The sequence below is a fragment of the Rana temporaria genome, chromosome 2 (assembly GCF_905171775.1).
Source record: "Rana temporaria chromosome 2, aRanTem1.1, whole genome shotgun sequence".
Classification (NCBI taxonomy): domain Eukaryota; kingdom Metazoa; phylum Chordata; class Amphibia; order Anura; family Ranidae; genus Rana; species Rana temporaria.
This window is the reverse complement of record NC_053490.1, coordinates 134,369,633-134,491,316: the sequence shown is the minus strand read 5'-3', so window position 1 is coordinate 134,491,316 and position 121,684 is coordinate 134,369,633. Positions and strand designations below refer to the sequence as shown.

At 42.9% G+C, this 121,684-nt stretch overlaps 3 protein-coding genes across 6 annotated transcripts in view; all 3 read left to right on the top strand.

Annotated features, from left to right (window-relative positions):
* The first annotated feature begins 7,951 nt into the window (after positions 1-7,951).
* WDR61 (WD repeat domain 61) lies at positions 7,952-24,101 on the top strand. The gene is made up of 10 exons (XM_040341133.1): positions 7,952-8,249; positions 8,384-8,411; positions 12,211-12,316; positions 14,436-14,608; positions 14,705-14,853; positions 14,938-15,031; positions 18,279-18,372; positions 19,310-19,402; positions 19,493-19,571; positions 23,590-24,101. Exons 1-10 carry the CDS (start codon positions 8,238-8,240, stop codon positions 23,677-23,679), a joined length of 918 nt encoding a protein of 305 aa, XP_040197067.1. The 5' UTR covers positions 7,952-8,237; the 3' UTR covers positions 23,680-24,101.
* Positions 24,102-29,808: 5,707 nt separating this feature from the next.
* On the top strand, positions 29,809-69,970 carry CNPY2 (canopy FGF signaling regulator 2). 4 transcript variants are annotated; one of them, XM_040341130.1, is made up of 6 exons: positions 29,809-29,992; positions 43,019-43,140; positions 53,206-53,321; positions 54,735-54,932; positions 65,663-65,759; positions 69,797-69,970. In XM_040341130.1, the coding sequence occupies exons 2-6, from the start codon at positions 43,044-43,046 to the stop codon at positions 69,838-69,840; spliced, it is 552 nt and encodes a 183-aa protein (XP_040197064.1). In that variant the 5' UTR covers positions 29,809-29,992; positions 43,019-43,043; the 3' UTR covers positions 69,841-69,970. The 4 variants fall into 4 exon arrangements, with proteins under 4 accessions (XP_040197064.1, XP_040197063.1, XP_040197065.1 ...); XM_040341129.1 differs by having other exon boundaries at positions 29,810-29,971; XM_040341131.1 differs by lacking the exon at positions 29,809-29,992 and adding an exon at positions 30,037-30,089.
* A 22,371-nt stretch (positions 69,971-92,341) lies between these two features.
* Positions 92,342-121,684, top strand: part of CS (citrate synthase) — a 37,169-nt gene continuing 7,826 nt past the window's right edge. The window contains exons 1-6 of the mRNA XM_040341128.1: positions 92,342-92,563; positions 110,335-110,382; positions 110,509-110,616; positions 117,217-117,282; positions 117,370-117,501; positions 117,717-117,905. Of these exons, the coding sequence (XP_040197062.1) occupies positions 92,513-92,563; positions 110,335-110,382; positions 110,509-110,616; positions 117,217-117,282; positions 117,370-117,501; positions 117,717-117,905 (594 nt within the window). The 5' untranslated portion in view covers positions 92,342-92,512. The remainder of the gene's footprint in view (positions 92,564-110,334; positions 110,383-110,508; positions 110,617-117,216; positions 117,283-117,369; positions 117,502-117,716; positions 117,906-121,684) is intronic.

The window sequence follows — 121,684 nt, the reverse complement described above, 5'->3', positions numbered from 1 at the left end:
CGCAAACTACGGAAAAAATTCAAAATTGTACGCGGGAAGGACAGCCATACTTAACATTGAGTACGCCACCATATAGCAGCTTTAACTATACGCCGGAAAAAGCCGAACGCAAACGACGGAAAAAAACCGGAAACGCCACCTAGCGGACGCCGAAAAATTGCATCTAAGATCCGAAGGCGTACGAAGACGTACGCCTGTCGGATCTAGCCGAGATGCAGTCGTATCTTGTTTTGAGGATTCAAAACAAAGATACGACACAGGAATTTTGAAATTACGCCAGCGTATCAATAGATACGCCAGCGTAATTTCTTTGTGGATCTACCCCCCTGTGTGCATGAACCCTTAAATCAGAACTAAACTCTCTCAATCAACTATTTTTAATCCTTCTGCTCCTGGCCTTAGTAAATAGAAAGGAAGCTATATTATATGTACTTTTTTTTCACATTCATTCTGTTGCTTACTTTCTCTTGCCTAGTTCAAAATGATGTCATAGATATATCCAAGGAGTCTTCATGGGCAGTTTTTTCTTTCCTCTGAAAGAGGGGAGGAGGGAAACACTTTCCTGCCTACATGGCTGAGCTAAGGGCAGATGGATTGCAGGAAGTAATTGCTACCTGAATCATCTGCGCTTACTCAAGATGGCCGCAGCTAGAAATGGGTGTTTTTCAAAGTAATTTCTCAATAAAATAAAGAATGGAGACATGGAGGGATGGAAGAGTTTGCTTTGATTAAAAAAATTAATTAAAGTGAAACTAACGTTTTTTTCGTGAAAAATATATGTTATACTTACCTGCTCTGTGCACTGGTTTTGCACAGAGCAGCCCAGATCCTCATCTTCTTAGGTCCCTCTTCAGTGCTCCTGGCTCCTCCCTCGTGTTTGGGTACCCCCACAGCAAGCAGCTTGCTATGTGGGCACCCGAGTCGAGCCACAGCTCCCTGTATCCATTCAGACACGGAGCCGCTTGCTCTTCTCATTGGCTCACTGACTTTGATTGACAGCAGTGGGAGCCAATGGCACTGCGCTGCTGTCTCAGCCAATGAGGAGGGAGAGACCCAGACAGCCGAGTCTCTCGTGCAACATTGCGGGATCTAGATGGACCTCAGGTAAATATTAGAGGGGCTGAGCACATACATTTTTTTTATATAAAAATTCTTCCTTTACAATTACTTTAAATAGTGTTTTCAATTCCAGGTATGGTATATTTTATACATATTAACCTTGAAATAGTTTTCGTACCCCTCAACATTTTCCACATTTTGTTATGTTACAACCAAAGACAGGTATCCTGTCTCCCATCCCCACCGAAAGGTGCCAAATGTGGCATTGGAGGGGGGAAGGAGTACTATTGGGTGGAACTCCACTTTAAATGATTAAACAGTACTGACTGTCATATTCAAGGCGTTGGGTATCTTTTTATATCCTTTTCCATCTTTATAAAGTTCCATTATCTTGTTACGCAGGTCTTCTGACTGTTCTTTTCTACCTCTTCATTGTTCAGTGTCTAGCCTGCTTAGTGCATCCATGTAAGAGCTAAGGAACTCATCGACTATTTATACACAGACATTAATTGTGATTTAAAAAGCCACAAATGTGGTAAATTAACCTTTAAAGGGGTTGTAAACCTTCGTGTTTTTTCACCTTAATGCATCCTATGGGACCCCGGACGGGAGAACAGAGTGGCACTGGAATCCTCACAAGCAGGAATTAACTACGTTTGGCACGTTATCTGCATTGATGGACTTTCACTTATGATTGCACAATGATGAACTTCATGATTGCACAAGCACTTTCATATATTAGTTTGTTCATTTGATATTTGTTTATATAGGAGAAGCGCTAAGTTTTAAAATAGTTTATTGATGTTCTATGATAAAAAGGCAGGTAATTGTTTTTACTAGTAATGACTGTGATCTGCGACATAGCAGGACTGCGACATTGTGGCGGAAAAATCTGACCCCAAATGACACTTTTTGAGGACCAGTGACATTATTACATTGATCAGTGCTATAAAAATTCACTGGTCAATGTAAAAACGATACTGGCAGGGAAGGGGTTAAAACTAGGGCATGATCAAGGGGTTAAGTGTGTTCCTTGGGTGTGTTTTAACTGTAGGGGGGATGGGCTCACTGGGACATGACAGAGATCACTGCTCCCGATTACGGATAAGCTCCAGCGTGTTTGCATAGTACACGTGCAGAGCCCGCCAGGAAGTCTGCACGGCGCTGCGCTAATCACAACCAGGGAGACATTTTGCGATCTCTGCAGCCGAGCATCTGGACAATGTCTCCCTGGCTGTGATTAGCGCAGCGCCGTGTGGGCTCTGTACTATGCGAACACGCTGAAGCTCATCCTTTCTCCCGATCACTGGGAACAGAAGATCTCTGACATGTCGTTAGGCAGAAAGTGGAATCGCCTTGTTTACATAGGCAGTTCCCCAATCTGCCTCTGTACACATCGATCACGGGTCGCCAGCGGACATCCAATCCGCGGTATGCGTTTCCCCGCTATAATCCTTGCACAGACTGACGTACAGGTACATCGGTTTGCGCAGGAGAGCCGACCTGCCACAGTAAATGTTCATGAGCTGGTCGGCTAGTGATCAAAGCAGAACCTCCTATCTTTTACAGCCAAGTAAGCTCCTAGCCTCTGATTGATGTGCAGTTTGATTGATATATTCACTCGTGACACATCATAAGAAATAAATACAAAATGTCATCTCACACATTATACACACATGGGGGGAACTTATCAAAACTAGAGCAGCCAGAATCATTTGGAGCATTTGTATATGTCAAACAATCAGCTTCTATGGTATATTTAATTCTCAAAACTTAAAGCAGAACTAAACCCTCCTATCTTTCACGGCCACGTAAGCTGCCATCTTAGCCTCTGTTTTATGTGCAGTTGCCCTGGTGCTGCACACGTACACGTGTTCAATTATGACACCAGTCATTTGATGGCTTGACAGTTCGGTTTAAAACACAAGCTAACGTGACAGTTATCGTTTCCAGCATGCCTGGGAAACCTGAATATAAAAAAATACAGATGAACCACTTGGTGGTGCTGTGGAAACCTGTTTTACAATCACACAGTGCCATGTCCTGAGAATATTGCAAGAAAATCGTTTTTAAAAATATGGACTTTTTAAAGACTCATAACAATTTCATAAAAATTGCCAAATTTTATTAAAACATAAACTTTAAAATCTTATAAAATTATTGAAACATAGACAGTATTAAGACAGCACCAGCTAGATTTAAGTGTGCATTAGTGGGTCGATGTACTGGTACGTCATGGTGCCTGCTCCAGTCGCCGTCTAGCCTTAAAATTAAGGCTATCTGGTCAGCAAGTGGTTAAATAATAAAGTAAACACATGGCAAACATTTCGAAAAAAGTTAGGCTGCAGCCCATTGGGTTTAAATCAATTTTAATTATGAAATAAACTTTAACCTTTATTACCAAACTGTTAACTATTAACAGTCTAATATGCTTAGTCTCTCTCATGTTAAAAATTAGTATAGATGCGCAACCATAGAAAAGCAAACAAAGTGCAAATGCGTCGGTAATGTATAAACACACAAACCTAAAAAGGTTACAATGAGACAATGTAAAAGTGAAAAAAAGAATCACTACAGAACTGGCAACAAAGTGTCGATTTAAATCAACTACAAATGTTTTGCTGAAAGCAAAAGGGGCAGAGATGCAAATCTTCATCATATACTTCCACCCAGCAGGTGAAGAAAACATGGCAGGTATATAAAGAGGCCGCTTACCAGATAGTTGGATCTCTGTCACGGAGATCAAATGAGCTCAGCAGTAGTAGATCGTGCAGTCATCCGGATCCTCACCTCCACTAACCAGCTGGGGACTACTAACGATCGCCTTCAGGGTTTTGATGTGGATGGGCTCTCTCATAGAGCATAACGAGGAAACATATTTAAAAGAGGAAAGGAATACTTCATGGTGCAGTAGGTATAAAAAAAACTAATACCCTCTATTTCATGTATCGGGTAACTGACATCAGCATGTAAGTATTAAAACGAACAAGCTAGGAAGCAAAACAACCAGCCGAGGCTCAAGCCAGCCAGCTGGAGCGTGGTGACGTCAGGATCTTTGGCTCCGCCCTACTCTGCGTTTCTCCATAAGAGAAACGTCTACTGGGAAAGGAGACGCTTTACCGTTGTTTTAGCTGGGCTTTTCGGCTGTTAGCGGGGTGCTTTTAACCGTTTAGCAGGCACTTCGGTGGCGCTGCACATTGATTTCCAAGATGCTGCTTGCAGGACTTTTTTTAGCGTCCTGCCAGCGCACGGAGTGACAGGAAAGGCGTTTCAGGCCCCGTACACACGTCCGAGAAACTCGACGGGCAAAACACATCGCTTTGCTCGTCGAGTTCCTTGTGAAGCCGGCGAGGATCTCGGCGAGCCGAAATTTCCCATTGAACAACGAGGAAATAGAGAACATGTTCTCTATTTGGCCCGACGAGATCCTCGTCGGCTTCCTCGGCCAAAAGTGTACACACGACCGGGTTTCTCGGCAGAATACGGCTCCGATCGAGTTTCTGGCTGAATTCTGCCGAGAAACTCGGTCGTGTGTACGGGGCCTCACAGGTGCTTTGCAGGCGCTATCTCCGATCGAGTTTCTGGCTGAAATATGGCTCCGATCGAGTTTCTGGCTGAATTCTGCCGAGAAACTCGGTCGTGTGTACGGGGCCTCACAGGAGCTTTGCAGGCGCTATCTGTACCACTATAGTGCCTGTAAAGCACCTTAGTGTGAAAGTAGCCTTAGGGGCAAAACACATCGTTTTGCCCGTCGAGTTCCTTGTGAAGCCGGCGAGGATCTCGGCGAGCCGAAATTTCCCATTGAACAACGAGGAAATAGAGAACATGTTCTCTATTTGGCCCGACGAGATCCTCGTCGGCTTCCTCGGCCAAAAGTGTACACACGACCGGGTTTCTCGGCAGAATACGGCTCCGATCAAGTTTCTGGCTGAATTCTGCCGAAGAAACTCGGTCATGTGTACGGGGCCTCACAGGTGCTTTGCAGGCGCTATCTTTACCACTATAGTGCCTGTAAAGCACCTTAGTGTGAAAGTAGCCTTAGGGGTAGGAAAAAATCCAACAGCCAGCGAGTCCAGGAGCAACGGTGTTTTGGCAGAAAAACTGTAGGGGGGCGGGACTGACCTAGAGAAAATTACAGATTGTGGTTCCTAGCTATTAGGAACTCACGATCTGTCTTTCCTCACAGAACAGAACACACACACACACACATGTCCCTGTTCTGCCTCTCGTGCCTGCGATCACTCGTCACAAGCATCGGCATCCCCGCGATGCAGTGGGCTTGCATGCCTGCTATCCCGCTTAAAGGGACCATCGTACAGCTACGACGATTCGCGGGATTGTGCCAACCTACCACTGTATAATAATGGCGGCTTTTTGATAGACTGGGGGGATTTAATATTTATGCATAGGATTATATATTTTTTCACGGAACACATTTATTCACTTTCACAAAGTTAATAAATAAAATAAGCACTTAAAAAGAATAACTTACATTCAATATTTAAATTCATATCCTTGGGCCAGCAATGTTCCTTGGATCACGTTAATCATAGGGTGTGTATCATAACAAGCCCCGTGATTTGGTTGTGTTGTTTTCACATTATATTTTTTATATTTTTTACATAAAAAAATTTTTATTAAATTTATTTATTCCTTTTTTTCCTAATGGCTTTTAGTATACTATAAAGCCTCATATTAATTGGTTAATTAGATGAATTAATTAATTTCTCATTTTTAATTTTTGATGTGGACTTTATTAAATATTATACAAGAGTCTAAGAGTCTCTTTTGGATATATTCGATAAATCCCATAAAAAATCTTCTGTTAGGTTAGAGGCTTTGATTCCTCTTAAACCGTGTACTGTCAGGAATGAATTTATCTCTTTCAAAAAGAGATTTTAACTTAATCCACAAGATGGCCACACTGAGCCAAGGGAATCTTATCTTGTGCCGGATGTATAGATCTTCCCTTGGTTCTCCTGTCCTTTTTATGTTGTATGTACAAGGATTACACTTTTTTTACGTTATATTACTAATTTGTAGAGAGTGAAACTTCATCCTCGTTTTAAAAGCGATGGTGAATGCTTTATACTTTTTTCCCTGGCCGCACTATTGTTCGCGGTTGTATGGGCAAATTTTTCCCTCAATAAAGATGGCGGGGTCAGTTTCTATGGACCACCCTTTGCATTGAGTGGCTGCTATATAAGGTGCCTCACTGTTGCTAGCCCTACCCCCATTGAGAACGTCCAATAGGACGAAACGCGTCTGGAGGCAGCGTCAGTGACGTCACCACGCCTAGGAGGAGGGCTCCTCAAGCCGGCCGGCTTTTTATCTATATGTACACGCTGTTTTTATACTGCCTAAGTGTAAGTACATTACTTTTTATTAAATCTGTTATACCTACGGTATCACGCTATTGCGTCCCTTTCTGTCTTCCTGTCTGCATGTGAGCCGGATTGGGTTACGTTTATCGTTTTGCTGTTGTACTGACGGGTTGTGTTGCGTCTTAAATCGCAAACACACATTTCCTTCAACACCAAGGCTGCCATTTCGACTGGGAATCTTGAAACATCTTAGCCCAGGGGATTTAAAGGCCGTGGCTGGGCTATAGCCAAATGCACTAAAGGCTTGCTATCTGGTAAGCTGATATATATGTCTGGTGGTGGGATCTCACACACTGTATGCATGTCACCAGGTGCATTGAAAAGTTAACATCTCTACACGCAAATCAGCCTCTGATTAACACAGTGATTCTGTCTTTGCTGGAGAACCAGTTGAAAATCCACTACTATTTATAACATCAGTGGACTGTTTAACTGTTATATTCATTTGTTTTGATATTTGGCGCGGCTTTTATATTGTTTTATTTTCTTGTCATCACACGCTAGCCGCTGCCTAATTAACTGTGTCGTGGTAGTGCGGTTTTTTGTTGTATAATAATGGCGGCTGGTCGGCAAGTGGTTAAAGGAGAATTATATAAAAAAAATAATAGAGGTGTCCCGAATGAAAATTTTGGTGCCGAAAACCAAAAATTCAGGATGCACTTGGCCGAAACCGACAGTTTTTCTTATAGATATATTTTTATATATATGATTGTATTACATTCAACTTTTTAGTTATTATCATGAATTTAAATAAATATGATTTTTTTTTTGTCGGCCCTTATCGGCACCTTTAGCGTAAGAGAAGCTCAAGAAAAATGCGTCCCTTTAAATTCTATATATGTCACACTGGTCGGTGGCGCTTCGGGTGCTAAAAATCTTGCTTGCTGCATTTTTGTTAAAAAACCATTGCACCAAAAATACACCTCCCTGTTAAAATGCTTTGAATACTCAGCAAGAACAGATTAATAACGCACCCGTGTTACGTTTTTGATGCAATTTTTGAGTCACATGACCTATGAAAAACACAATTGCGTGCGTTTTCAGCGCCATTTGCAGAACCTTTTTCTCTATTGCAAAATTTAGAAAACACAATTTTTGGCCAGCAAAAATTTTGGTGCACCTCTAAAAAAAAAATATTACTTAAACCCACAAGTGCTTTTTTTTTTTTTACCTCTACTCTACCTTTGAAATTTACAAATGGAGCATTTTAGAAATTGAATGAAAGGTTTAGCACTAGGCAACACTTTTTGAAAGATAAATAGTGCATTTTATATACAACTATTTAGATCAGACCAAAATGGGGGACAAATGAGAAGGAAAGAGGGACATTGATCCAAATCAGGGCCAGTTGTGCGCTGTGAGTTTAGCCTTAGTATGAATTTGCCTGAACTCCCAATTTAAAGTTAAGATAAAACTTTTGGTACAAATAAAATAACAGAGGTCTGTATATCAGGCATTTTAGGAGGAAATTGAAGCAGAACATTCCGGTTCTGAAATGAAGGACATTCTCTAGAACCAGACATTGGGTCAGCAGCCCACACAGACTGGGCGTCACTCAGCGAAGACCCGGAAGTGAGCCTAGCCTTCCCTCTAGTGCGGGTGAATGAACACGGTCCTTCTACGTCATCTGAAAGCGACTGTTATGTCAGCGGAGGAACCTAGAAACTGCTATTAGCAACGTGAAGCTGCAGTTCAGTACGGACCCAGGCGCTCCATTGACTCGGCGGAGAAGGAAGATAAGCTGGTGTTGTACTATCAGGAAGCGGCGAGCTCTCCTCCACCCAGTGGCCGGACATGAGCACACAGGTGACTGCAGTGTGGACATCACATGTCTCTGATCTGGGTTACAGCAGATGAGGCACTGCAAGGTTTTGTGTTAGAAGTTGTCTGTTGTGTGCAATATCTTTTTGTTTTAACACTGTCTTTTGTATCTTTAACAGTACAGTATCCTCTACAAGCAAGAGCTAGGTAAGAGCCCCAAAGATTCCACAAATGATGGGGTAGTTTAGCTTTAGTTCTGCATAGTATGAGCTGGCTTTGTTTGTTTCTATGTGGTATTTGTTTACAGTGCTTTTAATATAATACTAAAGGCTTTGCAGCCCCTTACTTCCTATTTTGGTGGCCCCTGCTGGTGTTCCATCAGAATCAGTGACCCATCAGAATCAGTGACCCATCAGAATAGGTAACAGAAGTGACAATCCGTCATAACACTGCAGTGGCCATCTTGGTGCACCCCGCACTCATGCGCAGTATGCCTACAGTCAGAAGGCGGCAGCGGACATCTTTTTACACCCAATTAAGTCTTGCACTTCACGCTTTTGATGTTGAATTGTAAAAGCAGCGGCAAGCCTTCTGATCTTACAGGTTTGCTAATCTGACAGAACACCGCTGTTTTAAAAATCCACTTTTAAAACAGTCTGACAGATTTCAAAATACCGTATTTCACTATATAAGCTGAGTTTACTGGTAAAAAAATGTGTGAAATGCAAGACCTGGCTGGGTGTAAAAAGATGTCTGCTGCCACCTTCTCACTGCAGGGTGTACCAGGATGGCCCTCGCGGTGTAGTGACGGAAAGCCACTTCCGTTACCTAATCTGACGGCACGCTGATTCTGACAGAACACCGATGCTCTCCACTTCTCCTTGCCTGTGTTTGTCATAGCCAGCTGCTAGCCAATGGAGGCACAAGTGCGGGCCTGCTCCTGAGCATGGCTGTATGCATCCATAGATACACACAGCACAGCTTGGCTACATCCTCTGTTCCTGCCTCACAGGATTTGATGGACAGCAGCAGTAGCCGATGGCTCCTACTGTTTCCTCGGTTTCTGTGAGGACAAGAAGAGGGACCAGCACTGCTGCAGACAGGCACAGTGCTGGATCGATACAGGACAAGTATTTAGGGAGGGGGGTGGTGTGAACAGCTAGTGGAAGTTTTTTTTACCTTTATAAAGTGGAACTTTAGTAAGATAATGAAGTTGTGCTAGATCACTTCAAGCTGGCCCCTTTTGCAGGTATAGCTATGTAAAACATAAAAAATTAGGTATCTATACTGTTTAAAATCTAGTAGTATACTGTCTCACCCTGCACTGCACATGTTCAGTTGCTCTCCATTTTTAGGTACTGCTGAGTTTGTAGAGGCCGATCTGCTGACAAACTAAGGGCCCTTTCACACTGGGGCATTTTTCAAGCGCTTTAGCGTTAAAAAAAGCGCCTGTAAAACGCCTGAAAGAAGCTGCATCTGCAATCCCAATGTGAAAGCTCGAGTGCTTTCACACTAAAGCGCCTGAAAAACACCCCAGTGTGAAAGTGGTCTTAGCGTTAAAAAAAGCGCCTGAAAGAAGCTGCATCTGCAATCCCAATGTGAAAGCCTGAGTGCTTTCACACTGAGGCGCTGAGCTGGCAGGGCGTCAAAAAAAGTCCTGCATGCAGCTTCTTTGCAGCGCTTTAGGAGCGGTTAATACACCGCTCCTAAAGCCCCCTTCCCATTGAGGAAGCTTTTTTTAACGCCAAAGCGCCTGAAAAGCGCCTCAGTGTGAAAGGGGTCTTAGCAGCGCTTTACCAGCGTTTTTCGGGCGCTGGCAGTGTGAAAAGCCTCTGAAAGCACTTGGGCTTTCACATTGGGATTGCAGATGGGGCTTCTTTCAGGCGCTTTACAGGCTTTTTTTAAACGCCAAAGCGCCTAAAAAACGCCCGAAAAACGCCCCAGTGTGAAAGGGGTCTAAGGCGGAATTAAACCCTCCTATCCTTTGCAGCCAAGGAAGCTGCTTCTGTTTGATCTGCAACTGCCATGGTGCTGCACATATGATCAGTTATGACACCAACCATTTGATGGTTTGGCTGAGGACACAAGCAAATATGACAGTTTGCATTTCCAACATTCCAGGAATGTAACTGTTTTTTTCTTTTGTTTTTTTTTTAAACTGGTAAAACGATGGGTTAGTTTTGCTTTTTGATTTACTGCTGGGGCTCTGGGCTTTAGCAAAATAGCCGCCTCCGCCAAGAAGAATTGGGAGAAATTTACAGCACACACTAATTTTGGTAGCATAATTATTAATGTGGAACGTATGTTCCTTGCTAAAGTACATAATTTTTTATGTTGTTATGGGTAAAGTTCCACTTTTAATGCATTAAAGTGATTGTAAAGTCTCTTTGTTTGTTATACTTACCAGCTCTGTGCAGGGGTTTTTCACAGAGGAGCCCTGATCCTCCTCTTCTCGGGTCCCTCTTCTGTGCTCCTGCCCCCTCCCTCCTGTTGGGTGCCCCAACAGCAAGCATTCAGACTCGTAGCTGCGCCCCACGGCCCAGCCCTCTTTCTCTCCTGATTGGCTGACTTTGACAGCAGCGAGAGCCAATGGCGCTGCTGTCTTAGCCAATGAAGAGGGGAGTCCTGGCCAGCCGAGTGTCTTATGCAATATCGCTGGATAGAGAGGGGGGGGGGGGGCTGCTGCACACAGAATGCTTTTTATCTTAATGCATTTAAGGGGTTGTAAAGGTAAAAAAAAAAAAAATCCCTAAATAGCTTCCTTTGCCTTAGTGAAGTCCTCCTTTTACTTACCTCATCCTTCGATTTTGCTTTTAAATGTCCTTATTTCTTCTGAGAAATCCTCACTTCCTGTTCTTCTGTCTGTAACTACACACAGTAATGCAAGGCTTTCTTCCTGGTGTGAAGAAAGCCTCTTGAGGGGGGAGGGGGCGAGCAGGAGTTCGATTTGGCTCAGAAGTTGCTCTATTTCTTCTCTGGTCTGTTCACTTCCTGCTTGTCTGATTTTACTGACCACCGTGAAGGGAGGCTTTACTGCGGTGGTCAGTAACGTGCTCACCCCCTCCTGGGAACTACATCTGTGCGGCAGGACGCTCTCTACGTGTTAGAGACTTCAAGGAGGTGTGAATTACTGGGTGTGCCGCAATGCATACTGGGAAATGTAGTTCTTGTATGAACGAGCGATGCAAACCAGGAAGTGAATGAGAGAACAAACTAGAATGCCGGAGGTGATATAGATGAAGGAATTTAATAGGTATTTACTTGTTTTTTAACAGAATCATTACACTATTCTGTCTACCTTGCAGACATTCATTTTAGGCAAACATTTTTTTTTCCTTTAGTGACCCTTTAAGATAAAAAACCTTCTGACTTTACAACCACTTTAAGGTGAAAAAAAACTTTGACTTTTAGATCCACTTTAAATAAAAAAAAAAAGAAAACCTACCACAGTATGTTCCAGTTTGCTTAAAATGTGATAGGAATTTATATATAAACATTAAATGATAAGTTTACCTTTGAGAAAAGGGGTTACATGTTCCACCCATTTTTGGGGGAGATTTTCCCACCCCCTCCTTGTGACAACAGTATGTATTTCTCCTCACTAGCTGTCAGTTTTTTAAATCGGCGCGGCCATGTGGTGCTTCGCCCCACACGTCATTCATACACAGAGCTCCCATATATAGATGTCAGCTTGTAGTTCTCATTGATTCTTCCTGTGTATCTGTTTGCCTGTATGGGCACACAGATACACTGACAGGTCTGCAGGAGACCTGCATGGCACCAGCAATTTGCAGTGTATATAAAACCATTCGTTTCATTTATTCTTTCACTAGTGCAAGTGCTGAACTTCCAGCATTGAGACTTAGTTCCACCTCTCATATAGTGTATACAGTGACGATAGTGGATTGCGTGCACTTCACCTCTTGATGATGTTCCATGTTAATATTCTGATATTATTATGTAAAAGAGACCAATGTTGAACTTCATGCTTTTTTTTTTTTCCTAGCCCATGGTGATGCCATATGGTCAGTAGCATGGGGTAAGAACACAAATGATGGGTCAGAGACAGTTGTCAGTGGTTCCCTGGATGATTTGGTGAAGGTGTGGAAATGGTAAGCTACGTTTTTTTTTTTTTTTTGCCTAATCAAAGAGGTAAAATGTTCTGATTCCTGTTGTTGTAACATTGACTTCTCCCTATACCTGACCTAAATATAGCAGAGACCATCTTCATCAGATAGCTGAACTCACCAAACACTTCACATCCATCAATATCTTTATTGCATGCAGAAGGTTGAGGCAAACAATATGATGTGATATATTTCAGAATTTGAGGTGTTTAACCACTTCACCACCAAGGTCAGAACAAATCTTGAGGCCCAATCTCTTTTGCAACACTGACATATGTTAGTAGTAATTGTAACTACTTGGTGTATCCAGATGAATTATACCCCTATATTTTCCAGGACAAATTGGGCCTTCATTTGCTGGTAAATGGTAATGGATATCTTATGATATTATTTTATTGTATTTTATTGTAAAAGGAAAACTAGCCTATAGTAGTAAAAAAAGATTATATATATATATATATATCTCCTCTATCCTGCAAAATATATTCTCCTACGCCTGATGATTGTGGCGATACCACATTTGTGTGTGTGTGTGTGTGTTTTTTTTTTTTTTTTTGTCCTACCTAAACAAACTAACACTTGCACTCACCGTGACACTAAATATAAACACTGCCACTAACACCGAAAGTGGTTGTAAACTGCTGGACTTTTTTTTTTTTCTTTAACTCTACAAGGTATGCATTGCATACTAGCATATGATGTTAAACTTTCCTTTAAAACGAAGCCTTCCTGCGCAGGGATCTCAGAGCTGCAGCGGGCTGCCATCTTCACCTATCTTGCCTCCGGGTTCGCGGACTCCAGCTCTGGCGCGGTGACGTCACTCCTGCAGGGTGCACGGTTTTGGAGATATTCACACTGCATGCAGCTGGTGATGTCACCGTACTGTCCCTTCAGAGCTCCATAGGAGCAGGAGTAATGTCATCACGGCACTGCCAATCAGACAGTCGAAGCACGCAAACCCGGAAGGAATGCTGGGTGAAGATGGAATCCCTGTCAACGGTTACATTGTGCCTTCTAGCACATTATGCCATTGTCTTGCAAGATTTTATAAAATAAATTAGTGTGGTTTACTACCGCACTAATTTTTTTTTCCTCCTCACAGTGGACAAAACATAACAGGGAAGGTCAACAAAGTGAGTGAGTACTGTGACAATCACATGCTATCACAGCGATCTTTAACATGAGACCCAGAGCTGTCAGTAACAGCTTGGTCTCGGTGCTAGGAGCTTCCAGCACAAACACAGGAGCACATATATGCCCAGGTATAAAGTCCATTTCCTGGACATTGCATATATGTGCTATGTGGTCATGAAGAGGGTTAAAGTGGTCAAATCTAGTCATTTTGTTTCCTAGCCTCAGTGTGTGTCCTATATCAACAATATGGAATTTCACAAATGAGGAAGCAGGAAATGACATACGGGGTGGATTAGACAACTAGGGAAATTAAAAAAAATAACCACAGGGTGGCAGGCCTTCTTCACACATGTAGCCTGCACAAAAAGGATCTTGGCGCAGAATGGATGAATTCAGGTGATATTAAACTACCCTTGAGGCCGGGTACACACGGACAAACATGTATGGTGAAAGCGGTCCGTCGGACCGTTTTCACCATACATGTCTGCCAGAGGGCTTCTGTACGATGGTTGTACACACCATCGTACAGAAGTCCGCGCGTAAACAATACGCGGGGCGTGTCCGCGGTGTCGCCGCGTCGATGACGCGGTGTCGCCGCGACAATGACGCGGCGACGTGCGCGGCCCGCCTTTAAAATGCTTCCACGCATGCGTCTAAGTCATTCGACGCATGCGAGGGACGGCGGGCGCCTGGACATGTACGGTAGGTCTGTACTGACGACCGTACATGTCCGAGCGGGCTGAATTCCAGCGGGCTGTTTTAAAACAAGTCCAGGAATATTTGTCTGCTGGGAAAAGGCCCGGCGGGCAAATGTTTGCTGGAATTCGGCCCGCTCGCGCCCACACACGACCAAACATGTCTGCTGAAACTGGCCTGCGGGCCAGTTTCAGCAGACATGTTTGCTCGTGAGTATGGGGCCTAAGAAGGACTCTGTTTTAACATGTCACATGTGCATATTCTATTAATGCAGGAGTGGTGAGGCGCTGGATCTTCAATGGACATTAGAGGGTCACCAGCTGGGGGTGGTGTCTGTGGATGTCAGTCACACTGGAAACATTGCAGCTTCTAGCTCTTTAGATGCCCACATTCGCCTCTGGGATCTTGACTCTGGCAAGCAAATGCGTTCCATAGATGCCGGACCAGGTAAGATCTTAGTGTTTAGTAGATAATAGTTTAGTTTCTTATGCAAGCTACTGTATTCTATAGAGTTATGTAATGGTCTTTTTGTCCTGTCTGCAGTGGATGCCTGGTCTGTGGCCTTTTCACCAGACTCCCAGCACTTGGCTACAGGAAGCCATGTGGGAAAAGTGAACATCTTTGGTGTGGAGACTGGAAAGAAGGAATTCTCACTTGACACCAGAGGCAAATTTATCCTCAGTATTGCTTATGTAGGTATATATGGCTGAGCATGTAATGCAAGCAAATAAAAATGGCAATACACATTACATTTTATATTTCACTATCCCCAACAGAGTCCAGATGGCAAATATCTGGCCAGTGGAGCGATTGATGGAATTATTAACATTTTTGATATTGCAACTGGCAAGCTACTCCACACGTTGGAAGGTAAGAGGGGACTTATTAAATAAACGGTTGCTTTTTAACCACTGTGGCTGTGCTCTCTCTCCTCCTCCCAGCTCCTCCTTCATTCCAGTGCAGCATACCTTTTATTTAAGCTGTGTGTACAGGAATAAAGGACTCTAGCACTTGCGCCCTATGTGAGTTGCATGTTCTCCTCACCCTTGCTGCCCCACATCATTGTGCTATCTAGTAGAGTGGATCTAGCAGGGATGATTGATGGAGCCTTCTCCCTGCTAGCTGTCCCATGTAAAAATATTACTCAAGCTGGAGGGGAATGTTGCACATTGTGATTGGCAGCAGCCCATCCTTTTTTGTCCTGGTTTTAATTTTTTTATTTATAACATGTGACTGCGACAATCTGCATTCTGCAGGTGTGGAAAGACTCTTCACACATCCGTGATGTTTACTAATGTGTCAGAGAATTAGTGTTTGCTCCTCCTAGATTTGACAACGTGCAGGCAGTGGGTGGGTGGAGTCTAACGATGTCATGTGACTGTCTCGGTGGACTGTGATAAAAGGTGTTTGGGGCATTTATTTGTAATATCTATTTTTTATTTCAGCATGGGAAATTAAGAAAATACATGTGAAGTTGATGTTCTGGGTTTGATAACGCTGTAATAGTTGGGAAAATAGGAAAATAAAGCATCAGGAAAGTAGGGAAAGGGAAGGAGGCATTAACTACATGCTTCTCACCTGGCCAATGTACATAAACGGCTGGGTGGGAGCTTCACCGTTCAGAGTGGACGTCCCCCTTGCATGGCCCCATCCTGTGATGGCTGTGATCTTCCGACACAGATCGGGATATGGGCGTTGTGATTGGTCCTGTTGATCACATGATGGCTGTGTCCAATCACAGCCTTCACAGTGTAAACAGACGTGTGTCTGTCTCAGCATTCCCTGCTGAGCTCAGTTTCGGGGGGGGGGGGGGGATGCTGCAGCCTTTCCCACGACAGCTCTCTGTGTTATGATTTTACACAGAGAGCTGTCACAGATCACACAGTACACCAAGCGCCACTGTCCCTGTTCCATGATCATCTGTCAGTGCCCAAAAAACATCTGCAGTGGTGTTCCATATCAAGATCTGTCGGTGTACCACCAATAAATAAAAATGTAAAGCTCCCCTTTCGCCCTGTGCAAAGGCGAAAGCACGTGCTGGTCCTGTATGCTTATGTAAACAGTGTTCCCATCACACATGTGGGGTATACCCACGAAAGGCCGGAGCGAGAGCAATAATTCTCGTACCAGAACTCCTGTGTAACTCTAAACTGGTAACCAAAAAAAGGCTTATAAAATATCAATAAAAAAGAAATGTACTTCTGTTCTACTAATATAAAATAAGTGCTATATAGTAAATCTAAGAGGTTGCTGCCTAACACCAACTGTTATTGCCAGACCAGAGTAAAAAGAAAAATATGTGAAGCGCTCTCTCTTTTCCCCAAAAAAATACTATGTGATGTACTGTATTTATTGGCGTATAACACTCACTTTTTTACCCTGAAAATATAGGGAAAAACTGTGCCTGCGTGTTATACGCAGGTGGCTGTGGAAAGTTTTTTTCCTGAAACTTCCCTCTTAAAGTTAGGGTGCGTGTTATACGCCTGTGCGTGTTATACGCCGATAAATACGGAAAATATAAAATGGTGACCCCTAGTGGAGGTATTGCATATGACACCAAAATTATATTATATTAACCACTTCCCTACCGCACACCGTCATATGACGTCCTTGATTTTCGGGGGTGGGATATCTGAATGATGGGTGCACCTACAGGCATCATTCAGATATTATTCTCTCCAGCCAGCCATTCTGTGCACGATAAAAACGATCATAGCGGCAGTTCCACCGCTTGATCGTTCTTATAGGCGACAGGAGGGGATGTCGCCAGTCATCTCTGACCATCAAAGGCCTGTGCGCAACGTTATGACATCACACGATCGCGGCTGAACAAATTCCATAGGATCATTTTATGGACTTTTCTTTATTAGATTCTATTTACTTATCACCGGGTGATATTATGTTATGCACACAAGTTTTTCACATGGTTAAAAAGCATATACAGTACAGACCAAAAGTTTGGACACATCTTCTCATTCAAAGAGTTTTCTTAATTTTCATGACTATGAAAATTGTAGATTCACACTGAAGGCTTCAAAACTATGAATTAACACGTGGAATTATACATAACAAAAAAGTGTGAAACAACTGAAAATATATTTCATATTCTAGGTTCTTCAAAGTAGCCACCTTTTGCTTTGATTACTGCTTGGCACACTCTTGGCATTCTCTTGATGAGCTTCAAGAGGTAGTCATCTGGCGCAGCACCCCATCACTCTCCTTCTTGGTCAAATAGCCCTTACACAGCCTGGAGGTGTGTTTGGGGTCATTGTCCTGTTGAAAAATAAATGATGGTCCAACTAAATGCAAACCGGATGGAATAGCATGCCGCTACAAGATGCTGTGGTAGCCATGCTGGTTCAGTATGCCTTCAATTTTGATTAAATCCCCAACAGTGTCACCAGCAAAGCACCCCCACACCATCACACCTCCTCCTCCATGCTTCACGGTGGGAACCAGGCATGTAGAGTCCATCCGTTCACCTTTTCTGCGTCGCACAAAGACACGGGGGTTGGAACCAAAGATCTCAAGTTTGGACTCATCAGACCAAAGCACAGATTTCCACTGATCTAATGTCCATTCCTTGTGTTCTTTAGCCCAAACAAGTCTCTTCTGCTTGTTGCCTTTCTTTAGCAGTGGTTTCCTAGCAGATATTCTACCATGAAGGCCTGACTCACACAGTCTCCTCTTAACAGTTCTAGAGATGTGTCTGCTGCAAAAGGTGGCTACTTTGAAGAACCTTGAATATGAAATATATTTATCAGTTGTTTCACACTTTTTTGTTATGTATAATTCCACATGTGTCAATTCATAGTTTTGATGCCTTCAGTGTGAATCTACAATTTTCATAGTCATGAAAATAAAGAAAACTCTTTGAATGAGAAGGTGTGTCCAAACTTTTGGTCTGTACTGTATGTTTAATATTTAAGCACCATCATTTTTACTTTTTCAATTTTTGATAATGGTTAAAATACGGTTCATACATATATGACTAGCAGAGTGAAATATGTAATTTTATTTTGACAATATTCAATATAATTTTTTTTTTTTGGGAATATTGCTAAAAAAATACATGCTTTAAAAAAAATATATATTATCCATTATTATTTCTTCACAGGACACGCTATGCCTATCAGATCTCTGACATTCTCTCCAGACTCCCAGCTGCTAGTAACAGGTTCTGATGATGGATATATAAAAATCTATGATGTGTAAGTTTTGGGACTTGTGTGCTTGTGAAAACCCAATGATCTTAACCTGTTAGGACAGAAATAGGGCCATTGTCAATGATGTTTGTAAAGATACTCACCTTACTCTTGTGTACATGTGTCACAGGTAAACAGTAAAAGTCAGTGGTCCTGATTTCATTGTAGCTAGTTGTTGTGAAACATCTGCAGACTTATATGGGGCCCAACAACTTATTCTGGCTGTCTGCAACATTGAATGACAGCAGAAGTGCAACAGCTGCTAAACTTTTATACTTGCAGATATCTGGAGTGGGGCAACGTAATGCACAGAAGTACTCTTAACTCACCCTATATAGTACATAGTGCAGTAGAGTCTTCTTGTAACAGAAGGTTTTTAAATAAAAAAAATTCTCCTTATTTTGGGAGAGTGGACAGCGCTATGCAAATCCAGTTTTTCTACTAGCCAATTGTACGTCCATAAACTTCTCATCCATATCTATAGATCTTTGAAGCTGTATTTCATCTTTAAATATATAATACTTTTTTTTAAATAAACGGTGTTCATCGGAAATAATATTTACACAAATGCAGGTAACTTGGAACCTGTCCTAATATAGCAAGGCACAAAACGTATCTGTTACCTTGGCAGCTGCCACTGCACTGATTGTCTGAGTTTACAGAGCTATTGCTACAGCACACAAAGAAATTACAATTCACTGAATGGAGTTAATAGTCAGATTTGCGTTTTACATTATCTTTGTGGTGTAAATTGTCTCTTTTGCATTTTTGTTTTTTTTTTAAGACCAGGCCTTTTGAGCAAAGCACACCAACCAAATTTATCGTCAACTTCTCTAAAAATACTGCCATGACTAGCTCATTCCATTCTAAAAGTATTCTGATGGCTAGCTGAATATCATCTTTGTTTACTTTGCTAAATATTTACTGTATTTATTACTGTCAGGCAACATGCCAGTTTGGCAGGTACCCTCAGTGGACATGGCTCCTGGGTTCTGAATGTGGCTTTCTCCCCTGATGATGCTCATTTTGTTTCTAGGTAAGTCTCTCAGAAAATCGCCTTATACAGAGCGCGTTCATATGATATGGATTTGGGAACAATTGAATTGCTTGTCTTTTCTCTTCTCAGCTCTTCTGATAAAAGTGTAAAAGTATGGGATGTCGCTAGCAGAACATGCGTACATACGTTCTTTGATCACCAAGAACAGGTAGGGTTATGTAAAATATAACGCTCTTTGGGATACTGTGAGGCTAATTTACCAAAAATGGAGCAGATGGGCATGGCAATCAGTTTGCTTTTGTGCTTAATTAGCCAAGCTTAACTGAACAAGCTGAAGATAGAAGGTGATTGGTTGCCATTCCAACTCTGAATTCTGTTTCAGTTTTAGTAGATTGTGTGTGTGTGTGTGTGTGTGTGTGTGTGTCCATGTGTATGTCCAGTGCTTTCTCAATAAACAATCCACTTGGCCGTCTTTAGTTTCTGCCATGCAAAAAAGCCCTGCACTTTCCTTTTGTCATCTGCTTGTGATGGTAGTGCAGTTAAAGCAGGATTCCACCCGTGATTTTTTTTTTTTTTTTTAGTCTACTAACAGTGTAGTTGCTAACTTTTAATAGGGATACTTGTTTGTCCTAGTCACCCACGATGTCGGGTGTTTTTTTTTTTTTTTTTTTATTATTTTAAGATTTTTAGGGAGAGAAAAAAAAAAAACGGGTGGAACTCCACTTTAACTACTTGCTGACCAGCCGTCGCCGTTATGCGGCGGCAGGTCGGCTCCCCTGCGCGAGGTCACGTAGATCTACGTCGCCTCGCGAATCAGCCACTGGGGGCCCGTGCGGTCTGCCGTAGGCGTGCGCCCCCGCTCGCCCCTGGTCCCGACGCGTGTGCCCGGCGGGCGCGATCACCGCCGGGAACCCGCGATCGCTTGTTGCAGACGCTTTCCCCGACTTGTTCATTCACCGACTTGTTCATTCACCGACTTGTTCATTCACCGACTTGTTCATTCACCGACTTGTTCATTCACCGACTTGTTCATTCACCGACTTGTTCATTCACCGACTTAGTTGGGGTAGGCGGTACACTTTGGTGGGGGTGGGTCAGCCACGCCCTTTGACCTATGGGAACCCGCCTTCTGACCTTTGGGGGAGGTCCCTGTTCCAATTCTTGAGTCCTAGCCATATTCGTCAATGGGAAACCCTAACCCCAACCCTCACCCTACAATACAATGTATGAACAGCGATCAGTCATTTCCCCAAGTCAGTCCCCCCCCCCCCCTTCAGTTAGAACACACCTAGGGAACATAATTAACCCCTTCCTCGTCCCCTAGTGTTAACCCCTTGCCTGCCAGTGGCATTTTTATAGTAATCAATGCATTTTTATAGCACTGATCGCTATAAAAATGCCAATGGTCCCAAAAATGTGTCAAAAGTGTCTGCCATAAGGTCGCAGTACCGATTAAAAATTGCTGATCGCAGCCATTACTAGGAAAATATTAATAAAAATGCCATAAAACTATGCCCTATTTTGTAGACGCTATAACTTTTGCGCAAACCAATCAAAAAGCGCCTATTATTTTATTTTTTTTATGAAGAATATGTAGAACAATGCGTATCGGTCTAAACCGAGGAAAAAAATTGTTCTTTATATATATTTTTGGGGATATTTATTACAGCAAAATGTAAATAATTTATTTTTTTCAAAATTGTCGCTCTATTTTTGTTTATCGCGCAAAAAATAAAAACCGCAGAGGCAATCAAATACCACCAAAAGAAAGCTCTATTTGTGGGAAAAAAAACGCCAATTTGGTTTGGGAACCACGTCGCACGACGGCGCAATTGTCAGTTAAAGCGACGCAGTGCCGAATCGCAAAAAGTCCGGTCATTGACTAGCAATATGGTCCGGGGCTGAAGTGGTTAAGGTTAAAGTCGGATTATTATGTTTTATTTTTTTTTAAGTAAAATTGTAAACAGACCGTTACAGACACACAGACTGTGTTTTGTGTGTTTTTTTTTTTTATATACTATGTCACTGTAGCATTACAGCTTCTTACCTGCCTGCATTGTACACTGAGTGCACGATTGTACAATTTCAGCATCTGCCAAGGTGAATGAGCTCTTAGCATAGCCATTTACAAGAGCTAAAGATCAGAAACCAGAAGACAACCAACCAAAGATGTCAGCAGCTGGAGAGGGAGCTCCAGGACACCATGTTGTATTAGCTCACCTCAACATTAAAAAAAAAAACAAAAAAAAAACTTGATCTGCATCACACCACAATGCAGATTTATGCACTGTGCTGCCATTCAAAAAGTTATGATAAAGCATAGTAAAATTTGTTTTTTAAAGCATGTTCCTGTATTGCAAAGATGTGAAGGCGGTTTTAAAGTGGATCTCCGCTGCCACATTTGTCACCTTTTTGGGGGGAAAGGGGGGTGCGAGTACCTGCTCCAACTTCCGTCTCATTACGCTGTGACGGAGTGAGCCGGAAGTTCAGCCCCCTCATCCTCCCCCCAGAGCCGACCCATTCACAGAACGCATCGCGATTTATGCATGTGCAGTAGGAAATCGGCTGTGAAGCCTCAAGGTTTCTCTGCCGGTTTTCCTTAGCCAAGGTGGAGGTGCCGGTACCTGAGAGCGCGTTCAAGAATTTGCTGGGGTGAAGACACCGCTGGATGCCTGGACAGGTAAGTGCCCTAATAGTAAAAATCGGTAGCTACAGTGTTTGTAGCTGTTGACTTTTAACTTTTGGGCGAGGGGGGCCGGAACTCCTCCGACTCAATCCCCCCCCCCCCCCCCTTTCTTTTCTTCTTTTTTTTTTTTTTTCTCCTTCTTCAAAGACCCACCACATGCACATACTTGCACACTGTTGGGACATACTTGTATAAGTAAACTTCTGTTGCACAACACATGTATCACCATGCATGCTGAAGGTAGAAGAATAGTCTTAGCGCTGTTATTTAGGTTCAAAGAGACACTGTCGCCTTGCCCATGCATGGCAAAGTGAGGGTGTCCTTGCAAAGGCCCTACCACCCCAGTTATACTTTCCAGTGTTGCCTCTGCTGCAGTTGGCACTGAAATCCAAGGTGTCATCTGATCTGGAACACTAATATCACTCCTATGGTCATGTGACAGTGCTCAGGCCTGATGCTCCCCCATACCCAAGAAGAGCAGGTACTGTTGCTGGCTGTGACAAAGGCAAATGTGGTGAGGGAGCAGGGGCGGACTGACAACTCATGGGGCCCCCGGGCAATAGAATATTATGGGGCCCCTGGGCTTACAGATGGCCACCACCCCAGGAGGCAGTGCAGAGGCGGGGCAGCTAAAATCTCTGAATTTTCACATCAAAAGCATGTCGGTTTCGGACATATCAGGGACAGATGTAAAAAAACATAGATTTTTACATACTGTCCCTGGTTTTACTGAGCGTGGCAATCCTGATGGGGCCCCCTAGTGGCATGGGGCCCTCGGGCAGTGCCCGAGCGACTCAATGGTCAGTCCGCCCCTCTGAGGGAGTACTGGTAAGAAGAGTTTAACTGGGGCAGGACCTCTGCAAAGCCACCGTCCCTCTTCACCTTATCCAATGAGAGAATGCCTTATGTTAATAAAAAAAATTAAAAATCATAGCGTTGTATGGATGCAAGCAAGCGACCCTCCTGTTGTGGTAAGCGTGGAGCAGATGTCTGCTATCATTGTAGTATCGCTGACTACTACAGTGAATTTCAGCTTCCTTAGTGGTCCATTGGATATGAGTAACAGATACGGCCAAGTGTGATCAATAGAAGTATGTAATAATATTTACTGGAGTCCAGCTTCAGTTTTTTCCTGTATTGTTTTTACTGTTTAAAGTAGATCTTTACTTTAAAAGCCAAACTTTAGAATGAAGATCCACTTTAACTTTGCAAATGTGATATAATTGTTATGCACCTTTTTAGTGCTGGAATTTTGGTGAAAAACAAACGGCTCGAGAGTAATGGTAAGTAAAAAAAAGTAGTGCAGGCATATCTAAATCTCAGTGATGCATATATAAAATGAATACATAAAATATATGCTGTTTTTCAAAACAAATTTGTGGTAATTTGCAAGCAGGTATTGTACTGGAGCACTTTTATGTTCACTTGTTTATCAACATCGATGCATAATGGCATGTTTCAGCTGTTATTGCTCAACTTTGCCTCTTTTCTGTAATATAGAACCAGAACATGACCCATAACTGTGCTGGCTTTCTTGCAGGTTTGGGGTGTACAGTACAACAGAAATGGCTCTAAAATTGTATCTGTTGGAGATGACCAAGAGATCCATATTTATGACTGTCCCATATAAAACGTTGTTCTTCATTGTGGAAGGACTAGGAGAAATTTCTGGCTTGTCTGCTACTTCTATAGACTCTCATCATACCAGATCAGGATGTACACGTGCTGCAGTCTACAAGAGAATACATTTGCACAGAACAAACATCATGCTGTTTTCAGTGAAAATTGAATACCTATGACTCTCCACATACGTTAAAATCTGGTTGTATAATCTCCTTTAGATCTACCAACAAATATGTAGTGCAAGGGCTTGCCTGATTGGATACATCCTAATATTACATAGTTTTGGTAAATCTAAAGTTGGCTGTAAAATGTATGGTGACCCCAAAACAGAAATGTAAGATGTCTTTTGCAAATACTTTTTTTTTTTTTTATATATATTTACCATTTGTTTTGGCCATGAACAAGTTATTAAACTTTTTAATTTGTGTCTCCTTTTTTTGTGATTATTTAAACAAAATGTTGCAGTTTCTTGTCAGCGAAAGCAGCTTCAAGCATGGCCCTAACTTTACGGTACCATTACAGGGATGCTGTGGTGCTCTAACAATGGCGACTGTAATGAACGTTTTATAACCATGGTTACCGGTGTTTTTTAGGGGTGTCTAGAATCAATTTAAAAAAGGACTTGATATATCTGTGGTTCACTTGCATGCAGATGCTACTCATGTAATGAATTATGATGTATGTTTCCAAATGCAAATGGAGAAGTACAGTGACAGTCAAGCCATCAATGGTGTCAATCCTAATTGATCATGTGCAACTACAGTTAAACCAGAGACCAAGGGGTGCATTTAAAAATAATCTGGGGGCACACTGGCTTGCAGTTATTTTTTTAATGCTAGGTGGTTATGGTTTTTCTAGTAATCATGCAAATAAGAGGTTTGGAGCACCATATGCTGGCTGGAAGTGGATAAATACTATAACGTTGATTTTTCTAAAGGAAAATATACTGTGTACTGCAAGTTCAGTTGCTGTAGATCTGAATAGAAGCTTTGCTGATTTTGTGCAAACAAAAATGCAGGATTTTTCTTTTCCTTGCATGTGACTGAGTATTCTTTGCAAAGTGAAGCTTTGCCTCATTTACTAAGCTCTGACGCGAGTGCACTTGCAGAGCACAGTCTATTTGCCTTTAGTAAATCAACCCCTATATGTATTTGGGTGCACTAGGCAGTCATAGGAGATATGGACATAGCTGGCATCTTACTAACATTTAGCTGTGATTGTCAAGTCATTGATGAAATGGTTACAGTTCCAGAATTTCTATTCTGGAGATGTAAGCAAAGCACTAGGGATGCACCGATGCCGTTTTTGTTTTTATATTAGTAAGAGTACCAATACTGTTTTTGGTATTGGCAAATACAAAAAATGAAATAACATAGTTGAGGAGCATGTTGTGTGGACAGAGGAGAACTGGTCCAAAGTTCACTTTATTTGTTAGCAAAGGTTAGTCTAGCCTTGATTTTTTTTCTGCTAATGAGAGGTTTGGTCACTGCTGGAGCTGGTGTGCTCGTACCAGGGGAGAAGAAAACCGGGTTCAGGTAAGTAAAACGGGGGCACTGGGGGGCTGCAGCACTACAGAAGGTTTTTCACCTTAATGCATAAAATGCATTAAGGTGAAAAACATGAGGATTTACAACCCCTTTAATGCATTCTATGCATTAAGATAAAAAGCCTTCTGTGTGCAGTAGCCCCCTCTAATACTTACCTGAGGTCCCTCTCTGTCCAACGATGTCCACAAGTGTCTCAGCCGTCCGGGATTCTCCTTCCCTGATTGGCTGAGACACAGCAGCAGCGCCATTTGCTGCCACTGCTGTCAATCAAAGTCAGCTAGCCATTTAGGAGCGAGAGGGGGGGTGGGGCCGCATCGGGGCTTCATGTCTGAATGGACACAGGGAGCTGTGACTTGGCTCAGGTGCCCCCATAGCAAGCTGCTTGCTGTGGGGGCACCCAACAGGGGGGAGGGGCAAGGATGACAGAAGAGGGACCTGAGAAGAGGAGGATTTGGGCTGCTCTGCACAAATTCACTGCAGCAGAGCAGGTAAGTATAACATATTTGTTATTTTTATAGGAAAAAAAACTGAGACTTTACAATCGTTTTAAGCTGGGTCCATATGGATCAAAATGTGTCCAGTTCAGCAGGGACCGGACAGATTTCAATCTGTGTGTAGCCCTCCCTGTTAGACAAAAGCCTATTGGGACTGCCTTGTTCGATCGGCGGCTTGCAGCAAATGATACTGATGAGTGTATTCTGACATAGAGGAGCTCTTGCTGGCTGGTGTCCTGACGCTGCTCGGTTGCATGAAAAAAAAAACTGTGTGTGTACCTAGCTTAGAGCGGCATTAACCCCATCAATTTAATGCTTTAAAAAAAAACAGATTTAGAAAAAGTAAGGCAGATTGATCAAATTAAACACCACATCCCAATTAATGAAATGTTCAAGAAATAGGAGAGGGGAAGGAGGGGTAACAATCCCCGGGACTTTTAAAGTGTATGACTGGAGAGCTTGAGATTCATTGGTACAGCAGATAAAATGAATACATTTTATTACAAAAGTAAAAAACATGAGAACGATATCACATACATATCAAAAATTCAATGGTTCTATAATAGCATAATTGACAGACACTACCACTCTCAACATGTTTTGCTCGACGGAGCTTCCTCAGGAGATTTTGGTAGGGCGGTTTATATGCTATAGATAACAAAAAGATTAGAATGTTGATAATACAAAAAAAAGCTTTGTGAAACAACAATGTTGGCATATGTTAAACATGCTAGTATTAGGAAATATTACACAGTACATTTTATATGGACATAACAGGTATAGGGATACAGGGAAAGACATGAATCCCACCAGAGCTGCTTCTGTTCAATATATGGTTTGGTTTGAAATTTATATAAATACATTTGTATTTACATAAATTTCAAACCATATATTGAACAGAAGCAGCTCTGGTGAGATTCATGTCTTTCCCTGTATCCCTATACCTGTATCCCCGGGGTTTGTTACCCCTCCTTCCCCTCTCCTATTTCTTGAACATTTCATTTCAACCAAAATCTCCTGAGGAAGCTCTGTTGAGCAAAACATGTTGAGAGTGGTAGTGTCTGTCAATTATGCTTTTATTAGAACATTGAATTTTTGATATGTATGTGATATCGTTCTCATGTTTTTTTTACTTTTGTAATAAAATGTATTCATTTTATCTGATGTACCAGTGAGTCTTTATCTCCCCATTTATACACCTTAAAAGTCCCAGGGTTTGTTACCCCCTCCTTCCCCTCCCCTTCTTTCAAAAAACAGTAATGCCCTGTACACACGATCGGTTCGTCTGATGGAAATGGTTAAAAATCCGATCGTGTCCAACGCAGTGACGTAAAACACGACATGCTGAGAAAAATTAAGTTCAATGCTTCCAAGCATGCGTGGAGTTTTGACCGATGGATTTTCCCACAGACGATTATAATTTTTTCTATCGGTTTTTTAACCATACGAAAATTTTAAAACAGGTTCTATTTATATAAGTGCAAGGTGTTTTTTCACCTAAATGCATAGGATGCATTAAGGTGAAAAAACACAAAGCTTTACAACAACTTTAACAATTTGATTGCCTCTGGTGTTAACCCCTTCCCTGCCAGTACATTAGTACAGTAATGCTGTGTACACACGCTCAAGAATTTCCGACCACAAATGTTCGATGGGAGCTTTTGGTCGGAAATGACGACCGTGTGTAGGCCCCATCGGACATTTGTTGTCGGAATTTCCGACGACAAAAATTTGAGAGCTGCTTCTCAAATTTTTCGACAACAAAATCTGTTCTCGGAAATTCCGCTCATGTGTAGACAATTCCGACACATAAAATTCCACGCATGCTCTGAATCAAGTATGAGACGGAAGCGCTCGATCTGGTAAAACTAGCGTTCGTAATTGAGATAGCACATTCGTCACGCTGTAACGGACTGAAAAGCATGAGGCTTAAAACACGCGAATCGTCTTTCACCAAACTCCTACTAACACGACTGGTATTGAACTTCCCTTTTCTAGTGCCGTCGTAGTGTTGTATGTCACTGCGTTCTTGACGTTCGGAATTTCCGACAACATTTGTGTGACCGTGTGTATGCAAGACAAGTTTGAGCCAACATCCGTCAGAAATTTATCCACGGTTTTGTTGTCGGAATGTCCCATCGGCTGTACGCGGCATAACAGTTAGGTGTCCCATTTGTCCACCACAATGTCAGAGTTCCACTAAAAATCATTGATCGCCGCCATTGCTAGTAAAAAAAAATTATAAACAAAAAAAAATGCCATAAATCTATCCCATATTTTGTAGACGTGATAACTTATTCGCAAACAAATCAATATACGCTTATTGGGATTTTTTATAAAAAATATGTAGCAGAATACATATTCGCCTAAATTGATGAAGAAATTCAATTTTTTTACATTTTTTTTTATTGGATGTGTTTTATAGCAGAGTAAAACACACACATATATATATATATATATATATATATATTTTTTTTTTTTTTTTTCAAAAATTATTTGCCTTTTTTGTTTATAGCACAAAAAATAAAAACCGCAGAGGTTATCAAATACCACCAAAAGGAAGCACTATTTGTGGGGAAAAGGGACATCAATTTTATTTGGGTACAGTGTCGCACGACCGCGCAATTGTCAGTTAACGTGAGGCAGTGCTATAACGCAAAAAATGGCCTGGTCATGAGAGGAGGGTAAATCTTCTGGAGCTGAAGTTGTTAACCACTTCCCCTATAGCAGAATGACGGCTGGGCAGTGGTTAAGCTGACTGGGCGTCATGTGACATCCAGCAGGATAACAGCTGCCGCGCAAATCACGGCGATCGGTGGTGTGTCAGTCCGACAGAGGATCTTTACCATGTGATCAGCTATGTTCAATCACGGCTGATCATGATGTAAACAGGAAGAGCCGTTGATCTGGTTTTTCTCACTCACGTCTGACAGACGCGGGTAGAGGAGAGCTAATCGGCTGCTCTCCTGACAGGGGGGGTTGTGCTGAGCGTTTATCAGCGCAGCCCCCCCACCCAAAGTATGCCTGCCCAGGACCACCAGAGATGGCCACACTGGTCCACCAGGTATGCCACCCTAGACCACCAGGGATCTGCCAATCAGTGTCCATCCGCAATGCCTGCCAGTGCCACCAGAGATGCCTCTCAGTGCCACATATCGGTGCCACCCATAAGTACAGCCTTTCAGTGCCTATCAGTGTCGCCTATCAATGCCCATCAGTGCTGCATATCAGTTCCACCTACCAGTGCCCATCATCAGTGCCACCCCATTTGTGCTGCCTTATCAGTGCCCATCAGTGAAGGAGGAAACTTACTTATTTTCAAAATGTTATAACAGAAACAAAAGAAAAGCTTTTTTTCAAAATGTGGGTATTTTTTTATTTGTTTAGCAAAAAATAAAAACTGCAGAGGTGATCAAATGCCACCACAAAAAAGCTCTATTTGTGGGAGCAAAATGATAAAAATTCTGTTTGGGTACAGTGTAACACGACCGCGCAATTGTCATTCAAACAGCGACGGCGATGAAAGCTGAAAATTGGCTTGGGCAGGAAGGAGGGTAAGTGCCCGGTATTGAAGTGGTTAAAGAATGGCTTCCAGTTCACCAAAAAACATCTAATAACTGTATGCTGGAAACAAAAAATCCGTTCTTACTACAGAATTGACATGCTGGCGTTTACAACTAAAACGTCTCTATTTTTAATCCTCTTCATCGTAAAATATTTTAAAATATCTATTTAGGGATGCAGCCTTGTGGACAGTATATCATTTCCAATAGATTTGGCAACGGCTGTTTGTAGAGAGATGAAATATACAGCGATGTATTAAAGCCGAATATCCTCATCATACCACGTCTCGGATTAGCAACTAGATCTGACGTAGGAAACGTGCGTTCAACAACGCCCCTTACCTGCCCACGCTGACGTCACCTATTACAATTGGTCACAGGATAACGTCAAACCACGCCCCCACCTGTAAGACACGTGGCTACATCGCCACGCAATTGGGGTCCTATACGAAGAACTTTTTGGTGTCCTTGTAGTGCCTGATGTCGCCAAATGTATTGTTGGTTTACCGCATTTGCAATAACGTGAGGTTTAGCGGTTCTATGGTGTTCAGCCAACTAAAATCCTAGGAGAGGTTTCTGTCCGTTATTCCAAGGCAAAACTTAAAAAGTGCAGTAATAAGGCAGGAGAAAGGCAGCTCGGCGAGGGGGCTTCGCGGCTCAGTGTAGCCGGAGCAACCGGTGTGGACAAGTCCCAGGTAACGGTGATAAGAATGGAGGTGAGGGGAGGAGGGGTGTCTGGTCACCTGGAGAGGAGGAGGGTCAGCTTGTCATAGAGAGATAATAGAGGGACTAGTGTTTTCCTAATCAGAGGAGGTGCGTGTGGTTTATATAGAGAGAGAGGAGTACTCTGTATTACTGTGTACACACCTATCACAGGGAAGCATTTCATTGTGACGTGTAAACAAGAACTGCACATACTCTGTGTTCACCTTCTCTAATACAGCATTATTAATTCTGTTCAGTTACCTTTCTGCTGCTTTAAGGCGGCCATACACGGTTCGAATTTTGAAAGAATTTTCTTTCGAAAATCGTATGAAAGAATTTTCGTTCGTATTTCGCACCGTTAGTGGGCTGCAGCAACAGCCGATTTTCGTGCGGCAAGCAAATTTGAGAAATCCGACATGTTGGAAATTTTTTGAAAAACTAACGATTTTCTGATCAATGATGGGAGAATCGTGCGAGAAATGTAATAGAAAAAAAATGCGCATGTGCAAGAAAAGGGGATTTAACCACTTGGCACCCAGGACAATTCTGACACTTTGCTCCTACGTGTAAAAATCATCATTTTTTTTGCTAGAAAATTACGTAGAACCCCCAAACCTTAATTTGTTTTTTAGCAGAGACCCTAGAGAATACAATGACGATCATTGCAACTTTTTTATTTCGCACGGTATTTGCACAGCAATTTTTCGAATGAGTTTAAAAAATTTTTTTTTTGCATAATGTGAAAGATGAAGTAAATAGATACCTAACATGTCACGCTTCAAAATTGCGCACGCTCGTGGAATGGCGCCAAACGTTGGTACTTAAAAATCCCCATAGATGACATATTATATATATATATATATATATATATATATATATATATATATATATATATATATATAATTTTTTTTACTGGTTACATATTTTGAGTTAGGCCCCATGCAAAGACGCTGGTAAACGCGTGTTCAGAGGCATTTGGACAGCTTTTTCAACTGCCCCTGAACACATTCAATGTTATCCTATGTGTCCATTTCATTTATAGTCGTTTTTAAAGGTGACCTATTTTTTTACATTAGAAATCTAAAAAATGATGGCAAATGATGAAAAACCATTAAAAAACATAACAAAACTGTAATTGCTTGTATTGTGGACAATCCACAACTTGTGGCAGGTGATGTGGCCAGTGGACAATCCACAACTTGTGGCAGGTGATGTGGCCAGTGGACAATCCACAACTTGTGGCAGGTGACCAGGCCAGGTCATGTGGCAAGTGGACAATCCACAACTTGTGGCAGGTAATGTGGCAAGTAAACAATCCACAACTTGTAGCCAGGTGACGTGGCAGGTGTCGTGGCCAGGTGATGTGGCAAGTGAACAATCCACAACTTGTGGCATGTGATGTGGCCAGGTGACGTGGCAAGTGGACAATCTACAACTTGTGGCAGGTGACATGGATAATCCACAACTTGTGGCAGGTGACATGGCCAGGTGACGTGGCAAGTGGATAATCTACAACTTGTGGCCAGGTGACGTGGCAAGTGGACAATCTACAACTTGTGGCAGGTGACATGGATAATCCACAACTTGTGGCAGGTGACATGGCCAGGTGACGTGGCAAGTGGATAATCTACAACTTGTGGCCAGGTGACGTGGCAAGTGGACAATCCACAATTTGTGGCCAGATGACATTGCCAGGGCACGTGGCAAGTGGATAATCCACAACTTGTGGCAGGTGATGTGGCCAGGTGACGTGGCAAATGGACAATCCACAACTTGTGGCAGGTGGCGTGGCCAGGTGACGTGGCAAGTGGACAATTCACAACTTGTGGCAGGTGACGTGGCCAGTGGACAATCCACAACTTGTGGTAGGTGGCGTGGACAGGTAACATCACCTGTAAACATCCCTTGTAATAGGAATATGACCTGACAGGTCCTCTTTACAGTGAGATATTGGGTCAATAAGACCCCACATCTCACTACTAGGCTGGGAAGCCAAACAAAAAAAAACAATCACTGCTTCCGGTGGCGCAGTTTTTTTTTAATGCAGAGGCCGGGCGTGATGTCATAACATTGCGCCCGGCCTCTGATGATCATAGACTCTTGCGACCATCTGGTCCGCCAGAAAACTCCTATGATCAGCATCCGGGGCCGGCAGATCCGTTTTCCAACTCACCGATCGCAGCAGTGAGTCGGTAAAAGCACCGGGGGGGCAGCCAATATGACCATTCTTATGTTGTGGGGAATCGCCAGCTGAAAATGCTGATATCTGAATGATGCCTGTAGCTGCACCCAAAAATATAGCCCCACAAAGCCCAGGACGTTATATGACGGCCTCTAAGCGCCAAGTGGTTAAGTGACTTTGAACGTGGCATGGTTGTTGGTGCCAGACAGCCTTGTCTTGAGTATTTATTCCAATCTACTAGGATTTTCACACAACCATCTCTGGGGTTTACAGAGAATGGTCAGAAAAAGAGAAAATATCCAGTGAGCGGTAGCTGTGTGGCTGAAAATTGTAGAAGTGAGAGGAGAATGGGCAGACTGGTCCAAGATGATTGAATGGCAACAGTAATGCAAATAACCACTTGTTACAATCAAGGTATGCAGAATACTGTCTCTAAACACACAACACAGCAAACCTTGAAGCAGATGGGCTACAGCAGCGGAAGACCACACAGGGTTCTGTCAGCTGCAATATTTAGATTGTCGGGTCAGAATTTGGTATAAATAACATGAAAGCATGGATCCATCCTGCCTGTATCAACATTTCAGGGTGGTGTAATGGTGTGGGGGATATTTTTTTTTCTTTGCACACTTTGGGCCCCTTAGTATCAATTGAGCATCGTTAAAATGTCACGCCCTACCTGAGTATTGTTGCTGACCATGTCCATCCCTTTATGACTACAGTGTACTCATCTTCTGATGGCTCCTTCCAGCAGGATAATGCCCCATGTCACAAAGCTCAAATCATCTCACCACTGGTTTTGTTTATCTTGACAATGAGGTCGCTGTATTCCAATGGCCTCCACAGTCACCAGATCTCAATCCAATAGAGCACATTTGGGATGTGGTGGAATGGGATATTTGCATCATAGATGTGCAGCCAACAAATCTGCAGCAACTGTGTGACACTATCATGTCACTATGGACCAAAATCTCTGAGGGATGTTTCCAACACCTTGTTGAATCAATGCCACAAATAATTAAGGCAAAAGGGGGTGCAACCCGGTACTAGCAAGGTGTACCTAATAAAGTAGCCAGTGAGTGTATACTTAATCTAACTCCCATGCAGGAGGGGATATTCCCTCCGCCCCACGCCCTCCGGTGCTCCAATCGGCTTACCCGTGCAATCGGTGAGCCGGAAGAGGAATCGAATGGCTCCGAATGTTGACCATAGAGATTTCTGGCAGGCCAGATGGTTCCAAAAAAATACAAATACTGTGCAAGATAAAACATTCCAACGACCACCATTTTATTCCCTAGGATCTCTGCTAAAAAAAAACATATATAATGTTTGGGGATTCTGAGTAATTTTCTAGCAAAAAATGATGATTTGTACATGTAGGAGAGAAGCACCAGAATTGGCCTGGTAGGCAAGTAGTTAACTAGTCCTATCAGAACAAGCTGCTCCTCTGGGGGAAAGAGCTACAAGTCCAAAAGAGATTGTAAAGTGTATGGCCAGCTTAAAGCAGAACTAAACCCACTTATTTAGTCATTTATGAAAACTGTTACATTCAAGGCATTCCATGAAGGATCTCTGTCTCAGTTGGTGGTGTAACTGATCACGTGTGCGGCTCCATGGCCATTCCAGATCCAACTCAGGCTAAGATGGCAGCTTCCTTGGCTGAAAAAGGAGAGTTTAGTTAACCACTTGATCTCTGCAAGATTTACCCCCCTTCATGACCAGACCATTTTTTTGCTTTTTGGCACTGCGTTGCTTTAACTCACAATTGCGCGGTCATGCAACAATGTACATAAATATATATCCCCCCCACATATGGAGCTTTCTTTTGGTAGTATTTGATCAGCACGACTTATAGTGGGGATGCTATAGTATGGCAGGCGATCTGACATTAAGGCCCCTTTCACACTGGGGCGGGAGCTGCGGTGGCGGTATAGCGCCGCTAAAAATAGTGGCGCTATACCGTCGGATTTGCCACGGGATTCGGCTGCTAGCGGTGCGGTATTAACCCCCGCTAGTGGCCGATAAAGGGTCAATACCGCCCGCTATGCGCCATTGTGGCAGGTATTACTGCGGTTTCCCATTGTTTTAAATGGGAAGAAGCCGTATACATACCGCTCCAAAGATGCTGCTGACAGGAGATTTTTTTCTCTCTTGCCAGCGCATCGCCTCAGTGTGAAAGCCCTCTGGCTTTCACATTGAGGTTGTTGGGCAGGAGTTTTTTAGGCGGTATTTAGGTGCTATTTTTAGCGCTGTACTGCCTGAAAAACTCCTCAGTGTGAAAGGGGTCTTACTGAAACTTATTGGTCTCAAGAGAGGCTGAGAACAGCGGAGCTGTAGGGTCCTGGTGCTGTCTGTCGAATTCCTGTGAAAAGAGGGCAGGGATGTGTGTGTCATCGCTGTATCCTAGCCTAGACCAATAAGGCCCAGGCCTAGGGCAGCACTTTGCAGGGGGTCAGCATGGAAAGAGTCCCCACCGGCTTGCACTACACTGTTAGTATAGCGCCAGTCTTATGGGGCGGACTGGGCTGAGAGGCAAATTAGTCTAGCATGCCCATTGCCCCCAGGCCCTCAGAACTAGGGTCCCCACTCAAAAATTTCAGGGTGGATCTTAAACAGAAAGGGGTGTGGCATTGACAGGAAGGGGAGGGTCATATTTAAATTAGGGGGTGCATGAGTTTAGTCAAGCCTTGGGCAGCACTAAACCTAAATATACTACTTGTGTGTGTGTCTATGGATGCACATAGCCTGTCCCAGCATCCCACATGCATGGGTGGTGGCAAAGCATATGACTTTCTACAGGAGGCACCCAAAAGTGGAGAGAATCTCACACTACGGGCAGGGAAATGGCCAGAAGAGAACATAAGCAGCCTTTATGTGCAATACCATTGAATAATGCAAGTGTAACCTCCTTTTCTTTTTTTTTTTTTTTTTATAAAACAAAAAAAAGCATTTAGTATCATATACTGTATACTAATGCAGCTTTTGAGAAAGTAATGCTGATTTAATAAAGGAGCCAAGAATCTTCACTTAAAAACTTTGGTTACCCGCTCATGTGCAGAGGAAATAAAGATCTGCTTTCCCCGTGATTGGATCGGGAAGTGCGTCCTCGCCCTGAGTGGAAGTTCTCGATTCCTTTAGTACAGGTCACGACAGACGACCAATTTGTTCAGAGATTACTTTTTTCCCAGCAATCTCTCACCAAGGAAATCCTTGTTATTTTCTATGGAATCGCTAATTTTCCAGTGATTTTTCATGCCATCAAGAAGTTTTCCAGTGACGTTCATGCTGCATTCATCAGCTTAGCTACAGATTGCCGAAGGACAGCAATTTATAGCAGTGAAACCAACGTCATGGCAGAACACGAGTTTAACCGATAACTGAAAAATGTCTTCCATAATTTCAAATCACCAACTTTGAGAAATCTGGAGTGGCCAGGAATTGCTGCTACTAGATACTGTCTGGCATTGATGTATACTAAGGAATGTTTATTAAATGTCCTGGTATGCAAGGGGTTAAAGATTTTTTTTTTTTTGATGGGGCAGTTTCTCTATAATCATAAAAAAAAAAAAATCTGGAGAAATCCACTGCTATTTACCTTAAAATGAAGACCCAAATTTTCCAGAACAAACCAGGTATAATCCACCTGGATACACAACATAGTAGCTTTGATATGTACAGTTTTACCAACACACTTTTAAAGTTATAAAACTGTGTTCAGGTGTTAGGATTTGTTTTACCTTCAGGCATTGAGGGGTTAAAGCGATATTAAATCCAGAAATGTACCCTATTGCAGCTTACCAATCATTGGATGTGGCTGCATTTCTTTTTTTTACGTTTTTTTTTTCACCTGGCGATGTGGCCAGTAACGCTCCTCCTTCATTAGTGCCCCACTCTGGATAAGGGGGCACAGGGGCAATATTTGGACAAAAGCATTGGTGTTAGAAGTACTAGCAGATTTTAAATACACTAAGAAATTGTAGCCAAACTCCAGCTCACACTTTATCAGCAGTTACAGCAAACATTGTTTTTCCTTTTGGGATAAAGATTTTACATAAATAAAAATGTACTATTTTAAGCAACCCTGCTAGTGTTAAATGGTTTATCTCATCTTTGTAACTGATACATTCTGCAGAAGAGCTTGTTATTTTTACAAAGCAACAGACTTACTGACTGGATCACCAGATGGAAAATGGAAGAAAGTGAAAAAGAAAAATGCAGCCATCACATCTAGGAAATGGTGATACCACTTTAACCAGTTCCCACTCACCCACAGTCCATTACTGTGGGCAGGCGGCACAATGTATATGTACATAATCCAGCCTGTTGTGGGTTAGGGGAGCGCATGCTAACCCACGCTGGCACTAGCTACAGCAGGATTATCCTGGGACCCGCTGACAAATGATTTATAGCTGTGACCTGCTCATAGGCTATAGTAGCTAATCGCAGCACAGAGTCCAGTGTTTACAAACCCACAGGGTTCTGTACACACATCAGTGATCTGGCTGCTTCTTTGCTTTTCAGGGAGAAAAAAATGCCAGATCTGTTAGTAAAAGCAGCACATACAGTATTACACTTGTTAGGCACACAGTTAACCCCATTGATGTTAAAGGGGTGGTTCACCCTAAAAACTACTTTTTTTTTATTACACTGCCCCCCCACATTACAATCCGATTAAGGCTATTATTATTTTTTTGATGCTGTACATACCTTTGTCCAGCATATTCACCCGTGCATCCGGGTTGCGAGTCCCGCGGGAGTGGGCGTTCCTAACATGTCTGTGATTGACGTTTTGCCCAAAAACGAGCTCCCCCCCGTCGCGTAAGCCGCGTCACGGTTGGCGAAAGGATCCGAACGGCGAGTCGGCGCTATACTCCGCATGCGCATCGCTGTTCGGCTCCTTTCGCCAATCGTGACGCGGCTTACGCGACGGGGGGGAGCTCGTTTTTAGGGTGAACCACCCCTTCCCAGCCAGTGTCATTAATATAGTGTAAAGTATTATTTCTGATCACTGTATATGGCTAGGTTCACACTGCTGCGAATTTAAAATCGCGATTTTACCGCGATTTCGTGGCTGCGGTTTTGCCGCGATTTCGGCCGCAATTTAAAGACATCTGTGCAGGGTTCAATGTAAATCGCGGCCCGAAATTCGCAAATAGTAGTACAGGAACTACTTTTTGAAATCGGTGCAGCACCGCAGATGCGGCGTCGCACCGATTAGGACGGTGCCATTGCCGGCAAATGCCGCCGATTTGAGATGCGATTTGACATGTGAAATCGCATCTCAAATCGTACCGAATCGTACCCAGTGTGAACCTGGGATTAGTGTCACTATTGATGTCTTTGTCAGTTAGTGTGTACCTTCCAGTGGGGGTCTGTTAGCACCAGATAGCCCACCACATCACAGTCTCACTCTAAGTCACTGATCACTGCCATTATCTGTCATAGCTTCTTCAGTATACAGTATGTATCATAGTTTGTAGACACTATAGCTATCACACAAACCATTTAATGTACACTTTTGGGATTTTTTTTTTTTTTTTTTTACCATTTTGGCCTAAATTATTGAAGAAATTACTGAAGAAATTGGATTTTTTTTTTCTTTATTTGGGTTTTATACCAGAAAGTGTATGTATGTGTGATATATATATATATATATATATATATATAATTTTTTCCGTTTATATAATAAATAAAAGACCCAGTGGTGATCAAATACCCCCCCAAAGAAAGCTCTATTTGTGTGAAAAATATTAAATACATTTCATTTGCATTGAGTTTTGCGTGACTGAGCAATTGCCGGTTAAAGTAGCACAGTGCTGAATAGCAAAAAAAGCTTTGGTCATGAAGGGGGTAAAACCATCCGGAGGTCAGGTGGTTAAGGAAGACCCAGCAACAGCCTGGCTCCGCTGTGAACATGATGATCCTGGTCACCACCTAAGGGCGCTGTTTAGAAATGCTCTGCGTTTAGCTGAATGAGCCGACTGCAGATGTCCTGAAGACAGGACTTTAGAAAACGTAATCCATCAAGTTGACGTTTTTACAAAGGCTAAAAATGAATAGCTTGTAGTGAAAGTCCAGTTCCATTTTCTGCCCTAGACATCAGAGGCCCCCAAAGTTAGGAATGGACTTTGGGGGCCCCATTTTGATGTTTTTAAGTAGGGGACCTAACACTAACAAGTAGAAAATATCTGACATCTTGGCATTGGATGGCATTGTTGCAGCACTTATTGAGAACTATTGCTGGTGGGGAGACAAGTGCTGAGATGCTGGGACTACTGTTGGGCAAAGCTGGCATTTCATGAGAACATAGGAGCTAATGTGACTGCATTGACATTGTTCTGTCTGGACAAAGCCAGCTGTCAATATAGTTACATAAGCTGCTATGCTTTCACACAAAGCTGTGTTTTCCTGGCGATACCCCTGGCGTCTCAGTGCACGTTCCCACCAGCAATAGCTATACCCTGTTGGGGAAAACTCCATACTTGAATGCTCCTTGCCCCCTCAAGCCAACATTTGTCAGCTATAGGTCCATGTGACCTGTCTACACAGCTACCAAGGTGCAGACAAGCCACTGGAACATTTGACACTTTCTGTATATTATTATTTATATTATTATTTATGCTTTACTGTTCTGTATTTTTTATTGTTTATTCAAACCAGACTTAAAGGAACACTAAGCCCAGGTTCACACTGGGTGCGATTTCATTCGATTTGAGATGCGATTTCATATGTGAAATCGCATCTCAAATGCCGCCAATTGTCGGCAATGGCGCCGTCCTAATCGGTGCGACGCCGCATCTGCGGCGCTGCACCGATTTCAAAAAGTAGTTCTTGTACTACTTTTTGCGATTTCGGGCCGCGATTTACATAGACATCTGTGCAGAAACCTGCACAGATGTCTCTTAAATCGCGGCCGAAATCGGGACTGCCAGCGGGAGTCAAATCGTGCGAGTTCAGCTGAACTCGCACGGCTTCACTCCCGCAGCCCAGTGTGAACCAGGGCTCAAGGCAATTTTTTTTTTTTTTTAAATAACAAACATGTTATACTTACCTCCACTGTGCAGCTCGTTTTGCACAGAGTGTCCCCTAACCCTGTCTTCTGGGGTCCCTCGGAGGCTGTCTCGGCTCCTCCTCGCAAAAGCTTTCTACCTTCATTCGAGCTTGCATGGTGGAAAGCTTTTGCGAGCGCGCTCCCGTAATACAGCAGCGGGCATAGCTGCCGACTGTATCACTTGGCCCCGCCCCCCTGGTGCGCCGCTTCATCCGCTGTGATTGACAGCAGCGCCAGCCAATGGCTGCGCTGCTAGTAATCCGTCCAGCCTAGCCAATCAACGGCCAGGCTGGAAACCGAAGAGGATCACGTGGACGCGCGCGGGACTTTCGAGGGGTCAGGTAAGTAAAACAGGTGGGGGGCGGTACCGTCGGATGTTTTTTCACCTTAATGCATAGGATGCATTAAGGTGAAAAAACATTTACCTTTACAACCCCTTTAAACCTCTAATTGTTTTATTATTTGGGTCCCAGGAGTTTTTAGCCATCATCTCCTGGTCTTCCTTTTAGGCGCCGACTCTTTGGCAACAATGACGTCATATCTTCATGGCACACAGCAATGCCCTGAATGTACACTGAGCTGCACATGCACAGCTCAGTGTACATACTGTAACTGCTGACAGGCAGGGACAAGGTATTATGACAGAAAAGACCAATATCCTACCTTTTTAGGGATTTATTTTTATTTATTTTTTTATTCTATTTAGGTTTAGTTCCAATTTAATTGCGAAAATAAAGTCTTTTTCAGAATTGCCAGAATAAATGTTTTCCTTTTAGCTGTTGCTTAACTATGTACCTTATAGCTCCCTATATATCTATATGCAGGTGACAGAGTGCTGGCTCATAGTTCTAGGAGGGATTTGTGTTTGGTGTTTAGACATGCAGGTACTATCTGACCCCCATCAGTCCAATGAAAAAATGTGAGGGTGAACACACTGCAGACATATCAAGCTTTGGCTTATGAGGGTTAAAACGGTAGTAATTTGTCAGTGTTCTGACCCCTCATTTCCACAGAAGCCTTGGCTAGTGATATCTGCTCTTGATTTAGACATGGATAATCAGCTGAAAATGGCTGCATTGAAAGATTGGCATCTTATGACTTTGGACAACTTAAAGCGGAGCTCCAGGCAAACAGCTAAAATCACATTTGGCCTACTGTATGGAATCTTTTTTTCTTGCAAAATAATTTGTTATTTATTGTTGTTATTATTATTATACAGGATTTATATGGCGCCAACCATTTGTGCAGCGCTTTACAACATGGGGGAAAACAGTACACTTACAATACAAATCAATACAGGAGGGATCAAAGGGCCCTGCTTGTTAGAGCTTACAATCTCTATAATAAATAACTAGATCTAGCCAGCAAACAACAGAACCAGGAACAAGATATACCCTGAGCCTGCTGATCGCACAGTGAAGGAAAAGCAGCACACTGATGCAGTGGCGTCACATCCCCCCTCCCCCTGTTGGCACATAGCTCTGGGTGACTCAGGTGGATGGACACCATACCAACCCACTTATCACTGCAGCTCACCTCGGGTTTGGGCAGCAGAGGACACCCCCATGGCAATCCATCACCCCCCTGCCCGTTATACTAGCTCAGGGCGGGCAGAGAATAGATGTGTGACCGTCTCAGGCTCAGCAGTGCAGTAGTGAGTTTGGAGGAGGAAAGCACAGCAGGCCAGGCGTGGCCATGGCACCGGAGCTTTTTTTCGACTCCGGCTGAAAAAAAAACTGCCCACAGGGAGTCAGGATCACCCTCGGGTTGGTGTCACCTGGGTGCGGACCGCACCCCCCTAGCAACGCCACTGCACTGATGAGGTCATCCCTCTGCCACTCTCCTGTGCATGTTAACTGTCCATATATGTGTATTGCTGTAGAGTCAAATTGTCTTGCTGCCCCTCCCACTTTATGTATAAAGTTGGCCTACACTAGACAAGGTAGAATTTTGAACAAATGTTTGTATGCAAATTCTTTGTACATTCAATGACTGGACAAATGTCATTCAAAAAAAGTTTGCTTTTAATGTTTCATTTTGGAATCAATAGAATTTCCTGAACGAAAACCACATTCATTGATAGAAATTAGTTTGTTCAAGAAAAAATTCCATCCTGCTCTTTCGAATGTTTTTGTCACTGTGATCGAATACTAATGTTGATTTGACCCCACTAACGATTAGAAAATCTAAAAAACATTCTTAAAAATGAAAAAAAAGTTGAACAAAACTACTAGTATATGTATGGCCAGCTTAAAGCTGAACTGCAGGAATTCAGCCACATTGTAAAATGAGCTGGCATGCTATGAGTTAATTACAAGGAGGTGCATGCCACCTTTTGGACTCTGAAAGATTTATAGCGCTCCAGGATCGCAGCTTTCTCTAAACTTCAGGGGCTCAGACAGGTGAGACGCTGTCTTCTTGCACACAGCAGCTCTGCTCACCCCTACCTTCCATTGTTTATTCACAGAAGTCTTTGGGCCAGATTCAGGTATGAGATACGACGGCGTATCTCCAGATAAGCCGTCGTATCTCTGAGTGTGCGGCGTCGTATCTATGCGCCTGATTCTTAGAATCAGTTGCGCATAGATTTGACTAAGATCCGACAGGCGTAAGTCTCTTATGCCGTCGTATCTTGGTTGCAATTTTACGCTGGCCGCTAGGTGGCGCTTCCGTATATTTACGCAAGGAATATGCAAATTAGGTAGATATGCCGATATTCAGAAACGTACGTCCGCCCGGCGCATTTTTTTACGTCGTTTACGTTAGGCTTTTTCCGGCATAAAGTTACCCCTGCTATATGAGGCGTATCCTATGTTAAGTATGGACGTCGTTCCCGCGTCTAATTTTGAAAATTTTACGTGGTTTTCGTAAGTCGTCCGTGAATGGGGCTGTGCGTAATTTACGTTAACGTCAAAAGCATTGTCTTTTTGCGTGTTAATTTGGAGCATGCGCACTGGGTTACTTTCACGGATGGCGCATGCGCCGTTAGTCAAAAACGTCATTTACGTGGGGTCATGTTTTATTTACATAAAACACGCCCACCTCTTCACAATTTGAATTAGGCGCGCTTACGCCGGCAGATTTACGCTATGCCGCCGTAACTTAGGGTGCAGGTTCTTGGTGAATACAGAACCTGCCTCACTAAGTTACGGTGGCGTAGCGTATCTGAGATATGCTACGCCCGCATAAAAATATGCCATTCTACCTGAAGCTACCTCTTTGTATTTTGTGATTTGAGTTAACATGCTACAAAGTGCTCTGTGATTGGGCAGGAGGAGGGGAGGGGTGGGCACAGTGGCTACACACCAGTTTGCAGCTGTAACAGCTGAGACCAGGAGGTCCCTTGTCGGGGCACCAGGAATATAACCACAGCTATGTTTCCAGTGCTCAATAAAAATGTAAATTAAAGATATAAGTCCACAAGGTGGCATGCACCTCATTAGACTTAACCCCTGGTAATACACAGAACATTTTGGAAAGTGGCTGAATTCCTGGAGTTCAGTTTTAGGAGCTTTTCTATGGCAGATTTCAGGAGGCTGATATTAAGAATATCCGATACTTGCATAAGCTGCATTTAAAATGCTTTATAACTGACTACACTCTTTTCAGTCTGCCTAAATGCTACTTTATTCATTCAGACAGGAACTCATTTGACATAATTATTAATACATTTTTGTTGAATAAAATATTGAATATAAGTAAAATATTACAATGGATTGCCAGCTTTTTGTGCTGTAAGATACAAGAATGATGTTAGTAGATTTACCCACTAATGTGCTGTGTTTGTTCTACATTAATATGCAGATTTGGGAGTTGATTCTTTTATAAAATGGCTACCTCAAACGTCCACTGGCTTCTCCCGATTGTTGTGGTCTCCTTTCTGACATGTGCTCTCGCCAGAAGAGGACAGGATGTACGTTGTGGAGGTAAGACATGAATGGGGAAATGTTTTATTTTTTTCATTTTTTTTTTTGCTTTAATGTAGGTATATTCTATTTAAGTGGTTTTCGCTTTAAGTGAAATAAAAAGGAAACCACTTTTCTCTTTCGTATTTAGCACAATAGGGGGTTCACTGACTTACAAATTAGTAGAAGGCTAATGTGGTTCCTTTTTTTCTGACTCATCAATGTAGATTAATGTTTAACGTGATCATAAATGTTCAGTTTTTTTTTTTTTTTTATTATTAAAATAACAAACATGTTATACTTGCCTGTTCTGTGCAATTATTTTGCACAGAGCAGCCCAGATCGTCTTGGGTCCCCCAACAGCACTCTTCCCCCCTGCACCAAATGTCATTGGCACTCAAAGTACAGCTCATACCCTGATCCCTCCTCACTGGCTGTGATTGAGAGCAGCAGGAGCCAATGGGTCCCGCTGCTGTACCTTAGCCAATGAGGGGAGAAATGGCCTCTGCTTTCATGCACTTGGCTAAATCGAGATTGGGCTCAGGTAAGTATAAGGTACTTCTCTGCATTAAGGTAAAACAAACTTCTGCTTATAGAACTACTTTAAAGGGGTTGTAAAGGTATATTTTCTTTTTTTTCCTAAATAGATTCCTTTACCTTAGTGCAGTTCTCCTTCACTTACCTCATCCTTCCATTTTGCTTTTAAATGTCCTTATTTCTGAGAAATCATCACTGCCTGTTCTTCTGTCTGTAACTCCACACAGTAATGCAAGGCTTTCTCCCTGGTGTGGAGTGTCGTGCTCGCCCCCTCCCTTGGACTACAGGAGAGTCGGGATGCTCTCTACGTTGCAGATAGAGAAAGGAGCTTTGTGTTAGTGGGCGTCCTGACTCTCCTGTAGCCCAAGGGAGGGGGCGAGCACGACACTCCACACCAGGGAGAAAGCCTTGCATTACTGTGTACAAAAAATGTACCTTTACAACCCCTTTAAAGCGGAGGTTCACCCTAAATATGAAGTTTATCTGACTCAGAGAGTCAGCATAAATACATGTGCAATCCATCGTTTTTTTTTTTTTTTTTCATGTGGCAACGTTTACCTTTTATAATCGTTTTATTGAATCTGGCTTCCTGGTTTAATCACCGCGGGAGGGGGCGTGTTGTTTGATTTCCCCGGCTGTTCGCAATGTCTCCTGGGAGGGAGGTGTTGAGACTCCCAGGAGACGATCATTACTGTAATCCCGCGTTATCTCGCGGTCACGTGACTCGGCAAGCGGGTCATGTGATGAGGGCGGATACTAAATCGCCATTTTAAGGGAACTGTGTAGTGTTGACGGCGCCGCTCGCCGTCAACACTGCACATGCGCTGGATAGAGCGGTGAATGCTGGGACATCAGCATTCACTGTATCCCGGAAGGAAATGCTAGGGGGCTTCAGAGTTCCCACAACCAAGATGGAAACGTCCATCTTAGATTTTGATAAAACATCTTTTGCGGCTCAAGGAGAATGCTGGCGGGTATAAGATCGGGACACGTGAGTACCGGAATCACTAAGGTAAGAGCGCAAGAAGCATCTAAAAAAAAAAAAACGAATTGCTGCGGAACCCCCGCTTTAACTCTAGCCTAGGGCTACATACAAAGTTTAAATACAGTACATACTGTTAGAGGTCGACCGATATGGGTTTTTCTCTGGCCGAGGCCGATATTTAGAAATTGCGGCAGCCGATGGCCGTAATATGATGCCGATTTTTTATTTTTATTTTGGGCCGATATGTTAGGCCGATTAAAAAAAAAAAATTCCCCTTCATCTCATAAAATCGAACAGTTGGACCCCTTTCACACTGAGGTGTTTTTCAGGCGCTTTTTGGCTAAAAATAGCACCTGTAAAGGGCCTGCAAAACGGCTCCCCTATAAAATATATAAAAAGTCAGCAGCTACAAATACTGCAGCTGCTAACTTTTTATATATGTGGTCAATCACCTGTCCTGGGTGCCCGCGATGTCAGCACCCAAAGCCAATCTCTCCCTCGGCTTTCGGGTGCTGCCCCGGCCATCTTCGGTAAGGGAATCAGGAAGCAGGCACAAAAACAGGTAATCAAAACTTTTGGGCAAAGAAAAAAAAAAAACGGGCTAACTTTACTGTTTAGTGTTTTTTTTTTTTTTCATTAAAGTGTATTTTTTCCCCAAAAATTTTGTTTGAAAGACCGCTGCGCAAATACTGTGTGACATAAAATATTGCAGCAGCCGCTATTTTGTTCCCTAGGGTCTCTGCTAAAAAAATATATATAATGTTTGGGGGTTCTAAGTGGTTTTCTAGCAGAAAATACAGGATTTTTACATGTAAGCAACAAGTGTCAGAAAAGATTTTGTCTGTAAATGGTTAAACTGAGAACTTCTACACACTTCAGTTCATTGATAAGTAGAAACATTGTATTCTTTTCTCACACTTGGCAGGCTGCCCAGAGACAAGTTGCTCCATGTCTTAACTGAAGCGACTTTCCAGGAAGATAACATACATTTCTCAGGCAAACCTCTCCCTCCCCCTCCCACAGAGCTGATTGTTGTTTGGCCACTGGAAAGTCTCCTGTCCTGGAGACGACTTCAAGTTGTGTTGTAAATCGCCCCAGATCGCCCTGTGGTTCATGCTCAAGTCGTGTCGGAGTCGCCTCTGAAAGTCGTGCTGGAAGTCGTGTCGCCCTAGTGTGAACAGGCAACTTGCATATGACTTCTGTTATATATAAGTCAATGCAAGTCGCGCTGAAGTAAATCGGCTTTTTTTTTTAAACAATCGGCCTAGGCCGATTAATTAAAAAGTGCCAAAAAAACATGATCCAAAAAGTAAGCATCTCACAATGTGAAACATGTTAGCCATGTTTTTTTGTCCTAGTGTTCCCATGCATTTGTGCAGAGCCAGCAACTGTCGGCCTCAGTAGGACGGGAGCCACTCGAGGGATCAGCAGCTTTTTCGGACCGGTATCACCTCTTCATTTCGTTTACCTGTACTAATAAATCTTGCCGCACTAAATTGCCAGAGGGCGAAATCTTTCCGTCGGGTGTCAGAATACCCAAATAGAGGATGCATCTGATTGGATCTGCATCTGCTTTTCAACTAACAATTTTCCACCTATTTATCAGTTGAGGGATGTTGAGTGGGAGGTAGCTGACAAGGCCACCCACTGAGCTAATTTGGGCCAGTTCTTCAGGAACCAGGTGGAATTTATACAGAGTATGGTCAGCCTAACTCTGCAGCGTCCTATATGTCACCTACCCACTTTCACCATACTCCGTACATAACATCACTAGGACAGGCTGATTGAATTTTAAGGGATGACTGTTTAACAGAAGCTGGTCGTTAGACCAGTGAACTGTATACTTATTTTTTATTGAAAGTTAATATAAAGTTTAGTTTTGTTTCCTTATATTAGCAGTGTTAAATTAAATGTTTTTTCTTTATTATTATATTACAGTATTGAGTGTTGGGTTTTTTTTTTTTTTTTTTTTTTTTATGGCGCTTCCTATTAAAAGGACTATAGATTTTAGGTAACAATGTTTGCATTAATTATAGGCACAATAAGGATTTGAAAGAATTTATAACTGAACTGATTTGTGATCTTTTCTTGCCTGTTGTTCAATTTTAATGAACCTCAAAGTTGCCTTCAGACTGGTGACCAGACATTTATGAAACGATAGTCTCTTTATGTTCCCCCCATAAGTTTCCTCAAAATGATTGCTGTATAGACTATTTAATGCTGCTTGCTTTACCATCAAAGCAAGGCCTAAGGTCCCTTGTATCCAATTTGATCACATTGTCACACATTTTGGCAACACTTACTAACCAATCTGAGTAATACAGATGACCCACAAGTGTTGACTGTGATCCTGTTTCTCTTGCTAAGTGGCGAAGTGGCTAAATGCCTGTGTAGTCTCAATGCATGACAGAGCTTCAGCGTGGTGCATTCAGTTACATCAGTCAAGGTGCTTGTTTGTTAGTGTTCCCTACTGGTGGAAAAAAACTTTTGTCGCTTAATATAATTTCTACTGTTGCAGCAGCCATCATCTTATAGTAGAATTCTGCTTAATCTACCTCCTCCTCTCATTTAGATAGGAAGCATCTTACATTGGGGGAGGGGGACTCCCAACAAAACAAGTTGAGACAGATGAAGGTAAATAACCATTCATTTCTATAGATTGTGACATGTTGCTTCATCCTGGCTTTCCAATAGAAGGTGCATGTATTGCCTTCAGTGTGGCTAGCTTTAGACTGGCAGATGTGTCACTGACAGCTACTGGTAATGATACATCTTCCTGACGCGGGTCGCATGTGTGCAGTAAAATACTTCATCCCCTTTCTTCATAGGAATGGGAACAATCGGCACTAGCTCCGATTTTTTTCCTATAACTGATGTTCCCTTTTAGGAACTCCTACATTCTTATTCGATCATTGTGAGTATTGCTTGAATAACACTTGCTGCTTTCAGAGCTCTGGCTATGTATGTGCACCCCAACGACGTAAACTAATAACCAACATCTAGTGAAATAATCTTTGCTGCTTGGAAGTCAAGGGGGTGAAAACAATGTTGCCAACCTACCAGATTAAAATTTACTGACACAACCCCAAAATGTACTGGCACAGCCAAGTTTTTACTGCCATTTCCAAAAGTTACACAATTGCAAGTTTAAAGTGGTTGTATACCCTCTGATATTACTTGCACCTACCTTTAAGCCTACATTAAGGCTTACCTGTAGGTGCTTGCAATATCACCTTTACCTACATAGTTAAGGAGATATTTGCAGAAAATCGGGCACCAGTGTCTACGGTGCTGGCGCACTGAGCGTGCTGAGTCTTGACTGGGAAATTGCCGGAAAGTGCTGGTTCCACTCGCATGCGCAGGGATCATGCCGGTTCCACACGCATGCGAGGGAGTGAAGTCATCGCCGCTCCGGCCATTCACAGCGCCGGAGCGGCGATATCCGGAAGTCACTCTGGGTATCATGGCGGAGGAGAGGAACAAGGATCACTGCAGAGACTTTGATCTAATGTAAGTAATTCATAATGAGCTAGTATGCTGGTCATACTAGCTCATTATGCCTTTGTCTTGCAGGTTGTTTTTTTTGGGGGGGGGGTTTACAACTACTTAAAGTGAAAATTTCAGTGTTTAGGCTACAAACAACTACAATTTGCAATTGGCTATGGAATTTAAGGTATATATTAAGGCAAACAAACATATTTCCTATTTTATTTTGGATATGACAAGTAAGTATCTCAGGGACAGGACTCAGGAGGGCAAGAAATTAGAATAGGCAGGCACACACATGAAATTCGATCTCACAGTGATACTGACAGCCTTGTGCAGCAGCACAGATGATGATGACACCTCACCGACCCGTCCCCATCTATGTCACATTGCAAGTCTCTCTCCACACCAGCTGGTCCCTTCAGTCCACTCCATTCCAAACAGCACTGACAGTCCTGCTCCTGGCTTGCCTTTCTTCTGTCCCGCAGACCCGCCCACACAAGACTCCGACCGTTCCGCTCCCTTGCACCATGAAATCACAGGACACGTTCAGGCACCGCCTCCACCAGACCCATCCAAACACACTGTACCAGTCACAGCCATATTTTTTACTGCCAACCTTTTCCTGTCACTGGCATTTACTGGCAGGAAAAAAGTGGCCATTTTTTACTGGCTGCCAGTTGGCAACACTGGGCGAAGGACCAGATTCAGTTTTGCTTGCCCTGCATGTTAGATCTATCACAGGCTTGATCAAGATATAGCCTTCCCATAGGCACAAGACAGTCCTTATAAGACTTGTGAAGGAGGTTTTGTGCAAATAACCTTTTAAGACCTTAATATTCATAAATACCAATGCTTTTCTTTACCAAAAATAAAAATCATGTGCTGCTACAAATGGCAACGAACTGGTGCTTCCAAGTAAAGTAATTGTTTACAGATATTGTAAGGTCGTAAGATGGAAAAATAGTTCTACAAGTATTTTGCACGAGCCATCCAAACTTTTGTAACTAGAAATCCCACGTTTCTTGACATGGTTATCTGTTCTATAAGCATGGGCAACTTTAAAGTTTGCTTTTAAGAGCAGGTCTTTTGATGTCTTTTCTTTATCTGTGTAAGGGGTTTCAAAGGACAACCATTTTAAACTAGATAATCTTTTATCTCACTTCAAGTTTGCACAAAAAAGCTTGTAAACAATAGACCCTGAAAAAAATCATTGGCAGCCAGGGATCATCTGATCTAAGCTTTCCAAGATTTGGAGCTGGAGGGCAGCAGTTTTTTTATTTTTTGTTCAATCATTGCAGGCTAGAGATATCCAAAAATATAATGTGATACGGTAATATTAACGTGCAAATTATGTATGTATTCATGTGGCCAAATATCATCACTATTTTTGCTAATGGTAGTTATTGTCTCACCAAAGCGATTTTTCTGCCTATCTACAAAACATGACCTGTCAGTAGGACTTGAGGGCAGGTTTGTAAAAAATGTCTAGCAGCGCAGAATGTTCTCTCATGTACCAACAGTGGGCTAGATTCAGGTAGGGGCGTGCATAGTTACGGCGGCGCAGCGTATTGTATTTACGCTACGCCGACGCAACTTACAGGAGCAAGTGCAGTATTCACAAAGCACTTGCTCCGTAAGTTGCGGCGACGTAGCCTAAATGGGGCCGGCGTAAGCGCGCGTAATTCAAATGTGGAAAGGGGGCGTGTTTTATGTAAATCTATGATGACCTGACGTGATTGACGTTTTGTACGGACCGTGTACATATCCCAGTGTGCATTTCTCCCAAGTACGGCGCAACAACGTATTGGTTTCGTCGTGAACGTAAATTACCTCCACCCCTTTTTTTTTGCGAACGATTTACGCAAACGACGTAAAAAAAAAATTTTTATTTCGAAGCGGGAACGACGTCCATACTTAACATTGGCTGCGCCTCCTAATAGCAGGAACAACCTTACGCCGAAAAAGCCTAACTACGTAAATTGCATCGGCCGTACGTACGTTTGTGAATCGGCGTATCTAGGTAATTTGCATATTCTACGCCGAAAACAACGGAAGCGTCCCTAGCGGCCAACGTAATATTGCACACAATTATACGCCGCCGCATTCAAGTTACGTCGGCGGAGGAAGCCTATTTTTTTGACGCATCTGCCTTGGAGAATCGGCGTAAAGCTACGCCGACGCAGATTTGAAATTACGGCGGCGTATCTGGAGATACGCCGCCGTAAATGATACCTGAATCTATCTAGCCCAGTGTATTTTACCATCTAGTAGGAACTTGCCCACAACATCAAACTTTTTACCTAAAGGTATTGCATGTGTCCTTTTCATTCTTGGCAAGCTGCCATGTACATACACGCCCCTCTCCAAAAGAGCCCTGAAGCCTATACTCTCTCCTGGAATTTTGGACCACTCTTCTTTTGCCAACTGCTCCAGGTCTCTCAGATTGGAAAGGTTCCTTTTCCCATCTGCTGTTTTGAGCTACATCAAGCATGTTGGTTAAATTGACATATTGTCACTAGTGATGTCATGACACTAGAGTGAGCATATCTCCATACAAATATGTCCTGCACATAGATCCTGGACATATGATGTAGCACATACTGAGAGTGAGTAACAAAACTGTTCTATAGCCTCCTACCAATGCTTGAACTAGTGCCATTATTACCAATGTTTGGATTTGGTCAGACCTGCATGGTAACATACAAAATTAGATTAGAATTGGAGTCACTAATTGTATGATGACTCAAAAACGAAAATCACCTTTTTTTCCCTACAATTCTGCTTGTACCCTTACGGTCATAAGGGGACCAGTCTGTCCGATTTTGAGGCAGTATTCGTTTTCGTGTTGTGTATCTGTGGTGAAATTGATACGTTTATAATTTATGGTTTTGTAGGATAAAAATGTAAGCTAGTGCATTGTAGAGTTGCACATGGCTCATGCTTTTTACATTTGTTTTAAAATTGCATTAATACAAGTGCATCCTCAGATGGACACCTTCCCATCTGTTTATCCTAACCCTTTGTCTGTGTTCTGTTTATTTTCACACTTGATTTTATGGTTTAAAGAAATGTTACACAAAAGATAAATGCAATTTTTTTATATATATTTATTTATTTTTGTCATGTATTTGTCATTTAGAATATGAATATTTTGTTTTCCAAAATTCAACCAGCAGGTGGCACTTAAAGTATAAGTGTATTTTTTTTTTTACTAGACTATAGCTACCTCCAGCCCTCCTAAGCTCAAATGCACTCATTTATTTTATCGCTGGTCCCATTAAGATCCCCATTGATTTAAATAGGGCTGTATACTTATGCCCTGTACACCAGATCGGTTCGTCTGATGAAAACGAACCAATGGATTTTTTCATCAGATATCCGATGAAGCTGACATTCATCAGTCTTGCCTACACACCATCGGTTAAAGATCCGATCGTGTCCAACGCGGTGACGCAAAACACATCGATGTGCTGAGAAAAATGAAGTTCAATGCTTCGGAGCATGCGTCGACTTGATTCTGAGCATGCGTGGATTTTTGACTGATGGATTTCCCCACAGACGATCGTTTTTTTTTTCGATCGTTTTTTTTAACTATAAGAAAAATTTAAAACAGGTTCTATTTTTTTTTCACCGATGGGGGGGAAAAAACTGATGGGGTCCACACACGATCGGTTCGTTCGATGAAAACGGTCCATCGATCCGTTTTAATCAGACGAACCGATCGTGTGTACAGGGCATAAGACTGGATATCCTCAATGTACGGCTTCATTAAAGTCCATGTGGAAAGCAGTAAAGAGAATTTTGCACATGATGATGTTAATACAGGAGTGTTCTAAAACTCCAGAATCAAGGTAAGTAAGCAGTTGGGGGCGGGACCGGGGTTAGCCATAATTAGTAAAAGTTCTTTATGTGGCTTTTATTTCATTTTTATCCAGTTTATTCTTTATGTATAAAATCAGTTATGTGCACAGGGTGTGTACGATAGAGACAGATATATATATATATATATATATCTCTATCTATCTCTAATTTTGTATTTATTTTTTATTTATTTATTCTTGATATTACACGTTGGTTTTAAAAATCCACCTTTTAAAAAAAGAAAAAAAAATCTGTATTATGAAGAAGGTTTTAAAGTGAGGTACTGTAAAGATATATAGTGAAGTAGTGAAGGCCCTAAGCTCAAACAGCTTGCCGGCTACCAGGGAACACCAGCCCTAAATATTATATAATTGCAAAAAAGGAAGAGTATAAAAGAATGGGCGTTAAGTGTTTGATTTCCTGATAATATTTCCTGCACATATGTTCATTAAAACAAACGTTTATTCAGGTATATATGAAAACAAACACAGGTAAAAAGGAAAAAGGGCTATCAAAAAAGCCCATACATAGAAAAAAAATCACAAAATGTACAACCTATAGATGAACTTTTTTTGGCAACCCCTATGTATGGGCTTTTTTGGCAACCCCTTTTTCTTTATATGTGTGTTTGTTTTTTCTAATTAAAATATATATATATATATATATTCTATTGAATCTTTCGATTTATTGACTTTGAATGTAATTAATATTTTAAGTCTTGCATTCAAAGTAGAGCTGTTGGCAAAACATTTGTCAGTTTGGATAGAGTAAGCAAGGGTTATAACCCTTGTCAGTTTTTTTTTTTCTGTGTCACATTGGAGGAGATTTATCTTCACTTCCTGTCCTATAGCCAAAACAGGAATTTCTGCAAATGAAGGGTATCCATTGGGTCCCCCAAATCTAGTGTTCTCGTTTTTGAAGTATTTTCTTCAATTTTATAAAAAAAAAAAAATCTGGGGACATCTCAATTTTTAGATTTTCTTTTACTTTCACTTTCATTGATAATGGTAAACTGGACAAATAGGGTGAGTGTCCCTAACTGGAGCACAGATGTAAAAAAAAAACTTAATGGGTGTTCTAATCCCTCTTTACTCTGTCCCAATATTAAAAAAAATAAAAGTTTTGCCTTTTACACTAAAGATTACACGCACACACATGTCTATATATTATTTACTTTATCACGTGGAATAAAGAAAAGTCTCTCTTTAAACCAGCTTGCCGGGGTCTCATTGATGAAATGGAGTGGGAAATCTCTCAAGTGAATCCAAAGAAGACAATTCAGAAAGGATCTTTTCGAATAAATCCAGATGGGTCTCAGTCGGTAGTAGAAGTAAGGAAATTTAAGAGCTTTTTGATGAAAAATCATGTTAATAGATTAAGGAATATTTACCCTACCTTTTGCATATATTTGTTTACTCTGGTTATATTTTTATATTTTTTTCCTATAAAACATGAATATATTCTATTCTCCATTCCACCCAGCAGAGGGAGCTGTATACTTCTTTTTATGTTTTCCAGTCTGTCTGCATTTCAAAAAAAAAAAAAGATTGTTGTATACAGAGTAGAATAACGCAAGGTTAAAATTTACACAAACACACATTTTAGATGGTGCACTTTTATTTGTATTTTTTTTCAACCAGAGGGTTGAACGAAAAACAAATGATTTGGCTCCTCCACGAACACAATCCCTCTGATGGAACTATTGTATTCTGACACCAAGGAGAGTTCCCCGCCATCAGAATGCAGTCATCAGTGCTGCCAGCTATAGTCTGGGACACTGATCAACCAAAAAAAAAACCTTGATCGACTGGTTGCATAGAAGTTAATCCAGAGATTGACTTCTGTACAACCGGCCTGCCCATAGATTGATCTAAATTTGGCCGGTCCCTGCTGAACCGGCCACATTTTAACTCCATCTATGACCGACTTTATCCCCCTTTTGTCTGCCTGCCTTCCCATACAGGAACACAATTGAAAGTCAAATATAAAGTATGCAGTAAATGTCGTTTGTTGTGTTTTGTGAATTCAGTATCATGGTAAATCCTATTTTTAAAATAGTTGTTTGGGAAAAAAAGAAAAAAAATAGGATATGACCTAAATATCAAGAAAATTAAACTAAATTAAGTTTAAAATTAAGTTTAATTTAAGTTTTAAAATGTATTTATTTTAAAACAATTGAAATAAATCGAAAACCACTATAGTTTGCCAAATGTGGGTATACACAGGAAGTATTTTTTTGTTCAACCACAGGTCCCAGTATCATCACAAGCGATGTGGATGTAGTGATCTTCCCTGCTGCACTATTGTATTCTGACAGTGGGGACTCCTCCTCTGCCAGAATACACTGATCAGGACTACAGCAGCTGATCGAATGCTGATTTGCCAGCAAGACTGTTTGACAGAAGCTGGTCTAATGAACCGGCAGAATTTTGTTTGAGAAGTACACACAAGCTGAATGTCGGGTGGCATTGACCAGTTCATTAGCATCCAGATGACATTTGGCTCGTGTGTACGTCAGCCGGTCCGACAGAACTTCAGCCGGGTTCTGTTAAAAGGGCATGACCAAAAAATGTTTGCCAACCAGCTCCAGATCATCGCTCTCACATCGGATTGTTAGTACAGCGGCTCTGACCTTACCTGTTAGGTTTTATTTTCATTCAACCTGCTGGGAGGTTGAATGGAGAAATCTGGAGCTAGAATATGGTGCAAATAATTGCTGCTATCCTTACTGTGTTTGCTGTAGGTACCCTATGCCAGATCAGAACTTCATCTTACTGAGCTTCTGGAGCATGTGTGTGAAAAGATGACGGAGTATGGTGAGAAGACAGACCCAGAAACGCACCGCAAAACCTATGTGCGAGTCCTCTCTCGGGATGGCAAAAAGTTAGATGCGTCTGCAACTAACATTGATAAAAAAGTCATTGATGACTTGAAGTCCACAGTGAGTATTACCACTGAAGTGTATGAGGAAATGTGAATAGTTTAGTGAAGTACTGGTAAAAACTGCTTATAGATCTACACAGAAAGCAATAAAAATCTTGCAGACACTTTGGTTATAAGATTTTATGACAGATACACAATCTGTCATAAAATCTTATAACCAAAGTGTCTGCAAGATTTTTATTGCTTTCTGTGACACCTTATTTCTTGTTTCTGTAAGACCGCATATGTTACTTTCACAGGGAGACAAAGAAGGCAACTAAAAAAACTGATAGTTTGTCTACTATACAAAAAAAACAGTGATTTCTGAAGAGGTTGTAAAGTCGCATAACACAATTACTTGTATTATCTCTGTTTTTGCAAGATATAAAGTGCAGTGTGTGTGTTTCTTTTAAATTATAATCATAAATACCCTTATTCACTGCTCATCTGTGCAGTCACATCCCTCTGCTCTGCTGCCTCAATCTAAGAAGAGCAGTGGGAGGGTCTGAGATTTCTCAGTGATGCCAGCCAGCAGAGGCAGATCATGTGACCGCACAGAGGAGTTGTACAAGAAAGGTATTTAGGATTAGCATAAAAAAAAAACTGCACTGAATATCTTTCTAAAACAGAGAAGATACAAGTCATTGTGTTATGTAATTATTATTATTATAATACTCGATCTATATGGCGCCAGCAGAATTTGCAGTGCTTTACAACATGGGGACAGACAGTACACTTACAATATAAATCAATACAGGAGCGATCAGAGGGCCCTGCTTGTTACAGCTTACAATCTAGAAGATGTAGTGTATTGGAATTGAGGCAGGAGGGGAGGGGAGGGGCTCGGAGGAGATCGGCTCTGCAGACACAGACTAGAGCTGACAGGCAAGGAGGGAGGGGGATAGTGGAGAGGAAGAGACACTCGGAGCACTGCAGATGACGGAGGCACGTAAACTGACCACGGTGGTCAGGGCTTAGCAGCCATGATTATTGTGGTCAGCACACGGAGGGGGACACAGGAACTGGCACGATCAACCAGGAATTTTAAATACAATAAAAAAAGGGACAAATGAAAATGCAACAGCACTATACTACCGATCATGCTTTAAAGCAACAGGATTTTTTTTTGGGCAACAACCACTTTAACGTGTGTGGCAAAACTAAAGGCAACATTTTTTTCTTAGTTTTGGATTGAGTAGAACACTTGTTATTCTTTATTGCTGTCTGTTCTCCCATTAGGGGAGATTCACCCTCTCCAATTGTCCTGTTTACCATTATCATCGAATGGAAAAGTAAATCACAAATTTTGGGTTTGACACCAAAATGGTAAAAAAAAGGGAAATCTTACAATAGGGACACTAGTTCTGGTGACAATGTTAACACCCCGGGATTCCCTCTTTGTGGGGATTTCCTTTCACGTCCTGTTTTGGCTGTGGGACAGAAAGTAAAGGGAAATTTTCCCTATGGTACACAGTTGGCAAAGGAAAGCTGACATGGGTTATATAACCCTCACTTACTCTATTAAAAATAAGAAAAAAAAAAAGTTTGATTTTAGTTCTTTTTTAAGGGACACTTTTAAAGTCTTAGGCCTCTTGCACACGGTACTGATGTTTGAGCATCTGCTTTTTTGGACATAATTTCAGGCATTTGTTTTGCGCATATTCCTAGGTAAAATTAATTATTTATGCTCCTATGTGTGTATTTGTGCGTACTGGCGCAAAATACCTACTGGGAACACAGATTTTTCTCACATCACCTTTCAGGACAGCCTTGGAGAGAGTGTAGCTCTGCCCATTCTTCAGGAAAAACATGCAGCTTTAAAATCCCTCCTCTTCCACCATGGCCTCAGTTATTATTTTTTTCTTCCAGCGACCATCACAGCTGCCCCCCCACACTTCTGGCAGGAAGTCCTCCGGTGTCCCCAGCCTCTCCAGCTCAATAGGGCAATGGCCAGGAGGTGGCGCGTCTTCCTGTTGGGGCAGGGGATAGTGGTTCCAGTCACCTTGAACGCAGGGGTCAGGGGGTGGGTCTATGGGCCGGTGCTTTCGGTTCTGGCCCTTGTTGATGACACCAGAACCGGCAATTTTAAAGCCAGATGTTTTTTTGCTCAGTCCTCGCTGTATTCTCTACAAAATGGATGAGAGACCCAGAGCCTCGGTGGAAAAAGGCACCCCAAGCATCGGTCAAGCCCAGGTAAGAGGTGCCCCAATCTTTTCCTTATGGGGTTATGTGTTTCTGTACCTCCCTGGGCCGGGCCTGAGGTGACCCTGCAGCCTGGACGGGGGGGGCTATATCTGAGGGGTCTGGCATCTTTTTGGGGCACATGGTTTTCTTTTGTCCTGGTGGAGGGCTGTCTCACTAAGGAGATGGTGAATCTGGTTATTTTTTTCTAGGTTAGAGCATCAGAAAAATCTAAACCTCCTCCACCAGCTCAAAGGAAATGTCCGTCTTGCAACAATCCTCTCAGAGTTTCATGGCAAAAATCAATGTGCAGAACCTGTATAGCAAGGCTTGTTGAAGAGGAGACATCCCAAAAATGCAAGGATCTGTTTTCCTCTGTATGAGAACTGACAAATTCCCTAAGCTCAGTCAGATCTCTGCTGGTCAGAACCCTGGCAGGCCAAGCTGAACCCTAACGGCCTCTGTCCATCCCTCGAGCATTCACCTCTAAGGCAGCAGAGTCTATTGACTCAGGGGATGAGGGGACAAGTACTCTTCCTTCCCTCAGGGATTTGGACGAAGAGGAAGATGCTAGCAGGCATCCAGGTACAAACTATCACTAGAGGAGATAGATGATCTCTTAAAAGCAATCTACATGACCCAAGAGATCCAGGAGGAAAAAGTAGAACTGTCGGTACATGACAAAATGTACAAGGGCTTGGCTAAAACCAAACACAGGGTGTTTTCAGTCCACAGGGTCCCCTCGACGCAATAAAAAAAGAATAGAAGGACCCAGAGAGAGATCCTTTATTTTCCAAAATCCTCAGGAGAAGATTCCCCTTTGAAGAAAAGCAGACTGAGGTCTGGAACAAGAAACCCAGGTTGGACGTAGCGTTCTCGCAGGTATTTTGTTGCACGGACCTTGCAATCGAAGATATGGGGGTACTAAAAGATGCGATGGCTAAGAGGGAAAGATTCCCTCCTGAAAAAAGCATGGGATTCTACCTCATTTAGTCCCAATTCTGCAATAGCTTCCACAGTAGTGGCCAGGAACATCACAAAAGTAGTTGCTGGAATCCTTTCCTTTCCTGATGATGAAAGCGGCAAAGTACATGGCTGATGCATTAGCATAATCAGTGAAGATGTCGGCAAGATCTTCAGTTCTGGTGAACTCGGCTAGACTAGCTATCTAACTGAAAACTTGAACTCGAGATACCCCATCTAAAATAAGGTTGTGCAGGTTACCTTTCTCAGGTGACTTACTTTTTGGTCCAGATCTTGAGAAGCCGACAAGAAGAAGGTGTTTCTTTCCAAAAGGAAACAAACACTCAAAGAATTTTTGTGCTGTTCAGCAGGCCCACAATAATAGGCACCGGGACCAGAAGAACCAGAGGAGCATGGGAAGAGGGGGAGTTCTCTTCAGAACCCCCACTCAGCCCCCTAAAAACAAGTGACTATCTCACTCCAGTGAGGGGAAGATTATCGTCTTTTCACCTGCAGTGGGAAAAGACCACTACAAGCCTGTTCGTAAAAAACATTATCACCCAGGGGTACAGTTTGGAGTTTTCAGAAACCCCTCAGAGTAGATTCTATATCGCCAATCTTCTGAAAGACAAGGAAAAAGCTTTGGCAATGGTGGGCCTGCTTCAGGATCTGACACAACAGGAAGTCATTATCCAAGTGCCAAAACATCAGGAGGGTCAGTGGGCCAGATCCACAAAGCAGATGCGCCGACTTAACTCGAGATACGCGGCGTAATTGAAATTTACACCGCGCGTATTTTTGCGCCTGATCCTCAAAACGAGATACGCCTTAAAACCAGGTTTTTCCGTCCTACCTAAAATAATTACACCGGCGCTTCTTCGCACGCAAAATACGCTAGACACGCCGCTGTTTTGATAGGCAAAGATGCAAATGAGGGAGATAATGCGATCCACAAAATTAAGTGTGTGCGGCGTAGATTACGCCCTGTGCGCATCTGCTAGTTTCATGGTGTAAAATTACACTTTATAAAAGCAGCCCTAATTTTACACCTGCCGTGTAAATGTCAGCTAAAGCAACACCATTAAGGAAGAGCTGAGCACACACACTTGCAGGACAACAATCTATATGCCAACATGCCAGGGGCATCCATGCGCATAGCTAGACTAGTGACTTTAGTAACCGAGGGTACCCCCTCTTCTGAGGGAACAGCAGTCAGGAGACGCCTCGCAGAATGCATCTTTGCACAGTAAACACACACATTAATTATGTCACAATGAGAATGCATGAATGCACACCACTGTGGTCCCTAGCACAGACACTTCACATGCACATCGAATTGGATTAGATCCAAGTACCCCCCAATGGTACTTGGGAGCAGTAACGCCCCGCCACAGCTCCAATTATGTCACTGTGCATTCATACACCATTCAGGGACCTAGGATCACTTCTCCCTGGTCCTGGGGATCCCTACTCCACCAAAACTGAGGGTGACACCCTTATTTAATCAGGAATGCCACCCCCCCCACATTCACACATCATTCACACACATAAAACAAATCATAAGTACATTGTACCAAAAAAAAAAAAAAGTACCCCTGCAAAATTAATGGCGGCGGCGATTGCTACGCCTGGGCCGCCCACGGGCACAGCCAACCAGAGGATCTTCATGGGGGGGGATGTGAGCAGGGGAAGGAGGATCATCCTGGGGGGGTGGGTGAGCACGGGAAGGAGCCGCCCCCCCTGGTGTCTGTCCTCCTGCTGGCCTGCCCTCCAAGGCCACTGCTATCCTGGTCAGACAGTTTGTGAGGGCAGCCACATTGGCCTGGCCAGCCCGGGTATTGTCCTGGACAGCCTGGGTCAGGGCAGTCACCTCCTGGGCCACGCCTGTTGTGGCGGTCTGCAGGTCACACAAGCATGTGATGACCGTCAAGAATTTTGTGGCCCCATCAGTGATTGCCTCCCTCATTGCACCCAGGCTTCTATCCATCTGGGTCAGAGTCTCTTTTATCTGACCCAGATTGCGGGTCTGCCGGGCATTCTCCCTCTGCAGATTGGCCGACAGACGCTCGGCCACCCCCCTGGTCTCCTGGGTCGCCATCCTGCCTGCCGCTGAGGCTTGTGGCCTGGGAGGAGGGGAGAGAGAGACCCTTGTGGGTTGAGGCCTGTTGGGGGAGGAGTGGGAGGGGCTACCCCTGATGGTGGCCTGACTGCTGGCAGCCTCAGGGGTAGCCTCAGGGGTAAACAACTCTGAGGCCAAAAGGACTTCCCTGCCAATCTGCATATCTTCTTCCTCAGCCTCCACCCCCTCATCCTCCTCAACTTCCTCATGAGGGGGGGTGTGGCCACTCCCCTCCCCTGGGGAATCCTGGCCTTCTTGGGACTCCTCAGCAGCCTGTTGTCCAGGGGATGGTGCAGCAGCCTGGCCTGATGGCCCAGCAACCTCCTGGTCATCTGTGGAGGACACAAAACAATCACCGGTTTGAGGATCCACACACTTGGCACATCTTCTCTTCCCCCACCCACACATGCTAATCACCAGATAGAAAAACCAAAAACTTACCTGGCCTCACAGCAACATCTGATTGATATCCATGCAGGCCCACCACCTGCTGTGGGTGGAAACACCGGGCCACTGCCCATTCCTCCTCAGTCAGCCTGATGGGGCAGGGTCCCCCTCCTCCAGTGCCCGTGGAATGGGCATTGATCCTGGCCATCTTGTCACGGACCAGGCTCCTAAGATCGTTAATCTTCTTTTGTATGCCACAGGTGGTCCTCGTCTCCCCCCCCCCCCCCCCCGCCGCATTTATCTGATCCGTGATTTTTTTTTATCATCTCCTTCCTCTGGGCCGGGGAGGTGTTCCGGCTCTCAGGGCCATGCAAATAACGCCCATATTGGACGATGCCCCGAGCAAGTATTTGCTTCTCAATAGTAGACAAATTAAGCTTCCTACGCTTCGGTGCCATCACACCCACCACTCAGCACCAACAAAAAACAAACACAACAAACAAACAAAAATACTCACAGAAGAAACACACACAAAAATCTAAACACACAAGCAGACAGCTACTACAAATTCAAAAACAAACACGCAAAAAACAAACAGAAAATACACTCAGAAAAAAAACAAACAGAAAATACACTTAGGAAAAAAAAACACCAAATACAATCTACTACTCCTCCTACTACTTTTATCTCACACACAACTCACCAACACACACCAACAAACGACAGAGCAGAAGCAACTTGCTCTAGGAAGGGGAACACAGGGATATACTTTTGAAAGGGAAGTGTGTTTGACTGGGGCTTTTTATACACAGGGCGATCCTCAAACTAAGTACGCTTGGCCTTTTACCTATCTCACTGATTGCGCCGAGCCAAGTTCTGCTCATGCCCAGTGAGCAGCAGATTCGTGCGCGCATGCGCAGTACGGCCGGCCCTTCATTTGCATGGGGTCACGGCTCATTACAATGAAGCACGCCCACTTCCTTCCCACTTGCAATAACCCCGCCTTACGTCTCGGAATTTAAGTTACACTTGCGCAATTTTGGACGCAAATGCGCTGTGGATACGACACTTGCGACACAAAATTAGGGCGCCGTAACTTAAATGACATAAGTTTTGAGTAACTTAATTTGCGCCGCTGTTTGTGGATCTGGCCCAGTGTTTCTATTCACACATCTTCTTAGTGAAGAACCCCTCGGAAGTGTCAGTTGATACTGAACTTGAAGATTCTGAACAAGTCGATCCATTACAAACATTTCCAGATGGACACAATCTATTCGATAACAAAGCTATTGACCCCAAATTGCTTTATGACATCCCTGGATTGAATGGATTCTTATCTGCACGTCCTGATAGCTGAAGCTTCCCAACGGTTTCTCTGTCTAGCTCTCAACCTAGGGAGTTTATTATGGCATCTCCAGTTTAGAGCTCTTCTTTTTTGACGATCATCCTCCCCCAGGATCTTTACAAAAGTAATAGCGGAAACTCTGGAGCCTCTGAAGCTAAGAGGGATATCGGTCATTCCGTATCTGAACGATCTGTTACTTTTTGCAGACTCCAAAAAGCAGGTCCTGACAAACCTGCAGGCAACTCAGGCTCATCTCAAGAGCCTTGGTTGGCTACTAAATCTGGAAAAGTCAAATCTAGATCCAGCACAGGAGAGTACGTTTCTGGGATATACAATAAACTTAGTACTTCAGAAAGTCTTCCTCCCACAGGAGAAGATAGAGAAGGTCCAATCTGCGGTAAGACAGATTCAAACCAATCTCTCTGTCTTTTCGGACAGCTATGGCAGTCTTGGGACTTCTTACAGCGTCCATTTCAGCCATACAGTGGGCCAGACGACATTCCCAGCCGCTCCAGATGAACATTCTTCAAAGATGGTCACACCAGGAGCCTCTAGAAAAACAAATCTGGCTCACCTCAAATGTAAAAAGAGCGCTCTGGTGATGGCGGGATTTCACCAACCTAACAAAAGTTCTACCCTGGGTCTTTCCCCTGGACAAACGTCTAACGACTTAGTGGAGGGAGATTTCTGCAGCATATTTGGATAGTACAGAATCACAGTATATATAAAATAAGAATTTCCCTCCTTAATGACCAGGCCCCCACCCTAGCTGGGTGTCTCCTTAAAATCCATAGCAGATCCAAGAGCCTGGTATGCTCCTGTAGGGGGAACCCATTCCGTTTTTTTATTTGAAATTTGGCGTGGAGTTCCCCCTCAAGATTCATACCAAACGCAGCTTTCCTGCGGTTATGTGCCGATAGCTGCGGAATTTCGCAGCTGGACGCATCCAGTTCTATTTTTTTCTATCCGCACAAAACCACGGGGAATAAAACCGCAGGTAACCGTAGTGTGTGAATGATGTCATAGGAAAGCATTGTGTGCTTCTAGCTGCGGTAAAATCTGCAGCTAAAAGCACCATTCTATCCGTCCGTGTGAAAGGCCCCTTAAGCAGCAGACTGTGATCCTTTTGTCTATTGACAATATTCTTTGGCTCAAATCTGCACGCAGATTCATCTCCAACCCCATCACATGCCACTCCCTTGCGCTCTCTAACTACATTAAGAGACATTATGGATTTTACACACATTTTTTGGACTTGCCCAGGCATAGCTAACTTTTGGGTGAAGGTGGTGAATTTATAAAATTCTATCACCTCTGCTCTTTTTCCGGTTTCAATGTCTGTTTGTCTGCTGTGCTTGGTAGAGGCTATTACCCCTATAGTGACTGAGCGAATATTTATTAATACAACACTATTCTATGCAAAAAAAGCCATTGCATTATATTGGAAGAAATCTTATACTCCTACGCTTTTATATTGGAAACAATTGATAAATAATATTCAATTGTATAGAGACACCTATAGGAATAGGGGTTGCTCTAGTAAGTATGATAAAGTTTGGGCAAAGTGGTTGGACAAATCATATACGGCTTCTAAATGATGGAGGTAATGATTCATAGTAGGGGTGTTCCTTATAGGGGATACTTGGGGCTAATGGGGACCGATCTCTACTTCCCCCTGTTTCCGTAGTATATGTAGTGAGGCTCGACATTAGAATGGATGTATGCGATGACCCTGATAAAGGAGAGAGGAAGGAGGGAAGAACGGAAAGAAAGAATAAAAATATTAAATATCCCCCCTCCCTTTTTTTTTTTTCTTTCTTTTTTGCTATGCAATGTGATAGGATCGTGTTATTTTATTAATATATTTCAGATTCAATTTGTATGCAGTGTTGTCTTGTTTTGTTTAAGAGATTAAATAAAAAGACATTCTGGACTCCTCTCTTCTTATGCCCCATTACTCTTTCACGAAGAACCCCTCATTCTACCTGGCATGCACATCTCCTAATTTATTTGCTATGGGGTTCCGCTTAAACATTACTTACTAGGTTATACCAACTCGGGAGGCCCTAGTGGGAATATCACTTTCCAGACTTTAGAAAATTGATATGTTTCCTGGTTCAAAAATATTCTGTTATCTACAAATTAAGCATTTTCATACGTTTACCATATGCTCACAGACCTGCTTTGATCAGCTTACCTCTTTTGAACACTTGATTTAAGGACCCCCACTCTCTAGCCTTATCCCCAGACTATATCAACACATGACTTCTAACTTATCCCGCTCCCACTTATGTGGATGAATGAACAGCTGACCTCGGTGCCACTTCGGAAACTGAAGTCTGGTCCAATTGTTTGCAACCAAATCTTGCTTACAAAACCTGTCAACTCTGGAAACCTCATATAAAGTACTCTCACAATGGTACTTGGTACCTGGAAGAATCGCTAAATATGTACCTATCTACCCCGCTTCTTGATTTAGGGGCTACAAAGATAGCGCTACATACCTACATATATGATGGATTTGCCCTACAGTCAATAACTTTTGGTAAGAAATACTCTCCTCTACCCTATTGGAGAAACCTCTTGATCTAGACCCTTTTAATAGCACTACTTAACAGAGGCCCTGCAGAATATTATTACAGGTACTTGTATACAGATGTCACTGACATTCTATTTCAACTACCGTTAAACATTTTATTTGCAGCCAGTTGCTAAGGCCTGGAAAATCTCTAGGCGCCCTTTTATTAAAACCAAAAATAGGATCACTCCAGGCCCAAATCCATGGAAAAATTGAAGCTAACCTGCAAGATGGATTCCTCATACATGCCAAAATATGGCAACCCTGGTTCAATAATTTTTCTCTTTTTGGGCTTCGACTCCCCTCTCAGCTACCCTATATATATTCTTACCATTAGGCCATCCATACATGCTTTGTAACCCGTTGATCCCCTTTTCCCCCACCTCTCCCTTCCCTCCCCCAAATCCCTTTCTCTCTCTCTCTCTCTCTCTCTCTCTCTTCCCTGAACATCATAACTTCCCTCTCTCCCTTTGAGTGTGAGTGAGTGAATAACTTGTATAGCGCTACAATGCGAACTGAATCGCCTTGGTATCCATTTCCAGTTGTACCACAATACACTCTGCCCTTTTGCATCTTTCATGATTACAGTAGACTTGAAGTTCAGCTGTACAATGTCAAGCATACACAAACTGGTTGTACCGAACCGATTTAAAAAACTATTTTTGAATAAGAAAAATGCAGTGTGACTTTGAAGTAGAGTGTGTGTACATACACATAAAGCCAGTCACTGTCCTCCACAGGACATCAGTATAGTAACGTGCTGTGGCTGGTGTCTTGAATTCTGACCTTTTTTAGGTCACTGGATCAGAATGTCAATCAGGTGACTAGCATTTTCAGAAGTAGGGGGTAGCAGTGGCAGCTTCCATACTTTTCTATGTAAATGTTTAACCTAGCATTCGAAATGAACATTTCACTGCCTAAACCCTACACTTAGCCACTAATTCCTGAGCATTACCTTAATTTACCCCCTAACACTTTATTCAAATCTGTCACCATTAAATGAAAAAAGTATGATTTGGGTGGGCATGGACTTCTACCTTCACGCTGCTCTTTAAACTCAAATGAATCATACTTTCCTTGTCAATTGGAAGAGCTATTGGCTCTGAATCCTACCTCTACTGCATTATACTGTTAATCAGTACTAATAAAGATTTTTTTTTTTTCCTCTTCTTCCAGTGTGAACACATTGTTGAAATACATGAAGATGAACTGATTGAATTATTCTCTCATGAAACGGAAAATGTAAAGGACAAGCTGTGCAGTAAACGTACAGGTAAATGGTTTGCTCAGTCCAATCAAATCAAAGTTTTTGTGGCCTGTTAATGGCTGAAAATGGGTCACAGGAGGGCAGAACGAACTGCCCTCCTGTGATTCATAAGCAAAGTAGGGCCAAAAAAGCATTGTCCGTACTTCTCCTTTTTAAATGACTTGTGGAGTGGACAAAGCAAGTCCCTGGCAGTGTTTAGTTTGCTCAGCATGTACCTGGCAGAGAATTTTACAGAGTTTCCAGTGTGGTTGGCATGCACTTGACAAAATGCTTTACATTTTTCACTGTGTTGCTGGCAGCCTCATGTGGGCAGCACGTCCATGGCAGGGTCTTAGTGTGTCCAGCAAGTCTCTGACAGACAAACTATGATAAATTATAAAATCTCCATAGGCGACATTTTAAGTTACCAGTTTAGAGTTACAAAGGAGGTTTAGAATTATTTCTCCCGCTAAAACGTTTCCAGCGATACCTCACGTGTGGTGCGAACACCATTTACATTTGCATACACAACCTACATATGCGTTCGCCTCTGCGCACTAGCATGGGGGGGTGGGGTGCTTTTAAAAAAAAAAAATGTTTACACTGTTTCTTTTCTTAAATGCTGCTGTTGAGGGGGGAACGGGGGGAAATGTAGTCTCGGGGTTGATGGGGAATTTGGCGGTGGGTTATTTGTCAGCTGAATGTACCACTTGCCATCAGATGCAATGCCGTTTGCCACCCATAGCCTGCCGCCAGATGCAGTACTGCTGTCACTCCCTCTGCATGAGCCACGTGCATTACAGGAAAGGAGTGGAGTCGCTATCTGGAGAGTGAAGATCACATCAGTCCCTGCTGCTTGCCGCTAGGTGTCAGAGAAGGAGGAGGTGCAGAGGTGGGTGGGGATAGCAGTGCTGCCCTAGGCGCAGGCCTCGCTCCCGGCCTCACTGTCTGAGAGTAAATTGTCACTGGTTGCAAGACACCAGGCAGCGCTGGCCCTAGCAACCAATTCCGGAAATGTAGTTACTAGTTGGGGGTGACTGTGTCCTCTATTTCATTCCGGGACACTGTATTGTCCCGGAATGAAGGTGCCCGTGACCAGGGACAGACATGTCAATTGCGGAACAGTCCCGGGCAATCCGGGACACGTGGGCACCCTACCTAGACCCCCTTCCATCCCCTGTAAAATCAATCAAGTAGCTAGCCGCTAGGATTGCTTTTACAAAAAACAATACCAGGGTTATGGCTGACCCCTGCCGAATGAACAATTTATGGATCAAAATGTGTTCACTACATGATGGCAAAACCATTTGCTCTCATGGCCGAGTGTTTGTTATTCGAAAACGAGTTCAAACGATTTTTTGTATAGTGTATGGCCAGCATTAACCTTTCCTTCATCCAAGCCCTAAAGTTTCATCTGTTTCCTAAATGATGAGGTGTGAAAAATGGAAGGACACTCCAAATGGAAGAACCATGTATTTCAGTAAACATATTGTGAACTTAAAAACAAAAATTACAAATGTAGTACTGGGTCAGCCCTTCTCCAATGTACAGTTGTGCTCATAAGTTTACATACCCTGGCAGAATTTACAAATTTTTCTTGTCCATTTTTTCAGAGAATATGAATAACGCAAAAACATTTCTTTCACTCATGGTTAGTATTTGGCTGAAGCCATTTATTATCAATCAACTGTGTTTACTTTTAAATCATAATAGCAACAGAAACTACACAAATGACCCCGATCAAAAGTTTACATACCCTGGTGATTTTGGCCTGATAACATGCACACAAGTTGACACAAAGGGTTTTGAATGGCTATTAAAGGTAACCATCCTCAACTGTGATCTGTTTGCTTGGAATTAGTGTGTGTGTGTGTGTGTGTGTGTGTGTGTGTGTGTGTGTGTGTGTGTGTATAAAAGGTCAATGAGTTTCTGGACTCCTTACAGACCCTTGCATCTTTCATCCAGTGCTGCACTGACTTTTCTGGAGTCCTGGGGAAAGCAAAAGAATTATCAAAGGATCTGCGGGAAAAGGTAGTTGAACTGTATAAAACAGGAAAGGGATATAAAAAGATATGCAAGGAATTGAGAATGCCAATCAGCAGTGTTCAAACTCTAATCAAGAAGTGGAAAATGAGGGGTTCTGATGAAACCAAACCACAGTCAGGTAGACCAACTAAAATTTCAGCCACAACTGCCAGAACAAAATGTTCGGGATGCAAAGAAAAAGACCCAGGGCCGGATCCAGAAAGAGATACGACGGCGTATCTCCTGATACGCCGTTGTATCTCTGAGTTCCGACGGTCGTATCTATGCGTCTGATTCATAGAATCAGGTTACGCCTAGATATCCCTAAGATCCGACAGGTGTAAGTGACTTACACCGTCCGATCTTAGGCTGCAAGTCCAGGCCGGCCGCTAGGTGGCGCTTCCGTATTATTACGCGAGGAATATGCAAATGAGGAGTTACGTCGATTCAGAAACGAACGACCGCCCGGCGCTTTTTTTTTTTTTACGTCGTTTGCGTTTGGCTTTTTCCGGCGTATAGTTACCCCTGCTATGTGAGGGGTAGCTAATGTTAAGTATGGCCATCGTTCCCGCGCCGAGTTTTGAATTTTTTACGTTGTTTGCGTAAGTCGTTCGCGAATACGGATGGACGTAATTTACGTTCACGTCGAAAGCAATGACGTTTTGCGGCGGATTTTCGAGCATGCGCACTGGGATGTTTTCAAGAACGGCGCATGCGCCGTTCAAGTAAAACGTAAAAAACGTGGGGTCAAGGGAAATTTAAATAAAACACGCCCCCTACATCCCCATTTGAATTATGCGGCCTTACGCCGCAACACATACGCTACGCCGCTCTAACTAAGGGCGCAAGTTCTTTGTGAATAAAGAACTCGCGCCCAAAGTTAGAGCGGCGTAACGTATCGGAGATACGTTACGCGGGCCGGACAGATACGCCAATGTATCTGAATCCGGCCCACAAATAACTTCAGGTGAAATACAGGACTCTCTGAAAACATATGGTGTGGCTGTTTTAACATGCACAATAAGGAGGCACTTGAAGAAAGATGGGCTGCATGGTCAACTTGCCAGAAGAAAGCCATTACTATGCAAATGCCACAAAGTATCCCACTTGCAATACGCCAAACAGCACAGAGACAAGCCTCAAACCTTCTGGCACAAAGTCATTTGGAGTGATGAGACCAAAATGTAGCTTTTTGGCCACAACCATAAACGCTTCATTTGGAGAGGAGTCAACAAGGCCTATGATGAAAAATTGATAGCAAGATGAATGCAGTATGTTATCAAAAAATACTGGAGGAACATTTGCATTCATCTGCCAGGAAGCTGTGCATGGGACGTACTTGGACATTCCAACATGACAATCATCCAAAATACAAGGCCAAGTTGACCTGTCATTGGCTACAGCAGAATAAAGTGAAGGTTCTGGAGTGGCCAATATCATTGAGTCACTCTAGGGAGATCTTAAAAGACTTCAAGCTGTCATTGATGTTAAAGGGGGTAATACACGGTATTAAGAACCTGCGGTATGTAAACTTTTGATTAGGGTAATTTGGGTAGTTTCTGTTGCCATTATGATTTAAAAGTAAACACAGTTGATTGATAATACATGGCTTCAGCCACACACTAACAATGAGTGAAAGAAAAGTTTTTGTGTTATCATTCATATTCTCTTAAAAATGGGCCAGAAATCATAAATTCTGCCAGGGTATGTAAACTTATGAGCACAGCAGTGTATGTGGGTGGGGGTGTTTTTTTTTTTTAAATCGTATGTTCTATTACAGAGCTTTTTGGCCATTTGCATGCTGTAGACCAGGGATATGCAATTAGCTGTTGCAAAACTACAAGTCCCATCATGCTATTGGCTTTGGGTGTCATGCTTGTGGCTGTTAGAGTCCTGCTATGCCTCATGGGAATTGTAGTTCTGCAACAGCTGGAGGTCCGCTAATTGCATAACCCTGCTGTAGACCTTTTTTTAATTTGGTATTTTTCTGTATTTGTATTGTTTTGTAATTTCACTTATTTGTTTTCTCTGTATTTTAGACCTCTGCGACCACGCTGTAGATATAACTCATGATGAACTTTGACCTGCCATCTCTCATTCTATCTTGGTCCATAAAGCTTCACCTAGTGTTTACAGAAGATAAACAAAGGGGTAATGTGAATGGGGTAGAATAAATATTTTGTACAATAAAAACAGAAGTCATTTTTTTTTCACGTGGTGTGATGTCTTTTTTACACATATTTGGAATGTATACAAAATAAACTTTTTTTTTTGTTGTTTAACATACAGAAATCAATATGGTTATATTCAAGACTGAACCAGCTCATTCATGTCTATGCAAAAAAAAAAAAAAATTAAGCTTAAAGGGGTTGTAAACCCTCGATTTGCATTAGGGTGAAAAACCTCCTTTTAGTTTAGCAGCCCCCCGTTTTACTTGCCTGTCTTTCACATACCGGGAACAAGCACACCAGCTCAGCCGGAGTCTTTCTTGGATAGATTCATAGCAGCGCAGCCATTGGTTCTCGCTGCTGTCAATCAAATCCAATGACGCTGGGCCAAGTCCTGCTGTCTGTGTCAATAGACGCAGCAGCAGGACATGGGAGCACGCCCGCACGGGTGCCCCGAGGGAAATCGCTTCTCCAACGGGGCACTCAAAAGGAGCGCCGCTGAGGGACCCCAGAAGAGAAGGATCAGGGGCCACTCTGTGCAAAACCAACTGCACAGAGGAGGTAAAGTATGACATGATTTTTTTTGTTTTTTAAATGTACCTTTTAGAGATAAATAAAATTATGCAACATTTGGTTCTTCAGTCTTGGAACACATGAGTCATGTTTAGCCAAGTTTAGATTGTCCTTCCTATCTATAAATCTAAATGACCAATTCCTACATACTTAAAGAGCGCTGAAAATATTTTACTTCATAGCAACTTATTGGGAAAAATATGTATAAGTCCTTTGAGGAACACAGGAAATTGTAGCTATTTATAGACAACTGGCAAAAAAAAAAACTTGAAGCCAGCCCAATGTATAACCCACCTTCAGCTGTCATGCATCAGTTTGTGAGCAAGCAGTAAACAAGGCCAAAAGCATTGAAGGTGTGGGACCTGTGTTCCTCAACCTTTCTTTATCATCCATTGAGGGACACAGGAATTGTAGATACTGTAATTGGAATGTACAAAAGCAGTTCATCTGGGGGTGTACAGTAACCACTAAAAATACAAACAATATTGATATAACACTACAAAACCAAAGAAGAAATGAATACCTGAAGAAAAGGCTGAAACTGTACCTAAAAAAACGATGGGAATCAAAAGTGAATTGAAGTCCAAATAACACCACAATACGGGTGCAAACAATACATCATCTGAAAACGCAGGAACATAAACTAAGAATCAAGGTTTTGATCGCTTGATCAACTTCGGTACAACCAGCTTGTCGGGTATTTTTGTTCCATCATTGCTGGCTGCTCTAGCAGTGATTATTGTATTCCGATGGTTGAGAAACCTTCCAGTGTCAGAATACAAACACTCAGCTATAAGAGCCGGTTCACACTGGGGCAACTTGGGATCCGACTTGAAGATGCCTCAAATTGTCCCAAGTCGCGCTGTTGAGAAAAACAATGCAAGTGAATAGGAGCGGTTTTAATACACACGACTCGAGTCGCTCCGACTTCAGAAGAGGTTCCTGTACTACTTCAATCCGACTTGTAGGCGATTTGTACCCATTAATTTCAATGGAAGTCTGATCCAAGTCTGATCACTGTCTTAACTGAAGCGACTTTCCAGGAAGATAACATACATTTCTCAGGCAAACCTCTCCCTCCCCTAGAGCTGATTGTTGTTTGATTGGCCACTGGAAAGTCTCCTGTCCTGGAGACGACTTCAAGTCGTCTTGTAGATCGCCCTGTGGTTCATGCTCAAGTCGTGTCGGAGTCGCCTCTGAAAGTCGCGCTGGAAGTCGTGTCGCCCCAGTGTGAACCGACTGAAGGGGTTCCCCCATCATTATGGCCCAAGAGTCTATTCCAAAACCTTGACTTCAGGGAGAGGTGAAACCATTACAACTGTCCTTGAATTGTTCATAGGAGAATAATAGAGAAATCCCTTTAACACCTGTTAAAAACAAAAGTGGTAAGTAGAAAATATATGGATGGGACCAGACTATTAGAAAATGGGTGTTATTGGAATAGAAAAGAAAATGTTGTAGAAAAGGCTCTGTATGATAAAATATGTTTCACCAAGTAACTAAAAAACTGGCCATAGATGGTTTTATTTTATTTGAATTTTTTTCATAAGCCAGCCAGGTGATCAAAAAAAAACACTTTTGAGGTGGACGAAGGAATCTTCCCCATTATACCATTGTACAAAGTCCTGACAGAGGGGACTCATCCGCTGTCTGAATACACTGATCAGTGCTGCAACTGATTAGCTGCAGCACTGAATAAGTGAAAAATTTCCAACATTCCCTTTCAAGAGAAGCTGATCATTTAGATCAACTTTGCTAGCAGGAATAGCCATAGATTAATCAAAATTCAATTGGTCCCTGCTGAACCAGCTGAATTTTGACCCATCAATGGCTATCTTAAGTAATTACTCTGTCCCCTAAGGACAGCTCTGCCACCACTCAGCTACAGAAACACCAAAAATATAGAGAGTTTGTACTGAGGAGCAGATTTGATGCTAAGAAAATAAATCAATTATTTTTAAGTGAATATTGATTGTTTTTACAACAAACATTAAAAATTCGATTTTTTTGTACTCACCGTAAAAATCCTTTTCTCTGTCGTCCATGGACGGACACAGCTCCTTAAATCTTGACAAGTGGGTTATGTTCCTGTTCACAGGAGAGGACTAGGCAGAAACATGTTAGATAATTAAATATATGTTACTTTAACAGTGTTGAAAGCCCCGCCCAGGGACTTGATTACGTGACTAATAGACATTCCCCTGAATGCCCTGGAAGCCTCAATATGGTTTTGCTGTGTATCAACCAGGGTCTAAGAATCTACAGTAGTGCAGCAAAGGATGTGATTTTCATGCGGCCATAGTCTTAAAACTTCTGAGGGGAGGTGCATAAATCATGATACACAATCTTTTAGTAGCATAATTATAATCCTTTATAGTCTGGTGCCCCACCCCCTTCCCCCCTTTCCCTCCTGTGCCCCCTCCTACCTACCTATCCTCATCATTCCTGCACATACTCTTCCCCTTCCTGCCCCCCCCCCTCTCACCTCCTTCCCCCCCCCCCTTTTTCCACTCAGGTCATGCACACTGCACTACCCCGAGCTTTGTCTATCCCTAGATAACGTCATTAATATATACCCTATTAACTTTTAATTAGAGATTGTCATTTACAATCCCCCTTGTCCGCCACAGGGGATACCATTTGAGTCTTCTGTTACCAACGGCCTTGACCGACCGGGTGAGCAGGTTTTCTTATTTTAAACAATGATAGAATCCCTGTATTATATTCTGTATGTATTGCTTTGTATTCATCTTTATGTTTTGGTTTATTACATTATTTGTTTCACAACTGGTAGAGGAAACATTTCATACTCCACTTCAACAGAAATCTCACGGGGTTACTCGTCAGTAGTTGCTTTTTTGTGGTGTATTGTTTTTAATAATTGTGTGTGTTTTATATGTATTTTTTTTTACTACACTATATTGTCATTGTATCAGTACCGAGATAGTCCAGCATGTCCTCCCTTTAGGTGGTTATATGTGGTTGGGCAGCATCAGCAACTGCCTCCATATTTCCACCTTGTCTAGTTTTCCTATATTAATTTGGATGATGTTATTTTTTTTTCTATACGTTATTGAATATTATAATGGAAACACAGATGTAAGATCCCATGCACACTGGAAGCTTGGCCTGATGCATGAGACTCCGGTATTTAGGTGTGGATGGAGGATACAGGTGCGCCATCTAGACCCGCTCTCAGCAACCTGGCAAATTCGATTCTATTCCACTGCTGTGGATCATTCGCAAATAAAACTAAAATTATAGCCCGCGAATATGAGTAAAATATACAATGTGGCCTGTGAAGTGAATAGTTTGGAGACCCCAGGTATAGAAAGTCAAACAAGAGAAAAAGATGGATTAACCCTTTCATGCCTATGCCTATGTATGACATTTGGTGTTTACAAGTTAAAATCCATATTTTTGGCTAGAAAATTACTTAGAACCCCCAAACATTATATATATATTTTTAGCAGAGAATCTAGAGAATAAAATGGCGATTGTTGCAATATTTTATGTCATACGGTATTTGTGCGGCGGTGTTTTAAACACAACTTTTTGGGAAAAATTTACTTTCATGAATTTTAAAAAAATGAAAAAGTAAAATTAGCCCAATTTTTTTGCATAATGTGAAAGATGATGTTATGCCGAGTAAATAGATACCAAGCATGACACGCTTTATAATTGCACGCACTCGTGGAATGGCGACAAACTACGGTAACTAAAAATCTCCATAGGCGACGCTTTAAACTTTTTTTACGGTTACCAGGTTAGAGTTACAGAGTAGGCCTAGTGCTATAATTATTGCTCTCGCTCTTACGATCGCGGCGATACCTCACATGTGTTATTTGAACACCGTTTTCATATGCGGGCGCGACTTCCGTATGCGCTTTCTTTGCTGCGCAAGCTCGCGGGGAGGGGGGCGCTTTAAAAAATTTTTTTTTTTGTTTTCTTATTTATTTATTTATTTTTTCTAATATTACATTTTTTTTTTTTTTTTTTTTACATTTTGATCACTTTTATTGCTGTCACAAGGAATGTAAACATCCCTTGTGACAGCAATAGGTCGTGACAGGTACTCTTTATGGAGGGATCGGGGTCTAAAAGACCTCCGAGCCCTCCTTTGCACTTCAAAGTATTCAGATCGCAGAAAACGGCGATTCTGAATACTGTGTACTTTTTTAAATCCGGCGCCATTGGCAGCCGAGAAACCCGGAAGTGACGTCATGACGCCGCTTCCGTGGTTTCAATGCGCACACTGAATCAAAGCCGTTTACGGCTTTGTTTCAGAGCGCGCCGAGACGCTGGAGGCGCCGGATCGTGGATCAGGTCTCCCGGTGGGACGGGAGGCCCGGTCAGAGCGGCGAGAGGCGGCGGGAGGGGGGGATGTCCCCTCCCGCTCCTCCGGCATAACAACCGAGCGGCTTTTAGCCGCATCGGTTGTTATGTTTGGAAAGCCGATCGCCCGCTCTAAACAACGGTACCGGGATGATGCCTGCGGCTGCAGGCATCATCCCGGTACAACCCCTGAAAGCCGAGGACGCATATATGCGTACGCTCGGCGTGAAAGGGATAATATACTACATAGAGTCCCCAGGACAGTGGTAGATTGCTTTGTTTTTTTTATATGGAGTGGTGTTTCCACCCAGCGTTCATTTATGGATTCATTTTCCATCTTTCTCCCACCCTTTCCTGCAGATGACTCTGGTCCAGGAGGGTGCAGTACAGAACATGGAGTCAAATGTTTTTGGATGTTTTTAAGAATGGCTGTGGGTTCTATTTTCAAGTTTAAAAAGTCTTTTGATGGGGTGTGTAAATATATACAGTGGAACCTTGTATTACGAGCATAATCTGTTCCAGGAGACTGCTCGTAATCCAAAGCGCTCACATATCAAAGCGAGTTTCCCCATAAAAGTCAATGGAAACAAAAATAATTTGTTCCGCATTGACTTCTATGGCATGCAATACCACATGTAGCCAGAGGTGGGGGGGGGCACCGGAGAGCCTCGGAAATACTCGGACAGCTTGGCTGAACTTGGAAACCTTCAAAAAGGCTTGGGAACTGAGTATTTCCTTGTTTTTCTGAACTCCGGTGCCCCCGCACCTCTGGCCAAATGCGGTACTGCACACCACTCGCAAACTGAGTCAGGATTTTTTTTCTTTAAATGCTCGTATTGCGAAATGCTCGTTAACCGCGTTACTTGCTGTAACGGAACTATGTATTTCAGAAGATGGGACATTACTGACAGTTCATTGCAGAAGGTACTGGACACATTACAAGTGGTTTATTTTGTCCTGACTAGGTCAATAGGACAATGACACTTCAATGCTTAGCTCAGGCTATTGAAATGCTAAGCGGACCCGGCTTGTGAAATACCTTGTTATTGTGTTCTGCAGGTTAATGGCTGTTGTCAGAGACGGGACGTCTCTAGGAGATAATTACCTCCACTAAATGACTTTTAGAATGTGATTGAAGTTCATTATATGTGTGGGGAATCTCGTCAGGCTAAATGATAGATAATTGGCTCATGTTAATTATTCTGATGGCAAGGGGGTGGGATGTCCAAATTCTGTATAAAAGTGTGCTGTGTACTTGAAAATAAAGAGTCCTACTTGACCCTTCGAAACGTAGCCCCGTCTCGTTCTTGAAAGGGCATTCTATGGGACTATTATTCTGCTCTTTTTACAGCTGCCCCTGACTCTCTCTCTGGATCTCGTGGATGGGATATATCGGCGGTACTTGCATTTCGCAACTTGCCAGGGAAAAGGACGTCTCCAACGGCTGATACCCTCTCACTACTTGGGTAGCCGTTACACTTGCAATCCGAGGTTTCACTGTATTGCTATATCTTTGGAAGACCTCTCACAATATTATGGATTGAGACAGTACGTATATATTTTTGAACCTTATTTTTGTTTCCTTAGAAGATATAATTTACCATTTGCACATGCATCCTTAAAAAAGCAGACCTCGTTCCTGGAAATGTGTTGGATGATCTATTCTGTGTCCAAACACTCATCTAAGTTAAATACAATGATGAGACGGATGTTTGAACACTGATGGCTATATGCTATGTTGTTCATCAATAGATTTGTATGCTGTTACTTTCTTTTTTTTTTAATTTTGATCATTTTTCAGGGAGCTACATATGTAATAAAGCAGCATTTGTTTTATTTTTGTGTTTTGATTATCCACTCCTCAATATCCTGTTACACACTATTTCTTTTTACTCATAAATAAAAGCTTTTTCTTTAGAAAGCTGCAGAGGTATGCCCTTGCAGTACAGTATAATCTAATGAATTATACCTTATTCTTCTGCTATAACCTTGGGCCACTAAAACCCTATATTTACTACTGATAGTCATGCACACCAATCAATCCTATTATGTTCATGGATAATAGTACGCTCATTTAGACCAAGACATTGCTTGCATTGCATTGAGTACTGAACTACAAAGGAAGTAAATATTTGCATTTAGCGGAGCTGACACTTTAGAAAATCCTCCCCCATGACCTTCTCTAGTAGTCATCACCCATGACCTCTGGTCACAAGAAGATGCAGATGGAGATTGCAAGAAAAAGGCTGCCACCTAATTTCTACATGGTGTCATATTTTCTTTCATAAACAAAGACTGGTAAACTTCCTTACTGGTACTGTTTTAGCCGAAACAAGTCTATCTTGTTTTTGACTAGGGTACCTTTATTTTCAATTACTTTTTATTTTATCTTTTGGGATTTTTGTAAGATAGCAGAACAAAGTTGGACAGTAGCAGAATAAGTCAGTATACAACAAGAAGTAGAGGAGACATCGCCACCAGTATCAAAACAGGTCATGATAACCAACAGTAAAAACATAATCAGCTACTGACTGCAGATTTTGAAGCTGTTCTCTACAACAATCATCCTTATAGAGCCCTGATGGGGGTTCGATCTGAAATCGTGAAACTGGGAAGGGGTACACAGCAGGGGTTGATGCATAATAATTGAGGCAAAATCAGAATTATATGCATTTATATATATATATATATATATATATATATATATATATATATTCATGCTCTCTTATGTGGAAGAGAAAAAATTAAAATAAACACTGGGGAGAACTCAATAAATAAGGGGCCATATTCTCAAAGAATTCACGAACGTACGCTTGCCCGTCGTAGTGTTTTTACGTAGTTTCCGTAAGCGATACGCGGCGTAAAGATAAACATGCCCCCTAGGTGGCGTACTCAATGTTAAGTATGGCCGTCGTTCCCGCGTCGCAATTTCTAAAATTTTATGTCGTTTGCGTAAGTCGTCTGAATGGCGCTGGACGCCATTTACGTTACCGTCAAAACAAATGACGTCTGTGCGACGTCATTTAGCGCAATGCACGTCGGGTAATTTACCCGACGGAGCATGCGCAGTACGATCGGCGCGGGAGCGCGCCTAATTTAAATGATCCACGCCCCCTACCAGGATCATTTGAATTAGGAGTGCTTGCGCGGGTGGAATTTACGCTACGCCGCCGCAAGTTTACAGGTAAGTGGTTTGGGAATCAGGCACTTGCCCGTTAAACTTGCGGCGGAGTAACGTAAAGGAGATACGTTACGCCGCCGGATATCTACGAGAATCTGGCCCAGATACATTTATTTATTAGATGTTTAGAAAATGGTTGAATAATTACAACACTGCTCATATTGCTTGTGAATGTGTATGGTAAACATTAGTCCCTGTTGGACCAGAAATACGATCTATGAACAAAGATGCTCGGAATGTTAGAGTAGTGGATGAAGCTCTTGGTCAGGCTGGTGTTTCTGCAGAACCATCCGGATTGTGCTGGGGGATGGGAAGAAAGACAATCATAGCAAAGCAACTGCCAGAGTATTGCCAGTCTCAACAGATTTATTGTTTGTTAAACCAGCCCTAGATGGATCAAAATCCGACCACTGTCGCGGAGATGAGATGAACTTCGATCAGTGTGTGGCCTTTCCTGTTTGACAAAAGTTGATAGTTTGACCGACTCTGGAAAACTTCTCTTGGGCTGCATTCACACTTCAAGTTGCATGACAAGTCAGTCGTTCCCCATGTTTTCCAATGATACCTATTCATATATGCGCAAGTTACAGCAGCTTCAAAGTAGTTTGTGCACTATTTTGGTCAGACATTCATGCAACTTGATGGCTATAGACTTCAACGTTAACCTTAAGAAGTTGCATGAAAGCTGTACCTGAATGTTATACACAGGGCCGTCTTTAATATGGTTTGGGCCCAGGGCAAACATTTTTTTTGGGCCCCCCCTCCAGCTTATTTTGGGCCTGGCTGGTTCACATGTATGTTTTGGCGGCCCTCATTTGTGCAGGTACAGCAGCCCATTGATTTGAATGGGCTGCCATGCCTTTGTTTCCTGCAGAAAAAAGGTGCATTCAGCATTTTAAAAATACAGTTGCCTTGAAATCCATTCTGCTTTTGCACCATGCTACTTACCTGCAGTTCTTGCACACACAAACGCACTGTGTTTTTAAAAGCGTGACCTAAACGTCTAAAAATGCAGCAAGTTTGACAGTGCGGGAACTGCAGATAAGTCACAGCAGACAGCAGAATGGACAGACAGTGCTGCATTTCAGTGCTTGATGGGCATAGGCGTGCCGTGTGCGCAGCCTATTACATGAGGCATGCGATTTTCTTTGCAGGAAACGCAGGCATGGCGGCCCATTCAAATGAATGGGCTGCTGTGCCTGCGCAAATGTGGGCCGCCAAAACACATACATGTGAACCAGCCAGGCAGGGGTCAAGTCCTGGGGAAAAAAGTGTGGGAACTCCCACCCAAGATCTACTCCCCCCACCAAAAAAAAAATGATACGCTCATATGATGCATAATTACTAAACCGCATTTTTTTTTTTTTTCGATCCACTGTACCTTAGTAATCCTTTGTTACTGCCCGCTTCCTGTATATGGATTCATCGGGTAGTGTGCGGGTATTCCGTCACTTCCTCGATGCCGCAATGTCTCCTGGGAGCTTTTGTCATTGTCCCCAGGAGACATTGCGGAGGTCTGCCGTGAGTTATCGTGGGATTTAGAAAGAACTTTAAGCAAGTTCTTTCTAAATCCCGCGATAACTACCTGATGAATCCATATACAGGAAGCAGCCAGTAATATAACGGATTACTAAGGTTCGCCTGCCCCTGACAGTGACTCGAGCTGGGCATCACCGCTTAGTGAAGGATTGGCTCAGGCGGCTCAGCTGCTCTAGTCCTGCAAAGGGAACTGCGTTCCTGCTGTGAAAAAAGTGCAGGGACTCCGTTCCCACAGGACTTGAGCCCTGCAGCCAGGCCCAAAATAAGCCCATCAAGCAGTTAAATACAGACAGTAATGTCATGTACTCTGAGGCTTTACTCAGCCTGGACTGCAGGTCTGGTCTGTGATTTAAAGAGTTCCTCTATTTTACACATGGCATGGCATGGGGGTCCCATGGTGCTAAAGCAGAATGGACAGACGGTGCTGTGACCCCCATGCCATGCCATGTGTAAAATAGAGGAACTTTTTAAAACACTGACCAGACCTGCAGTGAATCATCAAATATTATAAAGACTTTGGGCACACTCTACAGAAAACTTCAATTTACAATATAGATTAGCAAACAGTGACATACCTTGAGGAGCAGGACATGAAGAAGTCAGCCTCGGGAAGAGCAAACTGGGGATGTTATAAAATCACATTCTAATTCACTTTTATATGCAAGCAGCACCCAGTGGCAGGAAGGGAGAAGTGCACGTCTAAAGGGAAGCCAGGGGTGCTGTACATTTTAAAACACTGGGAAGGGAAGCAGTACTGTCACTGGCTGCGTGCCGCTGATGATTTTCAGCCTGGTTTGTGGGCAGCACAGGGGCTTAACGGGAGGCAGGGCCACCATCAGGAATTATGGGGCCACTTACACAGCTTCAGGCATGGGCCCCCTGGAGCAGAGAACCGGGATGGGGGGTGCTGCCGCCTGAAATTGAGAAGCAGGGGGGGGGCTGCCGCAAATTTAGAAGCGGGGGGCCCTTTACAAAAAAAGAAAGAAATAAAGAAAAATATATATAAAAAAGGGGTGTAGCCATCCGGGGCCCTGGGGACCTCTGGGCCCTTTAATAAAAAGAAAAAAAGAAATTAAAAAAATATATTTTAAAAAGGGGGTTGCCATCTGGGGACCTCTGGGCCCTTTAATATTTTTTTTTTTAATAAAAATAAATTACAAAAAAAAGGGGGTTGCCATCCGGGACCTCTGGGCCCTTTAATAAAAAATATATATAAAGAAACATTTATAAAAAAAAGGGGGGGTTGCCATCCAGGGCCCTGGGGACCTCTGGGCCCTTAAATAAAAAATAAATAAAAAAAATATATAAACAAAAATAAAAAAATAAACATTTATAAAAAAAGATAAAGGGTGTTTGCCACATGGGGACCTCTGAGCCCTTTAATAAAAAAAAAATTATATATATATATATATATAAAAAGAAAAAAAAAAGAAATAAAATATATAAAAAAAATGTTTTTTATAAAAAAAAAGGGGGGTTGCCATCCGGGGCCCTGGGGACCTCTGGGTCCTATAATAATAATAATAATAATAATAATAATAATAATAATAAACATTTTTATATATATATAAATATTATAATTATAAATATATAAATAAAAAGATTTTTTTTTTATAAAAAAAGGGGGGTTGTCATCCGGGGCCCTGGGGAACTATGGGCCCCTGGGGACCCCCAGACCTCTAAAAAAAATTGGCCCTTTAATAAAAAATAAAATAAAAATATATTAAAAAAATTGTCCCTTTAATAAAAATATATAATTTTTTTTTATTATTTAAAAATAAATAAAAAAAAGGGGGGGGTTGCCATCTGGGGCCCTGGGGTCCTCCGGGCCCCTGGGGGCCTCCGGACCCCTAAAAAAAAAAAAAAAAAAAAAAAAAAAAATTTTTTTTTTTTTTTTTTTTTCAAAGGGGGTTGCTTTGGGCCCCCAACAGTGACAGGGCCCAGGGCACCTGCCCCATTTGCCCTGCGGTAAAGACGGCCCTGGTTATACAAGGCATCTTGTGTGTGGGGATGAGCTCAATGTTCGACTCGACTTGTTGACTGATGTTCAACCCGATGTTCGACTCGCTATTTGCCGAATAGCGAACATTATGCAGTGTTCGCAACAAATTCGAAAAGCCGCGGAACACCATTTAAAAGTCTAAGGGAGATTAAAGCGGAGCTCCACCCTAAAGTGGAACTCACGCTGATCGGCACCCTCCCCCCTCCGGTGTCAAATTTGACACCTTTCAGGGGGGAGGGGGGTGCAGATACATGTCTAAAGACAGGTATTTGCACCCACTTCCGGCCACACGTCTCGGGCAAAAGACGGGTTTTTCCAGACTTCCCGTCTGTCCCCCGTTGTGTGCTGGGAACACTCGGCTCCCAGCACACAGCGTGTGAGCCAATCGGCGGGCGCAGCGTGACTCGCGCATGCGCCGTAGGGAACCGGGTAGTGAAGCCGGAGCGCTTCACTTCCTGGTTCCCTCACTGAGGATGGTGGGGGGAGCAGCAGAGAGACGAGCGATCGCTCATCCTCTGCTGCGGACGGCGCTGGACTCCAGGACAGGTAAGTGTCCTAATATTAAAAGTCAGCAGCTGCAGTATTTGTAGCTGCTGGCTTTTAATATTTTTTTTTTACTGGCACATCCACTTTTAACATGAAAAATCAAAGTTGCAAATTTTAAAGGCTTATATGCATGGTATTGTCATAAAAAGTATTTGGGGACCTGGGTCCTGCCCCAGGGGACATGTATCAAAGTTTTAAAAACTGAAGTTTTTTCGGGAGCAGTGATTTTAACCACTTAACGCCCGCCGCACGCCTATTTACGTCCACAGAATGGCACGTACAGGCAGATGGGCGTATATATACGTCCTTGCCTTCTAGCGGGTGGGGGGTCCGATCGGGGACCCCCTCCGCTGCGGGCGGCTTACCTCGGGGAGCGATCCGGGACGACGGCGCGGCTATTCGTTTATAGCCGATCCGACGCGATCGCTCCCCGGAGCTGAAGAACGGGGAGAGCCGTATGTAAACACGGCTTCCCCGTGCTACACTGTGGCGGCGTATCGATCGAGTGATCCCTTTTATAGGGAGACTCGATCGATGACGTCAGTCCTACAGCCACACCCCCCTACAGTTGTAAACACACACTAGGTGAACCCTAACTCCTACAGCGCCCCCTGTGGTTAACTCCCAAACTGCAACTGTCATTTTCACAATAAACAATGCAATTTAAATGCATTTTTTGCTGTGAAAATGACAATGGTCCCAAAAATTTGTCAAAATTGTCCGAAGTGTCCGCCATAATGTCGCAGTCACGAAAAAAATCACTGATCGCCGCCAATAGTAGTAAAAAATTATTTTTTTATAAAAATGCAATAAAACTATCCCCTATTTTGTAAACGCTATAAATGTTGCGCAAACCAATCGATAAACACTTATTGCGATTTTTTTTACCAAAAATAGGTAGAAGAATATGTATCGGCCTAAACTGAGGAAAAAAAGGTCCGGGGCTTAAGTGGTTAATAATGCTTAAAGTAAAACAATAAAAATGAAATATTCCTGTAATGGAACGTTGCACACTCCGCTTGAGTGCTTCCGTCATATACCGCTTCCTATCAGTCTGGATATAGATATCGGATATTCCAGCTGCTCTCAACACACAACGAGATGAGACTTGTTTGTGTGCGAAACATGGAGTGTTTAATAGAACCAAGAATGCAACCTTATATACAGTTTAAAGAGGAGGTAACCAGAACATAAATCAATGAGCTAATTAACTAATCATTTACCCAGATGAGGTGACTCTTAGATATGACCTTTCAGGGTAGACGTCCCGTCTCCGCATTCACCTGCTATAAAATACACATTATCATAAGTGTAAACACAGGACATCTTCACACAATAGCAGGGTCAATTAGCACAGAGAACAGAGAGATGGCTGGAGGTGACGGCATTAGCATCTAACAGTATGAATGAGTGACTCTTACAATTAACCCGTTAAGTTCAGAATCAACAACCAGTAAATAGTTCTTTACAGATATCCTGGAATATATTGTGGATAATAATTACATAATAATCCCATCTCAGGTAGTCCAAGATATCATTCCTCAGTCATCCTATGCCCCTAGTGGACATAGGATGATTTTAGACATAAGCGGGTCCAAGTCTGTCACAATTCCTTTAACCACTTAAGCCCCAGACCATTTTTCAGCTAAAGGACCAGGCCCCTTTTTGTGATTCCGCACTGCGTCGTTTTAACTGACAATTGCAGGGTCGTGCAACGTGGCTCCCAAACAAAATTAGCGTCCTTTTTTCCCCACAAATAGAGCTTTCTTTTGGTGGTATTTGATCACCTCTGCGATTTAAATTTTTTTGCGCTATAAACAAAAATAGAGCGACAATTTTGAAAAAAAAATCAATATTTTTTACTTTTTGCTATAATAAATATCCCCAAAAAATATATAAAAAATAATTTTTTACCTCAGTTTTGGCCAAAACATATTCTACATATTTTTGGTAAAAAAATTCAAAATAAGCGTTTATTGATCAGTTTGCGCTAAAGTTATAGCATCTACAAAATATGGGATAGTTTTATGGCATTTTTCTAAATATTATTTTTTTACTAGTAATGGCGGCGATCAGCAAAGTTAACCTTTAAAAAATAAAAAATAAATGACTGCGACATTATGGCGGACACTTTTAACACTATTTTGGGACCATTGTAATTTTTACAGCCATCAGTGCTATAAAAAATGCACTGATTACTGTAAAAATGACACTGGCAGTGAAGGGGTTAACCTGTAGGGGGCGCTAAAGTGTGCCGTTTTTTTCAATGTGTTTCATCTGTATTTCTTGAGACCCGACAATTCATTACAGTCGCTTTACAGACATACTATAGACACCCCCCAGGTACGAAATTTAAAGGAATATTTCACTTTTATTGTTTCACTTTAAGCATTATTAAAATCACTGCTCCCGAAAAAACTTCATATTTTTTTTGTATTGATACATGTCCCCTGGGGCAGGACCTGGGTCCCTAAACACTTTTTATGACAATACCATGCATATAAGCCTTTAAAATTAGCACTTTTGGTTTTTCATGTTCGTGTCCCATAGACTTTAACGGTGTTCGAAAAAAATTTTTTGCCTGTTCACAAGTTCTGGTGCAAACCGAACCGGCTGGTGTTCGGCTCATCCTTACTTGTGTGCAGCAGTTGTCCATTATCACAGGACAAAGCCAAAGTCGTATCCAAGTTGCACTCCAAAGTCGGCGCAACTGTCATGGACATGCAATAATGTCTGGCAGCTTACCTTCTCCTCATGTGTCCATTAGAGGCCTGACTCTCTTCTTGCTGCCTTTTTATCATCTCTCCTTCCTGTATGGCCCCACCTCAGGCCATCCCAGGAAGTCTATGTTAACTGTTGCACTGCAGGTCTGCTTTGCTGTTCAACTTTGTTTGTTAGCTTGTTCCTGTCTGCCGTGTGCTACGTTTACCTTTCTGTGTACCGATTTTGGCTCGTCTCTGACTACTCCTGTTTGCCTGTTTCCCTGACCTTTTGGCCTGTCCCTTGGTTACCCTTGTCTGCCTGTTGCCCCGACCTCGGCTTACCCATCACCATCCCTTGTGTCCTCAGTGACTGCTTCCCCTCTCTCCCTACGGTGTGTGACCTGGGGGACCCCAGGGGCCACGACCCGGGTTCAGTTGCAGCAAAGGCCATCCTCACCACTAGAGGCTCTGGTGAACACCTGCTGGACCTTAGACTCTGCGCCCTGGGAAATCTTGGGTTCACGTTTCCTGTCCATCCGCAGCAGTCTGCTATTTGGTTCACTACCTTGCGGTGCACCCCTGTCTCTATCGGGGTGCATTTGTCACCTGGCCACAGGTGACCTGACAGCAACTTTGGAGTCGTATGATTGTGAATGGAGCCTAAATCAACTGCTGCTGCTAGAAAAACGAACTGTTTATGGACAGCTTTAGCCCTCGTGTACACCGGCGCAACTTGTCATGTGATTTGACAGTTCAAAATTACATGACAAGTCGCACTCTATTTGTGCCTATGGAACCATTCAATCAGTGTGACTCTGACTTGCACTGATTTGAAATAGGTTCCTCCACTATTTTTGCCGATTTCGTGTGTGACTTGCATTGACATCTGTGCATGAAATTGTGCAGATGTCGGCAAGCCGCACATGAAATCGCACTGACCGGTGGCTTTGAAATTGCACTGAAGTAATGCAATTTCAAAGCCTCATTCAGTGTGAACGGGGGCTTAGTATATAAGCAAGATACTGGTAATAATTCAGAAAAAGTAAGTAACTTAAAAGGAGTTGTAAAGGAACATTTTTTTTTTTTTGCTGAAATGACTGTTTACAGGGTATAGAGACATAATAGTTAACTCATTCCTTTTAAAATGATTAAAAATAGATAAAAATCAATCATATAATGTACCTGCAGTTTCTAGTTTCGTGTTTGCATGTTGTTTCCTGCTTCTGTGATGTACAGAGCCACAGAGCCAATACAGGGCAGTGATGGTTTGGAAAATGAAACTGATTGGTGCTGAGGGGTTTTAGACACACAGTAATCACACCTCCTTGATTAGTGACCACAGAGAGAAAGCTCCCAGTACTGTGGTTATCAGGAAACAGACAACCAGGAAGTGTGGAGATCAGAGAAGAATTACAGCAACTTGAGAGCAAAAACAAACAATGAGGACATGAAAAAAAAACTGCATTAAGGTAAAGGAAGCTATTAAGATAAAAAAAATTCCCTTAAATCATACCGTATTTGCCGGCGTATAAGAAAACCTTTTAAAGTTAAAAATGTGGCTCAAAAAAAGGGGGGTCGTCTTATACGCCGGATGCAGACTGCGGGCGCCCATTTTTTAAAAGCTGCGCCTCCGTGATAGGCGGAACAGTCAGTTTCCCAGAAAAGCCTGTGTTTAGTGTTCCGCCTATCACGGACATCTTCTCGTCCTCGGACGAGAGGACGTCCGTTAAAGGCGGAACGCTGAACACAGGCTCTTCTGGGAAACTGAGTGTTCCGCCTATCACGGAACACCACGAGGAGGAGGCTCGGCTTTTAAAAAATGGATGCCCGCAGTCTGACTCACTTCTGGAATGAAGATCGGCAAATTGAGGTGAGGCGATGGCACAGTGAGGGGGGGAACGGTGAGTATATCCCAAAACCAACATTTTAGCTGGAAAATCAGGGGGTCGTCTTATACGCCCAGTCGCCTTATATGCCAGCCAATACGGTACTTGTAAAAGAAGAAGGACATAAGTGTCAAGTTTTCAGAAGATACCTTCTTACATATGATCTGGGAATGTTCTAAGGTTAGACCGCTCTGGTCTCATGTAATTGAGATCATGGTGGTTAACTTTGGTTTTCCAAATATTTGTAACCCTCTGATGTGCCTCCTGGGGGTCACGGAAAATTAGGGGATGACTAATGCTATAAAAATGTTTGTTAGAATACTCTTTTTCTATGCAAGAAAGTTAAATGCTAGGAAATGGATATAAACAGAATATCTTTCTAATAAAACATGGAATGCATTAGTTAAATGGGTTGTAAAGGTTAGTTTTTTATTTTCTAAATAGGTTCCTTTAAGCTAGTGTATTGTTGGTTCACTTACCTTTTTCTTCGATTTCCCTTCTAAATGTTTTTTTTCTTTGTTTTCCTTGTCTGCATTTCTAACTTCCTGTTCCTCCTCAGTAAGCCGTTCTGGCTGACTAACCCCCAGCCAGAACGGCTGGGATGATGGGGGAGCTTACTGAGGAGGAACAGAAAGTGAGAAATTCAGACAAAGAAAAAAAACATTTAGAAGGGAAATTCGAAGGAAAGGGTAAGTGAACCAACAATGCACTAGCTTAAAGGAACCTATTTAAAAAACAAACCTTTACAACCCCTTTAATGCAAATATCCCCTTATACAGAATGACGTATGAGGCTTGGGGCTGCCCAAAGAAGTTAACTAAAATTTGATTCAGTCGGGAAGATTCTCCGGCAGCTTTGAAAAGTTCCCCCTAGGTCAGCAGTAGGGATGAGCTTCATGTTCGAGTCGAACTCATGTTCGAGTCGAACTCATGTTCGACTCGATCATCGTATGTTCGACCGTTCGTCGAATTACGAACGTTATGGGCCCTTCACGCCAAATTCGAGTGGCGTGTCGCGGCCCATAATTCACTGCGGCATCGCAGTGCATTGCTGGCTGAGGATTGGCCAAGCATGCACTATGACCCGCATGCTTGGTGTCAGGGACTCACCTTCCGATCCCGCCGATCCACCATTCAGGGGAAACAGCAGCGTTCCTCTGTAACTGCGCGCCGTCTCGCGTCCAATGCTCGTGCACGCGCGCCAACGGCGCATGCGCGTGCACAACGGGCGCACGCGCGTGCACAATGGCAGTTTTTATTTATTTTTATGGTTGAACTGGATGGACTTGTGTCTTTTTTCAACCTGACTAACTATGTAACTATGTAAGGCGACAGCACTATATAAGTAACTGTAGAAAAAAAAGGAAGAATTTGCATGGCTCTACAGGAAATGCAACAATTCCACGAGTGTCAATTTCTCTGGCCGCCTGCAGCTGTAACTGGTTCCTCCTGCTGACCTCCTTGTCATTACTATTTCCTATGTTTACATAGAGGTCAGCAGGAGGAACCAGTTAGAACTGAAGGGGGCCATGGAAATCCACTCTCCTGCAGATTTCAGCAGAAGATTTCTCAGGATTGGAGTTTTGTTCGGCAATGGGGCTAGCAGGAAAAGTATTTATAGAGTTCATTCACAGGTCTGGCTTAAAGTGGATGTGCGCTCAAAAAAAAATATTAAAAGCCAGCAGCTACAAATACTGCAGCTGCTGACTTTTAATATTAGGACACTTACCTTTCCTGGAGTCCAGCGGCATCCGCAGCACAGGACGAGCGGTCGCTCGTCACCCTGCTGCTCCCCCCTCCATCCACGGTGAGGGAACCAGGAAGTGAAGCGCTCCGGCTTCACTGCCCGGTTCCCTACGGCGCATGCGCGAGTCGCGCTGCGCCCGCCGATTGGCTCACGCGCTGTGTGCTGGGAGCCGAGTGTTCCCAGCACACAACGGGGGACAGACGGGAAGTCAGGAAAAACCCGTCTTTTGCCCATGACGTGTGGCCGGAAGTGGGTGCAAATACCTGTCTTTAGACAGGTATCTGCACCCCCTCCCCCCTAAAAGGTGTCAAATGTGACACCGGAGGGGGGGAGGGTGCCGATCAGCGCGACTTCACTTTAGGGTGGAGATCCGCTTTAAGTTTAGTTTTCTTTTTAAAATCAGCACAAAAGATGGTATTTAGATTCAAGGAGAAGTGTTCAATGTGCTGATGGCTGCCATCTTAAGCCTGGTACACACAGGTCGAATGTTGGGAAACATTTGCCAGTTAAAAAAAACGGCCAACATTCGGCCCGTGTGTATGTCAGTCTGTCTGACAACAAGCATGCTAGAAAACCAGCAGCGTACCGACTCCCGATCAGCACTCTCAGCCAATGTTTCACAGCAAGTCGAAACAGGGTGGTACTAATTGTACAAAAGTTCTCTTACGTCATTTTTTTTTCTGTTCATGTTCAGTCTTTTAAATCTGATTTTTCCCGTATGAAAACAGTTTACATCAAACGGAAATTGTTAGTTCTGTTCACATACGAGAACATTTTTGGAGTTTGCCCATTCAAAAAGTTTCATTTGAAAAGACTGAATCACATATCGAAAGTTATGTACACATTATACGAATATCGAATGATTGTTCCTCGTATGGAATTTTTCCTATTTTCTTTCTCTTATACCACTTAAAGACTGAGCCTCTTTCTGAGATTTATTGTTTAATTACTTCCAAACCTTTATACATTTTTTTCTAACACCCTAGAGAATAAAATGGCGGTCGTTGCAATACTTTATGTCACACCATATTTGCGCAGCGGTCTTACAAGCATATACTTTTTTGAATAATAAAAATAGACTTTTTTGAATAAAAAAATAAGATAACAGTAAAGTTAGCCCAATTTACCCCATCCTCCAGATTTAGGCTGGTTTCACAAGTACGTTCCTTTTTTTTGTTCAGCTCAGTCATGTTTTTTGGGGGGAAAAAGACAGATCAAATACAGATTCGGATGTTTTCATATCCGCTGACATCTGTTTTCTACAACAAAAAAAAAGTGATTGAACTGAACTGCAAACACTATATATAGCTGGTTGCTAAGAGGGGGGCCGGGAAGTCCATCGCCGCATCCCTAACAACCGATGAGTCATTAGCTGTCAGCTGGGTTCCCCACTGACAGCTGAATGTAAAAATAAATAAATTGCTGAACAAAAAAAAACGGCGTTAAAAATCCATACCAAACCTTTATCCGAGCATGCAGCCCGGCAGGTCAGGAAAGGGAGGGGTGCTTTGTTTATGGGGACAAGGGCCTCTTCCCAACAACCCTGCCCGGTGGCAGTCAGGGTCAGCGGGCGGTGGGCTTCTCGGAATCTGGGGGCCCCCAGATTCTGCCCCCCCCTATCTGAATGGGTATCGGGTACATACTACGCCTACCCAATCACCAAAAAGGCAGTGAAATGTAAAAAAAAAAAATTAGAGCCGGTAGGTTCTGCCCTGTACTGTGACACTGCACTTTATCGGGGTACATTCTGCACTGTACTGTGACGCTGCACTTTATTGGGGTGCGTTGCACCCTGTAATGTGACATTGCACTTTATCAGGGTACATTCTGCCCTGCGACACTGCACTTTATCGGGGTACATTGCACCCTGTACTGTGGCACTTCACTTTATCGGGGTACGTTGCACCCTGTACTGTGACACTGCACTTTATCGGAGTACGTTCTGCCCTGTACTGTTACACTGCACTTTATCGGAGTACGTTGCACCCTGTACTGTGTACATACTGCATTTTATCAAGCTACGTTCCACCCTGTACTTTATCAGGGTAGGCTACACCCTGTACTGTGACACTGCACTTTATGAAGATACATTCTGCACTTTATTGGGGTACGTTGTACCCTGTACTGTGACACTGCACTTTATCTGTGTACGCTCCACCCTGTACTGTTACACTGCATTTTATCAGGGTACGTTCCACCCTGTACTGTGACACTGCACTTTTTTTGGGGTACGTTGCACCCTGTACTGTGACACTGCACTTTATTGGTGTACGTTGCACCCTGTACTGTGACACTGCACTTTATTGGTGTACGTTGCACCCTGTACTGTGACACTGCACTTTATCGGGGGAAGCTTCCACCCTCTACTGTGACACTTCACTTTATCGGGGTACATTCCACCCTCTACTGTGACACTGCACTTTATCAGGGTACATTCCACCCTGTACTGTGACACTGCACTTTTTCGGGGTACATTGCACCCTCTACTGTGACACTGCACTTTATCGGGGGAAGGCTCCACCCTCTACTGTGACACTGCACTTTATCGGGGTACATTCTGCCCTGTACTGACGCTGCACTTTATTGGGGTACATTCCATCCTCTACTGTGACACTGCACTTTTTAGGGGTACATTCTGCCCTGTACTGACACTGCACTTTATCAGGATACATTCCACCTTGTACTGTGACACTGCACTTTATCGGGGTACATTCCACCTTGTACTGTGACACTGCACTTTATTGGGGTACATTGCACCCTCTACTGTGACACTGCACTTTATCAGGGTACATTCTGCCCTCTACTGATACTGCACTTTATTGGGGTACATTCCACCCGCTACTGTGACAATGCACTTTATCGGGGTACATTCTTCTCTGTACTGATGCTGCACTTGGGTACATTCCACCCTCTACTGTGACACTACACTTTATCGGTTTACATTCCACTTTGTACTGTGACACTGCACTTTATTGGGGTACGTTCCACCCTGTACTGTGACACTACACTTTATGAAGTTACATTCTGCACTTTATCAGGGTACATTCCACCTTGTACTGTGACACTGCACTTTATCGGGGTACATACTGCACTTTATCAGGGTACATTCCAGCCTGTACTGTGACACTGCATTTTATCGGGGTACATACTGCACTTTATCAGGGTACATTCCACCCTGTAGTGACACTGCACTTTATTGGGGTACATTCCACCCTGTACTGTGACACTGCACTTTATCAGGGTACATACTGCACTTGTCCTGTGACACCGCACATGAATACACATCACACAAATAAATGACATTCACTGGGTGTTACAATGCCTGACGTTTGCCAACACTACATGTCCAGGTCTGTGGCCTGCACTCAGAAAACAGAACTGCTCTGTCACTTATGAATGGGTATAGGGATGGGCAGTCACTTTATGACACACACTGACTGTCCTTGTCCAGCTTCCCCTAATATGAAAATGACCTCAAAGGTGACTTATGCTTTCCCGCCCTTCAACCTCTGATCACAGGCCCCGCCCAACTGCAACCACACAGCCAATCATAGGCTGAGTCTAGAAACCACCTAGATCAGGCGCCGCACTTCAGAGGGGGCGTGTCTATGGTAATTCGTGTCATTAGATTACACGCCCTTCCCCTCGGGCACTTTGACGGCCCATTTCGTCTGTAGAACAAACATGTTTAATAAACCAACTGACTTCCATGTCGCTTTTCCCCCCCAATCACTATGTTCAGAGTATGACATGTGACGAGTAGTTACAGTCAGAGCGCGCATGCGTCCTATTACAACGCGAGCCACAATCCCATCGTGTGATGGAAATGGCCCCGGGAAGGTCAATGTGCTCGCCCCTTGCAAGATGGCTGCGCTGCGCGAATGCGTGGTGACAGCGGGCCGTGACGTCATCCAGCAGGGGGCGGGCCCGAATCCTCCTCCTCTTCAACCTTGTCCCGGCTCCGGCCTTCCCAGCGACTTCGGCTTTGCCGGTTCCAGTAAGACGCTGCAGTTCCTCTCGGCCCAGTGACGGCCTTCTTCTCCTCCTCCTCGTCCCAGCACCGTACACCGACCGACCATGTCTCTCATCACCGCCGGACGCCTGTGCGCTCGTATCCTCGGGGCTAAGGTGAGAAGCCGGCGTCTAGCACTGACATGTGTGGAACACCCAGCGCCCCCTCCCCCATGTGCGGGACGAGCCCGGCCGGCTTATCCTTCTATCCCCGGGGGCCCGGCTCTTTCCCACAACCCCCGGCCTGTGACAGGAGGGGCCCCTCCGGGGATATACGATCCCTGCTGTGCTGGGGCCCTGACTGATCCTCACCTGAGTCACCTTCCCAGGGAAAGTCATGACTTATCAGGGAAGGGCTCCAGATAGCGGTACACATGGGCTGATCATTGGGGTCCTCATATTGCTCCTTTATACAGCTATTGGGTGTGTTTTGTACCAGTGATGTGTCTCTATTTTCTATTATTGTCCAATAGGGCGCTCCCAAATAATGAAGGATGTGCGCCAATGACTTCTTTATTATTGACATTCACATCAGTCCCTGCCCCTGAGCAGCGCACAATCTAAAGCCTTGTACCCAACTAGTTATTTTTCATTCAAACCACAGAAAATACACTCCGATGTTAGTACAGCGATCTTCCCTGCTGAGCTATTGTCTTCTGACAGGGATGTCATGACCCTTTGATAGACAGCCACCATACACATGGGTCAAATGCTGCCCAGTTTCTAGTTAGCCAGCCGATGCCGCCCAACATTCAGCCCGCGTGTACTGGGCTTTTAGGCTCCTTACATATTGGGGCCAATTAACCTCTCTATGTCTTTGGAATGTGGGAGGTAAAGGGAGAACATGCAAACTCCAAGCAGTTAATGCAGTGGTTGTGATTAGAACTGGTGAACCCCAGTGTTGCCAGACAGAAGTGCTAATCACTATGCCACAGTGCTGCCCATTTTAAGTTAAAAACAGTTCTAAGAGGGGGAGTAAGGATGTGTATGGACACACCGCAGGACTGTCATGGAATGAATAGTCATGTGACACTTTGTGCACCAATCTTTATTTAAAAGATAAGTTCACCTTCGTAAATACACGCACATCTTTGCAGGTAAAGAAAAAAAATGCATTTATTTTTTGCTATGATCCTGCAATGCATTGCACCTACGACCTGAGGATCCCAGGGCAGTTCTAGACAGTCTGTGCATGCTGCTCGTAACTGCCAGGAAGACTCCATGAACTATCTAGAGAAAAAAGCCCTGGTAGCTAATTTAGAACTACAACCCGACAGGCGCAGAGGCTGTTGGTACTTGTAGTTCTCCATTCACAAGTCTCTGTGAATGATGTGGCCTGGGGAGGTGCGGGGGCTTGTGTTGCAGTAACATGTTACACCCTGAATAGTTACTTAACATGTTACAAGAGGTGAACTTCTCCTTCCCCCTCCCCCAATTATAAGTAGAAGCAGCTGATTGTTCAGGGTGGAACGCTTGTCAGCTGTCTGATCACTGATCGCAGTCCTTGGTGTTCTCCAGCCATGTCCCTCATTACCATACAAGCTTTACTGCAATGCATCAATTGGCTAAAGTGGTCTTCTAGAAGCTGGTCATAGACGGCATAGAACCGTTAGACAGCTAGGATCTGACCTTTTATCATGTCTTATGGCTCCTCTCAGCTATAGACAGGAATTCCTAAGTCTCTTTGTCTGTTGGGACTGTCGGGAGTATGGAAGGTGCATGAAACCTGCTGTTCCTGTGCTGGACTGCCTGGGGGCAATCAAACTGGAGATCCTTTTCTAATATTGACATGAACTTGACTGGCGTTCAGATGAGTCAGTGGACTTCTCTCATGTCTAATAGCCCTTTATGTGTAGTATGTAATACCCAATCTGTCTACATTGTGTAAAGATGTGCATTTGTTATAAACCTTTGTTCACATCTGAGGGGGGCTGCATGTAGGGCAGCCTATTCATTTCAATGGGTTACCCTACCCATGAGAAAAGTGCACATCCTTTTGTGAAATGGTGCTGCAGCACTATTCGGTTTGGTCCCTTATTTACTTTATTTCAGGTACTTGTATAGCGTCATCAATTTGTGTGTGTGTGTGTGTGTGTGTGTGTGTATATATATATATATTCTCTCCATATCCATCAGGACCAGCTCCATTAATAACTAGAGAACGCCTCAAAATTAAAGGAACACTAAGCCCAGGTTCACACTGGGTACGATTTCCTTCGATTTGAGATGCGATTTCACATTTGTCGGCAATGACACTGTCCTAATCGGTGCAACGCCGCATCTGCGGCGCTGCACCGATTTCAAAAAGTAGTTCCTGTACTACTTTTTGTGATTTCTGGCCGCGATTTACATTGACATCTGTGCAGAAACCTGCACAGATGTCTCTTAAATCGCGGCCAAAATCGGGACTGCCGGCGGGAGTGAAATCGTGCGAGTTCAGCTGAACTCGCACGGCTTCACTCCCGCAGCCCAGTGTGAACCAGGGCTAAAGGTTCGTTTTTTATTAGATCAATTGATTGCTGTAAGCTAGAGCAATTAAATATCACTTACCTCGTTTTTCCTTTTGACCTCCAAAATACAGTAATCCAGGTTTGAAAATGCCATTTCCTGTCTCTTCTCTTCTTGCTTTCCACCAGCATCTGAGCCGTTTTGCATGGTGGAAAGCAGAATGTGCTCACCCCCTCCCTATGACTACAGCCCTGCGTGAAGATGCTCTCTTATCCCTCACAGGCATGGAGGCTAAGCCTAATGGGAACTGTAGTTCCCATTAGGCTGTGATGTAGCAAGAATGAATGCGCACCGCAAACCAGGAAGTCAGTAAAAATAATGATTCAGGAGTGAATAAAACAGCTCAATTTCAACAGGTATCAAACTACCGTATTTATCTTGCTATAACGCGCCCCGGCGTATAGCGCGCACCCCCGAACTTGAAGGAAAATTCCTGGGGGAAAAAAAATAAATACTTAGTTTGGATGCCCCTCGTCGGTGTCTTGCCCGTCGTCCATCGGCGGCCTCGTCCGGTCCGGCGTCCTTCTGCGGCCATCGTGGTGTCCTCCCCGCTCGATTCCCGCGCTGTGTTTGAACCACTGCGCCGACATATATCGAGCGCAGTATAGTCAGGCAGGCTCGGCTTTTCTCGCGTAAAGGACGCACAGGACGTGACCACAAGAGGAGCCGAGCCTGCCCGACTATACCCGAGTGTACTGCGCTCGGTATATGTTGGCGCAGTGGTTCAAACACAGCGCGGGTATCGGCGTATATCATGCACCCACGATTTTGCCCTGATTTTCAGGGCAAAAAAAGTGCGTAATATACGCCAATAAATACGGTAGTTATAATGCAAAACATTACTTTTTACTTAGCTACTGTCAGACTTTAATTTAAGAGGAAAATATTTTTGTCTTTACAACCCCTTTTAAGGCGCCAGCTGTAATTTTTAAAGCGTAATGTTACCCATAAAAACTTGATAAAGAAAAAATGTTCTTTAGAAAGGAACATACGTCACACACACACACTGGCCCAGATTCAAGTAGCAATTGCGCCTGTGTAACCATAGGTTACACATCGCAATTGCTTACTTGCCCCGGCGTTACGAATGCTCCTGATTCAGGAACATCGTAACGCCGACTGCAGCCTAAAATCTGCGTGGCATAAGGCTCTTATGCCACGCATATCTAGGCTGCATTCTTGCGATGACCGCTAGGGGGCGTTCCCATTGTGGTCAGCGTATAGTATGCAAATTGCATACGAACACCGATTCACAATGTTGCGCGAGCCCTGTGTACGCAATTTACGTTGTTTCCGTACGGCGTGTTTAGCGTAAGGCTGCCCCTTCTAATAGCAGGGGCAGCCAATGCTAAAGTATACCCTTCGTTCCCGCGTCGCGACGTTCGAATTTTACGTTATTTGCGTAAGTGATTCGTGAATGGCGCTGGACGCCATTCATGTTCACTTTGAAGCAAATGACGTCCTTGCGACATCATTTGCCGCAATGCACGTCGGGAAAGTTTCCCGACGGAGCATGCGCTTTACGCTCGGCACGGGAGCGTGCCTAATTTAAATGATTCCCGCCCCCTACGGGATCATTTACATTAGGCGCCCTTAAGCAGGGCAAGTTTACACAGCGCACACGCAATTTACGGAAGCTACTGCTCCGTGAATCGCGGGTAGCACAGTAAATTTGCGGGGGCGCAGGGCAAAAACGCTGCCCTGCGCCTCCGTAAATAAGGGGCAAATCTACCTGAATCCGGGCCACTGTATGTATTTTTAAATTGGCATCAGTCCCTGCCCTCATGGAGCTTACACTCTAAGGTCCCTAATTCACATTCATACATATACTAGGAACAATTTAGACAGGAGCCAGTTAGCCTACCAGCATGTCTTTGAAATGTGGGAGGAAACCCACGCAGGCACAGGGAGAACATGCAAACTCCAGGTAGGTAGCGTCGTGGTTGGGATTCAAAGCAAAGACCCTGGTGCTGCCAGGTGGACATGCTCACATTGTTCATGTAGATATGTGCTTTGGTTGCCAATGCATGGGGATGCCATTAAGAATTAATGGCTTATCAGTGCTTCTGCTAAAGTACAACACGTTTCTCTGTGTTTTGAGGGGTGCAATTTTACATGCATTTCTGACTTGCAGAGATGTGATTTTGGCTTAATAAGGGACCTAACTGGTGCTGAACATTTACATCTTTATTTAAGACAGTGGGCTAATAAAGAGTATCGGGGTTCGACATACCCCAGGAGCCAGGTAGCCAATGCTCCTTAAAGTGGAACTTTAGTCAGAAAATGAAGTCCCGCTCTGCACATGCTCAGTTGCTCTCCATTTTTAGGCACTGCCTATGTGTAGAAGCCAATCTGCTGTCAGCCTTGAAGTCTAACTTAACACTCCTATCCTTACAGCCAAGGAAGCTGCTTCTCTTTGATCTGCAACTGTCATGGTTCTGCACAAGTGATCAGTTATGACACCAGCCATTTGATGGTTTGACAGTTTGGTTGAGGACACAGTCAAATTGACCGTTTGATTGAGAACACAAGCAAATGTGACAGCAATTCCAGCAATGTAACTGTTTGAAACTGTTAAATCAATGGATTTAGTTCCGCTTTATCACTTACTGCTGTTCAGCAGCTCTGGGCTTCAGCACAATGACAGCCTCCGGCAGGAAGAAACGGGAGCAATGCTGGAGGCAATTTACAGCACACACTCATAATTTTGTCGTAACAGTGGGATTCCAGGCATCTTCCACGGGATAGTTCTAATGCCGCATACACACGACCGTTTTTAATGTCATGGAAAAAAACAAAGTTTTTCTCGACGTGATTCTTGTCAGCTTGCCTTGCATACACACGATCGTGAAAAAAATGCTTGAGCAAAGCGCAGTGACGTACGACGGCACTATAAAGGGGAAGTTCCATTCGATTTGCGACACCCTTTGGGCTGATTATGCAAATTTTCCTTCTCATAACCTGCTTCTGAGCATGCACATTTTTTTTTCCCCGTCAAAGCCTACACATGACCGCTTTTCACGACGTGAAAAACGGCAAGAAAAAATAATTATAAGGGGCAGATCCACATACATCTGCGCCGGGCGCAGCACATGTAAGATATGCTACGCTGCTGTAACTTACTTGGCTTTGGTTTGAATCCTCAACGAATTCGTGCCGTAAGTTACAGCGGTGTAGTGTATCTCTCGCGGCGCAGGGGCGCGGAATTCAAATGGATCTTATAGGGGCGTGTTTTATGTTATTTCGTCGTGACCCGACGTAAACAATGTTTTTTTTGGAACTGCGCATGCGCCGTCCCTGGGGGTATCCCAGTGCGCATGCTCAAAACTAAACCGGAACCCGCCAATGCTTACGACGGTGACGTCATTCTACGCAAATTCCTATTCGCGAACGACTTATGCAAACAACGTAAAAAAGGCTGACGTACGTTCGTGGATCGCCGTAAATAGCTCATTTGCATACTTGACGCGGATTACGACGGGAACGCCACCTAGCGGCCGCCGAAAATTGCATCTTAGATCCGACGGCGTACGAAGACGGAAAGCCGTCGTATCTTGTTTTGAGGATTCAAAACAAAGATACGACGCAAGAATTTTGAAATTACGCTGACGTATCAATAGATACGCCGGCGTAATTTCTTTGTGGATCTGCCCCTACGTTTTTAATGGTCATTTTTCACGTCGCGAAAAATGCTCTGGAGCCTACACACGGTCGTTTTTAATGACCAATTTGAAAAACGGTCGTGTGTGTACGCGGCAAAAGACTAAGTGCTTCGGCTTCGTGTTCCAGTGCAGCCTCTGTGAAGGTTCTCATTTCTCCAGGTCATGGTAGATGAACCATTTTTAGAACTACAGCTAGATACAAAATGTCTTCACCATTACAGAACAAGTCCAGTTGTGACAAACTACTACTAGATTTTCCAGTTCAACTTTGTCTTTACAAAGTATTTTGAAATACTGGAAGAATGTAAATCTGACTGATTTTGAAACCATCTAAGGTCACAGAAACCACAGCAGCATCAAAGAACTCTCTACTTTCAGTGCCAGATTATTTTACAGGTGTGATATATTCACAGTTGTATGTATTGTGTAAATCTCGGTTTCCAAATACTTTTGTAGTAAAGGCGTATTCTGTCCTGTCACTAAAGGCATAGCTATGTTTTGACTCAGCAAGGAGTGTTTGTTGTCTCAAGGCTTTTTTTTTTGTTATCTAATTACGTGGCCTCATGATTGGTATGCTGTCAATTTAATCCCAAAGTACACTGGTTTCCAGATCATGTTCTTCAGTTTATCATTTTCAAACCTTTTAAATTACTAGAATTGCAATGTCTTTGGGGGGTGTTGACAAGGATTTACATGGCTACACTGGCACCAGCAATGGAATAATACAGTCATCCATCCCTTTGCTCCAAGTCTTTTGCCTGGTGTATGTGCAAATAGGCATTCACCTGCCAGGTTCTGGGTGAATCAAAGCGCTGCCCAGCTATTGGATGACTTGGGATGGGCGGTGTATGGAGCTTTGGCTTCACGTAACCTTCCATTTTCCATACTTGTGCAGTGCAAATGACAAGCTAGCTTTTGTCTCAGCTATTAGATAAAGGGACTTCATTGGCTAGTCCTTTTATTCAGGCGCTGGTTTTAAAGGTCAGCCAATTTGACCTTGTAGTCTTAGTGCACTGTTTGTGTAGGGAGGAGGAACTGTACTTGATGCAGTTAAGGAAGTTGAGAAATAAGCTGCTGTTACTCTTGCAGTTGAGTGTTTTCAAGAAATCAAAGTTCATTTTTTTTTTTTTTTTTTTTTTTTTTTTTCAGGGCACAGGTCAAGGTTATATGGGAGGTGCAGATGTTGAATTTCACATATAAAACCAGCAGAGGTTGATGGCGCTAGAAAAAAGTGCAGCCTGACTGCATTGAGGGTCATAGTCCCATTTATTGAGAATATTATTGTTTTTTGTTTAATGTCTTGCTACTTATTGACACCAGGGAGCATGTGAGACAAACTTCCTCTAAAATATTCCAGCAGATGGGGAGGAATTTCTGGCCAAAGTTTACGCTTTTTAAAATAAAACGGCAGTCTAGACCTTTGTTCGTGTATTTGCAAGCATAAAAAATTTGTATGTTCTGCTCTACAATTACTATATGTATACATGGACACCGTGCAGTTGGTAAGCATGTTAAACAAGATCTTCACTGACAATGCAAACATTCTAACTTATTTGGAAGTGCACAGTAAAAATTGACACTATTGAAGTTGATACCATTTGTGTAGGCTGTAGTGTTTTGTAGACTCACCCCTGGTACACCAGGGTTTGACAAATTTGCTTGGAATCTAGGAGCCAGCTAAAAAAGTTAGGAGCCAGAAAACGCGCCCCGACGAGCTTGCATGCAGAAGCGAACGCATACGTGAGTAGCGCCCGCATATGTGAGCCTAGGTTCACACTGCTGCGAATTCAAAATCGCAGTAAAATGCGCGATTTTGCGGCCGCGATTTCGGACGCAATTTAATGTAAATCGCGGCCCGAAATCGCAAAAAGTAGTACAGGAACTACTTTTTGAAATCGCAAATGTCAAATCGCATCTCAAATCGTTCCAAATCGTACCCAGTGTGAACCAGGGCTAAACGGTATTCAAATCACACATGTGAGTTATCGCCGCGATCGTAAGAGCGAGAGCAATCATTTTGGCAAATTTGTCAAACCCTCGTGTAGGGCTGCAACTAACGATTATTTTCATAATCGATTAGTTGGCCGATTTATTGTTTCGATTAATCGGTTAACCTTAAAAAAAAAAAAATTTGCTGCGATTTGCATATTTTTTTTTCCCCCCAATTTGTTGTTGGGCAGATTATAAAAAACAAATTGCCACAAAAAAAGAAAAATTCTGCAGCTTCTTCATTGAAGTATATTAAAGCAAAATAGCACCATTTTGCGTTTAAAAAAACGTTGCCCTTTCCAAATACACAGCAGCAGAAAAAATCATGGATGTGAAACCATGTAAATGAACGTAGTGTGTTTCTGCAAAAAGCATAGAGGTGTGAACCCAGGCCTGAGATGTTTAGTAACATAATGGGGTTAAAAAATTTTGTACAAAGAGCAAATAATCGCTACTGTAAGTGGTTAATTTTTTACAGTAGAGATTTGCTATTTTTGTAGTATAAAGGGATAATTTTTTTTAACCCCATTATGTTACTGGCCGACTAATCGATTATGAAAATCATGATCGATTAGTTGTTTCGGCCCTAGTAGTGTGTATCCAGCTTTACTCATGAATGTATTAATGGGTCATCCATTTTATGAAGTTGACCTGGGTTGCTTCTTCATCTCTAATTCTTTGCCAGCAATTGCACACAACTGCAGAAACGTTGTGCTATGTTTTGAAAATTGATATTCTACCAATGGTCACCCTTATCTTAGCTGGGGAACACATGCAAATATAAAATGCGTTGTGTCCTTTCACTCAAGGTCATGCTTCATTTAATAAGGTGAGTCAGGTTAGTCATGTGTTGGTCACCGCCTTTGCAAAAGGTACAGAGATTAGATTTTTTTTTTTTTTTTTTTTCTTGCCATTTCCATTTTGGGTGTTTGTTTATAAACAACTCTTATTTGACAGCTCTGAAAGTGTCATTTCATGTCCCTGGAACATGGAGGACAGGAAATGGAGACACAAACCTGTAAAACAGCATTTCTAGCTTTCATGACCTATCCAAAATGAAAGGACATGTCGTCTATTTATACTTTAGTGTCACCACAAAGAAGGCAATTTTATTTTTTTTAGGAAAAAAAATTAACAAACATTTACCTGCTCCTTTGCACAGAGCACCCAGTGTCGTCCTCTTCTCGAGTCCCTCTTTGGTGCTCCTGGCCCCTCCCCCCTGTTCAGTGCCCCCACAGCAAGCAGCTTGCTATGGGGGGACCCCCCGAGCCGAGGCCCCTCTCTCTCCCCTGATTGGCTAGCTGACTTCAATTGACAGCAATGGTATCCAATAGCGCTGCTGCGGTGTCTTGGCCAATCGGGAGGGAGAATCTCGGACAGCTGAGACACACGTGAACATCGCTGGACAGGGGCTACTGCGCACCGAAGATGAGCATCAAGATAAACCTTCTGCCTTTACAACCACTTTAACTAAAAACCAATTGGCCAGGATCTGACTGCTTTATAATGGCATGAAGGCACTTGACGCCGGTAAATGGTAGTTACAAGTAAACTGTGATCACATGCTTTTGCCTTTTTTTTTTTTTTTTTCTTTTTTTTTTAACCACTTTGCCCAAAACTATGTACCCGTGCGTCTGTACTTTGACACTAAATACCGGGGTTATGGCAGCAGCTATCTGGCATAACCCCAGTACTTTTGGGAACGCTGTGCGTTTCTCTTTAAGATGTGGTTTCCATTCCTTTGACGGTGTTAAAATGTGAAGTAAAATGAGAAAAAAATGACACATGATCATCAAAAGAAGGACAGAGGTCTTTGGAGTGTGGGCTGTGATTGACAGCCCGGCTTCACCTTGTCTATAGTGTGACGGGAAAGACAATGACACTCATTGTGAGAATAACTGGGTCTTGGAACAGACTGGAGAATTTTTTTTTTTTTCTAAATAGATTATGATCCTATCTAGCAACCGTTTCCGTAAACAATCAGAAAGGAAGCAATGCCTTTTTTACCTGCCAGTCTTGTTTGGTTATAACTAAGGATGCTAAGCTGACCTGTGCAGAGTGATAAGGTTACATTTGTGTTACATTATTACTTTAAGTTTCATGTTTCTAGGTCAGTGGAAGTGTGACGGTATGATTAGGTGTTAGTGAGACAAACCAACCCTTAGGCAATGATGCTAAGTGGAAACCTAATTTTACATTGGTTTCAAAACCAGCTATACCTGCTAGCAGCTGTATTTGTACAATAAAGATTTCATATTGATTGTAAACCTCAGACATAAAATATGAACAAAGCCTATCCCATCTATAGTGTGTACTTTGTCTCAGTGCAAAGCGCAAAGTACCTTTTTCTGTCTGCTGCCTCTTTCCTCTATCAGTATGAGTCACATCTGACAAGCTATCCTGACACCAAGAGAAGAATAGTGACAGGGGAGGGATTTCCGGCTGATTGACAGCCTCAGCTCTGTTCCTCTGTGCCGAAGGAGTGTGTGTCCCTTTCCTCCAATCAGTTCTCGGAGCTCTCCTCACTGACGTAATGTCAGCTCTCCACCTCAAGTGCTTAATGCACCTAGCATTAGCATGATTCCACACGTGTTTACAATTGTCAAACCTTTTTTCTGAAATGCTGGAAGTGGGGCCCCCCCCCCCCCCACCCTTCTACTGCCTCTAAGAAGTCTGTCCAGGAGCCTCCCTTTGTAATTATGAGCAAGTGCAACACACTTTGCGCGCGTGTGTGTGTGTGTGTGTGTGTGTGTGTGTGTGTGTGTGTGTGTGTGTGTGTATCAGTAGTCTTAATACTCGGCTTGTATAACCAAATACTGGGGTGTTCTGCAATTCCAGGTAATGTTGGCGCGTGCTATTGCCTTTTTTTTTTTTTACCCACATTCCTATTGGATCATCACTGTGATTGGCTGCCTCAGGGACCATTAAGAATGTGCAAGAGACCTGAGACGGTAGGGAGAAGATTCTGAACGGTTAGGAAGCGCTTAAAATTTTGCTGGTCCAAACGATCCTTCGTTCAGCTATTAAAGCGGGGGATCGGAGGCTGCTGAAGCATATCAATTTTTCTGATCAGATTCTCTTTAGGTAGTTCCACTAGCTATTAAAATAAGACCCTATTTGTAACGGCCATTTAGTGAAGCTGACATGACACAGGTTCATAATTTTCATTGCTGGGGTTACAGGTAGATGATCCACCAACATTCAAAACTGGCATGTGAGTGGTGGATTTACAATGTAATACATAATCAATTTTTTTCTTTTTCTTTTTTTTTATATCTTGCATCTTCTGGTGTGTTTCAAACTTCTATAACAGTTGTGTAGGTGGGGCTTGACAAATCCCAAACGCCAGGTTGCCATGGCAACTAGAAATTGTGTCCTGGTGCTTGGGTTCACACCTATGTGTACTGAAATCGTAATGTCATTCCAATTTCAGTACAGGTGCGTTTTTTTTGATCGCTCAACTGTGTCCCATGGACTTGTGCAAAAACACGTCCCATGACTTCAATTCAAAAACTCCTTTTAATAGCAGTTCAATGTGAGCACTTATCTCTGAATACCACTCTACCACTTGCGAGTCTGGAACGCACCGCTATAAACTCGCACTGGAACCTTTTTGTAATGGCACTCAAAACGCAATGCATGTGGATCGTATCTGTGTGAACCACTTCAATAGAAACGCACAATATCCAGCCGGTCATACAAATCTGAGTTTTAAATTTTTCTAAGTTTTGGGATCGCTACAATTCTGGCCGCAATCGCAAAACGCAGGTTCAGGTGCCATTATTTTCAATGACACCTAAAATGTGGTGCAGTTTTGCGGGGATTGTCGTGTGGCAAATGCATTTTCTGAAGCTTGTCATCCAGAAGAAGCTCCTCCTTTTTTGGGTGACAAGCTGCACACAATGCGATTTTCCAAGCAGTAAATTGCGCAGCAAAGCCACACAGCAGTTTAGGTGCCATTGAAAAATGACTCCTGAACCTGTTTTGCGATTGTAGTGCGTATTCTGCTGCAATCCCAGGAGTGAACAAGGCCTGATTCACACCTATGCAGTTTTAGTGCTTTTTGCAGATTTGTACTGCAGTCCATTTAACATGGTTTCCTATGGAACACGTTCTGTAGTGCAAATAGCACTAAAAATGCATAGGTGTGAATCGGGCCTAACGGAGCTGAGTCCCCCCATAATAGTTTTTTTGTCATTCTTTTCCGGCCAGCCTATAACCCTAATGTAAATGTGGGGGTTATTGGCTGGCTGCTCTGCTGTTAGGAGGTGCAAATTGCTTGCCTTGTGCGCTGTTGACCCATGCTACACAAAAAAAAAAAAAACTAACTTTTTTTGGCCAAACTAACTTTTTTTGTCAAGCCCTGTCCTTGGGCACGTGCTCCGGCTTTTTTTGTATAACAATAATTGGTTGTGGGTGGCATACACAGAATAATTGGCTGGTAGAATTGTCTTCTTAGAAGTGTCTCGTATCTACTATTTTATGGCTGATATTGTGAAAGATCTAAAGGTTATGACAAAATGCACTTTGGAAGATGCGTTGTTACAAGCGGTTTCATGTTCGTTTTACAGGACTATGACAGGCACGTGAGATTCTCATACAAAAATCCCAAGGTCAAAGACTTATTGGCTTAGCTATTTGATTGTTCTAGGAAGTTGGCATTACATTTACACAGCAAGTTATTTCAGTGTAGTTTATAAACTCTGGTTTTCCACTTCTGATATCGCTATGCAAGTATGACTTTGGCCTAGTTGAATTTAGATTTGATCTTTGAGCACATAAGGGGAGATTTACTAAAACTGGAGCAGCTGTCCACGGTAGCCAACCAGCTTGTTCAATAAGGCTTTGACAATAAAATCTTGAAGCCAATCAGTTTGTCTGCAGGTTTTTAATTTTTTTGCTAATATAAATGGGTAAAGACCGAATGTTTTTGAAGGGGGGGGGGGGGGAGCCCTTTCTTAGATCCCATTCACACCTGAGCGTTTTGTAGCTTGAAGCTACAAAACACTGGGGGGGGGGAATCTATTCTCTATGGAGATGGTTCACATCTCCTCAAACGCCTGAAGCTCAAACAAGTTCTGCGACTTTTTTTTAGGCAGATTTGGGTGTTTGTTTTTTACATTGGTGACCTTTTTGACCTGTGCAAAAATCGCAGCAAAATTGCGCGACTTTCTGCCTGAAAACGCTATGCTCAGGTGTGAATGGGGCCTAAGTGTGTTGTAAAATCTTGCAAATGTTATAAAGAAATGTAGCAGAATGCATTTCGGCCTAAATATATAGACAATTTACCCAAATCTGTTTAGTATGTGTGGAAGTTGGTGTCTACAAACTATGGTGTGTGTGTGTGTGTGTGTGTGTGTGTGTGTGTGTATGTATATATATATATATATATATATATATATATATATATATATATATATATATATATATATATATATATATATATATATATATCTCAATCCTGGTGTAATTGCTGCCTGTCTCACTTTTTGAGGCCCTAAAATGCCCCCAAAGCAACCCTTTTTGGAAAGTAGACAGTCCAAGGTATTTAGTAAGAGGGATTTTTTTTTTTTTAATGAAGAAAGTAAAAAGTTTACTTTTTTTTTTTTTTTTTTTTGAACAAGCTGTTTCTCACACACATCATAGGTATACTTAAAATTGCACACAAAATCAAATTTCCCTATGCCACCCAAGTATTGATACTTTTTCACAGCCTAGCCACACAGAGGGCCCAAAATCAAAGGTGCACTCTTGGGCATAATTACACGCCTAACTTCCTGGCCACCAATTGCAGTTTTGGAGGCCCTGGAGCACCAGGACAGTCGAAACGCCCACAAAATGACCCCATTTTGGAAAGAAACACTCCCATGGTGGTATGTGAAAAACATATTGAGTATTTTGAAATTGTGTTTTTTGTTTTTTTTGCCATAGGATTGTGTAAAATGCAGGATAGAACGTGAGTTTTTTTTTGGGGGGTTGTTTATTATACAAAGTGTCAATAAGATATTTACAAAAGTTATAGGCATACTTGGAATTACACCCCAAAACACATTCTGCTGCTCATCCCAAGTATGACACCACTTGTGTGGGACTTTAACAGCCTAGCCACGTGGAGGGGCCCAAAATCCAAGAAGCAGTTTTAGAGACATGAATTATGCTATGCTGTGCAGGAACACAGGATCAATGCCTTCGCTACTGACAGAATGGAAATTTGCCCATGTAAACAAGACCGGCGGCATACGTGTGTCAGATCACGTACTAGGTATGTGATCTGGCACAGAGCAGCCACCCTGTCACAGTATATCTATAGTGATTAGAGTGATACTAAAGTCTTGTTAAACGGAAAATAAAACATTAACGAACATGTTTTACTTATCTGCTCTGTGTAATGGTTTTGCACAGAGCAGCCCAGATCCTCCTCTTCTCAGGTCCCTCTTTGGCGCTCCTGCCGAGTGCCCCCAAAGCAAGCAGCTTGCTATGGGGACACTCAAACCGCTGCTCTGTGTCTCCATTCAAATGCGGCTGCCCCCCTCTCCTCCTCTCACTGACCTTGCAGCGGGAGCCAATGGTGCCCGCTGCTGTGTCTTAGCCAATCAGGAGGGAGACACCCGGAACTCTAATGCAACATCGCTGGATCGAGATGAGGCTCAGTTAAATATTGGCTATTTCACACAATTTTTTTATCTTAATGCATTAAGATAACAAAATCTGACTTTAGAACCACAATGTGTGTAAAAAGCACATGTATGTATGTTTAATCGGTTTTTAAAGTGGTTGTAAACCCCCAATAAAATAAGACAAAGGCATAAGGAGCTAGTATGCATACTAGCTCATTATGAAATACTCGCCTTAGATCGAAGCCCCCACAGTGGTTTCAGTACACAGCTCCGGCAACATCTTTCCTGCAGTCACTTCTGGGTATCGTGGGCTCTGGCGCTGTGATTGGCCAGAGCTGCATGCGCAGGAGCTGCCGGTAACTGCACACTAGCTGAAGCAATGTGTGAAGTGCCATTGCTTCAGTGCAAATGTGCCCATGACGGCACATGCTGATACTGGGGATATTTCCTAAACTGCAGGTTTGGGAGATATCGGGGTAGCTACAGGAAAGCCTTGCCTGTAGTAAAAAGTGGATTGTAAGGGTTTACAACCACTTTAACAGCGTGCCAATTGCCTTCATGGTTATAACATGCTCTATGGAGTAGTTTGTTCTGCATTAAATAAAATTGTACATTGAAATCAAAGGAACAGTTATATATAGAAAATGTCATCTGCTGTACAAAACCTTACTAGATGTAAACAATAAAACTACTGTGCAGCGCTGTCTGAGCACAATGCTGTCTGGAGAAAGTTTGCAGCATAAAATACATTGGTAACTAGTGTAAAATTAGGGCAACTGGGCTATCAAATCGCATTAGGGGGGCGAGAGGCTTTCTTGTAATGCGGCATGAATTATCTCTTGTCCCGTTTTTGCTGATTTTTGTGTCCACATATTAGAAATCCCTTCTTCAAACTAAGGTGTGTGTGTGTGTACTTTTTTTTTATAAGTGTTCACATTCCCCAGCTGTATAAGAGCTGGGGGAGGAGAAACAGCAGTACACCGAGATTCCCATGAATGGCTGTGCAGAGGGGGCATGTCAGGACAAGTCTGATCATTGGAGGAGAGCATACGGAGTTCCCAGCATAGCTAGAGAACTGACCATGGTTTGTTTTTTTTGCTTAGTGTGGTAAAAATGTTTTAATAGGAAAGCAAGGGGACTAGCAGGAACAGGGTTTACACATAAAGAAAGCTATACAAGGAGAACAGGATATATATATATATATATATATATATATATATATATATATATAATATATATATATATATATATTACACACACTATTACATTGTACAGCAGCCACATATCAGGAATATGAAGTTTTGAGGTAACAAACGCTTTAAAAGAGAAGCATGCTGTATCTGTCCCTGCTGGCTCTGCAGTGAGAAATGAGCAGTCAAACGCTGCTGATTGCTCAGTTCTCCCCCTCTGTTTTTAGCTGAGAGTATCGGCTCTGCTTTCCCCTCCAGCCTCTCGGTGGCACGCTGGGCTGGTTCAGGCGCTGAGCAGAGTTAGGTGCCGGTCCAGGCGTCTGGGTGGATCCAATTATTCCTGAGCCTGGACTGGCAGTGTGACATCAGTTTTGTACTACAACTACTGAATTCTCATTTGTACCACACAGTTTAGTTTTAGGACCATGACTTTTAAGAGACCAATTGCAATATTAACAAAGGGGGTTTGTCAGATGCAGAATTGTACAATTTAAAGTGATATGGCGTATGTGGTGTGCAATCCCCTTCTGTAATTGGTAATGTCAGCCCTTCCCTATTCTCCCATGCAGATATACTTGTGTACAGCTGGGAAAATGGGATTCAGCTTTTCCCTCTAATGCTGAAAGTTCCCCCCAAGTCACATGACTTAAGATGAGGGGGGAGGGGGAAGAGAGGCCTGGTTTCTCGGCAACATGTAGCAGGCACTATTCTTAGGAGATCAGATTGGGAAAGTTTATGGCCAGGACATTGCAGTCACTAGGAGACACATTGGCTACCAGCCAAAAAGGGTTTGTCAAGCTCTGGCCTAAATTGTGTATCTGTTATGTCATAGCTTGGATCATTTCATTCTATATAAAGTGGAATACGGGACAATGACTGGTAATATACAAACCTGTGACATACGCCTGATTATTCTTTGCAATTGTCATATTGAGCCTCCATCTCCTATAGATATGTAATGTGTACACTGTGGTAGGTCAGAACTAGCATGAGGTAAGATATAGTAGTATGGAAACCTGTCAGTATGAAGTCTGCTGATCTGCGGAGTACCATTGTAGGTGTGAGAGCCGGCTATTCTCCCAGTTTGAAGCTGGTTGATGCAGGTAGAACTAGCATTGTATGCCCAGAGCTGCTCCTGTTTTATTGGAATGCTTGTGGTATGTAAACAAATGATCTATTTTGTATAAACTGAATTCTTACCAAGCAACTAGGTGTGCAGGCTGCAAACAAATAACCTGGTGCGGTATACTAGTCCCTCTGGTTCTGTAGCATCATTGTTCCAGTGCAGGGCTCGGTTTAGATTGGATTAGCTATGCAGGCATGTTGCCTGGGTTTTCCATGAAATGAATACAGCCTTGTTGTATTGTCCATGTACGGTACAGCTTATGGCCAAGAATGAACTGGAATGTTTTCACTGGATAGTGCAAGAAGGAAGGTTATAACCTGTGTACATTTTGCTATTTGTGTCCAGTTAGGAATATTCCCCTTCACTTCTTGTCCCCTTGCCAAAACAGGAGAAAATCCCTCTAAAGCGAGGGAATTCTGGTTGTCCCCAGTGTAAAGATTTCCTTCTATTTCTGTTCTGGGGACAAGCCAAAATGTTGGGTTTTTCTCTTGCTTCCACTTTCAGTGATGATACACAGGACAAATGGAGAAGGTGAATCTGACAGGGGCACAGACTGCAATAAAAACGGACTCTCTGCTGCAGCTTGTATATGATTGGAGATTGGAAACTGCAGTTGGTGTTGCACTGCTTATACCGTAGAGAATACATTCCGCATCTATGTTTATAGAAAATGTCCTTCCCTTGGGTTTTCTGTACTCATTATATAATCTCATTGGCAGGCAACCGTTTTATTTTCATTCAGTGTTGTCCAAGCATCTGAATAATGGGCACAATCTCTTCTTTTCTCTCTAAACAGAACTCCCCTTGTGTTTTGATTGCTGCTCGACAAGCCAGCTCTTCCACGGTAAGCGCCTGCTCTTTTGTTTCCTGTGGGGTTGGACTTGGGCAGATTATTGGATGTAATTTATAAATCTCACTTGTTGCTTTTTTCAATATGTGCTGAGCTGTTTTTCTCACCCTATTTCTGTAGAACCTAAAAGATGTCCTGTCCGATCTCATTCCAAAAGAACAGACCAGAGTCAAGAACTTCAGACAACAATATGGGAATACCGTCATTGGCCAAATCACAGTGGACATGGTAAGAGCATGCTAATGGGGAAAGTGCTTCCTAATGAAAGAGCAAGCAACGAAATGACTGATAGTGTTTGTATCCCTTAAACAATCAGTTAATTCTGAACTGTATCCTGTAATGTGCTCAGCATGTTCTCTGTATATTTAACACCTCATATAACTTAAATCTGCACAGTAGATATCGAGAGCCCTTTCGCACTGAGGCGGGTTTCAGGCGTTTTGGCACTGGAAATGGCACCTGAAAACCACTGCATTTATTTCAGAGTGACTTTCCACACTGGAGCGGTGAGCTTGAGGGATGTTAAAAGTCCTGCAAGCAGCATCTTTGGGGCGCGTACAGCGCTCCCAAAACACCCATCTCCCCCCAAATGCAGCCTTGTGTCTCCCCCCCCCCCCCCCCCCCTCAATGCAGCTTTGTGTCTCCACCCCTCACCCCCCCCCCCCCCCCCCCCCCGCCGCCGTCTAGTTGCTCGGGGAACATAACGGCTTTCATTTGAATAGCTGTGTGTTCCCTGCGGCACGTCGTCATATATAGCCCCTCCCCCTTGTCCGGGCACTTTGGTAGACAGATCACCCGTCCCAGGATTGGACGGGTGATCTGTCTATCAAAGTGCCCGGACAAGGGGGAGGGGCTATATATGACGACGCGCGGCATGTGGCAGTGGCAGTTTTACATACCCGAGGACTGCTCTGCTCTCCGCCTTCCTCTCTGCCCCCTCAGTCTTCTCTCGGTCTCCTCTCCGACCGCTCTCTGCCCCCACTCAGAGGAAAAAAAATAAAGTATCGGTGAAGCATCGGGAGCATTTGCTAGTATCGGGACAACCCTAATTAAAAGGATTGGGGCTTTGGAACCTAAGAGAAGCTGCCGGTGGCCATAGTGTATGTATGGGGAACTTGACTACTTCCTGCCCATAGGATATCATATGACGTCCTGGACTTTGAGTGGAGATATCTGAATGATGCCTGCAGCTACAGGCATCATCCAGATAACATTTTTTTTTTTTTTTTCTTTACTGATGGCGATTCCCTCACATGTAAAAGCCATTAGCCATTTTTACTTATAGGAGAGAAATGCCAGAATTGGCCCAGTATGGAAGTGCTTAAATAAGATGAAGGAGTTGGGGACTAAAAGGAAAGAGAAGGCAATAGGGAGCAAATGGAAGAAGGAAGACTTTTAAACTTTTTAGTAAAATCTATACAAGGTAGTATACTGCGCTAAAAAAAAAAAGTAAAAATTTGATAAACCGCAGCAACAGACCATGTGATATAACCATAAATTTAAAAACCAAAAAGTCGCACTAATCAACATGAGAATCAAAATGAAATATGCCATGAAGGAATAGTCCATTGCGTATCCCTGAAATAATTGAAAAAAGCAATGAAATGACATAGATCATAAGAATTGATAAATTCTGGAAAGTACATATAGGTGAAAGTCTACGTGATAAAGAAAACATTTTCAGAGGGGTTTCACCACCAAGAAGCTTACAGATTCTCCTGTGACAATCACCCTCTTAGTGGGAACTCTTAACAGATGATGTGGACCTCCTATTGCTAGCGAGGTCACATGTGCATACAGGTAAACCTGTGCAGGGTAAGGTAATCCACCAAATCTCTGGAGCTAGCTGAAGATTGGAAAGATTCCTCCATGATAGCCAACTCGCATCTCGCCTTGTCTTTTACATCACTGGGCATGATCTCCCCATCCTTCTGGGAAGACTTACAAAAATCAACTCTATGCACCAGAGTCTACAGATTTCCCACGCATGCCAAAAACCTAAAGATATCTGGTTCAGGCTGTCATTTTATTGAAAGCAAATTGGAGTATAGCAGAGAGCGTGGGTCATGTAAACAGAATCCAGGTGGTTGAAGGGGAACTGTTTACGAAGTTCTCTTGGTTATAAATAAACCCATCAGCTATACAGTTGGATGTAGATTATATACAGCTGGTTTCAGCTGTAACTTGGCCTAGGTTCACATTTGTGTGAACACACATTGCATGTAAATCGCACCTGCACTACTGGGCTGCATGCAATGTCTGTACAATGAGAGTTCAGCCATGCAGTTGTATGGCTAAACTCTCTTTTTGAATTTGCACAAAAGTTCAGGGACTTTTTTTCTCCTGGCACTGAAATCGAATCTCTTACCTATGCGGTCTGATTCCTGTGCGAGTTCACACTGCGATTTGTGAACTGATCTGGGGGTGTCATAAACAATGTATTGACACCTGCAGTGGTTCGAACTGCTTGCGGGAGAGATGAGATGAGCTATAATCGCACTAGTTCCCGCATCACAGTGTGAACCTAGGCTGACTGAGCATCAAGCTTCGAGTTGAAAAAAAGCTCAGGTGTGGACGGAGTCTGAATCCGATTCCATGCTGTACCAGTCCTATAAAACAGCTAAGGTACAGGTGACCATGGATGTTCTCTTTAAATTGATTGAAAGGCCATGTTCTCCATCAGCCCAAACGTATTGGGCAATCTCATTTTTCCTTTTGCAGTGATGCCCAACCCCAGTTTTAATGACTCATGAACTTCCATGCCAGACAGGGACACCACATCGCTGAATACATTAGAAAGCTGTGTAGGGCCCCTTTCACACTGAGGCAGTTTTCAGGCATTTTAGCGCTAAAAATAGCGCCTGAAAACTGCCTCTTAAGCCTCTCCAGTGTGTAAGCTTGAGTGCTTTCAGACTGGTGCAGTGCGCTTGCGGGACGGGGAAGAAATGTCCTGCAAGCAGCATCTTTGGGGTGGTGTAGGAGCGCTGTATACGGCACCCCTCCCCTCTGAAATGAATGGACATCGCTTCCAAAGCACCGCATCACGGGCTGTTTTAATCCTTTCTTCGGGCACTAGAAAGGGGCTCTGCTAAAATGACAAAGTGCCACTAAAACCAGAGCCGCTTTACCGCCGACGCGGCTGCAGTGTGAAAGCAGCCTAAAAGAAAATGCTAATCCTCTCACCTGTGAGTTTGTGAAGAGATCTAAAGTACATGGACTGTAGGGGTTTTGAGAACCAGAGTTCAGTAATCACTAACCAACCTGTACACTTCAGTAAGTCTCTGCTGAAACCAGCTGTATATAATCTACGTCTTTCTGTATAGTGTTGAGTAGGAGTGAAATGTGTAGCTGATGGGTTTATTTATAACCAAGAGAACTTGGTAAACGGTTCCCCTTCCACCACCTGGGTTCTGTTTACATGACCCACACTCTGTGCTATCCAATTTGCTTGCAATAAAATGACAGCCTGAACCAGATATCTTTAGTTTCTGCCATGCATGGGAAATCTGTAGACTCTGGTGCATAGAATTTATTTTTTGCAAGTCTTCCCAGAAGGATGGGGATATCGTGCCCAGTGATGTAAAAGACAAGGTGAGATGTAAGTTTGGTATCCTGGAGGAATCTTTCTGATCTTCTGCTAGCTCCAGAGGCTTGGTGGATTACCTTAAGCTGCAGAGGTTTACCTGTATGCGCATGTGACCTCGCTAGCTAGCAATAGGAGGTCCACATCATCTGGTAAGAGTTCCCACTAAGTGGGTCATTGTCACAAGAGGATCTGTATGCTTCTTGGTGGTGGAACCCCCCTCTGAAGAGTTATTTTATTGGAGATTTTCTTTATACATCACGTGGACTTTCACCTATATATGTCCTTTTTGGATTTTCTATCTATTTTTTTTTTTTTTTTTTTTATGATCTGTCATTTCACTTGCTTGCCTTTTTTCATTCTTTCAAGGATTCGTAATGTACTATCCCTTCATTGCGTATTTAATTTTGATTCTCGCCTTGATTAGTTCAACTTTTTTTTAGAAAGATAAATATTAAATTATTTGTCCTTTTCTGGCCAGCAGGTGGAGCCCTGGGATTGTTTTTACATGCTAATCAGACTAGTCATGGAGCATACTGTGCATTTGGAAAGTTTTTGCAGTACTTCCCTTTTTCAACATTTTTATGTTTCAGCCTTATTCCGAAATGGATTAAATTCATTATTTTCCTCAAGTCTACAAACAATACCCTGTGACGTAAAAAGTTTGTTTGAAATCTTTGCAAATTTATTTTAAATAAAATAAAATCGCATGTACATTGGTGTTCAGACTTCGCTCAATACTTTGTTGAAGCACCTTTGGCACCAACTACAGCCTCAAGTCCTTTTTTTTTTTTTTTTTTTTTTTTTAGTATGACGCTACAACCTTGGCATACCTATTTTTGGTCTGTTTCTCCCATTCTTATTTGCAGGACATCTCTAGCTCCATCAGGTTGGATGGGGAGCATCGGTGCAGCCATTTTCTGATCTCTCCAGAGATGTTTAATCGGGTTCAAGTCTGCGCTCTAGCTGAGCCTTTCAAGGACATTTGCAGAGTTGTCCCATAGCCACTCCTTTGTTATATTGGAAGTGTGCTTGGGGTCATTGTCCTATTGAAAGACAAACCTTCCACCCCAGTCTGAGACCCAGAGCACTCTGGAGTAGGTTTTCATCAAGGATGTGTCTGTACATTGCTGCATTCATCTTTCCTGAGTAGTCTTCCAGGTCCTGCCGCTGAAAAACATCACCACAACATGATGCTGCCAACCACCATGCTTCACTGTAGGGATGGTATTGGCCAGGTGATGAGCAGTGCCTGGTTTCCTCAAGAGATGATGCTTGTCATTCAGGCCAAGTTTAATCTTTGTTTCATCAGATCAGAGAATTTTGTTTCTTATGCTAGGAGTCCTTCAGGTGTCTTTTGGCAAACTCTATGTGGGCTGTCGTGTGTCTTTTACGGAGGTCTGGCCACTCTGTCATACGGGCTTGATTGGTGGAGTGTTGCAGAGATGGTGGTTCTTCTAGATGGCTCTCCTCTTCACAGAGAAATGCTGGAGCTCTGTCAGTCACCATCTGGTTCTTGGTCACCTCCCTAAGACCCTTCTCCCGCCAGTTTGGCTGGAAGGCCCCCTCTAGGTTCCGGTGTTTCCAAATTTCTTCCAGTTACGGATGATGCTGGCCACTGTGCTCATTGTGACCTTCAATGCCGCATACATTTTTCTGAACCCTTCCCCAGATCTGTCCTTTGCTATAATCCTGTCCCGGAGGTCTACATGCAATGCCTTGGACTTCATGGCTTGTTTTTTGCTCTGACGTGTACTGTGAAATCTTATATAAACGGGTGTGTGCCTTTCCAAATCATGTCCAATCAACTGAATTTACCACAGATGGACTCCAAGTTGTAGTAACATCTCAAGCATGATTAGTGGAAACAGCATGCACCCAAGCTCAATTTTAAGTGTCATGGCAAAGGCTGTGAATACTTTTGTACGTGGGATTCTTTTCGCTTTTTTTATATTTAATACATTTGCAAAGATTTCGAACAAACTTCTTTCATATTGTCATTATGGGGTATTTGTAGAATTTTGAGGAAAATAATGAATTTAATACATTTTTGAATAAGGTGGTAACATCACAAAATGTGGAAGTAAGAGATGTGAATACATTCCGGATGTACTGTATAAAGATTCAGTTCGGAACAAGCATAAGTTGGAAGCCGGCTACCGTGCACAGCTGCACCAGAGTACTCTAGTTTTAGCAAATCTCTCCCATAATTTTCCTTGACCCTAATGTCAAATCTTTTTAAAATAAAGATTTTATATAAAATGGTTAAAATAAAAACACAATTTAAATTTTTTTTTTATTTGTTAACCAAAACCATTATAGATCCCCTTTATTAGATCAAGAAATGGCAAGCTCTAATATAAACCACCTACTTTTCCTGTTCTTGACATTAATGGAAACCTGTAAAGGACAAACATTACAGTCTCCTGATAAAGACATTATAACCCTTTCTACCTGCACCTGTGTTTCTTTTTTTTTTTTTCTTTTCACCTACATAAGATGTGGTACACCACAGGTTAATTCGTGACCTCTGACTCTAATCTAAAAACTGACATAGAAACTACCTATCCCCATGATTCCTGGATCTGTCTAGTGTTCTGCAGATGTGAGCTTAACAGTAATTTGATTTGACACTGACACAGGCAGAGCAATATAGGGAAGAGATGTTTCATCATATTAGCACTCATACATTTGTGATGCAACAGAGATATTGAAAGGTGTGGATTAGACGCTGTGTGACCCGGAACAAGAAGTTGCTTGTCCGTTTATCAAATGGGGGACAAGCTAGGTGAATACATGGACATGGGGAATTGATTAGCCATGACGCCACACACTGCAGCGAGCAAACACCAGGAATATAACTACACTAATACCTAGTTAAAACAACCAAAAAATGTGAAAGTATACAATGCATTTAACAATTTTGAAATCAACTACAGCGCAAGCCATGTATTTTTAGTGGATTGACAGACTTATAGACTGGCATCATGAGACATTGTGGTGGATTGTAGAGCTTGTATACTGTATTTAATGAGCAGGAATTTGTAGTCTTGTGTACATCTATAACAAACTTTACAAAGAAGGTAAATTATTGATGGGGTTATTTACAAGTTGATATTTTGTTTGAAGTGATTGACAAAAAAGGCTCTATTTTCCCTTTTGACCTGAAAACCTGTATATTTATGAATTCCATTAAAACAATCCAGGTTATTTTTGTTTAACTCAAGCGGTTTATTTTTCTTTAGGTGTATGGTGGCATGAGGGGCATGAAAGGATTGGTCTATGAAACATCTGTTCTTGATCCTGATGAGGTGAGAATAGGGTCCAACTTTTGCTTTGCTCCAAGTTCAGGATTTTTTTTTTTTCCTACATTCCTTATTTATAAATTGTTTTCCCAGGGTATTCGCTTTCGTGGCTACAGCATCCCTGAATGTCAGAAGCTGCTACCCAAGGCTCCAGGAGGAGAAGAGCCACTGCCCGAGGGACTCTTCTGGCTCTTGGTTACAGGAGAGGTTCCCAGTCAGGAGCAGGTAAATGTGGAGCATCTTTTCCCATAATTAGTAATTCAAGTTGAAATGACTTAACTTTTCTCAGGTGCTGCACCCTGCAATATAAAGAGTTTGTTGGCATAGTGTTGCTGGTCAGACCTTTACATCTTCAAAACATTAGCATTTCCTTTTTTGTTTTTATATGCTGGAAAAGTAATTTATGTAACTTTTTTTTTTTTTTTTTTTTTTTTTGCTAGGTGAACTGGATCTCCAAAGAATGGGCAAAAAGAGCTGCCCTGCCTTCACATGTAGTAACCATGTTGGACAACTTCCCCACCAATTTGCACCCCATGTCTCAATTTAGTGCTGCAATTACAGCACTAAACAGCGAAAGCAATTTTGCTCGGGCTTATGCAGAAGGCGTCCACAGAACCAAGTACTGGGAGGTGAGTGCTTTGCCAGATATAGTAAAGGCCCACTGCAGAGACAATTTAAGTAGAGTTGTCCGGAGGTTTACATTTTTATATTGTGTGGTGTGTGTGTGTTTTTTTTTTTTTTACGTACCAATGTTGTCTTTAAAGCTAGTCGTTTGTATTTTCTTTACAGCGGTTAATACAGTTTAAAAATTATATTTGCGAGTATACTTTATACCTTTTTTTTTGGTTAGCATTTTAAGTCTTTTTTAAAAACAAGGCGGTGGCTACTATACTTGTACACGCTTTTTTTTTTTACTGGTTCCTTAGATTGAAGGGATTTTGTTTTTTAACTTCTGTTTAGGCCTGGTTCATACTGGTGCATTTTGACATGTGCTTTGGCATGTCAAATCGCATGTCAAAATGGTGGTATTTGCCGCAAATTGCCAGCAATGGCACCGTCCTAATCGGAGCGACGCCACATCTGCGGTGCTGCACCGATTTCAAAAAGTAGTTTCTGTACTGTACGATTTACATGCACAGATGTCTCTATAATCGCGGCCGAAATCGGGACTGCCAGCGGGAGCGAAATCGTGTGCGTTCCGCTGAACTCGCACGGCTTCACTCGCGCAGCTCAGTGTGAACCTGGGCTTCTTTCACATGTGGTAGACTCTACCTGCAATCCACTTGCTCAGCATGGAATCTGTGTGCTGAGCAGGCAGATTGTGGGTCCATGTATACAAACACAGCCTGCTCTCCTCTGGACAGTTGGTTGTAAATGAACTGCCTGCCCATTTGCACCCATCTGCCATTTTGATCTATCATCCATCTGTTTTATAGTATCAGATTGGATGAAGGTGGGTGTAAACAAACGCATGTCGGTTTACACCTTAAAGGACAATGGAGGTTCCGATCGGGTCTGCTTGACAAACAGGCTAGCGCACCTGATTGGAAAATTCACGTGGAAGAGGCCTTACAAAGACCATTTTTTTGGAGGATGACCACTCCAAAAAATAAGTACAAGCGAAATTGTTTTATATCCAATCGTAAGGCCCGTACACACGATCTGACTTTCCGATGGGAATTGTGTGATGGCAGCATGTTGTCCGATCGTTTGTATGCTCAATCGGACATTTGTTGGATTTTCCAACAACAAATGTGGGATAGCATGCTTTAAACTTTTCCGACATCAAATGTGTGGTGTCGGATTATCCGATTGTGTATACAGAAGTCCGTCGGGAAAAAAATCTAAAATAGGCATGCTCAGAAGCAATGCTAACCATAACGCAACATTGGCAAATGCTTCCCAAAGGGGGGTGCTAAACACGTAGTTTTAAGTTTGTTGGCCAACAATTCTTTGCCGTTTTGTATGCAATACAAGTTCCCGGCCAACGCCCTTGGGACAAAATTCTGAGGCTTTGTCCATGGAAAATCCGATCGTGTGTACCAGGCTTCAAATTTTAGCAGTGTTTGGCCCTTTCTTGCTCTTCCAGCTCTGTACCTTTTTCAGTCTTTAATGTCAGGAGAATGTCCTTGCATCACCTTTTGCCAACACTTCTTCTTTTTTTTTTTTTTTTGACAGTAAAAGTTTTGCCAACACTTTAGTTATGTTGATAAAGGAGAGGCTAAGAATTTACTGTCTGTTCTACACCCATCAATGTCCTTGGCTAAGTGACAGTTCTGTTAAACGTTCACACTGAGCTTGGTTATGTTGTACTGAACTGGGAGTCCTGTGTGTGCGCTGCACTTGCAATAAGGTAAATGCAGTGCAGAGAAGGCAAAGGACATTGTAAATGGGAACCGGTTGGAGTCACTCGTGACTTTCCAGTGTCAGCCAGACCTTGAGTTCTCACGCATGCCTGTGTGTTCTTGCTCCATAAATGGTATGCAAGGTATGTAATGTATGTGCTGGGCACAGAGCTTGACGTAGTCAATGCTGGATAACATGACACTGTTCTAAAAGGGACACATGGAAACGGCTGTAACTTTGTACAGTGAACACAATGTAGAAGCAGTTTTAGAATGTGAGGACAAAGCCTTGCCTAATAAATTGGATTTCTTTGCGCCAGTTGACTTTTTTCCCTTTTAACATATTATAAAAAAACAAAAAAATAACAAGCATAAATGTGTATAGTAAGAGGAAATAAAATATCTTTGCCAAGTGTCTGAACTCTGCTGCTTCTCACGCTATGTAGGGAAGATGGCCACAAAGATAAAAATAAGTCAACTTCTATTTATAGAGAGTGTGTGGTGTATTTTTTAGTGGACTTCTAAAAGAGTTCCTTTTTTTTTTTTTTTTTTTTGATAAAAAAAACGTTTGAGCATAGAAAAAATATACAAACGGATATCTAGTGCAACAAGCACTGCAATTATGGATAAATCCCATTGACGTACATACGAGCATGGCAAAGAATAACATTACATGTGCATATAAGATACAGCGTAGAAGAGGGCAGGGCCAGCAAGGGGGGGGGGCTGCCGGGGAGGTAATCATTCACATCACAGGTGGAGGCGTCCTCCAGCCATCTATCCCAAACCTTGTGGTATTTGCCTGGGAATCCCCTATGGACATAGAGTAGCTTTTTGAAGGGTAGAGCAGTGTTTTGAAGGGGTAGAGTAGTGTTAACAGCTCTGATCCACTGCTGCAGCGTGGGGGGGGTCCCCTCATCCATGTTTTAGCTATCTGAAGCCTGGCAAGGAATAATGTTTTCTGTAAAAATATATTCAGGTACTTTTCGGCTTCAGGGAGTGAAAGAAGCCCCAGCACACACTGACTGGGGCAGAGGGACAGTGGGGAGCCCATGCGGTCATGGAGGAACCGGACCACCTGGGTCCAGAACCCCTGTACGCAGGGGCATGTCCAGAGGAGATGGTAGAAGGTGGTGCAGGGATGGTCGCAGCCAGGGTCTCGGTGACCAACCATATAATCCGGTGTTCAAACTAAACCTACTGGATCAGGTTGAGTTGTGACTAATTCCTATGGCTTGACTAACAAACCTTTAGACCCCTTTCACACTGAGGCGTTTTTCAGGCAATAAAGGGCTAAAAAATCGCTCCTGAAAAATGCCTCCCCTGCAGCCCTGAGTGCTTTCACACTGGGGTGGTGCACTTGCAGGATGTTAGACCAAGTCCTGCACGCAGCATCTTTGAAGCAGTGTATACACAGCCCCTGCCCATTGAAATGAATGGGCACCGCTTTGGAAGCAGCGCTTTTCGGGCACATTCAACACTTCGGGGCCACTAGCATGGGTTAAAACTTAAAAGCACCCTGCTAGCGGCCAAAAAGCGCAGCTAAAATGACGGTAAAACTCCGCTAAAACCAGCAATGCTTTTACTGTTAACGCGGAGCAATGCCAATGTGTAAGGGGTCTTCAAGGGGAAATGCCCATGTATGTGCATATGCAATAATTTTTATTATATATCAATTGGTAACATATAGAGGGATGGGTAAAGTAAAACCAGAGTGGATCACTTCAACACGAATGCTCGGAAAATGTATTAAAAAAAAGTGCTCAAATTGATTGACTAGTTTCGCGCTCTGGATGCGCTTCTTCTGGAAAGTGTGTGTGTGTGTGTATAATATATCATCTAGTTTTTCTGCGTTTGCATTTTTAGCTTTTATATCTTCTCTTTTTTTTTTTTTTTTTTTTTAAATGGATCAAAAATGTCGACGAATTTTTGAGCATTTCTTGACGTTTATCAGTATTTAACAGATTTTATCAGATTTAGAGCCATTTTGCAGCTGAAACGTCTCTAGTTTATTTTTTTTTGCTCAAAAACACCACTGCTGATAACTGCCTATGTGTGCATGG

What these genes read in the sequence shown, in the direction of transcription:
- WDR61 (XM_040341133.1), top strand. An exon ending in GCTACTCCACACGTTGGAAG is followed by an intron (nt 15,032 to 18,278) that starts GTAAGAGGGGAC and finishes ATTTCTTCACAG; the next exon opens with GACACGCTATGCCTATCAGA. An exon ending in GATGCTCATTTTGTTTCTAG is followed by an intron (nt 19,403 to 19,492) that starts GTAAGTCTCTCA and finishes TTCTCTTCTCAG; the next exon opens with CTCTTCTGATAAAAGTGTAA.
- CNPY2 (XM_040341130.1), top strand. Translation starts at nt 43,044, where the DNA reads ATGGCTACCTCAAACGTCCACTGGCTTCTCCCGATTGTTGTGGTCTCC. An exon ending in GGTCTCAGTCGGTAGTAGAA is followed by an intron (nt 53,322 to 54,734) that starts GTAAGGAAATTT and finishes TGTTTGCTGTAG; the next exon opens with GTACCCTATGCCAGATCAGA. An exon ending in GCTGTGCAGTAAACGTACAG is followed by an intron (nt 65,760 to 69,796) that starts GTAAATGGTTTG and finishes TCTGTATTTTAG; the next exon opens with ACCTCTGCGACCACGCTGTA.